We start from the raw sequence: 144,179 nt of genomic DNA, 5'->3' as shown, positions 1-144,179 counted from the left end.
GTAAATTTGAAGAGATGATCAGTTCACATACTGCTTGAACTGAGGCGCTACAGTGATCTGTCACGACACATTATAAAGCCACAAAACGGTGTTTATTGTTTGAGTTTCTTACAAATGACAAAATTTGAAAGCAGATTTGATACCAGAAGTAACCTGCTCCGTCTTGACTGTTGGCACGTTGTCATTTTCCTTTTCGCTTTGCGATGATGATGTGTGGTATAAAAGAACCATGGTTTGTCGTAAGCAACAGTAGCTAAGGGGGATTGGTCTTTGTTAAGGGTCAATTGGCATCTTGAATGGAAACATAACTAATATGGACTCAGATTTGTGTATCCCACTGTAAAGGCAAAAAAATCATATTTTTTTTACTTGTATTATAAATGTATTGCCTGAAGAACTATGCGTAAAAATGCAAAAAAAAAAAAATGGCATGCATGTGTTACTGAGTTCTGTGATCCAAGTTTCTAAAAGGCTGTATTTCTAAAAGGGAGCTATTTCTGGTGATGCTTGCTCGGGGAGATCTCTACCTGTTTAGTGGCAGACTGAGACGCTGAGAGGTTCCTTTGGTGTGCACAGAAGCAGAGAGGAGGAGGATAAAGAGGAAGATGCCAACGCAGGCTTCTGATGAAACCAGAATAAGGGATCCCTCTGTGGAGGACACATAAAATCTCACAGTATGCACTGAAGTCCCACTCCTTACTCACCTCAGCAGCTCCCCAAGAATGAAGAGAAAAAAGTGGCTCTCACGCTCACAATAACAAGTGACAAGAGGCACCGAATCCAAACAAAGTACACTGCCAACACCCCCTACCGAGCGTGAGTTGATTACAAAGACAGCGATACATGTACAGTATCAGCCTGCTTTGTAAATCTGATCTTGCAATATCAGTTTTTCTGTATCAGCCTGAGAATAAAAAACAGTTTTGTTGATGTATTTAAACTTGTTTTTTTCTCACAGTGTGACTTTTTCTTGTAATTGCGACTTTATATCTCACAACTGCTTTTTTATTTGTCAGTATGTCACTTTTATATCTTGTAATTGCAACTGTGCCTTGTCATTTCAGCTTTATATTTCACAATTGCATCTTTATGTCTCACAATTGAGTTACACAATTGCAACTTTGTCTTGTAATGTGAGTCTTTGTCACAAATGTAAATTTATGACTTTATATGTCTCCACTGTAAGCTTATTTCTTGCAGTTGTGACTTTTTTTTATCTCACATTGAAACTTTGTGTCATTATTGCAGCTTTATATCTGAGTCACTACATTTCATATTTCAACTTTCTCATAACTGTGACTTAATATCTCACAATGTGAGATGTATATCTCATATTATGACATGTAATTTTGACTTTGCATCACAATGTGACTATATTTGATATTTATATGAAATATAAATATTGTTTCTCGTAATTGTGACTTTAGATTGTCACAATGTGACATTATTATCTCATATTGTGAATGTTTCAGGTCATTGCAATTTTATATCTCACAATGTGACTATATCTCATATTATGACTTTAGTAATTTTGACTTGGATCCATTTTTTGAAACTGAGATTTATACATCATCTGAAACCTGCAGAAATACGCTTTATATTGATACCTATTTGAATATATGGAATCTGATGGTGCAAAAAAATAAAAATATTGAGAAAATCGCCTTAAGTTGTCCAAATGAAATACTTAATAATGCACATTACTAATCAAAAATTAAGTTTTGATATATTTACAGTAGGAAATGTACAAAATATCTTCATGGAACATGATGTCCAGGGTCACATTTCATGTTGCAAACTTTTCTATTTGTGACTAGATTGCACAATGTCACAATCTGTGATATTGTGACTTTGTTTCTGGTAATTACAACTTTATATCTCACAATGTGACTATATCTCATATTATGATCCTCATAATTTTGACTTCGCATCACAATGTGACTATATTTCATATTGCAAACTTTTTTCTCGTAATTGTGACTAGATTGCACAATGTGACTTTCTCATATTGTGACTTTGTTTATGGCAATTGCAACTTTATACCTCACAATGTGACTATATCTTATATTATGACTCCCATAATTTTGACTTTCACAATGTGACTAGATTTCATATTGTGACTTCATTTCTGGTAATTGCAATTTTATATCTCACAATGTGACTATATCTCCTATTATGAATCGTAATTTTGACTTTGCATCACCATGTGACTATTTCATATTACAAACATGTTTCTTATAACTGTGACTTTTTATTGCACAATGTGACATTATTATCTCATATTGCTACTATTTCTAGTAGTTGCAACTCTATATGTGACCCTGGACCACAAAAACAGTCTTAAGTCGCTGGGGTTTATTTGTAGCAATAGCCAAAAATACATTGTATGGGTCAAAATTATCGATTTTTCTTTTATGCCAAAAATCATTAGGATATTACCTAAAGATCATGTTTCATGAAGATATTTTGTAAACTTCCTACTGTAAATGTATTAAAACTTAATTTTTGATTAGTTATATACATTGTTAAAAACTTTATTTGGACAACTTTAAAGGTGATTTTCTCAATATTTAGATTTTTTTGCACCCTCAGATTCCAGATTTTCAAATAGCTGTATTTCGGCCAAATATTGTTCTATCATAGCAAACTATACATCAGTGGAAAGCTTATTTATTCAGCTTCCAAATGATGAATAAAGCTCGGTTTTGAAAAATTGACCCTTATGACTGGTTTTGTGGTCCATGGTCACATATATGGTGTGACATTATTATCTCATATTGTGACTGTTTCTGGTAATTGCAACTTTATATCTCACAATGTGACTGTATCTCATATTTTGATTTGTAATTGACTTTGCATTACAATGTGATTATATTTCATATTGCAAACTTGCTTCTCGTAATTGTGACTTTAGATTGCACAATGTGACTATTTCTCATATTGTGACTTTGTTTCTGGTAATTGCAATTTTATATCTCACAATGTGACTATATCTCATATTATGACTCATAATTTTGACTTTGTATCACCATGTGACTATTTCATATTACAAACAAGTTTCTTATAACTGTGACTTTAGATTGCACAATGTGACATTATTATCTCATATTGCGACTATTTCCGGTAACTGCAACTTTATATCTCACAATATGACTGTATCTCATATTTTGATTCGTAATTGACTTTGCATCACAATGTGATTATATGTCATATTGCAAACTTGCTTCTCATAATTGTGACTTTATTTCTCACAATGTGACATTATTATCTCATATTGTGACTGTTTCTGGTAATTGCAACTTTATATCTCACAATGTGACTGTATCTCATATTTTGATTTGTAATTGACTTTGCATTACAATGTGATTATATTTCATATTGCAAACTTGCTTCTCGTAATTGTGACTTTAGATTGCACAATGTGACTATTTCTCATATTGTGACTTTGTTTCTGGTAATTGCAATTTTATATCTCACAATGTGACTATATCTCATATTATGACTCATAATTTTGACTTTGTATCACCATGTGACTATTTCATATTACAAACAAGTTTCTTATAACTGTGACTTTAGATTGCACAATGTGACATTATTATCTCATATTGCGACTATTTCCGGTAACTGCAACTTTATATCTCACAATATGACTGTATCTCATATTTTGATTCGTAATTGACTTTGCATCACAATGTGATTATATGTCATATTGCAAACTTGCTTCTCATAATTGTGACTTTATTTCTCACAATGTGACATTATTATCTCATATTGTGACTGTTTCTGGTCATTTCAACTTTATCTCATGATGTGACTATATCTCATATTATGACTCCCATAATTTTGACTTTGCATCACAATGTGACTATATTTCATGTGACATTATTATTATTATTTTTCTTTTAAGTTACATTTTTGGGCTTTTTGTTACTTTATTATTCAGATAGGACAGTGGAGAGATGACAGTAAAGTATTAGGCAGAGAGAGGGGAGCGTGATCGGCAAAGGACCTTGAGACAGGAATCGAACTCGGGTCACTGTGAGCGCATTAACATATGTTGGCGCACTAACCACAAGGCTATTGGCGCCAACACAATGTGACATTATTATCTCATATTGCGACTATTTCCGGTAATTGCAACTTTATATCTCACAATGTGACTGTATCTCATATTTTGATTCGTAATTGACTTTGCATCACAATGTGATTATATTTCATATTGCAAACTTGCTTCTCATAATTGTGACTTTACTTCTCACAATGTGACATTATTATCTCATATTGTGACTGTTTCTGGTCATTTCAACTTTATATCTCACAATGTGACTATATCTCATATTATGACTCGAGAGATGACAGTAAAGTATTAGGTAGAGAGAGGGGACTGTGATCGGCAAAGGACCTTGAGACGGGAATCGAACTCGGGTCACTGTGAGAGCACTAACATATGTTGGTGCACTAACCACAAGGCTATTGGCGCCAACACAATGTGACATTATTATCTCATATTGTGACTGTTTCTGGTAAATGCAACTTTATATCTCACAATGTGACTATATCTCATATTATGACTCGTAATTTTGAGTTTACATAATCATGTGACTATTTCATATTACAAACACGTTTCTCATAAATGTGACTTTAGATTGCACAATGTGACATTATTATCTTATATTGTGGCTTTCTCGTTTTGTCCCACATTGTGATTTTATATCTCATATTGCGAACTTGTTTTTTCATAATCATGACTTTTGTCACACTGTGATTTTATTTCACTACGAAACTTCATTTCTTGTTTTAAATTTTCTCTCACAGTTCCCTTTTTTTACTCTAAGATGGAAACAGACTTCTATGGTAAGTGACTTTCATTGATATAGACAAGACGGGAAGATTAGACAGTATAATCGGTTGTTTTTTTTCTATTTCTCACTGCCTTTACCAAACAAAGTCAATAACATTGACTCATTGAAAGAGAGTGATCAAATTTTCTTTACCACTAAATCGGTGGGAGTGGGAGGGAGCTGATACGATTATCAAACAAACTCTAGGCTCACTTTCAGTGTGTGTTTTCTGATTAGGCTGATGAAGTGAGAATGTGGGCTTTCTCTGTACTGTGTAATTCTGTGTGAGAGAACCATTAAACAGAGTCGTGTTCAGTTATAAAACAGGTAATGGCCAGCACAGCATGTAAGAGAGTGTGAGAGAGACGCTGGCTCAAAGTCTTAACCCCACGGCTGTCTGTGTGATTGATAGATGACCATTACAGCCACAGCCTGTTATCCTCAGCGCCTCTGAGACATGGCAATTTATACACCCACATGCACACATAACTACATAGACACATACACAAACAAACAAAAAAGTCATATGCACTATTTTAATCATCATTTGAGTTACAATTATTAACAATGGGTGTTTGTAATCTCATGTACTAATTTGGAAGAGACTTGTATCTCTGTAATCTAACTATGGTTTATTGTGTTGAGATGTGTGTTGTGCTCTGAATGCATGATGAAACTCATTGAAATAAGATGCTTTATAGAATTAAAATATTCTTATGCAGTTAAGCAATTAATTAACGTGAAGATTGTACCTCACTACCACAGCTATTGATACTAGGCTGTGCTTAAACCAACAACTCAGAAATTTATAATGAAGGAGCGCCAGGCAGCGCAACGAGAAATTTAACATCAGTTACAGTTTTCAACTAAGGTCAAAATAAATACAGAGAAGCATTAAAATATAAAACTATGTTTGTGAAACACAAATTCATCCAAAAAGAGCTGTGGACAAAAAGACAACCAACACAGACACTGTGCTTTGGAGGAAATGTTGCTCTCAATCTTAAACCATTTTATTGTAAGTTTGTTACTTAGTCACACATTCCTTTTCCTTTTTATATCACTGATTGATTCAAGGCGCTCTGTGTTTAAATATGATTTAAATGCAAATGCAGTCTCCATTTTAAATAACAGAGCCTGAGTGTGATGCTGAGAGGAGAAGATCAGTGTGATTCTCGCTGTAAGTCAATTCTGTTAATGATCGTGCCGTCAAGCCTCTTGAACTGTTACTTTACTGCTCTACATAATAATCGCCTGAGTGGATTTTTTATGTGTTGCCACATTTCATTCAACATTTGTTTTTTAAAGATAATTTTATGCATGTTTTAATGAATTAATATCAGTTAAAGGGAAAAAATAAATGGGAACTGATGCTTGCAACCTTCAAAAGTTTGGCAAAACACCAGTTCATAAAATTCATATTTTAGTCTTTGATAGCTTTGTGTGCATTTTAGGCTTGTTTATTTACTCACCAAGCTTACAAGAGATATATTTCTGCTTTTGTTTGTCCCAGAAGAAAGCAAGTCATACAGTTTGGAATGACATAAGGATAAGTAAATGATTTTTTTAAGGTAGAGAGGTGTTGTGATATACTGGTATTGGCGATATTTAAAAATGAATTTTCCAGAGATAATCATGTAGTGAAAGATCTGATATTGTGACAGCCCTAGTGTGAGGTGAACTATCCCTTTAAACAATTAAACATGGTAATTTATCATCATTTATTTTTTATCTTAACAGTCTTTGTAATTGGTGGTATGGTAATTTATTATAGGTGTATTAGCTGTAAAGGTAATGGAGAGAAATGTTCAGATATTACATGAAGCAAATTGCTAAGAGATGAATATTAATATAACCAAATGTTATGCGATGTTAATCTACGGTCCATGCACTGCATCCCTTCTGTCTCGAGCTGTAGTTAAAGTTGATGTTCCGCATGCCTCATAGTATCACAGACTGCCAGCCTAATGATCGCTCTAATTAAAGTGAATGTATTTGTGCAGTGTTTTCATGGCAGTCAGACAAGCATGATGGTGTCAACAGCGTCCAACCCGTCTCCTTCACCAGCAACCAGTGATGCATTTAGACAAATATAATGATTGTTGCCGTTGCCTCACAAATGGGCAAACACATTTGGTTGAAAATGAGAATTAAACGGAGAGCTATCTATTTCACTTTCTAAAAGATCATATTGCCGTTTTGCGGTATGAATACACAAGTGCTTTAATACCTGCAGGAGTGCAGTGACTGAGTATTGAATAAGAATTATAGGCCACTATAGTCTCATCTGATAATTGAAATGAATCAGCCATTTACAATCACATGGCAGTTTAAAAATGAACAGTTAGCTCATGCAGACACCTGTTGGGACTGACTAACAGCTTGTTCTTACTCATTGTACTCATCTCAGGAAGACAGAGGACTGACTTTCTGCCAGTTACCCAACAAGGGCAGAAAGATAAAAGAACGTGAGTTTCTTACTGATCAGATGAAAAGCTACAATAGATTGATGTTGCTTCAATTAGACCTTTTAAAAGAGATAATACGGTTCGGCTCGGGCCGTTTTAAAGGAGAGAGCACTTCATTTAAATGTTCTTTTGTGATAATGCGGGTGACATTAAATGGCATGTGATCTTCCACCTGAAGTATTTTAAAAGCCATTTGGTATTTTTGTAGGCGGGAGGGGTGCAATTAATGATTCTTTTTGGCAGTTATTATAATAATCTGTGTTTCTGTGATAAAAGACAGCATGCTAAATTATTTCTTGGAGAACAAACACAACTTGACCTTTACGGGGAAGCACCTTTGAGAATTCAGTGGGGTATCTTTAAAAAAAAAAAAAAGAAAAAGACAAAGTAATTTTGACACATTTTATTAGCTTTCCAGAACAATAAGTAAGGAATAATTGACAAAGGGCCATTGAATTATCAGAAAATAATGCGCACCCAAAGTGGTGATGCGGCCACGGCGTGAAGCGGACTAATAATTCGGACCGTAGTCAATTATTCCACTCATACTTCAGTTACCACACCTTAAATATTGTTCAAATGCTGTATTTGAAGACATTCATCAGGTTTTTGTCCTTAAAATGCTCTTGTGAGAAGGATTCATTTCTTCCCTGGTGAAAAAAACAGCATATGCTGGTTGGTAGGTTATGTGCTGGTTTAAGCTGGTCCTTAGCTGGTTTATGCTGGTCCTTTGCTGGTTTATGCTGGTCCTTTGCTGGTTTATGCTGGTCATGTGGCTGGTTAAGGACCAGCATAAACCAGCAAAGGACCAGCATAAACCAGCAAAGGACCAGCTTAAACCAGTTTAAACCAGCATCAAAACATACCAACTAGCATATGCTGTTTTCTTCACCAGGGTTATGCCATCTCATCCAACACTTCCGTTGCTAATTAGGCTACAAAACACCATTTTAGACCTAGCAATGGAGGCTTGAGCTGTTGATACCAGACTTATGCAGCTAATAATAAAGTTATGAGAGAGAGAGAGAGAGAGAGAGAGAGAGCGTGTGTGTGAATTACCAGAGTCTGTCTCTCGCAGCATTCGGCAGCAACGTTTCTACTAACAGCGAAATTCCAAGTTCATCATCTTCAAGAACAAGAACAGCGCAATTATTAGTGAGAAGTACTATGTAGCTTTTAAGTTGCTAATCTGTTTTACTGATAAAATCGTCAGAGCAGCGTTAATAACACCTTTCTGTGCGAGTGTGTGGCTGTACTATGTATGTGCGTTTGTAAGGGAGAGAGAGTGGGAGAAATAGAGTATGTGCTTTCCGTGATTAATAAAACATAATTTTGTGGCAGAAACATGAAAATAATCTGTTCGTTTGTATCCTGTTGTTTACTGTATTTATTTGCTTGGCCAGTATTGTTGTGGGTTTTGGTTACTTTGCTGTTTTATGCTGTAAGGACCATTGAAATAACTGAAATCATGTGGCGAAGTGATATAGACATGTAATGCTGTCAAGAGCTGCCTGGAACTGCATTCGCCGGGCGTTTCCCTGAAAATTATTGCACACCTTAGAACGCGTTGAATAGCCAATCAGATTCAAGCATTCAACGGCCCGTAGTGTAATGTTCTTCAAGTATCTTGAGCAAATATGTGACCCTGGACCACAAAACCAGTCATAAGGGTCAATTTTTATTCAAAGGCTGAATAAATAAGCTTTCCATTGATGTATGGTTTGCGTGAACAGGACAGTATTTGGCTGAGACACAACTATTTGAAAAACTGGAATCTGAGGGTGCAAAAAAATAAAAAATATTGAGAAAAATTGTCCAAATGAAGTTCTTAGCAATGCATATTACCAGTCATAAATTAAGTTTGGATATATTTAAGGTAGGAAATGTACAAAATATCTTCATGGAACATGATCTATAATTAATTTCCTAATGATTTTTGGCATAAAAGAAAAACTGATCATTTTGACCCATACAATGTATTGTTGGATATTGCTACAAATATACCCGTGCTACTTATGACTGGTTTTGTGGTCCAGGGTCACATATGAAACTGATAAAATATAATTACTTTGAATCCTGTAAATTTCTAATCCTAACAGTAGAACTAAATCTGTCATAATAATAATGATTATGTTATTAGGGATCAGACATCCTGTGTGAAGAGCAGAAAGGGAATCAGGCAAATAATTCAAAACTCAGTCCTATCAAGTGACTCCATAGGTATGCTGTAAATTGTGTTAACACTTCCCAAATCTGTTATTGTCACATAATACTAATGTTCCTCAAGTTTTAAATATGAAAAGCACGTAGGCGCTGATGAGCTGAACAAAAGCATTGAGCCAGCATCATTTTTGTTGTGTTTTTCATTTTGATGGAAAGACACTGCAGATGCGTTGTTTTTCGTAAATGAGGCTTTGAAGTGCGCTGTCGTGTGTAGAGAATCAGGATCAGAGACTTTGCTTCATTATATCAGACGGGGGAGAAGCGCGTGCCCGTGTCTCCGGAGGCCTGGATTGAGCTGGGCGGGAAGAGAAACAATGCAATTATGATTGATGTCGGGATTCCCCTGCTCTCCAGCAGAAGTGAGCTTTTGATGACCTGCTGAAGCCAGAGGCCCTCCTTCAAGCTACACCTCAATGTAAATTTCTGTCTGTTTTGTGCTCTGTGCAGCAGCTCAGATGAAATCCTCTCAAAGGAGGAGATCGGATCTAATGAAAGCCATCCCTCTTTGTGATGACTGTTAAAATGTCACCAGCTTCTTTTTAGGGATACCCTTTATGACATTAAAGAGAGAGAGAGAGAGAGAACCACAGATGGCTACAGGAAAGGAGATATCAGTCAGACAAGGAAAACAACCCGGGTTTGTCTGTTTCATTCGGGTTTTTGAGGATTCTCAAGTTCGCAGTGGGTCAGCGAAGGGTGGCAGGGGAGCAGATATTCTCACAACTATGAGAGATCTTCACACATCTTCCAGAAATGTGTGAATACGTCTGGGCGATATTCACACATTTCTGGGAAATGTGATTATCTTTGAATGTGACTGCACCGAATCTTATCAAACCACTGACCATCAAAGCCTGCTATTCTCCAGGGTGAGCACGCAGGTACGGCTTTCTTATTATCCTCTGTTGAGAGCAGCATGAGTGGGAAATGCCTTGTCATTTATTTCGGGACTCCAGGTCGAAGTCATTTAAAATGGGATTCTGACCCCGGAAGATTCGCTGTGGGTTTTGAGGCAGGGAAGCGAGGAAGGTCTGCTCCCGCCTAATGTATTACTGAAGATGATAACATCAAAACCACATATGCCTGCCGTTGTACCGTAATTCAAACAATGTAATCACTGCTCATCAGCATGACTCCTATTGGTTAGAAGGTGATTATTTTTCTACCCAGCAACCTAATGGAGTTCTGGCATAGTGAATTTCAACAGCTTGTATAATGACTAAGCTTTTGGAAAAAAGAACATGCGATGACCCATTATTGTTTTTCTCTTCCTGTTTGCAGATCAGATTGACAAAACACTACGCCAAGACCTGGGAACATCCTGTTTGAAGTCGGCACGTCCTGTTGATTCGTCTTAATTTTGAAGCATATTCCCCGAATATGGTACACTTCAGTGTTTTTTTAAAGCCTTAGAGGCACAAAGAGCTCTGATAAAAAAAGATTTTGTTCTATACCAAAAAGTCTAAAAAAGAAAATAATTGCGACCCAAATTACATTATTTGTAACATTATATATATATATATATATATACACACAATCTTATATTAACTTTGACCACCAGACTTTTTTAATTAAAGGGATAGTTCACTTAAAAATTCTGTTAATAATTACTCCCCCATAAGACCTTTGTTCATCTTCGAAACACAAATTAAAATATTTTTGATGAAATCCAAGAGCTTTCTGACCCTGCGTAGACAGCAACACAACTATCATGTTCAAGGCCCAGAAAGGTTGTGAGGACATTGTTAAAATAGTCCATGTGACACCAGTGGTTCAACCTTAATTTTATGAAGTTACAAAAACATGATTGTGCACAAAGAAAACAAAATAATGGCTTTATTCAACTATTTCTTCTCTTGTGTGTCAGTCAAATTTTACCAATGTCCTTACTATCTTCTTTCTGGGCCTGGAATTGAGTAGTTGTAATGCTGTCTATCCAGGTTTAGAAAGCTCTCAGATTTCATCAAAAATATCTTAATTTGTGTTTCAAAGATGAATGAAAGTCTTACGAATTTGGAACAACATGAGAGTGAGTAATTAATGGAATTCTCATTTTTGGGTGAACTATCTCTTTAAGTTACTGTCAATGGGCACTTGTTGAAAAAGTTTCAGGCCCTGCTTTATACCCTATTTTTGGAAAGTACCTAAAAGTTCAGAGATGCCAGATAATAAATTTTCACTCAATTTTTGTTGTCACTGTAAGTTGCTTATCACACACTGACTTTTGTAAATTTCTCTGGGGAAATCAATCATAGTGAAAGGTTAAATGTCACAGCATATATTTTTCTGGTCTCAGTGATTTTTTTTTTTTTTTTTTTTTTTTTTTTTTGAATGTCAGCATGATCTTCCGATTGCACCACAGACAAACTGAATCAGTCTAATCTCTGCCATCAATTCTACTAAAATCTGTATTCAAATATTGTACAAAAAGTGACAGTAATCAGTCTGGGGTGAATCGAGACATGCATTTTTTATTCCTTTCTTCAATCTGCTGCAGTGTACTGATTTACATACTTTCAGAACAAGACGTATTAAAAGTGCACCAAAACTTTAGTCAGTGTTGTTTACGTCATCGTCCTTTTGTTCTCTTTCCCATTCTCATAAACAGACATTAGAGAGGATACATTTAATGAGTACAGCATATTGATCTGATTTATTTGATCGATCACAATGTCAAGACTGACATTTCCTTGTAAACTGGGATGACGGCATTAAGAGAGATTACTCTCAAGAAATCTGATTTTAAAATGTTCTTGTTTGTTTCCTACTCTGAAATATTTAATCTAAAATCAATAGTATTCCTGTGAGGTAACATTAATACATTTTTAATGCAGTGGGTGTTGTTTTGGATCATGCTGCTTCTGACTGAAATGATCACTCACCACCTATTCAACAACACATTCGAAAGATTCATGTTATGTACGTAGATTATATTTCCCAGATGTATGAAAGATTTCATTAAAAAACAAAGAATAAAGAGTAAAGACAAATTTTATATCTATTCTGATTGACTGAGCGTGATATTCAGTTCCATAGCACATTTGCTTGGGTGATTTTGCTTAATGCATGTATCTCCTCAAAGATGAATACTGAGCAATAATTCTTCTCAATATGGACTGGGCCAGAGTGTGTTTCTAAACATTATCTCAACTGCATAATGAGCTGTGTGACCCATTAGCATTTTTCTCAATGGTTCATAAACCTAGGCTTTATTTCCTTGAGCTTTAACTGCTCCCTCTTTAATCTAAAATTTGAAAGGTACAGTACATCCACTCCTTTACCTGAACATCCTCTTTTCTCATGGGTTTCAGAACCTTTGGAAATGGGTTTAAAATGTACTGACATTTAGCAAAGACATCCTGGAGAATGATTCTATCTATCTATCTATGGTCAAAATTATATATACAATCTGCAAAATGTTAATTATTTTACCAAAATAAGAGTGATTATACAAAATGTTATTGTTTATGTTATAAAATGTTATTTTTTATTTATGACTGACTTTTTTTTATGTGATAGTTGTTCATGAGTGTCTTGTTTGTCCTGAACAGTTATGCTGCCCACTGTTCTTTTGAGTATTTGAACCCTTTCCAACAATGACTGTACGGTCTTGAGGTCAATTTTTTCACACTGAAGGTCTCATTCGCAACCATTACAACAGGTTATAAACTTATTTTGACTTCTGGGAAATACCTTGCATATCATGTAAATAGTTTCTGAAGGGCAGTACTACATGAAAAAAACCCCAAAGATATTTAGGCAAAATAAAAAAATGTAAAAAAATGTACACATCTTTATTCTGTTCAAAAGTTTGCACCCTTAATGCTCTTAATGCATCGTTTTGTTCTTCTGGAGCATCAGGGAGCATTTGAACGTTCTGTAATAGTTGCATATGAGTCCCTCAGTTGTCGTCAGTGTGAAAAGATGAATCTCAAAATTATACAGTCATTGTTGGAAAGGGTTCAAATACACAAAAATGCTGAAAAACCAAAGAATTTGTGGGACCTACAGGATTATTTCTGAGGAACAGCGGGCAGTTTAACTGTTCAGGACAAACAAGGGACTCATAAACAACTATCACTAAACAAAAAACACAGCTATAGATCATTCAGGTAACAACACAGTATTAAGAATTAAGCATATGTAAGCTTTTGAAAGGGGTCATTTTTATTAATTCAGCTATTATTTTCTCTTACGGACTATATGTAAATGTCTTTTATGTGAAATATCTTATTCAGGTCAGTATTAAATAAAAAATAACACGTATTTTGTATGATCCCTCTTATTTTGGTAAAATAATTAACATTTTCAGATTTGCAGATATCTATCATTTATGGGTCTTTAAAGACCATAAAACTTTGAAAACTATAAAAACCTTTATTTTTTTAACTATTAAGAAACTTTCAGAGATTTGTTGAGCTCAAACTGCAATTCTGCATTTTAGTTTAATGGCATAACACATTTTTTTCTGAGTGACTAACCTCTGAGTGATAGAGCACATCGCTTTTGTTTTGTTAGGTAAAACTTCACAACTAGTGTCACTTGCTGACAGAGGTGCATACTCATGAACCAGAGCATGCTCAAAGCCGAGGTGTTTTGACATGGTCTGCAGTGCAGACGGTTAATCAGCTTCTTGACCTGCAGCATGTGATATGGTCTCTGGCCCTTAACTGGCTCCGGCTCTGGCTTGGGATTTGTCAGGCCTTTTCAAGAGGTCCCAGTGGGGTCTACGGCACCATTGACCCCAGCTCAGATGCGCTTGATTAAGGCACGGGTCAATGTTTTAATTCAGCTTGAGCCATAGTTGCTATTCTGCCCTTCACACAGAGATCAGGGCCTGGAATAATGAGATTTTCTCCTGCAGGTGATTATATGGAGCAGTCAGCCTGAAAGGCTATGATCCTCGGGGATGTTCACCCTTCAGGTTTGGACATCGGCATTACCCTGGATGCTAATTTTAGGCATGCCGTTTTTTAGGGTAGGCAGTGGGAGCAAATGCAATCACTTCCTTTTCTTCAAATACATCAGTCTGACTGTCTGCTTCAGCTGGTCGATCACTGAACTGTCTGTGGACTTCTCATGAAGGTAATTAATGTTGGTACTTGCTAAAAATGTTTTCAGATGAAAAGTCTTTGATAAGTAGATTACGTTTTTTTCCTTTTCGGTTAAAAACTGATGAGATGACGTCATCGTAGAGTATTTGTGGTTGTACTATTTTGGACGGGGCGCAAGAGCTGCTTAAAGTCTGGCTCAATAAAGATGACGAATATGACAGCACCTCTCAGAGCGGTGTCAGCCAATTCGTCATCCTGTCTGATGACATGATGAACAGCCCCATCCACTCGTCCCATATGACTCTTCACACAGCGCCACTGAGGCGCATGTCTCGCCCAAACGCTGCCTGCCAGTCACAGTGTTCCTTTCGTCGCAGATCTGTACCTCGGTGCTGAATGTGACAGTAGGGGTCACATCTGCAGACGGGTTTTATTTTGTTAATATAGCAACTTGACTGATGAAGGCAAAACCCTGTGGATGAGAGAATTGAAGTTTGACACAATCTGTCCAACACAATTGTCTTATTGTCCAGTTTAGATTTTTTTTTTTACTACACACATTTATTCTTCTTATGCATCTTTTTTTTTATTGTTTGAAACCCAACTGTTTTAGAATGAATAAAAATGCATGACCTGTGTCAAAACAACTGATACAGGTAAATAAAAAACAAGTAAATACTAAGACATTTGAAAAATCCAAACACATTAGGAGCACATAGTTCTTGCATTTAGTTTTTTTAGTTTTTTTTTTTTATGATGCATCTAGCAGATGTTAAACTACATTTGGCTGAATTTTTTTAATGATTTAATTTACAGCACAAAAACAATTTTTATTTGCAAACACTGGGTTAATTCACCCGAAAATGAAAAATCTGTCATTAATTACTCATCCTCATGTCGTTCCGAACCCACAAGACCTTCGTTCATCTTCAAAACACAAATTAAGATATTTTTTAATGAAATCAGAGAGCTTTCTGACCCTGCATAGACAGCAACGAAATTACCATATTCAAGAAGCAGAAAAGTAATAAAATAGTCCATGTGACATCAGTGGTTCAACTGCAATTTTATGAAGCTACGAGAATACTTTTTGTGTGCAAAGAAAACAAAAATGATGACTACATTCAACAATTTATTCTGTTCTGTTCTTTATTTTTATTTGAACCAGAATATACAGATGATGAACTAAGAGAGATAGACGTTCTACGTCAGAACCAGTATTAATTTAGTTGATTTTCATCATAATTTTAGTTGAGGACATTTTTTTTTAACAGACGAATATGAGACAATAATGAAATAAAACTTGTTTTGAAAGACAAAAATCTATTAATATTTGTATATATTGAATCTGCTGCATGGTTAGGAGGTTAGATGCGTACATTTGAACTGTAACATAGCCTATTGATCTATCCAGCGGGACATAAGCTGGCTTAGACTTGCTGCACACCACAAAAAACGTTCAGAAAAATATTTCAATATCTGGGAGTAAGAGACAAGCAGACATATGGATAAATTTGATGACGCAAAAGAGAACTCAATCCAGTCCAGTTTTCTGAGCGCACACACACCGAAGCAAACACAAACAGAAAGCGCCTCTCACACTGCCCACGAGTACTCTTTTGTGTCGCATGAATGGACAAATACACACAAAATGATGTTACGTCTTAAGTGAATGTAAACAGCTGGGAGAATATCAGACATGTATCAGCACATTGCATGCATGCATTTGGTTTTAAAGGAACAGCAGCCCAATTTATTTGCTATTGTCTGTGACACTGATGTAAATCACACAGCGAAAGAGAGAAAATCACTCACCGCTCTTGACTGAATCACTCTAGCAGCCCTAATAAAGATTATGCCTATAATTAGCCTATATTACCATGGGTATTGCATTGGAAAGAAGATTATGTTCTTGTTTCTTAGTGAGAAGAGGTTTTATTTCATTTTAAAGTGGTCATAAACTGAGAAACCAAAATTTCCTTGATATTTTTAAGATGTCATTGTACTATAAAAAACATCCTGTAAGTTTCAGAACTCAAAACTTTGTCATTAGGCTAAAAACGACTTATATTGAAGGCAGTCTGCCAAAACGACATCTTAAAAGATGGCTGTGAAAACATATAAAGATGGCTGTGAAAACAACAGGTGCCAATCTGCAGAAAAAACAGTCTTTGCATTACCTTTCTTCTGATCCTAACAATAGGAAAGAGTGGATGAACTTTATTTTTAAGGAAATTCCAGACCATGTCATTAAGAACTCTGTCCTTTGTTTACTTAATTTTACTGTGGATTTGTTTACAATTACCCATAGTGTCAGTGATGCAACACTCATTCTCTTATCTCTGACGTTACGTCAGTAACCGGAACGACACAATTTGACGCAGGATTTTCAAAAAGACGATACTGTGCCACCTATATTTGATCTGACAGTGATGTCCCTGTTGAAGAAACAGCATATAATGGTTAGGTATGTTTTGAAGCATGACTGCTGGTTTAAACTGGTCCTTAGCTGGTCATGTGCTGGTTAAAGATGGTCCTTAGCTGGTCATGTGCTGGTTAAAGATGGTCCTTAGCTGGTCATGTGCTGGTCCTAAGAAACTAGCTCCTGCTCAGGACCAGCTTAAAACACATAAATAACTCAGTACATATAAAACGATCTGTAAGATGAGACAAAGCAATAGTGACCACGTAATGAAAACAGTTACTCACACTTTTGTTGCAACCCCTGTTGAAAAAAAAACAGCATATGCTGGTATGTTTTGAAGCATGGCTGCTGGTTTGAGCTGGTTTAAGCTGGTTCTTAACTGGTCATTTGCTGGTCATGAGCTGGTTTAACCAATCACAGTGGTGTCCATCTATCAGGAATGAATGTACGCTGTTAGCCAATCATAGTAGTGGGCGTTTACTTCTGAGTCTACAATCCGCCACGCCTTATTCAAACAGAGCGTTCTGTTGATGGGGGATAAAATAGACTATTACTTATAAATTATGATGTTTTTTGATGTAAAAAATCTTGATGTCATTATAAGTGGAGCTCAGAGAACAGCACAAAATAAAAAACAAAGGCAGTTCATGACCCCTTTAATATAAAGGCATGTTGTGTGTCACAACAGTTAAATCTGTGTCTATCATGGTAAAACGTTAATATAAAACCTATATAATAAGTTTGGAAATTTTAGAGAAATGCTTAATAAATGCATTACACTGTACCCAAGGGCGTAAAATTCATCTAACAGTAGGGGGGACATTAAACTAAATTTCTCAAGAACAATTTTTGAAGGGGACACAAATAATTCAGCCAAATTTGTACTTGTAAGGATAGATATGTGCACACAGCATGTGCATAGAGACCGTGCTTAAATATGAGTTGGGTCCACAGGTTCACCATGCGGTCATATTATAATTATTGAATTATTTTGCGTCCTCCAGTCCTCATATTATTTTCAGTTTCGTCTGGGACTGAGGATGTCTCTTATTTAGATATTCAAACGCAGCAAGCCCACTGATCTGCCACTTAACATCATATTGAGCAAAACCCAACACATCGGGAGGTCTACAATATTAGCCTAATATTAGTTATCACCGTGTTAGTTGTAGTGGGTGACAAGCTACGGTATTAAACAGGCTAAGCTTGGTAACCTTACAATCGCTCATAGAAAAATACATTGGATGTCATCATTTTTTGCCATGTCTGATTTATTAATTATCCAGCATCATCTGTAATAAAGAGAAAGAATCACTTCACCTGATGTTTTAAAGTGAATAAAATAGCCTTGACAGCCTAACTTACTTACACATAACTACTGAAGAGCTTTGCTCTCTCCCACCGGACTTGTGTGTATATCGGTAAAGTGGGAAAGCAGGCAGTGGACCAAACCATTGTGAAGCAATGGAGGGGGGACTCAAAATTTCTAAACATAAAACGCTTTTTTTGCTTTACTACTTACTACACAGTTATGTCCATTGTATTATCATCGCTTGGAATTATATTTTCCCCCTGTTATTCTATAATTTAATACATAACAGTTACTCAAAACTTTCACCGAAATGTGAAAAAAAAAAGGTCGAAGCAGATAGGGACTACTTTTCTCATTTATTTCTAATAGACTGACAAAAAAGTGAACAAACTGGGACAGTGTCTTTTTTTTTTGGCAAAACAAACAAACAAAAAAAAAATTATATATATATATATATATTAAAAAAATCAATTTATTCAAACTGTTGCCCATATTCTCCATTACAACTACTGCTATAACTCACTCTGACAGTGCAGTAAGTTACAACAGCACTCCTTGTACTTGACATTAATTTACACATACAGATAAGTTGTCATTTCAAAAATAGCTTGGATTTGTTATCTGTACAAATGATGGGAAATTCTGAGATAACACTTTTCAACACTTTGATCAAAGTCTGTGTTACAGATGTTCAAGCTTGGTGAAGTGTTACAGCCATAGTCTCCACTATAAATTAGCAAAGTCAAATGCGGCAAGACCGCAGTTACTCCTCACATTTAAGCAGAGATATGAATTAAGTTCAAATAATGAGAATGATTTGTTTATGATGCCTTGAAAGCAAGCTGCCTTGATTAACAACCAAGCGTTCCAATTGCACTGAGATGCACATTAAAAAAAAACAACCACATTAGCTCAAAGTATGTTTCATATGGCACTACTTCTGTAATTTCCTGATGCCATAAATCATGCACACACTTAATTAAATACAAACACACACTTGCAGACAGTTTCTACAGTGCTGCCAAATAGCCCAAGATGATACCAACGGTAAGAGCCGAGAAATGAATTACTGTCATAATATGCATCACGTTTGCCAAAGGTAGCCTATTGCTGATATGTTTTGAGCAAAATAAAGCAGTTATATATTCCACCTGAGCATATTTCACTCCAGTGAGGCCTGCTGTCCTTTATTCGGATTCAATACAAATATTAATTTTTGTTGTCTTGTTTACTTGGTAAACCAAAATATACTTTTTGAGATCAGCTTTGAATATGATGCAGGCTGAAATGGTTTCCATGGTAACGCTTCAGAAGAATAGACAGATGAGAGGGGGAAAGTTATGAGCAGGTGTGGCATGAGGAAGTACATCAATTACTGTTCCCTAGAGTGGATCTTCATCTTCAAACACCGAGAAATAATAACGGCGTGAGATATTGGCAATATTCACTGAGAACAGGCTAATATTGATCACAGTTATGCGTTGTAAACAGAGTAAATCTCCAGGTAGACCGAAAAGACAGGCAAGGAGACTTACAATGACAATGTCTCTGCAGTGTCTTCAATAAGAAGTTAATGAGGCCTGTTGGATATTAATGTAATATTTATTCATTATTTAGTATTTAGGTGCTCAATCATTTACTGAAAATAACTTTAAATGCCTTTGGGAAGAAGTAAACCACCATGTTTCTGTTATATTGAATTCAGCCATGATGATGAATGTTCTTAGTTTTTAGGTGATCATGGCAAATTATCTTTTACTTTTGCTTTTCAAACAGTCCAGGTGATTTATTTTTAAACGGGAAAGTGTTTAACGGCTTCATAACATCTCATGACCAGAAAAACATTCATTCATTTCTTCTGCTTTATGAAACTAAAAAGAGAAACACAGACGAGGCCTCCCACGTGTACATGCAATAATCTGAAAACATTAAACTCAAATAAATCATTCTGCCACAACTGGATTCATGTGATCCTCCCACGGAACCTCATAAAAATCCATTTGAATGCTATTATACAGCATTTCATAAAAACAACAAAGAGTGTTCGCTGAAATACTAAGCCATCTCCTGCAATAAGAAACAGAGTTTTGATCAACATTTCTCTACTTTGCTAAAAAAAAAACGACATGTCATTTGCTGGCCTTTAATTGTTTCTTGTATATCTCGCAATATGAGGCAATAAAAGACAGACATTTTATTTCCTTAATGAAGTTTACAAATGTAAAACCTAGCCTACCATTTCCACCCTTAGGAAATATTCTTTGATTATGGGTTTCAGAGGGAGAAGGAAAACAGCAATAAAAGTAATTTTATCTGAGGCATGAGGGAAAATGAAAAACTCTTAGTGACACGCCTCTCTGTAATTGCTCTTACCGAGATGGCTCATGTTGTCTCATCCTTGGAGAAACATCGGGGAAAATTGCAGCAGGGGAGGAGAAGAGCGGGGTTAAGAGAATAATGCTATGATAGATGGCTCTCAAGAAGTGATTAGCTGATTTTGTTTTTATTTGGTTTCACTGGCCATTTCCTTTTCATCCTCGCTGGGTTTGACAGGCAGGATTGAAAATGTTGTAGGACGGCTTCAGAAACTAGATTTGTTTCGACCTTTAAGCCACCAATTCTTTTTCTTTCAAATTCTATTTTTAATTATTCTAATTTATTCAGATGATCTGATCATTTGGCAATGAAACTGCATTTCCTATTCCAGATATTTATTCCTTCCGAGTACCAAAATGAATTGTTAATTAAACCACTAAGGGACCGGAATCAAAGCCGGATCGTTAAATTCTTTACAATTCCCATCCCTATTCTTGATCCTATGCTGGTGCATCTAAATGTCATATTTTCATATTTATGTTTCATGAATATGAAGAATCATATTGCGAAATGATGAGAGATAAGGCGCTGTGTTTTCAATTACCTGAAAAAATGAGCATCCCTTTTCTGTTTGGAATGAACTAAAATCCATCATTCAAAATAGTATAAATATTTGTCTCATCCTTTGGAGGCCTAAAAATAGGGCTATTCAGTGGAAATGGCAACATTCATCTAACAGAGATTTATATCCGGTTGATGAACAGATTTTGCATATCAATGCAGGCATCAGAGATTGAAATCCATTCCGTTTTACAGATAGCTTTTTGATGCCTTTCCATTATGAGGATGTCACCCTAAGGTCGAATGAAAATGCCATCCCAGTCGAAGCCGGGCAGTTTGCTGATGGCTCCGAGCCCACTCTAAGATGGTGAAATATCCCCTCATAGGTTAACCTCAGTCTCCACAATGATAACAGAGAAACAGACGCTGCCAGTGTTTTGTAATAGATGCTCCTTCATTGAATGCTGCATGTTAATAAGCAATAAGATTTGCATTTTGGAGGGATGGTTGTGTAAACAGTCCAAATTGAAATTCAGATCTCACTCCCTTGCTTAAGAGTTTGCAATAACTGCTGCGGTTGAACTGACATTGCCTTAAAGGGGTCATTGGCAGGTTGTTTGAACATAAATGTGTCTTGGCAGTGTGTACATATCCACCCTATAATGATAAATATCCACCTGGTGGTATTTTTTTAATCTTTATATGTAATATCCCCTTTTTCAAATCAAGCCATTCTTAGCATCTTGTCTGTATGACGTCACACCGACCAAAGCCGCTCCCATGATAGCTGATTGGCCGTCTTACCTTAGACCTGCCCTGACTGAGCTGTAATAGTCCGACCGTCATTGTGTCGACTCCAGTGCATGGGGAAGACAAGAATGTCTCCGACTGAGCGATTGAGGTGTTCTGTTGTTGTATGAAATAATGAACATAGCAGTCGTCATTTACTCCCGACATCTGAGCCGCCGAATTAACGCTACTTTTGTTTTTGAAAGGAATGCGCCGATCTACATACATGCGTTTATGTTCGCGCAAATAATTTGTGATCCAGCTTCACCTACAGCAGAAATGACTATAAAGGTTTTTTATGCATCTTTGCAAAATGCCTTCTTAATAATGTGCTAGTTAGCAAGTTTTGCAGCTGAAGTAAACGGAACGGTACATCACCCCACAGAAGAGAGGGGCGTGGCGGGCAGAGCTCATTAGGATTTAAAGGCAAATGCACAAGCTCACTCTGAAAAGGGCTGATTTTGACAAGGTAAAAAGGGTGCTTTTTACACTACCACTGAGAAATTCTTCTCATTAAGACCTTAACGAATTATATAAACTTGTGGAAAATGGGCATCCAGTGACCCCTTTAAAAATATTTCTTCAGCATCAAAAATTAAATGATGCATTGGTTGTTTTCCTTCACTCTCTAATTAATGCATGTGACGGTCTTTATTCTTTTTACCATTTTAAGTCAGTAAAAGCAAAAAAGTTGCGCCTATGCGCATGATTTGTGCTGTCTTTATATTGGCAACGGTACAGGAGAAAAAAAATGCTAGAGTGATTCTTCACCACCTGATTTACAGATGAAAAAACCCAAGGTTGCAAGTTGAGCCATTTCAATAGTTTTACCTGCGTTTCCCTGGGAACACTTTTTTACACTTAATCAACCTGTACAATGGTTCTCTCTGCCTAAGCAGCGAGTCCCTGATTGCTTTTGTTGCATGGCAGCACAATCTTCTTCCCTGAACAAGCCCACATCTTCTGTCTCGTTAAAAAAAACAGGTCTGGCTCATGCAGACCCTCACATCAAGAGTGTGATGGGGTAAGAATCACACAATCCTTCAAAACATTTTTTAATGAATGTTACTGTATCCATTTGCTCTGACTTGGGATTACAAAATAAAATATTTTATTTAAAAAATGAAAAAATAGTCGAAGCACAAGCTTTCTGTGTTGCAAAGCAACCGTAATCAGTGTTCTATATCAGTTTCCAGTCGTTAGCATCTTCCAGGATCACTCATAAAAAACATTCTGCATGAATCAGCATTTTGAACAAATCATTTGGGTGAATGATTCAATGACTCACTCATAAAAACAGCCACTTGCTTTGGAGGCCACTGGAGAGAATTTGTGAATGGCAGACACTCTGACGCTGGTATATAACAATGACAGCATTCATACTGCACACATTCTTATTACAGAGAACATACTTTTTTAAAAGTACACTGTGTTACTTTTGCCCCTTTTTTGGCTGTTAATAGGCAGAAATGCATGCATCTTGTGGAAGTACATTGTTTTGGTTGTGCTCTGGCTCTATGCAGATGAGCATGATTAGCGGAACCAATGTACACATGGAAATCTAAAAAAAGGATATCATCTGAGCAGATCCTATGATGTCAGTTTGAGTAATTGAAAACACTGATGTTTTTAACTTATGATGTTACAAAAGTTACATCCAGTTACATCCAAGTTTTCATTCAGTTACTCTGGATGAAACACAACCAGAAACACAGGCTCAAGAGATTTTAGATGGAAAGGGTCATAAGTTGACAGCTAAAGATGTTAAAGGGATAGTTCACCCAAAAATAAAAATTCTGTCATTAATTACTCACGGTCTTGTCGTTCCAAACCCGTAAGACCTTTGTTCATCTTTGGAACACAAAATTAGATATTTTTGATAACAGCAATGCAACTGACTAATTTGATCACCAGACATGCGTTATGGTACTCTCATGAACATGCGGCAAAAACTGACATGGAAGAGAATAAATTGTTGAATCAAGTCGTTATTTTTATTTTCTTTGCACACAAAAAGTATTCATGTCGCTTCATAAAATTAAAGTTGAACCACTGATGACCATGGATTTCATCAGAAATATCTTAATTTGTGTTCTGATGATGAACAACAGACCTCATGGGTTTGGAATGACATGAGGATGAGTAACAGAATTTTCATTTTTGGGTAACTTATCCCCTCAATTCGGTGACCCATTAGGTTTGAATTGAAAATGTAAAATCCAGAACAGTACTACAACAAAAATGAAATTATTAACACTAGGCCTATATAACACCCTATTGTTAAAGACCTCCAAGAAACAAAACATCTCACCTGTTGAGTAAGAAAGAAGGGTCCGTTTTAAATACTTTCAAAAAAGCCAGACCTATGTTGATTAGAGTTTTATTATAGACTTTCCATGTTTGCTTGTAGACTTCGCTTTTTTCTGCATTTCTTTGTTTTTACAACCAGTTGTTTCTTGCTTTTAACTTTAAACTTAATGCGCAACACATACACCAGAGCTACTTCTCTCTGTTTACGGATATGATGAGACACGCAAAGACAAATGACCTGTACACAATTTCCAGCAAAATCTGTGCAACAAGTCTAAAATATAAACACTTATTATAGCTTACTGGCTAGAGTTAGGGTAAGACAAAAACGCAGTTTTGAATAGGGATTTTTGATGTACTCGTTCATTATTTATTTTTTGGAAATTTTTAGGGCTGCCCTTGACTAAAGATTTTTCTGGTCGTCTAGTAGTTGTTAATTTTAAGCATTAGTCGACTATTAGTCCCATGTTTATTAATAAACCTTATAAATCATGATAATGAGCCTTTAATTGCCTACATAGCCTAAGAAGCGCTCAAGCACACAAAAAAGCTTGACACAGCGCACCAGCATCGTCAAAATAGTCCATCTGCCATCAGTGGTTCAATCTGAATTTTATGAATCGACGAGAATACTTTTTGTATGCAAAGAAAATAAAAATAACGACTTTATTCAACAATTCGTTTCGTCTGCATCACCACAGCACCATTTTGGATAGTATCCCCTGTATGCACACAGCATACGCAGTTCTCTGTCAGCTGCGTCACGTGGATACGCTGTTTTCGTTCGAATCAAAGCATAAATAAACAGAGAAAGGCACGTATACACAGAGTTTCGAAGTTTCACGCTCAAGTTTAGAGACCGAGAAAGCGCATCCTGTTTGCTTTCATTATTTCACAAAAGCACAACATTTTGTCGTTATTCTGAGTGCACACAAATAAATGTAGTCTTGTATTACTTTGTGCGCACTTTGTATGTATTACTTGTATCTGTATGACCAAAAATGACCGCACCGGCACCTCTATCTGTCATGCAGTGAGCACGTTACTGTTCAGCTTCCACACTCCACACACACACCTAAATAGCGCACATTTTCTAGGTTAACATTGACCGGCCATGCAAGATGCTACTACATAGCCATCATCTTTTAGGTAAAAAACGCCTTATTTGAGGTTGATGAATGATAGGTGAGCATTTGGATGTTGTGTCCAACGTATGGTATTACCACACAGACCAGCCGTTAACGATCTGTCCATCACGGACTGCGTGACATTGCCACTTCCTGTTGAAATTTTCTGCGACCAAGCGACTAATAAAATTTTGTTTGACCAAGGCTCTTCTCGACAACTAACGGTTAGTCGACTATTAGGGGGCAGCCCTAGTAATTTTAAACAAAATTGGATATTGTGGTCATGAAGTAACTTATTCAAAACAAGTACATACCCAGAGAGTATGCGATTTCAGACAGTCACTTGTTTTATTCATAAAAGAATAAGAGTTTGAACAAATTGGTGAATGATTCTATGAATTACTCATAAATTTAATTGATTTGTCGCTGTTTTGAGATAATGTAGGTGATCCAATTAAATTCAGAAAACGTTTATGAACATATGATGGTTTTGACTAAACAATTCTGACAAAATGAGACTATAGCAGTTGCACAACACACTGCTGTGTTTTTACGTGACTCTAGACGCGTGAGACTGACCCGCTGACACAGACTCAGCTGTGAACACACCGCTGCACGTTCACTTCCTGTGTGGCGCCCTGTGCGATGGCTTCTAATTGTGGACTAATGGCCTAATGGCCTAAAAAGAACATGACACAGAGATGTCCAGTCCTGGAAATGAGACAGGAAAACGGCCCGAGAAGAGGAAACAGACAGTTGGAGCGATCAGCACATAATGAGATAATCAAACTATTGTCTTTTTTCGTGTTATCTGGCATTTCAGATGGCGTGGCCTGACGTAGCGCCACACTGCTCTGGGATCAGTGATGTGGGAAATGCATTAACCCTGCGCTCTCTGGCCGAGGGAGAGGATCAGTCCCACGGGACAGTGGCGCTGGCTTCTGCCAATGTTATTTCCCGGACAGATTGCACACTTATTGCATTTTGACCTGTTTGGCAGCCCGGTATTGATTTTTGAAGCATTACAGCAATATGAGGATGAAAGCGTTTCTCTGAGGGAAGGCTGCAATAAGCTTGTTTGCTACCTCTTCTCACTTCTTCTGGCTCCGTTGTTTTAGTGTGTTCGCCGCTAGTCGATAAAGTAAATTCTATGAAAGTCTCGGAAATATCGCCCGGCACGTGGCTTCCGCTTCGGAGCGTTAATCAAATAAAGAACGATCTCATTTCCATAACACATCACGTCTCTGCTCCATGTTGTTCATGGGATGTAACCTGTTGCTTGTCAACGCCTACCTCACTGCTTTTCCCAGCATCTTTCTTTGATTCGCAGTGTCTACGATTGGATGTTAGCCACAGGATGAACAAATGGTGTCTGTCTCCATGGAGCATTAGTTGGTCTTTAGCATGTATTATTGATTTGACTGTCCTAATAACTGTCTCCACTGTCAGAAACCACATAGTAATGTGGGCAGACAAAGTACTTAGAAAACATTTCAGACATTACCTTGGCTGTGAATGTCACTTTTGTGAACACATTACAATCGCCTCTCTTTTACTGCGGTAACGTTTATCATCTTTAGAATACACCATGACAGATACATTTCTATTCATACCATACTTCCATTTAAAAAGCATTTTGGTCTAATTTTGTTCTCTTTTTGGCTCTACATATAATCAGAAAGCACAAATGCTTCTGAGTTTCATTATATGCAATAATATCTTTCAGTCTGTGTAACAGGATATATTGATGCTAATAAACAACAATGTTCTCATGCAAGCTAGATTCACATGATCAAAAATTTAAAGGGATGGTTCACCCAAAAATGAAATTCTGTCTTAATTTACACATCTTCATGTCATTTCAAACTTTTACAGTTTTCCTCATCTGTGGAACACAAATATTCTGAAGAACAGAAAATATTCTGTAATCATTTTGGTCCGTACAATGAAAGTCATTTGGCTTCGACTTTTTACTGTGTAACTGACACTCACAAAAACATCTGAGGCATTTGTTTTCAAAACATTTTTTGGTCGTACTGTGCCTTTAAGGATATTAGACCTTATGACATCTTTCTTCACATTCACTTTGAACGTATGGATTCATACAAATCAAATCACAAGACTTCACATGAAGTCAGCAACTCATAAAATAGTTTCATTTTCTCATGAGATTGGGTGGGTACAATCGGTGACACCACTAGGCTTTTGGTGTCCCCTGACTAGCTTATTGCCTCTGGAAAAAGAAATCACCTCTTAGAATCCTCCCCCCCATTGTAGTGCCCCGTGTGCGATTAAGGCATCAAAATCAATTCAGTACACATCCTTTTCACCATAAAGTGTAATGTTGCACCTGAGCTTACCTGACACCTCTGTTCTTGCCTGACCAGAATGCATCCCAGTCCTCCAAGGCCTTGCACATGCTTCTCACTCAAAGCTCAATTCATCTGTACACATTTGCTTAGGTATTTGGTTAAATAGACAGATGGTGAGGTGGTATTTGAGTATGAAATATTGCAGCTTCTTTCAAAGACTTCCACTTAATTGCAGCAAAAGAGGAAAGCAAAGTCACGTCATGTCGGCGCTCAAGGTTATCCCTTTATCCAACATCTGAAAGCAGCAGAAAAAAGAAAAAAAGTTTTTTTTAATCATTTATATATTTATTTTTTGACACCTGAGTCAAATAATTTGAAAAGATGAGAAATGTTCTAACAGGTCAAATCAGGGCATGCAAGTAATAGTTGAATCATAGTTAATGAAATCAAAGTGTGGAAGATAAAGCTATTTAATTCAATGGGATGCATATAAGGTAACGAGTGGCGTCAAAAAAGAAAGTGATAAAGACATGGAGGAGTGACAACTGAGCGCTGTGAAAACGTGTGGGAGGTTTAAAACAATGGATCTGAATCAGTAATGGATTTGTCAAGTTCATTGAGCTAGAACATTATTATATGAATAATCAACCAAAAATGTTCCCTACATCATTCCCCAACAACAAACCCTCAAGTTTTAGAAGTAAGACTATAGATAATATATGGGCCATTCTATAGAACTGGTTCAAAGTTAGAGTTGGAAATGCCTTGGAAAGAATTTTTCCACACATTTTGTATGTATGCAAATTGTATAATATTTAAGTAACACATTTCTAGTAATTGTACAGTTATTCTTGAACTGTATTTACAGGAAGTTTTGAAATATTTGTCCTCTCCCCTATTTTGTCACTACCGAAACACAGTAATAATAATTTATTTAGAAGGGTTATACTGACCTATTAAAATCTACATTGTAATTTTTTTTTCTATATTTTAATTAAAAAAGTTCAATACATTTTTCATAATCAGAAACAGAAAGAGCTTTATTGCCAAGTGTGTTCACATATACAAGGAATTTGTCTTGGTGTTAGGAGCTTCTGGTGCAGAATGTACATACATACTGCAGACATACGTAAAATTATGGTAATTCAAACACTGATATTAGAGAGAATATACAATAATTTATAAATAACAGTAGAAATAAAAATATACAGAAAAAGGAAAAATGTCCATAAACAGAGCTGTAAATGTGCATATGGGCTATGACATTTGTTGTATTTTGAATCAAATTTTTCTATGCAAAAGGCAAAAAGTTGATCATACTGATTTCAAAGTTATTCATTAGTTTGAATATACATTGAACCAAAAACTATCATAACATCTTAGCTGATAATTCAGTATACCTTATTTTTGACTAAACACCCCATGTTTCGATAGTGGCTGCAGATTTTCGGTATAGTGACAGTAATGCTTTGTTAGCGACTGCATCACAGAATTTAACTTACAAACTACAACAGTAGAAAAACATACTGAAATACTAAACATTTGCATAACTGTACTAAAATTTTGTTTATTTCCCACAAATATGAGGATTATGTGTTCCCTTTTTTCACTACCGAAACCTGATGACATGTTTCAGTTGTGACAGTTTTATGGAATAACCCCTCAAAAAACAAAGATTTCACTACCGAAACTCCACCAAATGTTTTGGTAGTGACTATTTTGGTAGTGACAATTTTAGACACTTTTGAACCTAGCGCTTAGATGCTAATCAGCACATGGTTAGCTAGCACAGTTCTGAACAGTGGTACACATATAAAAACTAAATGTAATGGAATAACTTATAAAAAAAACACTGAAAAATGGTGTAGTGACTTTCCTTAAAGTTACACACAGATTTTTCAGACTTTTGAACACTTTTACTTTAAAATGATGGGACCTATCTACTCACAACTTGTAGCTATGAGAGAGAGGGACCCAGGAATATTTCCTTATCATAAATGTAGGGGTGTAGTTAAAATCAGTCTCAGCTATTAGACTAAAGCATACGTTTTGGTAGTGACATGAAAATGCAAAACACATTTTTTTGCATGACGTTTCCTAATTTAAAAAGAAAATACAAAATGAATATATTTCGAGCTTCACTTTTTAAAAGAATCAAAAAGATACTTTTAAAAACAACAATGAAAAAAAAAAATTCAGTATCATTTTCATAAGTTTAAATTTAGGGGTTAGGGTTCCAGACAGCACCTCACAATTGAAAGTACCCAATAAACGATGTGAAGCTTACTAATATTTTAAATATTATTGTGAGTTTTAATAATAGACGGATATTAATAAACATTTAAGATTTGAATACTTAAATGCTTTTAAAATGTGTTTTTTGGTTGTGGGACAGCAGTTTGCCCCAATTCTGTAGAATGGTCCATATAAGGACAAAGTTTTATACGTTAGATCAACGCTAATGACGCAGTCCTCGAGACAAGAGCAGGATGACGTGCTCAGACTACATCCGACAGGCGGAGATTAATTAAATGTAAGTCGTGACCTATTCCAGACATGTAGGTGGAGCAAAAGAAAAGAAAAATAACAACATTACATTAAACAAATGATTCATTATCCTTGTGCAAATGCACTTGGTGCAATTCATTATCGCCGTTCTTCATCATTTTGGCTCAACCCGGATAGATGCCGGTGCCCTTTGCTTGTCTTGTTCTAGTCAGAAAGTCTTATAAATTCAGCTCATCGTTGCTATTTGTTCAGTTGCTGACAGGGACCTTCCCGCCCCAATGTAATCTCACCTCATTAACATTTTAGGTGACAAGACCACCATGGCCCTTATCAAGAATTCATGAGTAAGGCTTATGGCCATATTAACATTTTAGAGCCAATCATTTACAGTCCTCTGTATGTCTGTTTGGGTGTGTGAGGGAGATGATGAGAAGCCCTTGCTTTGTTAGTTCTCAAACGCAGTGGGTGAACATACGGCAAGTAAATTTCACACACGTTGCATTCTCAAGCAGTACAGTACTTCCTCAAGCAAGACTAGAAAGGTTACCTGGAGTGTAGTGCTAATTAGATTCAACTTAGCACATCTAGGCAGGTTTTGTGCTAAAACACTGCATTTTATCCTAATTAAAGCAGTGAGATGAATCTCTCACGCTCCACAAAGACAGAGCAAAACCCCAAAGAACACAAGGCTGCTTTCTGCCCTTTGTTCGCATGGAGTGAGATGCTATCCATTACCTAGCCATAAACAGCGTGAGAGTCTCCGTCTCAGCGCCTCCCGTTGACACCCGCCTGCCTGAGAGGGGGCGTAGTGCTGAGAGGAGGATTTTCACACAAACAACAGAGACTAAAGACAAAGCGGCGCGGAACAAAAAAACACGTCGAGGTGACGGTGTGGGCACAGACTGGTGCCGCAGAAGTGTGCGAGCACGGTCGGTCTGTGGGCCAATCTGTGGCGCCGAGTCCTGGCAGGGAAGGAGCAGCCGTGCGCGGTGACTCACCTTCTCTGTCAGGACAGCGGCATTATGCTGCGGTGTGTGTGGAGCGGTGATCACACCCGCCAATTACACCGAACTCAGCTCACTTTCTTCACCGTGACATATACTGTCAACGGCACGCGGGCCAGAGGTGCTTCACATGCTGCCACCCTCTGTACAACCTGATCAGACACAAATTGGACAGTCGCAGGCTTAGTGAGCCCACAAAAAGGCGCTTTGTTCCAGACGCGTGAACACGGGTCACTCGCGAACGCCTTCTATAATCCATCATCGATGTGACATATGTCTTAACCCATAGTTTCCCGAGAGATAATTTCAGTCCGTTTATATATATAGTATGCACAAACTAATTAAGATGGCAGGTGCATTTCTGAGTAAACTCCAAGAAATGGCAGCATGAATTAAACACCTGACACGTTTGCCAGTAAGTTGTCAAAAGCCCCTCTTGAGGTTTTTCTTTGTATGTCAGTTGTTTTCAAAGCAAATTTGTTTGCCCCAAAAATATGTACAAATGAAAAAAGAGTGGTAGAGCCTCTGGCAATTTTAGTTGCCTGTGGGCCCAACTCAGTTCTAGACCGAAGAGAAAACAATGCATTACAGATTTTAAAATGTCATGGTATAATCTAAAATAAAGCATTCAACATTTTAAAATTTTAATAAAACGCACTGTGCACAATCCTTACATTTATGATTCTAAAGATTTTTAAAAATGTAAAAGGGTTGAGTTTTATATTTTTTTTTAAAAAAGTTTTAATTTATAAAACCTTCATATGTTTATAAATATCAATAAGTGCGTAATTTATTGAAAAAACACTTGATGAACAGTGAAATATATTTTTAATGTCGTAGATCTGTTCAGATGAAGTTCATATAACCCATGCAATATGCTATTTATATCACAACATGCCTCGTCTCATGTAAGATCTGTGTGATCACATGCATCTTAAGTCGTTTTCAGCTACGCAATACATGATATGCAACAGCATGATTTCGTAAGTCGAGACGCTTCACGCTGAGCGTTTAATGACGTTATGCCTTGAATGTTTCGTGGGTGTACACTGCCCTCTGCTGGAGCATGAACACACGGACAAAGCCAAAATCCACACGGATGCATGAGGCCCCTTGCAACTTCACGTTGAAAAACCGTGATTAGTTTTGTTTAATCCCATTTTGTGGTAATTGCCTCATTAACATTAACTCAGAATAGACTAATTAGTTACATCTGCTGATTTAATCATGTGTGTTGGTTAAGTTTGTCATCCGCCTGTATGTACTTGACTTGTGCATTTTTAAGAAGTGTGATGAATCAGTACAAGACAGTCGACTACTTTATGTAACTGTTTGAGGCTTTGAAGTTAGGTTCATAGAATAAGTTAACCACCTGGTCAGCTGTAGTATTTTTTTTACTCTCTGAAAATTATTTGTTTTAGTAGTAAACTTACATAATGTGTAATTGTGTTTCACACCATGTACTTTGAAATGGTCGCGCACACCCTTAAGCTTCTCAGTGAGGTCATGAAAGTTTCCATTTATTTGGTTATGTTATTTAAAGCTTATGTCATAGAGAAATTAAAATAGCAGAACCTCATCCTCCACCCAAAGCCATGATCTGTGTTGAGTGTTTTTGTGGGAACGTGTCTTCTCCACCTAGTTTCACATCTCAGATCTATCTATCTATCTATCTATCTATCTATCTGTCTGTCTGTCTGTCTGTCTGTCTATCTACTCTGTTGGAAAAAAAAAAACAATAGAAACCATCACAGAAATTCTAATGGTTTCCATTACAACTACCATTACAAACCATCAACTTTTAAACATTAAAGCCATTTAAAAATGGTATTCTGTAACTGTTTTTACAAGCCACCAACTGAAGGTGACCAATTATCAGTAAAAACCCACAGGGTCCATTACAGTTTCCATTAAAATCAATACAAGTCCCATTATAACCAGTAAAACCATTACAAATTTTGTGATGGTGTATTTTGTTTTATTCAGCAGGGTATCTATCTATATCTATCTATCTATGCATAATCAATCTGCCCATTATCTGCATTGTTAAAAATGACCTGATCAATATTTTGAAGCCAAGACGTATATTACCCAATCCAAGCAAAGAATATGGACACAATTTAGCAATGTGGTTGACTGTATAAAGTGTTTTTGCAACTGTGTAAACAAATCGAACTATAAGCATGTTATTCGTTTTATCGCTTTGTTTTGACGACCTTTTTGTTGCATGATCACCAAGTATAGTTTCCTGTGACAGAGATAAAGGCAGATGTTTTCAATTGAGCTCGGAAACTCTGTTCATTTACGCTTGGTGGGGTGTGCAGGGGCGCTATTTTTTTTTTTTTTTTTTTTGATGACTTCCCCTACCCCCATCTACCCCCTTCTTTCGGATAGGCGGCGAATTGAACCCCTGCAGACTAGAGTCCACCTTCAGTTTTTCGGACTTCCTCGAACTTTGTCAAACTTAGCAGCAAGTTGAACGCGCTCTCTTTTATTCTCTGGCCTCCAGAGGCTGAAACCGCTCAACTCTTTTCGCTCTGACACTGTGCAGTCTTTGGGCTGTTTTCTTTTTAGACAATGAATTACCAGCCACCTTTTCCTGTAGTACAGTTATCAGTTTTATTTATCATAAGCTTTTCGCTCGCTCATGGATACCCGTCAAGTCTCTTTCAGGGCAGCGCGTATTCAGGAGCCGTTCACAGGCACAGAAATAAGTAAGTTGCTGTAGAAGTGATATGAATGTTTACAGCTTATCTTCAGTGAGTATGTTCTTGTATGATGTTCTCTGTATCTCAAAACAGACAAATGATTTAACTCACAGCAAACTCCTGGAGTGACATTTTGACGCTATTGTTTGTGGTAATCGCTAAAGCAACAAGTAACAAGAGGTCAATCGATTTATTGAACATTCCTCTGAGTCGGCGGTGTTTATTCATACACTTCAATGGTTCTTTTCAGGGTGGTAAAACATTTGCTTTCATTTCAACAGGATAGAATTTTCACTAATTTTGTCTCAGAGTTTGCTGTCAGCCGTCAGTGATTTAAAAACGATGTAGAAAAAATGCTCGATAGTCTGTTAGGTTCTTGCTTGGCGATAACAACCCTGGTGAAAAAAAACAGCATATGCTGGTAGGTATGTTTTGATGCTGTTTAAGCTGGTCCTTTGCTGGTTTATGCTGGTCCTTAGCTGGTTTAAGCTGGTCCTTTGCTGGTTTTTGCTGGTCATGTTGCTGGTTAAGGACCAGCATGAACCAGCAAAGGACCAGCTTAAACCAGCATCAAAACCTACCTAACCAGCATTCCAGCATCAAAACATACCTACCAGCATATGCTGTTTTTTTCACCAGGGAAAAATAACTACCTCTGTTCTCAAAACTGTTCTTATTTTGGTCTTCTTTAAATTTGTGTGTTATACAGAAACTGGTGTGCTTTTATTGTCCAAAAGAACGTAAGCTGCGCAGTTCAAGGCAGCGTGGAAAGTCACGTTGAACCTGAAGCCGCGGGCTGTCCAGAGCATCAGCCTGACTGCGAGCCACAAATGATGTAAGTACTCGAGAGACCGGGAGGGGCGTGTGGAAGTACTGATGTTCGGTACTTCTCATGCTCCTTGACTCGAAGACACTACACCATATACATGATTCACGTGATGATTCATCTAAACCAGTTACAAACAGTGCTAATAGACAACAATAATGCAATAATACAAGATTTATAAACAAGATGTTAATATTCACTAACTTACATTTGGCCAGTTTGTTAAAATAATTGCAGCGCAAACAATGAAGAGCGTTCTGGAACACTGTGTGATTGGAACGGAGTGACAGATTTACCCGCCCTGGTCATAACGATCTGTAATCACTCTGGATTTTCCAGAACACGTTTTTTCAGATTTTTCCCAGAACGCACATGTGCTCTGCTCCTCCTCACCGCTCACATACTCTGGTCTGGAATGACTCAAACACAGTAAACTCTATCAGTGTTCAATACTAAATATCAGCACTCTAATTGAAACTGTTGTTTTTTGAAAGGATCTATTAGTGCTTTAGCTTTTGCACATTGTGCCGATTCTGTAGCAGTGCCAAGAGTGTGGTGCAAGATGTATTCAAGCTGTTCACTTTAGTTGGCTGGCTAACTTTTTGTTTCACATATCAGTAGGTCAGTTTTACTTATTATGTAGTAAACATTTAAAGCACATTGAAGAGATGTGCTTAATTCATTCAAAGTCCTAGTCTGGATTGTTATGACAGAATTGTGGTGTTTTATGTAAAATGTAACTAATACTATTTCACAAACTGACGTTCGTTCCTGTAACACTTCTACCACAAGAATTTATGTAAGCTGTTGTTTGCTTTAAAAGGCCATTGAGTTAGACTAGTGCTTGATTAATTGAATATGTGCAGACTGAGGAATTACAATACTGTATATAGATTAAATTACACATCAAGATGAAATAATTATAATGGCACTGTAAGATATACATACACTCAAAGCTTAAAAGCAACATTTGAGTAGCGAGTTTTATACAGATTATGCATGTATGATTTCACTTTTGCTTTAAAGTCATGTGAGGAATTTCAAATTGTCCAAATATTCACTTTTGTACCTGAAGCATTTCACCAGGAGCTCTTTTGCTGTCATCTGAAGTTACTGCGATGTTAATCGTTTGGCTCAGCTTGTCGTGGCATAAGAACTAGAATGATTGCGTGTCTAATTGCAGCATTATCCATCAGAAGTAACAAGATCAACATCATTAAGTGAAACTGAACAGACTAGGCCTGAAGACTCTTCTTATTAATCCCTCTCAGTCTGCTCAAGTCAAATCTTGCCTTTACCTTGCTTTCATCATATAATAGGGGCAAAGCTTCATGGTCCATTACTCAGCGTTCAGAGTAATAGCAATAAGTAGCTTAAGGCTTGTAAAGGATGGTTTGATCAAATCAGTTTTTAAATAAGATTGTGAAGATTGTAAGATTGTTTTCACATTTCGGTTCATGTAAAAGGCCATTTTAAAGAGATAATTCACCCAAAAATGAAAGTTCTGTTATCAATTACTCATGTTGTTCCAAACCTGTAAGACTTTTGTTCATCTTTGTAACACAAATTAAGATATTTCTGATGAAATCCGAGAGTTTTCTGATCCTGCATAGACAGCAGTGCAACTGAAACTTTCAAGGCCCAGAAAGTTAGTAAGGACATCGATAAAATAGTCCATGTGACATTGGTTCAACCATAATGTTATGAAGCTACAAGAATACTTTTTGTGTGCAAAGAAAACAAAAACAACAACTTTACTCACAAAGACTGACACAGAAGAGAAGAAATGTGAATAAAGTCATTATTTTTGTTTTCTTTGTGCACAAAAAGTATTCTGATGTCACATGGACTATTTTATCGATATCCTTACTATCTTTCTGGGCCTTGAACATCACAAAATATCTTTATTTGTGTTCTGAAGATGAGGTCTTATGTGTTTGGAACGACATGAGGGTGAGTAATTAATGACAGAATTTTAATTTTTGTGTGAACTATCCCTTTAATCATGTTTTTTGTTTCAGATACCGTACTCGGTTTCGGCCGACTTACAAGATAGCATACAAGACTGTAACTGAGCTAGAATGGAGGTGCTGCCCAGGATACCAGGGCCCAGATTGCAGAGAATTGAAAGGCTCTCCAAACGGACAGACATCATATCCACAATCAAACCCACAACGCCCACAGCAACACCATGGACAAACTCGACCTGCACAAAGTATGTCAGCAAGAAATGTCACAGATATCAAGGAGGATAATTAAATTTCTGTACTTTTTTATAAGTTGTTATTTGTATTTTGTTACCTCAGGGCCAGAACGACGAGAAACAGGACAATATGATATCAGACGAACAGCTGACAAAACACGCATACTGGAGGAAGAAGTGCAGCGCCTCTCGCAGACAGTTCTGGATCTTCAAGCAGCCATGACAGGTATGGCTGAGAACCTGAGGACAGACTTACAGGAAGACACCAGCAAGATGCTCATTACCTTCCTCAATGACAGGACTTCACCTGACAGCGCAAGAACAGGAGGCACGGAGGAGAGTGTGGTGCATCTAGATGGCCACCAGGCAGTGAGAGGCCACACCCATGGGGAAAGAGAAATGGAGACACTGTTGGCCAGGCTCAACGATATGACAGATGCTCTCAAAAGCAAAGACGAAGCTCTTGAGGAACTGCGGGGAACAGTGACAGGGCATGACGGCCAGATACGAATGCTTATGGATAGTTCCTCTCAAGGCCTACCAGTCACGGGCACTGCTGCTACTCCAGATATAGGCATCCTTCAGACTTATATTGATGGGAAGTTTGAGAAGCTCAAGAAGGATCTTGTTGTAAACATGGAAGAAGAGATGGCCAAGCTTAAAAGTGCATGTGATGAAAAGATTCAGGCTCTTCAAAAAACATGTGAAGATGGAAAGGACAGCAGCTTTGTGAGCCTCACCGATCTAGTGCACAACAAGGAAGCTGAGCTTAGGAAGGAGATCCGTGAGCTCCGATTGGATATGTCTATGTCGGACGGTGTAGTGCGCACAAACCGTCAAACAAACATTGGAAAAGATGATAGTGACTACAATGACTTGAGGAAGGAAATTATTCGAGTGGCAGATGCCCATCGTGTCCTTAATGCCAGAGTGGACAATGAGCTAGAGCATCTGTCCACACTGAAGATAGAAGACGTGCTTGGTTCGCGCATAGAGGACTTGGAGGACAGGATGAACGTCACTGAAAGGAACGCTGAGACTTTTTGCTTCTATGTGGATGAAAAACTTACCAAGGAAATTATGGATGAAGTAGCTAAGCTACGTGAACTCCTGGACCAGAAACTCAGTGGCGTGCAGGATCAGTTCACTTCCATGTTGATTGAAATGAGCAACAACTCCTTCCCGGGGATGCCTAGCGATTCTGTCGATGCACTGCAAATTCAAGTTCATGCTAACAGTCGTCTTATAAAAGGGTTGGAGGACAAGTTTAACACAATTGGGCAGATATGCTCAACTGACTGCAAAACCAACCTACCCACTGATTCCAAAACTCCAGAAGGTCTGGACAGTCTTGTAAAGGACGTAAGACTCTGTAGAAATGATCTGGATGTCCTACGTTCTGATTTTGTGAACAACGTAGCAAGGGTTCATGCATTAGAGGATACTATTAGAATGTCACCTGAGAAAGAGTTTATTAATGCACATATACAGGACACCCGCAAAAGAATGAATGGTTTGACTGACAACGTTAATGGCTTGACTGGAGCTCTAACAGGACTGGGAGACACAGTCAGCAAATTTAGTCAAGACCTTCACACTTTGAACTCCACATGTTGCCAGCAAGTCAGCAGTTCCCCACTTGAGGTAGAAACTGGTAAACCGAGCCACAACCAGATCGAGGAGCTAAAAAAACAATTGGATGCACTGAACACTCGAGTGAATACAGAGTTGAGCGTGTGTAAGTTCAACACGGCTGGAGTAGCTGAGGGTGTCTCTGCGGTCGATGACAGGGTGACTGCCCTGGAGAAGATCTGTGGAAGTCTTAATGGTGAGAGGAACAATATCCAGGACCTTTCAGAGGAAACGGAGAGGAAGGTGGCACAGATGAACAGCACTCTGGGCACTCATTCAGGAGCGATCACGGCTCTTCAAAACTCCTTTCTGAACTTTCAGAGTCAGCTAGCAGGAATGGCTAAGCAGATCCAGAAGGATCATACAAGTAAAGAACAAGGTAAGCTTTCAGAGGTTAATGGCAAAATGATGTTAACCGTTCTTCACAAAAACCTGTTTTTGTGTTCTTAGCCAGTTAGTGTTGGAAAGTGGAAACTGAAGTACCTAAAAGTCAATCTTTGTATTTTCCTTCCAATTTGTAACCACCAATTATTTTTTGATTTCAACTTTTAGGATTTGTGACCAAACGTGGTATTTGTTACCAAATGTGGTATTTCCTAATATTACTGTGGCATGCTATGTTTTTCAGTGTGTCTTTTCTCCATACTGAACCAATAAGGGGATACATACACAATAACCTGTATGCCCCCAAGCCGTTGAGAGGCAGGGGGCCAGCAAAGGTTTCCTGTGCCCTTTATATGTGCCTGTAATATGTCAAAACATACAGTAGTATGAACCATAGTATGATCAGGCATAATTTTCTTTCTTAAATTGTTAAAAAATTAGTTCACTCCTGAATTAAAATTTCCTGATAATTTACTCACCCTCATGTCACCCAAGATGTTCTTTCTTTCTTCAGTTATTAAGAATTAACTGAAGAATTAATAAAAATTAAGGTTTTTGAGGAAAACAATCCAGGATTTTTCTCCATATAGTGGACTTCAATGGGGATCAGAGGGCTGAAGGTCCAAATTGCAGTTTCAATGCAGCTTCAAAGGGCTCTACATGATCCCAGCCGAGGAATAAGGGTCTTGTCTAGTGAAACGATCGGATATTTAAAAAAAATTATATACTTTTTAACCACAAATGCTGGTTGTGTGTGTTTAGTTCTTTGTCTGTGTACTTTGGTTCAAAAGGGTAGGGTAGTGCGGAAAATTTCCATCTTATTTTCTCCTCCAACTTCAGCTTTTTACCTTTTTTGTAAAGGGCGTTTGGATTTCTTTGCATGTTCATTTTGTAAACACTGGGTCGGTACTTTTGCCTACGTCACGCGTGACCTTTTCAACGTGATTACATAATGCGTGAAGTTGTGCACGCAGAGACGAGCATTTGTGGTTAAAAAGTAGACCTTTGTTTTTTTTTCCAAAAATCTTCTTTCACTAGATAAGACTCTTATTCCTCAGTTGGGATTGTGTAGAGCCCTTTATAGCTGCATTGATACTGCAACTTGGACCTTCAACCTGTTGATCCCCATTGAAGTCCACTATATTGAGAAAAATCCTGGAATGTTTTCCTCAAAAACCGTAATTTCTTTTCGACTGAAGAAAGAAAGACATGAACATCTTGGATGACATAGGGGTGAGTAAATTATCAGAAAATTTTAATTCTGGAGTGATCTAATCCTTTTACCAACATTTATATGTCTCTTACATCAAATGTGTAATTCACTTTAATTTTTAACCTACTTCTAAAAAATATCTCAGTACATATACTGACTTTAGTGTTCAGTGGTTTTATGAGTAGGGGAGTTGTGTGGTCTGTCTTTTTGTCATGACCAGCCTTCCCCGCCTATAACATTTAGAACTGACGAGCGAGTTCAGTTGCAGGCAGGTCTGGTACTCATTAAGCTCCAAAGTCAACTTATGGGCCTCAGGAGGTGATGAATTCCCACACCCCTCTGCAGATGTTCAGCTATGAGACGACTGTGATGTCACTAGAGAACGCACATTCTCTTAAACTCCCATTAAAGGGTGATGTCATCATTCCTGATAAGGGTGGAGGTCCATCTCTTACAGAAACAAAGATCGTTTTCCCAAGAACTGTGGCTAAACAGTAACTGTGCCAAAACGGCCATTGCTAAAGATCTGTATAATTGGCAGAGTTAAAGGACACATTTATTGTGAGTCTTTAACATTTATGCATTGATAATGCACAATAAATGTGACAGTGCAACCAGTGTGGTCCGAATCCCAAACAGATGACTCTTATAAGCCAGTTCATTTCTTTTTAGCGAATCAAAAGCATACAGTGAAATGTGTAGTCCCGCTCCCTACGAATAGCTCTTTTCAGTTAGCTCTTTTTAGTGAATCAAAGGCGTAGAGCACAATCTGTGTAATCCAACTCCTGAACGAATGATTCTTCTGAGCCAGTTCTCTTTAGTGAATCAAAAGTGAATCAAAATGATTCTTTTGACCCTGTTATCTTTATTGAATCAAAAGCGTACAGCATGATCTGTGTAATCCAACTCAGAACGAATGATTCTTCTGTGCCAGTTCTCTTTAGTGAATCAAAAGTGAATCAAAATGATTCTTTTGAGCCTGTTCTTTTTATTGAATCAAAAGCTTACAGTACAATCTGTGTAATCCAACTCCCAAACAAATGATTCTTCTGAGCCAGTTCTCTTTAGTGAATCAAAAGTGAATCAAAATGATTCTTTTGAGCCTGTTCTCTTTATTGAATCGAAAGCTTACAGCATGATCTGTGTAATCCAACTGCTGAACAAATGATTCTTATAAGTCAGTTGTCTTTAGTGAATCAAAAGCGTACACAACCTGTGTAATCCAACTCTCAAAGAAATGATTCTTATGAGCTGGTTCTCTTTAGTGAATCAAAAGCATTCAGCACAATTTGTGTAATTCAATTGCCGAACGAATGATTCTTATGAGCCAGTTCTCTTTAGTGAATCAAAAGTGAATCAAAACTATTCTTTTGAGCCTGTTCTCTTTACTGAATCAAAAGTGTACAGCATGATCTGTGTAATCCAACTCCCGAACGAACGATTCTTATGAGCCAGTTCTCTTTAGTGAAAAAAAAGTACACAACCTGTGTAATCCAACTCTCAAACAAATGATTCTTATGAGCTGGTTCTCTTTAGTGAATCAAAAAAGCGTACACAACCTGTGTAATCCAACTCTCAAACAAATGATTCTTATGAGCTGGCTCTCTTTAGTGAATCAAAAGCATTTAGCACAATCTGTGTAATTCAGTTCCCGAACTAATGATTATTATGAGCCAGTTCTCTTTAGTGAATCAAAATGATTCTTTTAAGCTGGTTCTCTTCAGTGAATCAAAAGCATTCAGCACAATCTGTGTAATTCAAATCCCGAACAAATGATTCTTATGAGCCATTTCTCTTTAGTAAATCAAAAGCATACAGCACAATTACTCTTATGAGCCGGATCTTTTTAGTGAATCAGACACAGCTGAACTATGAGGCTTAAATCACTAGTTATTTATTGGTTACTTCTATGACAACATCTAGATGCACATAACGAGTTAAAAACGAAAAATAAATGAAACATGTTACTTCAGATTGTTTGTTTGGTGTTGTATGGTAAAACATTAAGTACAATTATTGGACTGCAGTCAAGTATTAAAAGAATCAATAATGGGCCCATTAAGGAACTGGAATCATTAAAAGAAATCCATTGATTTATTCGCGATTCCTATCTCTACTTGTAGGATATGATACAGTTAAAACTTTCAAGTCAGAAACACAATAGTCTTTATCCCTGAATAGCTTCAGCATTACTCAAACTCTTTGGCCGCTGATCATGGCAGAGGCACATTGCACAATACTGGAACGGCCCATCCAGCTGCGTCTCTGTGACAAAGCGTCCAAGCTCGGTTTCTCTGGTAATTTACTCTAATGGCTCTTCATTGATTTTTCATTAGTTTTCTTTTTCATGGTTCAGGGCATCAATTAAGCCTGGGAATGTTTGAGGGCTCCACAGAAAAAACATCCTCAAGTCATTTTTCTGGCCGCGAATCAGGCGTGTTCAGAAAACTCCTCATTGTTTGCTTTGGAGACAATGACTTAATTTCAGTTCTTGAACTCATCTTGATCCATTTCCATGTTCTGTGGAAACATTTGCAAAACAGTGATGTTGCTGTTTAGCATTCTACTGATACCCACAAAAGTGGATTTGAACTGAATAGTGTCCCTTTCCTCCCCACACTCTTATCAGCCGTGTCCTCACTCTTTTCTCTCTCTTCCTGCTGATTCATATCTGTGGGTCAGAGGATGTCAAGAAAGCTCTTTCCTGCACTAAATGTGTTTCTACTCTTGTTTTACTTTATGTAACATCGTGTGAAGTCATAAACAGGCTTTCAAGTGCCAAACTTGAAGGTATTCCCAGCTGGTTTCAGGTTAAAGTTTCTCTCTGTGGGACCAGGAACTCATGTGGAAGTTTTTTTAGATTGGATCAGGCCAAAATCGAGAGGTCTGGTCATTAAAGCAGGGTCCAACTTTAGTTGTTATTTGGTGTGTGTTTGTGTCCATGTTTCCATGTACAAAATCACCACACCCCATAAAGCCTTCTGCCTTCCAATCGTGAAACTGTCAACAAAAAGACATTCAAAACCAGTCTTCTATTCATCAGCTAAATATGTTTTTAAACATGGTTCTCCACATCAGAGTGGTGAATCCTTCATTTCAATCTGACTCATTAAACCCACAGCTCTGAGTCTCTATATTGAGTATATAAATCTGTGATTTACTCTGAAACGTGTGTTTATGTTGCTGCCGTTAGGCATTATGCGTGTGATGAGTCTGTTATTTGCTCAGAATGCCAAACAGACTTGTGGGAAACACACAGATAGATGCCTATTATCCCTTGGGAGATGTAATGTATGTGGGAGGGAATATGTTTTTGTGAAATCGGATATTTGGACAGCAGCTTAAATGTAGACAAACAGTACTGACGCAGGATTTTAGCCATGTCCAGTACGAGTTGATTAGCTTAGAAGTGAACCCATGGGACTCAAGCTCCGCCCCTCTTTTGAATCACTTCCTACTACAGCCAATCAAATTCAGTTCAGATAGACTCTAATGTCAGGAATGACGCATTGCACTTCTCAATTTAGACAGCAGCATCTGGTAGGACAGGAAAGTTGTGTTCTCGCATCCTTGTAGAAAAGCTTGACAGCAAAAAGGGATTAAAAAAGAAAACGCGAGGTTTTGGAAACGAGTGTGAGATGGGCTGGAAGTGTGAGCTGAAAAAAGATTTTCTCCCTCATTAGACTCTGAGCTGAGAGCAGCGCATAAAGACCGAATGCCTTTGTAAATAAGGTGCACTGCGAAGTTCAAAAACACTCGAATTGAACATTGAAGCTCTTGCTGTGTTTTATTTAAAAGCCCTGGCGTGAATACTTTGGCTACGTTTGGCTAAAATCAGAGATTAACAGCTTTTCCACAGGTTTTACAATACGGGTTAAATGCCATTAAAAGGCTTTATAGATGCTTTTAGAAAAGAGGGCTGGCAAGCTGACATTCCTATAGCCTTACATATTTGGGGGGGTTGAGTGATCAATGTCTATTAAATGGACAGTTGACTCACAAAGTGTGTTCATCAATTACTTTTTTTATTCTATGGAAGTCCAAAACTGTTTACCAGCCTTTTGCGAAATAAATGCTTTTATGTGCTCTCATGAAAGAAATTTTTGAATGAGTAAGTTGAATTACCCCTTTCATCTATTCTTTTATGCAAAAACACATAAAAATACAATTCTTATATTACAGTTAAACTTCTTCTATGATTTGCATGTTTAAAATTACTCAGTAATATTTTTAGATATACACATCTGTCCTTAATGAACTTAAAATCTCATTCAAATAATGAAAGTAGTAAAAACACTTTTTCCTTTTTTTTACTTATTACTTACTTTTAAAAAAAAAAAAAAAAAATGATTAAGGGCACCCACATGTATTCATAGTGAAAGAATGTTATTTTGTACTACCAAATGAGTCATTAAATTGAAAATTTTCTTGAAAATTAATATGAAGCAACATGTGTTTTATGTATTTTTAAAAGGTTTTTTTTTTTTTTTTATTGTGGACATTTTTACACGACCACTAAAATGTGTAGGGTCAGTAAGATATAAAATTGTAATTATATAATATATAAGATATAAAATCAAAATTGACAGTCAAGACATTTATAATTTTACAAAGGATTTGTTTTGTAAATAAATGCAGTTCTTTTGAACTTTATATTCATTTTAAAAATGCTGAGGAAATGTTTTTTTCCCTAAATATTTCACTAAATATTCAATCACCACAATTGTTTTCAACATTTACTGTTTACATGTATCCTCATACTGCGATAATAATGAGATTTAGACAATATTCAGATGGCAAACTTTACTTTATGTAAACACAATACTTTGATCGAATTGATGCGATTAAGCACATAAATGTAGCAACATTTAGCTACAATAAAGTGAGTTAAAATGACTTGTACTTTTAAGTTGATTTAACTTAAAATTTTAACGCAGCTGCTAAACTTAAGTTTTTACGTTGAAACTGGTGAAAACTTTTTACAGTGAATAAAGGGGGGAAAAACATAAATATTTAAATATGGAAGCTGTTTCCACCACTGAATATTTTATTTTTTTAAGATAATTGTGACTTTTTATCTCACAATTTTGACATTCTCAGAATTGTGAGATATATACTCGCAATTATGAGAAATGAAGTCAGAATTGTGTGATATAAACTGCATTGGCGAATTTTTAAATTCATTTAATTATGAATTTATTTCCTACAATTGTGAGTTTATATCACACAATTGCGAGGAAAAAAAGTCAAAATTGTGAGATAAAAAGTCGCTATTACCTTTTTATATTTTTTATTCAGTGGTGAAAATGGGCTTCCATAAAAACATGTGTCAAGTATTTTGTCAAATAAATGCAGCCTTTGTAAGCATGAGAGCCATCCTTCAAAAACTTACAAAAAAATGTACAAAAATGATCACCAATCCTAAATTTTTAGACCGTGCGCTTTAAACAGTGTATTTTTGTCCTTTTGGGACTTTCATCTTTTTATTCTAAATCTCTCTTTCATTTTCGCAGGACTGCCTGTTCGGCAGGATAGACCTGCGTCTGCTCCTGACACTCGAGCTCCGACACAACCCATGAGACCTTACGTTCCTCGCATCCACATACCTTTGATCATACCACACAGAGCAGTGCCAGCCCCCACTGGCCGTCCCTATGTACGTCAGCCACACATCCCACACAAGCCCTATTTCCCTCAGCCACCAGGCAGCCCCAGGCATCCCGTCCACCCCGTACAACCCCACCAACCTGCTGTACACCAGCCAGTGGTGGTCACAGGGCAGGCCGGCCCACCTGGGTATGTGCGCAGGGTCACGGTCAGACGGGATCAAAACTCAGAGGACTCAAAAACGCCTTTGAAAGGATTTGCAGGTGCTCCAGGTATGAAGTAGAATTAATAATATAAATTTTTAGAAGCTCAAGCTTGAAGTAAGTATTTGAATTTTTTTCTCTTTTGTTTTCATAGGTTATCCTCCTGTCCGTCCTGTCTCATATGATACCAAACAGTCTCATCCAGAAGGTATCTTTGTATTGTCAGTGTTTGCATTACAGCACATTTTTCATGAAATTGTTATAATTTACAAAATTATGAATATTAATTCTCAGCTGCCCATGTCCCATGGAGTCCTGCATATCAAAGACCCATTGCAACTCCAGGTAATCAAATTAACCACTTTGTTATAAAGTAGCTACAATTTTTTAACTATTATATTTTAACATTCAGAGGCAAAAACGAGAAGATTTTTTAATATTCCAGATATGTACACTTCTGTCTCTTGTGAATAGGGTCTAGAATGAACACTTGCCAAGTGCAAATTGCAAATAAAAATTGGCTTTGGAAAGTTCCTTGACAGTGTCAAGAGCTGCAACATGGAAAAGTGAAACTGTAAGAATGATAGTCTGACCTTCACTGATGAAAGTGATGAGCATGATTCATATTAAAGTAATACTGTCAAGAAAACTTCTGTCTCAACGTGGGTGTCTTCTAATGACTTTATCTCAATGTAAAGTACATCAAGGATGCTTTTTGTTTCCAGAGCATCAATGTAGAGAGACTACAAAATGAAAGAATGAGGAACAAAGTTACATTGTTGCAGTGTGTTTAAGACAGGTGCTGTGTTCTCAAGGAAAATAGCTTAAATTATGTTTATTTTTCTAACCTGTTGGCTAATATATATGTATAGTGTGCTGTGGTGTGCTTTTTTTTAAATCAAATGCAATTTTATTTTCCAGTAGTATTTTCTTGGTTATACTTAGCTTACACTATCAGAAAAAAGATGTGTGTGTGTGCGTGTGTACCTGGTGTTTATCACGTTACGGGGCCCAAATATCCACACAAGGATAGTAATACCGGTAAATTTTTGACCTTGTGGGGACATTTTTTAGGTCCCTATGAGGAAACGGGCTTATAAATCATGCAGAATGAGTGTTTTAGAAAGTAAAAGTGTTCACAGTCTAGGTTTAGGTATAGGGTAGGTGTAGGGCAATAGAAAATACAGATGTACAGTATAAAAAACATAAAACATGGAAACACAACGTGTGTGTGTGTGTGTGTGTGTGTGTGTGAACTTATGTTCTGCTATTCATTTTGATAGTTAACTTTTAAGTAAATATTAGGTAATATTTAAGGTAAATATTGGTTTCACTAAGCTGATTACTCACTAAAAACTCCCACAGATCATGTTTTCATGCCATTTTAAAACTTATTTTGACATAAAGTTATGTCTAAGTGTGTGAGTTGTTTACTTACTTTTATAAATTAGTCATCCATAAACACCATTATATTGTTCATTCAGACTGATTCGCGAACGCACACGAACATAGGAGGCGGGATTACTCATGATTATAACCAGTCATATCCAATCGTATTGCGATAGAGGCATTGCCTCCTTTCACGTGACTTCTCTACTTAGGGAGTCTGATGGGGTTCAAAAGAGGCGAAGAGATGCAGACTAACTTTAGTAAATTTACCTGCTGGTGTCATAATCAGAATCAGAAACAGCTTTATTGCCAAGTATGCTTGCGCATACAAGGAATTTGTTTTAGTGTCACAGGCTTCCAGTGCACAGAGACAACAACAACACACAGAAAATAAAAATAAGATGAGAATGAAATACACATATGTAAATATAAATAGACAAAAATTGCAATACAAGTTTTAAGAAAATAAATAAATTGTATATACAGTTGTGCTACAGATGATAGAAAAAGAGTAGAAGAGAATGAGATGCCAGGGTGTACTGGGATGTAGGTGGTAACAAATAAATATAAGGTTATTGCACATATTTTTATTGCAAAATGGGGGGGGGTTCATAACTGTTCATAAGGTAGATTGCCTGAGGGAAGAAACTGTTCTTATGTCTGGCTGTCCTGGTATTTGTGGCTCTGTAGCGCTGACCAGATGGCAAAAGCTCAAAAAGGGGATGACTTGGATGTGAGGGATCCAGAGTGATATTCTGAGCCCTTTTCCTTAGTCTGGATGTGCACGGTTCTTGAAGGGAGGGCAGGGGAGCACCAATAATCCTCTCGGTGGTCCGAACCGTTCTCTGTAATCTTCTAATGTCTGATTTTGTAGCTGAGCCAAACCAGACAGTTATTGATGTGCAAAAAACAGACTCGATGACGGCTGAGTAGAACTGTTTCAGCAGCTCCTGTGGCAGGTTGAACTTCCTCAGCTGTTGAAGGAAGTGCAACCTTTGTTGGGCCTTTTTTTGCAATGGAGTCGATGTGAGTGTCCCACTTCAGGTCCTGGGAGATGATAGACCCTAGAAACTTGAATGTCTCCATGATGCTGAGAGGGGTGAGTGCAGGGGGTTTTCTCTTGAAGTCTATGATCATCTCCACAGTTTTGAGCGTGTTGAGCTCCAGGCTGTTATGACTGCACCAGACAGCCAGCTGCTCAACCTCTTATCTGTAAGCAGACTCTTCGTCATCCTGAATGAGGCCGATGAGTGTGGTGTCGTCTGCAAACTTCAGAAGCTTGACAGAGTGGTCTTTAGAGGTACAGTCGTTGGTGTACAGGGAGAAGAGCAGTGGAGAGAGAACGCAGTGTTGGTGGGGCGGCTGCTTGACATTAATGTCCCCATTCTCACTAGCTGTTGCCTATCTGTCAGAAGGCTGGTGATCCACTGACAGATAGAGCTAGGAACAGAGAGCTGGTTTAGTTTGGTCTGGAGGAGTGTTGGGATGATTGCGCTGAAGGCCGAACTGAAGTCCACAAAAAGGATCCTCACATAAGTCCCTGGCTTATCTAGATGCTGCAGGATGAAGTGCAGTCCCATGTTCACTGCATCATCCACAGACCTGTTTGCTTGGTAAGCAAACTGCAGGGGGTCCAGTAAAGGTCCAGTGATGTCCTTCAGGTAAAGCAAAACCAGTTTTTCAAATGACTTCATGATGACAGACGTTAGCGCCACAGGTCTGTAGTCGTTAAGTCCTGTTATCTTGGGGTTCTTTGGGACAGGAATGATGGTGGAGCATTTAAAGCATGATGGGACTTCACACAACTCCAGGGATCTATTAAAGATCTGTGAAAAGATAGGGGTCAGCTTGTCAGCACAGGTTTTCAGACAGGCTCGTGTCACACCGTCTGGGCCTGGTGCTTTTTTTCTTTTGTTCTTTCTGAAGAACATCTTCGCTAATCTGAAGTGCAGGAGGGGGGAGAATGGGTTTGCTGGAGGTGTTAATGGTTGTGTAAGGAGATGGTCAAAACGAGTGTGGGGGGTTTCGAATCTACAATAAAACTCATTCAGGTCTTCAGCAAGTCGTTGATTCACCTCAGTACTTGGAGATGGTGTCTTGTAGTTTGTGATGGCTTTCAGACCTTTCCACACTGAGGCTGGGTCGTTTAAAGCAGACTGATCTTCTGACCTTTTTGCATAGGTCCTTTTAGCCACTCTAATTTCCCTTATTCAGTGTGTTCCTGGCCAGATTGCACCCTATCTCGCTGTTGGACAATGTTTCTTTTGAAAAACGAGTGATATATACACCTTTTAATGTTATATTTTGTAATATTGGAGTTGTTTTATTCTTGAACTACAACTTTTTTTCTCATGAAGTACTTTGAGGAGACACTGCCTCCCTTGCCTCCTCGGAGGAAACGCCCCAGATGTGCATATATTACTCAAACTTTAATTTATTGAATCTCTCTCTCTCTCTCTCTCTATATATATATATATGTTATATAATAGAAACACAATATTACATGAAATATATACATTATTAAATTACATGCCAACTAACTGAAGTAAGATAAGTTTAGGTTGAAGTACTAAAATGACTACAATAAACTAAACAACATATTTAGAAAAAAATAAAAATAAAATAATGAAAAAACAAGCACAAAATTGCCAAACCCTAACTAAAATTAAAATAAAAAATGACTATATAAAAATACAAGCTAATTAAAAATATAAATAATTGTATAGAAATAATACTAAAATAACACTTGTCAAAAGTAACTGAGAAAATATTGCTTAGGAAAGTTATTCTTTTTTTTGTGCTGTTTCAGGACAAAAAACCTACTGTATATTACAGTTTTATGGCCAATGAAAACACTTACTGCCAAGTAAATTTTGTCAACCATTGTGCAGCAGTGTTATTTTTGGACTGTGTAATGATCAAAACATACTTTTTAAACGTGATGTTTATACATGTCTCTTCTTCACAGTAGTGTCACAGCAGAACTCCTTGACAGATCCGTTTTCTTTCTCTGCTGGCCTCGTACAGCAGACGTTCTCAGGGGACTTCGGTATCATTCGCTTTGATAGGGTGCTAGTCAACGATGGAGGACACTATAACCCTCAGACAGGTAAACAGAAACCCTTAAACTCTCTTTCCTAAACCCATAGATTACCAGATCAATGTTGAGTGGTTCCCATCTGTTTTTATTTCAAGAAATAGATTTAATATGTTTTTACAGGTTCCCAATGGGTTTTTCAGTGTATATCCCATATCCTATTTGGCTGCTGATGGTGTTCCTTTCTCACTGTAGGGATCTTCACGGTGCCCTCCGATGGCCGTTATCTGGTGTCCGCTGTTCTAACAGCTCCACGGGGTGAGCACGCTGAAGCCGTGCTCTCGGTATCCAATCGCAGCGTGCAGAAGCTGGACACAGCGGGTTACTGGAGAGCCCACTCACGGCTGACCCGAGATCAGTGCTCATGTGGGGGGGCCGCGTCCTTCAACCTCATCCTCCCACTCCGGCAAGGTGACACCTTGGCCTTGGTGCGCACCGCCGGAAAGCTGGCGATCTCTGAATCCAGAGAGATCCTCTCCACCTTCAGCGCTATATTCCTCTACTCGCCTCAAGCCAGCAGATAACCCCGTCACTAAGAGGGGTGCTAATGTGACTTTTCACGCAAGTCTAACCATTCACAATGCTGCCTCATTTGAAAAGGTGCGATCACATTAACAAAATTTTCAACGCTTGAATCCACTGCGACATCTTTGTAGGACCGTGTGGATTCCCACTGAAATCACTGGATTTCATTTGCGAGAATTTGCAGAACACTAAATGTGACCGCACCTTGAGATTGTGACTATGCAATAGAGTTTGGCTTTACTTATTTATCAGACACACAATATTTGGTAAAATAGATGGTAAAATATCAATCACAAACGCACTCACAATCACAAAGAAAAAGAGCATACCATTAGATTTTAGTAGTATACTTGCAACAATATATATAGTTTGTTTTAAAATTGTGATCTTAAAGGGATAGTTCCCCCAAAAATTAAAAATGTCATTACTCACCCTCATGTCGTTCCAAACCTGTAAGACCTTCGTTCATCTTCAGAACACAAATTAAAGGAGAACTCCATTTCCAGAACAATAATTTACATATACTCACCCCCTTGTCATCCAAGATGTTCATGTCTTTCTTTCTTCAGTCGTAAAGAAATTGTTTTTTGAGGAAAACATTTCAGCATTTTTCTTCATATAAAGACTGATATGGTACCCCGATTTTGAACTTCCAAAAGGCAAGGTTTAAATGCGGCTTCAAGCGATCCCAAATGCGGTTGTAAACGACCCCAGACGTCGCCACATTTAAACTGCTTTTTGGAAGTTCAAAATGGGGGCACCATACCAGTCCACTATATGGAGAAAAATGCAGAAATGTTTTCCTCATAAACATAATTTCTTTACGACTGTAGAAAGAAAGACATGAACATCTTGGAGGACAAGGGGGTGAGTACATTATATGTGAATCTTTGTTTTGAAAGTGGACTTCTCCTTTAAGGTTTTTTGATGAAATCCGAAAGCTTTCTGACCCTGCATAGGGGTCATTATACAGTTGTGGGTACATCTCATGTCCGCAAAGTATATTTTTAATATATTTTCATGAACATAAAGCCCCAATGCTTAATTTTCTAGTACACAAATATATTTTTCCTAATCATACTACTATATGCTGAAAAAGCCATGTCTTTTGTTCAGCTGTCCGATTTGCACATTCTACTCTGCAGTTAAGCATGAAAATTACCTCAAATATAAACTTATTTTTTGTTTATGAAAATACATTTCTAATCATACCATATGCTCAGTAGTGCTAGGTTTCCATGTTGAGTATAGGCCCAAAACACCAAAAATGTCAACTAAGTTACCTGTCAACTGTGTTACCCAGTAAAGGTATCATGGTGGCTATATTCCTACAGATCACCTTTATTTATATATCACTTTATACAATATAGATTGTTTCAAAACAGCTATGTAAGGTCATGTCTGGGCTTTTGGGAAACAGGAAAACTTTTTTCTTCACATTGTCCAATTCTAAATGTACCCCTAATTATAGAATGACCCATAGACAACAATGCAACTCGCACGTTTAAGACCAAGAAAGGTTGTAAGGACATTGTTAAAAAAGTCCATGTGACGAGTGGTTCAAACTTAATTTTCTGAAGCTATGAAAATACTTTTTGAGCATTTAACGATATCCTTACTATCTTTCTGGGCCAGAAAGCTCTCAGATTTAATCAGAAATATCTTAATTTGTTTTCTGAAGATGAACAAAGGTCTTACAGATTTGGAACGACATGAGGGTGAGTAATTAATGACAGAATTTTCATTTTTGAGTGAATTATCATTATGTGTATGAAATGTAAAAGGTTTATATATATTTTTTGCAACATTAAATTAACAAATGCATATTTTTTAATCTTTAAAAACTGGTTCAACAGTTCAGTTTAAATATTACTTCTTTTACAGCCAATATTTTTATCTATAAAATAAATAAATAAATGAACTACCATGATTTAAGAGCTTGTGCACCTTATTTTTTAGGATGTTTTTTTTTTCTCCCCCCCAATGATGATCATGAAATATGCACAGCTGCAGTGTGAAACTGATTTAGTGCATTTTCTTAAATGCACTTTGGGTGAGACAATAAAAAAGATACTGTAAAAAGATACTGTGTAATACACATATGGGCTTTTAAATTAAAAACTGATCTATCATCTTTTGCAACAAGCCTAAATAACATTCAAAATGAGTAAAAACAAAATTAATTTTCACGTTTTTTGTACCACGTATTAAACACTAAACACACCCTGAAGACTCTTAAGCAAAGCAAATAAATTTACATTCACGGTGACAGTGCTATAAATAGTCCACACAACTGTATTAAATACATCTTTAATAGATTCATAAACATTGTCCAAACCATACTTTTTGTAAATTTATAATACAATTATCCATTTAAAGGTTTTTATGCTGGTCAAACGCAAACCTATAAAGCGAAACCGAGAAACCCACTCGAGTACAACTACAAATAAAAGCAAGTAAAACAAAAGGCATCATAGATCAAGAGGAATGACAAAACACATTCAGCACTTACAACAGCAGTTTCAACAAAAAGAACAGAGGCTTTTTTTAAACATTTTTTTTTTTTTATCTATTTACCATTAATGTTAGTTTCATACAAGATGAGTGTGTTCATCCCACACAAGAGGTATTACTTTCATAGAAAGAATGGGATTCCTTTGTTAACAATTAACAGATTTCACTTCCAAACATCATAACTGCAGACACGAAGCGCAACACACAGATATATATTAAATCACAACAGTCAACTGAACCATGAAATGCCCCAATTCTTCCCTAAACAATGATTCGACTTAAATGATTTCATTGTGCTCTGTACATCTATTTTAACATCCAGCACACAGTGCTCTAAAACTTACCCTTACGATATAAAGCAACCTGACCGAAGCCCAACGGTAGGGGCCGAGACCATTCAACGGCTAGTGAAAAAGAGGGCACATTACTTCAGTCAATCGCTCTCATCCTTCACTTGCACATCAGCTTCAATATCTTCTAATAATAAAGAAAAATCAGCTTTCCACTGTTTAAGATCATCCACTAATAGAGAAGCCAGCAATGTGTGTGTAAAACATAAATAGTCCTATTTCTATTTCAAACTAAGCATGCAAAGGCCTGGTTAGTGGAAAAGAACAAAATGTTAAAGACCACTCGATACTCTCTCACAAGCCGCAGCCTACTTAAAGGTATAACATCCCTTCGTTTGGAAAACAAATACATACTACAGTCTTCTTAACTTAATACAGATCTCTTGCCGAGGTTTACATAAAGGATCTAAAAGCGATTCAATCCTCGCGTTGTGCACGAAAGGCTGCTGAAAAGCTTCGAACGTTATTGCATTTCTGTTGCGAGTTAAGTGCAAGACGATCTGCTATTTTTCCTCTCTTGGCCGCAGCTGAAAAAAAGTGCGATCGGTAAGGCGTTCTGCAGCAACCAGATGATGAAAATGTCAACAGGTGGGAAAAAGCCCAATTACGACAAACTCCTCTGTGTACTTTTTCTACAAATCTAGTCGACTGTACGAGGCTGTGCATGCTAAATCCGCTAAACTGTAAACGATGAGCGGTGTCCTCGCGTGGCACACGGCTCATTCTGTGCATACTTTCCAGTCAGTATCTACAAGATTCAGCTCATTTCGCACCATCTGGCAATGCATATTCAAACTGTCATACCGTCACCACGTCTTAGAGGCAGTGCATGTTAATTAGTTAATTCTAACTAACGCCTTTGTATATAAATAATCTATGCTCTAAAAATGTAAATTAGTGGTTGTAAAGAATCTTTGTTAATGATTAGAAGCATATCACTATGCCACCTTTAACATGTACCCGAACAAACAGCTGTGCATTCACTCTGCTGACCAAGAGGCCGTTGGTCATCTAACTAATACTGTAAACATTAGCTCATTAGCAATATATTTCTTCAGCCTAACTCATAGCAGCTAATCAAAATGATATAGATGAGAAATATTGTTACGGAGCAGCACCAGGTGTTGTAGTTTGTGGAAGTTCTACCTACATCCCATTAATGTGACGCTAGGGTGTGTTTTGGTGTTTTCTCTCAAACTGATTCAGCTTAGGTGCCTTGTGCAGTTCATATTTCCTAGGTGGGATAGGGCGCCACTTGTCACATTTGTCTTTAAGCAGAGATGTGAGATGTGCAAGGGTACCGGCTAAGTGGCTCTGATGGGAGAGATGACTGTGACCGTGTGATTGATGGCCCTTCTGGGACGGTCTATAAAAGCAGGTCCTCCGGACAGATCTCAGGGATGGGCTGACGCCAGAAACAGAATGTACTGAACTCTGGAAAACTGAAAGCTGAACTTTGTTCTTTACTCAGCAAGGGAAAGACATGATCCACCAGCTCACTCAATCTGCTGTACCTACACACAAACAGAGAAGGCGCGTAAGACAGCTAATCGAAAACAGATAAAGGCGTCCTTCAACTCTCAAGAAGACCTTGAACAAAGTTCAAGAATCAGCTCTCCACCTTTGAATCAGCATTACTTTTATGTAGTGCTGCAGATCAATGTGCCCACTTACGAGGACTTGTTGCCCTTGGTTTGTTCCTGTATGAGCTCTCCTTTGGGGTTAACCGTAAAGATTCTGCAGAGTGGCACTCCAACCTCCTTGTAGGCAAAGACGTCCTAAAAAAGACATTCATAAGATCAGGCTCTTAGGACAACCTCTTCTGTTTCTTTTCCACCAAGTATACAAACAAAAACATGTTATTTCCTGACTTTAGCAATGGTTTTATGATGAAATAGATGCATTTGTGCCTGTGTAAACATCCAATGTCTTACTCCACCCAAACAATATAATTTATTCAGCTGGAAACGATCAGCAGGCTGGCTCGTAGCAGCTGGTCATGCAGTCCGAAGCCTGAGGGGACAGCGCTTCTAAGTTCTAAGCCTCAAACATGAATCTTTGTGCTGAACTTTGACTCTGCTGTTGAGGTCAGCGTGCATTAAAAAGAAAGTTAACTGCAGTCCAACTTACATTTGTTCGGTTTCCGAATGCGGCATAAAAGGGATGTTTGTTGGGCAGGAAAAGATTCTTAATGTCAGTAAGGCATTCGATTTTGAAGATTTCTGGCTTCTTCTCAATCACCTCCCTTGTAGACAAAGAAAACATTTTGAGTAAATGAAATCAACTGCATGGTACTTTGATATGTATTCTGTTTAATTTGGATTTATTCATTAATTCAACTTATTATAAGGATAGTTCACTCCAAAACAAAAATTCTGTCATCATTTACTCACCTTGGATGCCGATTTTCCACAAGTTGATTTGATTCTTTAGGGTCTTAACAAAAAGTCTATAACATACTTTGGCTAAAATTTTGGCTAAAATTTCTCAATGGTAGTGTAAAAACCTTGTCAAATTCAGTTCTGTTCAGAGCAAGCCGTTTTGTTGCATGTCGCTTTAAATGCTAATGAGCTCTGCTCACCCCACCCCTCTCTTCCATAGGGCAATGAGGGGTTCTCTCTGAGACTAAACTTTAGCTGTGAAATTTGCTAACTAGCACATTCTTCACTTTAGCTCTTCTGTAGGTGAAGTTGGAACACGAATGATTTGCGCGAACAGACGCATTTAGGTAGACTGAGGATCGGCGCATTCTCTTCAAAAACGAAAGTAACGTTAATCTTCAGCGGCTTAGATGTTGGGAGTAGATGACGACTGCTTTGTTCATTATTACATCCAACAACAGAACACCTCAATCGCTTAATTGGAGACATTCTTGTCTTCCCTTGCACCGGAGTCGACACAGTGGTGAGCCTAAGGTAAGATGGCCTTGTCAGTCAACAATCATGGGCGTGGCCTGTGCTACGTCATTTTGTCAGGAATCTCAGTACAGAGTGATTTGAGAAAGGGGTTTTTATTTATAGGGATTTAAAAAAAACAAAAAAAAAAACAAACACTGGGTGGATTTTTGTCACACTTCCAACACACATTTATGTTCAAACAACATGTAAAAGTGAATTTTGCAACAAAATTATGTAATTTCTTCTCTTCCCTGTCAGTCTTCGGCGTGCGTTCAAAACAGTACTACGACGTGCTTCAAAGACTAACACGGAAGAGAAGAAACTGTTAAAGGGGTCATCGGATGGAAAACTCACTTTTACATGTTGTTTGAACATAAATGTGTGTTGGCAGTGTGTACACAACCACCCTATTATAATAAAAATCCACCCAGTGGTATTTTTGTAATCTTTACAAGAAACATCCCTTTTTCATATCAAGCAATTCTCAGCTTATTGTCGGTGCTCCTCCCACAAGTTTCGTGGCTAAAGTAAACAGACCGGCTCGTCACCCCACAGTAGAGAGGGGTGGAGTGAGCAGAGCTCATTAGCATTTAAAGGAACATGCAATAGAATGGCTCGTTCTGAACAGGGCTGATTCTGACAAGGTAAAAAGGGTGTTTTTTTACACTACCACTGAGAAATTTTAGCCAAAGTATGTTATAGACTTCTCATTAAGACCCTGAAGAATCATATCAGCTTGTGGAAAATGGGCATCCGATGACCCCTTTAAATAAAGTCATTATTCACGTTTTTTTTGTGCACAAAATGTATTCTCATAGCTTCATAAAATTAGGGTTGAACCACTGATGTCATATAGACTATTTTAACAATGTCCTGGGCCTTGAATGTGGTAGTTGAGTTGCTGTCTATGCAGGGTCAGAAAGCTCTTGGATTTCATCAAAAATATCTTAATTTGTGTTCCGAAGATGAACGAAAGTCTTACAGGTTTAGAATGACATGAGAGTGAGTAATTAATGACAGAATGTCCATTTTTGGGTAAACTATCCCTTTAAAACAATGAGGTTTATATAATACCTGTGAAATGCAGAGAAGAGGCTACTTGGAGAGAGCATAAGTGGTCCACGAGGCAGAATAATGCCTCCGTCATTTACCCACTGCAGATATCCTCGTGTCATGTCTGCCATGCCAATTGCCCTTGCTGAACAGTACAGGAATTTATATCCATTTCTGGAAAAAACAAAAGCTCTTTTATCAAAACATCACTTTGGCTTGCTTGTGTCCTTTTAGAGAAAAAAAAAAAAAAAAACATGTCTTCAAGGAGGTTGAATATTAAGAATGCAAACTCACTCAGCTACGGAGTGGTAGAGTTTAGCAATGCCCTGATGCGTCCAGTCCTTCCCAAACTGAGGCAAAATCTGGCCAAACACATCTGATCTGAAAGCACACAAACATACCGATGAACATAGCATGTACTAGAAAACGAATGGCGCAAAATCCTCTAGTGCACATTTGTTCTACTTGGAAGGAAGTCCAAGTCTCATTCAACTGGGTTCCTAAATATAGCTTCTGACATTCGTTTTATTCTTAGAACTAATAGACTTGTGAAGGAGAGAGATTTTTTCCTCAGCTTGGGCAAAACTCTGTGTCGTCTACTAATGAGGATCCTCTCCCCGCTTTAGCGTTTTATCTCCGGCTCTTTCTGAGTGGCATTATGAGAGAGCAAGATTTAAATTGGCTCATTATGGTGACATCCTCCTCCTAGTCCAACCCTGGTCTAGGCGCTCCCCACCGTCAGCCGCCCTGCTTCACAGCCTCAGAAAGATGTGTCAGGCAAGCGGGTCAGAGAAATAATAAGCGGCAGTCAATCTGCCCGTTTGATGTTTGCCACCCACCATCCACTGAGGGCACGAGTCTGGAGGCGGAGAGCATTCGTTTGCATAGGCGCGTTGATATTACAGCCGGCTTTGCAGTAATTAAAAACCAAAGACGGTGGAACGGTATCGCACTAATATCAGAGCTGTGAACTCCATCAAACAGTCAGTAAAACTCAGGGAGACATTGTCCGTTAAATGGCGCTTTGTCTTCGTCATTGTAAGCGTTAGTGGAGAGGGCTGCGATGCGAGATCATTATTAGTGGTTCATTATTTGCCACATCCTCAGAGTGCTTGTTTTGATGAAGCAGATTCTGCCTTGATCTATAAACCTCTTTCAGTTCTGGCAGTAAAAAACCTGGCAGTGAGTGAGTCCTTCTGCAGTAACTAACGGAAACGTTTATGCACACCTAAGCCTTTTTCCTCTCTTTCATGACTACAGTAAACCATAAAAGTGAAGAACAAAGGTGGATTTTGCACAAAAACAACCCAGCACATGATTTTCATTAAAGGAAACATGTGATGTGTGTCTGTGAAATCCGTACTTGGTGATGGTTCCATCGATGTCTGAGATGATGACTTTGTCATCCCAGTTCCAAAGGTAGATGGTGCCTTCACAGCGGCACGTGCCCTGGTACTGCGTTGTGATGCTGAAGGTCACATCGTTGGGTCCTTCTTTCAGTTTCAAACTAGCCTGTAAGTCAATACCACCTGATCAATGTATCTGCATTAATCTTAAAGGATTAGTTCACTTCCAAAATACAATTTCCCTGATAATTTACTCAGCCCCATGTCATCCAAGATGTTCATGTCTTTCTTTCTTCAGTCGAAAAGAAATTAAGGTTTTTGAGGAAAACATTCCAGGCCTTTTCTCCATATAGTGAACTTCAATAAGGGGTCAATGGGTTGAAGGTCCCAATTGCAGTTTCAATACAGCTTCAAAGGTCTCTACACGATCCCAGCCAAATAAGGATCTTATCTAGTAAAACGATTGGTCACTTTCTAAAAATAAAAATGTATATACTTTTTAACCATGAATGCTCGTCTTCAGACATTACGTAATCACGTTGGGAAGGCCAGGGCGGTTAGTTGTTTGTGTATTTGGTTCAATATCATTTTCTCCTCCAACTTCAAAATCGTCCTACAGTGTTGTTTTAACCATTTTTTGTAAAGGGCGTTTGACTTTCTTTGCACATTCGCTTGGTACACAATGGGTTTGTATTTCCACCTACGTCAAGCGTGACCTTTCCAACATGACTATGAAGTACATGAAGTCAAGCTAGTGCAAGACGAGCATTTGTGGTCAGAAGCTTTTTTTGTTTTTTTTGTTTTTTTTTTTTAAAGAAAATGATTGATTGTTAGATCACTAGATAAGACCCTTAATCCTCGGCTGGGATCGTGTAGAGCCCTATGAAGCTGCACTGAAACTGCAATTTGGACCTTCAACCCACTGATCCCCATAGAAGTCCACTATATACAGAAAAATCCTAGAATGTTTTCCTCAAAAACCTAGAATTTCTTTCTGACCGAAGAAAGAAAACGAGAACATTTTAAATGACATGGGGGTGAGTAAATTATCAGGAAATTTTTATTCTGGAAGTGAACTAATCCATTAACTATCTGCATTACATCAACTAATCTGGCAATTTTCTTATAACATTACCAGTAAATTACTTGTAACATGCTGTGTGTGAGCAAAGAACAGGATTACTGGCATGAGCATGTATGAGGTCAGAACATTCTGACATAAAAAGTCTGCTTTGGGCCAATCATAAAGCTCTGTCAGAACTGTTTGCTGCTGTTTTTAGTTGTTTTCAATGTAAACATGCACTAGACAGATCTCTGACCATTGTGCTGCATCTCATGCCCAAAACTCTGTCTTCTTTTCTATTCATCAGTGCCATGACTCTGCAGCTAATATGGCATACAGTGTAGTAACTGCAGTACTGCAGTAACAATTATGCACCTAATTATTTTAAAAACAAAAGCACATTCTGTGTGATCACCCCCTCTACGGCTGTCACTGGAAAGTCATTCTGGTAATTTTACCCACTGGAATTAATGTGTGAAAGGGGCTGATATCTGTATAGTTAACTATAGTAATTGACTAACTGATTTGTAATGCTGTGCACTACACACTTGACTGCTGAATGCTGCAACATATGTTACCCTGGACCACAAACCCAGTCATAGGGCTCATTTTTTTGAAACTGAGATGCATATATCATCTGAAAGATGAATAAATAAGCTTTCCATAAGCTTGTTATGACAGGACAATATTTGACTGAGATACAACTATTTGAAAATCTGTAATCTGAGGGTGCAAAAATACAAATCAAAATATTGAGAAAATCGCCTTTAAAGTTGTCCAAATTAAGATCTCAGCAATGCACATTATTAATCAAAAATTAAGTTCTAAAATATTTACGGTAGGAAATTTCCAAAATATGGAACCTTTTATTTAATATCCTACTGATTTTTGGCATAAAAGAAAAATCAATCATTTTGACCCATACAATGTATTGTTGGACATTGCTACAAATATACCTGTGCTACTTATGACTGGTTTCATGGTCCAGGGTCATATATATAACCCTGAGCTTTAATAACGATTAATTAAATGATTAATGAGATGAAATCTTAATTTATGCAATCAGTTTATCTACACCACAAAATCTTTATTAATTTATAAATTCATGAATGTATTAAAAGACAAATGCTTTGTTAAATTGAAGATTTTAAGTTGCACAACAGCATCCAAGGCTGCCAACAGGGGGCAGTGTAGTGCAAATCAACTGCAAGACACTACCCTTTCGGCATGAGTCACAGAGCTTTTACATAATTTCCTGGAGGAAGCTTGAGGGACAGCTTTAAACACTTGCCTTTTACAGAGCTGTTGCACTACATGCAACAGAGCTCTGGATCTTTCAATCAAAATCAACAAGCAAGTGTTGGAGCTGCTTATGTAAATAATAGTCGCTGTGCGGTTTAGCAGAGTATGTTTACAGAACTAAATATTTGAGTCTCCTAACAAAAGCATAGACTCACAATCTGGCCGGAGGAGAGGCGCAGAGACTTGCGGTAGGCGTGAGTGGACGTGTGGCTGTGTGGCTCAGACTGGACCTTGCGCTCCATTGAGGATGCGGCAGCGCTCACCTCCTTCCCCTCCTCATCGCTGGATGAGTCCCTGGTGTCCACTCTGTACTCAGAGCAAAGAGGGAATCAGTGAACTAAATTTGTAACCACCAGATTCCTAATTTAGACTATAACAGCACCATAGAGAATGAAACAAAACAGAAAGTAGGCTGGATCGTCCTGATTCACTTCTTCTGCATTAAAGGAGAAGTTCATTTCCAGAACTAAAATGTACAGATAATTTACCCACCCCCTTGTCATCCAAGATGTTCATGTCTTTCTTCAGTCGTAACGAAATTATGTTTTTTGAGGAAAACATTTCAGGATTTCTCTCCATATAGTGGTCTTCTATGGTGCTCCTGAGTTTGTACTTCCAAAATGTAGTTTAAATGCAGCTTTGAAGGGCTCTAAATGATCCCAGTCGAGGAAGAAGGGTCTTATCTAGCAAAACGATTGGTTATTTTCTAAAAAAATTACAATGTATACACTTTTTAACCTCAAATGCTCGTCTTGTCTAGCTCTGAGTGAACTCTGTGTATCCCAGTTCATGATAGTTAGGGTATGTCGAAAAACTCCCATCTCATTTTCTTCTCCAACTTTAGGGGTGTTTGATCTTCTTTGCATCTTCACTTTGTAAACACTTGGTTGGTACTTCTGCAGCAATGTAGGATGATTTTGAAATTGGAGTTTTTTGACATACCCTAACTGTATTGAACTGTATTGTTCATGCAGAGCTAGACAAGATGAGCATTTGAGGTTAAAATGTATATAAATTGTCATTTTTTTTTTTAGAAAATAACAGATTGTTTTGCTAGATAATATCCTTCTTTAGAGCCCTCTGAAGCTGCATTTAAACTGCATTTTGGAAGTTCAAACCCGGGGGCACCATTGAAGTCCACTATATGGAGAAAAATCCTGAAATGTTTTCCTCAAAAAAAAAAAAAAAAAATTAAAAACATTTCTTTATGACTGAAAGAAAGAAAGAAACACATGAACATCTCGGATGACAAGGGGGTGAGTAAATTATCTGTAAATTTTTGTTCTGAAAGTGAACTTCTCCTTTTACAGGAAAAAAAAACTAGTCAGCAATCATAAGAAGGGTCAAGGCTAAAACTGATACTTTTATCTTTTACTTATTTTTTACAACCTAGCCAGTGGACACAGCTACTTTTATGCTCCCATCTATAACATTTGGTTGCATTTTACTAGTTTCATTCAAGAATAACAATTCTTGAATCTGAATCTGATTATCATCTCCACATATTACAAAAGTGACAGGCAGGAAATGATGCTGCATCTGCTTGTCTGTCAAGGGTTGTGACTCACTTGCGGGCATGACTTTCCATTGACAAAGAGGAGCTGCCTTCCTCCATTTGGGACTGCTTTATCTCCAGCTTTCCAGTGCTTTCTGACTGTATAACAAAACATAAGAACATTAGTGCATCACGTTCGCAACAAATTTGTGTAAACGTCATCATTTGATTTTGTTGCTCTCAAGCGTGTTGTGACAACATGATCCTATCATTCTCACATGCTGTCAGGCTATTACTGAAAATCTGATGAGCTGCCTGGCCTATTTCTAGGCTGTAAAATTCCACACCGCAGAGTGCTAATTACAGACGCACCAGATGAGGGCAGCGAAGGAGCCTGATGTATGATGTCTGAATGACGGCAGACGCTCTAGAGAGAAGAACGAACTGAACTTCACAGCGTGTTTCATCTTCTTTACAACAAAGAGTTGCCTCGTCCTTTTGTTCAGGCAATTACGTGAATGTTGATGCTTGTGTAATCAGATCTACCCACAGAAGTTTAAAGTACTGGAATGCAGTGGGATTAAAAGACCAATAAGCGCTTAAAGGTTTTGTTCCCACTCCCTGATTACAGCTCAATAAAGAGCTTTATGTTTAAACAGAAAAGTTTTTTGCAGAGTGTTACACAAATCTGAAGGTCACACCACTCTGGTCTTACCTGTTTAATAGTGCTGTCTGCTCTCTTTCTCCAGAACCACCAGCGGCCTGATTTCTTTGGCATCCTCTCTTTCACCCAAGCTTCCTCTGTAGCCTAAAGAGAATAACTGACATTGACCTACTAGAGTACACCACAGCACTGCAAAACAAAATTTAAAGGACATAAAAAGAAGTAAAAATACCCTATTAGGGGAAACACATACCTTGGGTAAATTCTTCTGAAATGCTTGCAAACTTAAGATTAAAGGGGCAGCCAATGTCCAATTGTAATACCTAAAATAACAAAGAACAAAAAGGCAGTTTATCTACTAATGTGAGCATTCGTCAGCTTCTATTTAGAATATGTTTTTTTTTTAATTCAAACCCACCTGTTTCCTATTTTAACAACTAAATTGGGATTGTCTATTATAGCTGGATTTTCTGCAAATTCATGATACGTGATGATATGCTCCATAAATTTCTCTGGAAACAAGCAGAAAGAGATATTTAAATCACTTGTATTATTCTCATTTATTACACAATTTGGATCACAAAAAGCAGTCATTAGGGTCAATTTTTTTAAATACATTTTTTAAATTTATACACAATCTGAAAGCTGAATAAAGCTTTCCATTGATGTATAGTTTATTAGGATAGGACAATATTTGGTCAAGATACAACTATTTGAATATCTGGAATCTGAGAGTGCAAAAAAAAAAAAAAAAAAAAAAAAAAAAAAAAAAATCACCTTTAAAATGGTCCAAATGAAGTTCTTCACAATGCACATTACTAATGAAAAATTAAGTTTTAATATATTTGCGGTAGGAAATTTACAAAATATTCATGGAACATGATCTTTACTTAATGATTTTTGGCATAAAAGAAAAATTGATCATTTTGATCCATACAATGTATTTTACGAATATACCCATGCTACTTGGTTTTGTGGTCCAGGGTCACATTTGCAAATCTTTCTGATTAAAAGCATATACTAAACCCATAAACAGTGTTGGGAAAGTTGCTTTTAAAAGTAATGCATTACAATATTGCGTTCCTCCCTAAAAAAGTAATTAATTATGTTACTTTTTATGGAAAGTAATGTTATGTTACTTTTGCGTTACTTTTTAGATCTAAACTTGGCTTGCTTGTTTGTTTTTAATATAAAAAGTTATATTTTTGGCAAATGTAAAAGCCCTTTCCCTGAAATGAATAAAAAAAAAAAAAAATTTAAAAACAAAATTCAACACTCTTCAGCAATAGAAAAAAAAGAAGCAAAAATATTAGTTTATGTAGTCAATTTTGCTTATTGGTATGGTTGAATTGGAAATACATAAAGGATATTTGTGTTATTTAACATTTAATTTTTGCAGATTTGCTTTAATTGTGATTCTTAGTTTGTATTTCACTGTTCTTATTTATTTGAAGGAATATTGAATCTGTTTTGTGCAACTGAGATGAGTACATGCATGTTCACGTTTATGCTGTGGCCTAATTCACCTAGTTATACTATGTCCTAAAAGTATCTACTCTTTTTGCAAAGAAAAAGTACATACTTTTGACGATGTAGCAGAATAGTAAGCAAGCTTTGGGACATAGCTGCATCTTTAACGGACGCTCTGTTGCTTAGTTACGTGCATCTCATCACTGTTTAAACTGCCCTGTCAAATTAATTTGATTTCCTACCGTATTGGGGAGAAATGAAGAGGCGTGTTGATCTGCCAGTTGTGAGTCTTTCATGCCGAGAACTCTGCTCATGTGTTTGCATTATGATGCATTTAAAATTTAATGACCAAACGTGTCATTATAAAAGTTCACAATGTTGCTGCAGATGAAATATGACACGGATAACATTAAATATATATATTTTTTCATCAGGACATTATTTATTACTTATTATCTACCTATCGTGCACATCCACCATGTTTGTAGTTTTTTTTTTGTTTGTTTTTTTTTTGTTTTTTTTTTTTTTTTTTTTTTTTTTTACACTTTTCATGCGTTTTTGTAGTTCTAATCAAATCCTCATGCACCGTGCAACATGTTGTGTGCAATATTAGCCGTTAGGAGTGTGCATCAAGGTGCACTTTGAATTCTAGTCGGAAGTGGTAGACCATCTGGGAATCTTTGGCATACTTTTTTAAACATACTACGATTTGGGACATATTAATTCTATTTTTAAACACTATTTAGGACGGATAGTATGCGAATTGAGACGCAGCATTAGTCTAGGACTACAGTAAACAAGTTTACATGGCACAGTGTCCATAAATGGGAAAACAAAGTAACTGCCGTTACTTGTTTGAAAAAGTAACTCAGATATTTTCTTGTAAATTAAAAAAGTAATGCATGCATTACTTTACTAGTTATTTAGAAAAAGTCATTAAATACGTAACTTGTGTTACTTGTAATGCATTACCCACAACAGTGCCAATAAATGTATTATAATAGACAGAATTGACCACAGTTTCTAGTTTCCACACCATAATAAAGGAACAAACACGACATAAACATTCAGATACCTTTGGAAATCTCTCCATTCTCACTGAGTCCTCCACACAGAGACAGAGTGACGTCAGGGAGGTCACTGGCAGAGTCAGACAGGCACTCAGTGCCACTGTCGGCCGCAGCACTGCCCACAGACTGCGGGGACTGTGAGCCTGAGTGCATCCCAGAATCCATCCAGTGCTTGGAGCCACTGTCTGAATCACTGCAAATACACATCAAGGTCACCTGATACCTGCTAAACTTATTATGAACTGCTTTCCAAGTGCCTTAATCTAATCTTAAAAGCAACATAGGTCAAATGTGCGATTTTCTTACTACCTCTTAGGAAAGTAGCGAGCAGCAACATCAGGCTCCAGCACATTCAGGTCATCCAGGTAGATGTCTTCTGGGCCCTGGTGCTGACTCCTTTTTGGGACGCCTGAAGAAATTTACAGTCAGCTTTTTAGGCTTGAAACAGTAGTCACATTAATATAATCTTGTTAAACATGAATCAACCATAACTTTCAGCTTTATCTACCCACACTTCTATTATCAAACAGAGATAACCGCCACTGGTAAGTCAATCAATCAAACCAACTATTTCTTAGAACATGGTGATTAACAGGCTCACCTTTTTTCTTGGAGGGTGAGTCAGTCTTGGGGCCAGCATCTCCCAAGTCCCCAACCATTTGAGCAGCAGAGGCAGCAGCTGAAGCAGAAAGAGCAGCAGGAGCAGAAGCAGGAAGGCTGTCTGAAGGAGTGGAGGTCAACACTCCACTAGGCACCGTCTCCAACTCGGACTCAGTGGGAGTTTTGGGGGTCACAGGGGTGCGGGGTTCAGGCTTGACTATGGTACAACCAGGAGTCCCTGAGGACGGTTCTCTTTCATCTGTCTGCATGGCCTCAGAGCTCAGGATGACTCTGAAATGAGTGTTCTCTGAAGGCGTTATGGTCACGGTCTTTGGCAGCTCCACCTTTTCCTTTTTAGAAACCTGGGAATTACATTTTTGATGAGCGGAGATGAGCTGCAATTTAATCAGTCCTGTTAACCTTAAAGTCATAGCATTAAACAGGACATATTTTTGCATTCTGTTTATCACTTATTACTAGCCCCAGGCAGAATCTACAGGTTTTATAGATATTCTATGCTGATTTTGAGGGGGAAACTGCAGAATAGATTTAACCCTGATGAAATGTGTTCATTTATTAAAAAAAACTGGACCACAAAACCAGTTGTAAGTAGCATGGGTATATTTGTAGCAATAGCCAAAAATACACTGTATGGGTCAAAATGATCAATTTTTCTTTTATGACCAAAAATCATTAGGATATTAAGTAAAGATCATGTTCCATGAAGATATTTTGTAAATTTCCTACTGTAAATATATCAAAACTTAATTTTTGATTAGTAAAATGCATTGTTAAGAACTTCATTTGGACAAATTAAAAGGCAATTTTCTCATTATTTTGATTTTTTTTGCACCCTCAACTTCAAGATTTTTCAAAAGTTGTATCTAGGCCACATATTGTCCTATCATAACAAACCATATATCAATGGAAAGCTTATTTTTCAGCTTTCAGATAATGTATACTTCTCATTTTCAAAAAACCGACCCTTATGAATGGTTTTGTGGTCCAGGGTCACATATCAAACATTATGAACATGATGAAAATCTTTCAAACAATGTCAAAAATGTCTGTTAAATTAATAAATGCAAGTTATGAAGGATGAACATTTAAATTCCATGAAAATCTTCAGTATTTCCTTTATGTGACTGAAATAAATATAACTAAATGACATAAATTTCACAGAAAAAAAAAGAAGTTCCTGTGTAATTTACCCTGGTAGATTCTGGAAACTCTCCCCATGTCCACTGCATGTGTGACTCCATTTTGAGCAGGCTCTCTGAGGGCCGAACGACCAGTTCAGAGTCACTCTTGGGAGAAAAGGCCTCTGACATGGCATGACTGCTCAAAATATAATAACAAACAGCAACTCACATAAACTGATAATAAAGTAAACATTAAAATTAAATAACTGAGTCTTCAAATCTTAAAACACGTTTTTGAAAGTCCAATGCGATAAAGGATCAAAAACATATTTTGAAGCACACGTCAGAGAGATAATAATCAGATACAAACCTATCTGATGGAGACCAGTCTCCGTCAGAATAAGGGTAGTTGTCCAAAGAATGCCGAACTGTTGGTAACTTGGGTTCAATTTCTCGAACTGTACAAATTGAAGATGATCTGAAACACAGATTTTCCTTTAAATCACATGTCCACCTCATCAGATACAAGTATGCCTGACGTGCATGTGTCCGTTGGTACCTGGTGTTGGAAGCAGGGTCCTCATCAGAGCTCAGGTCCATCTCAAAAATGTCATCTGTTGAAGGTGTCGAGCTGATGACGGCAGGAGGGGTCAGCTCCTCTCGGCGTGGATCGCCTTTATGCTTCTTTCTCCGTTTCTTTTTCTTTTTGGCTCCCCCCGGTGCTGGCAACAGGGGGATCAGGAGGGTCCTCGGGGTCCAGCGGATCATCATCCAGGTTCTGACTTTGCCTGTGATCGCTTCCAATCCAAAATATGTGACCCTCAGTGGGAATCGGGGAGGTAGCCAGGTGAGCTGGTACAATCTCCTACAAAAAAAAAAAAAAAAAAAAAAAGACAATTAAAGGGGTCATGAACTGCCTTTTTTATTATTTCGTACTGTTCTGAGGTCCCCTTATAATGTTCTTAAGATTTTTACATCAAAAAAAAACTATTTAGAAGTAATCTGCTATTTTCTGTCCTTGTTTTGACTCCCCTTATCAGAACGCTCTGTTTAAATAGGCGTGGCGGATTGTAGATTCAGAAGTAAATGCCCTCTGCTACGATTGGCTAACAGTTGTGTATGTTTGACAGCCTACATTTCTCATAGATGGACGCTGCTGCAACTTGGTACTGCATAGCATCTTGTTGTCTTGGTTCTCGTTATTTACACTACATGTGCAAATCGGTGGGCGGGGCTAAACAGACAGTGATGCAGAAGCAGGTGTTGCTCTTCTGCGGAGGCGGGGTTTAGCCACGCTATTACATCATAGAGTGGCACATTCCACAACCCGTCGTTTTGGCAGACTGGCTTCAATATACGCTGTTTTTAGACTAACAAGAAAGTTTTGAGTTCTGAAACTTACAGAATGGTTTTATAGTACAATGACCACTTACATGTCAAAAGATCAAAAGAATTTTGGTTTCTCAGTTTATGACTGTCTTTAACTGTCATTAACTGTCTTTACATTGCAAATGTTTTTCAAACAAAATGCAATTTCATACTGAAATATGAAGCTGTTCAGTACAGTCAGTAATGTGAGTGATAGTATCTGCATCTTTTATGTCACTTACATTCTGCTCCTCAGTTTCCTGCACAAAGAAGGCTTCTCCATTATCTCCCAGCTTCATATGGAGATCCACAGGCTCCCCGTTGATCTCTATGTCAATCTGAAAGAGTTGCAGAGGATTATTGTAAAACACAGCCTTAAAGGAGAAGTTCACTTCCAGAACAAAAATTTACAGAGAATGTACTCACTCCCTAGTCATCCAAGATGTTCATGTCTTTCTTTCTTCAGTAATAAAGAAATTATGTTTTTTGAGGAAAACATTTCAGGATTTCTCTCCATATAGTGGACTTCTATGATGCCCGTGAGTTTGAACTTCCAACACGCAGTTTAAATGCAGCTTCAAAGGGCTCTGAACGATCCTACTCTATGTATTCTGTGTACTCTATGTACACACTCTATGTCTATGTATTGGTTCAATACAGTTAGGGTATGTTGAAAAACTCCCATCTCATTTTCTCCTCCAACTTCAAAATCGTCCAACGCCCTTTACAAAAAAAAGGTAAAACAGCGATGTAGCGATTTTGAAGATGGAGAACAAAATAAAATGGGCGTTTTTCGACATACCCTAACTGCCTTAAACCGGAATACACAGAGTGCATGCAGAGCTAGACAAGATGAGCATTTGAGGTTAAAAAGTATATAAATTGTAATTTTTTTTTAGAAAATAACCGATTGTTTCACTAGATAAGACCGTTCTTCCTTGGCTGGGATCATTTAGAGCCCTTTGAAGCTGCATTTAAACTCAGTTTTAGAAGTTCAATCTCACAGGCACCACAGAAGTCCACTATATAGAGAGAAATCCTGAAATCTTTCCTCAAAAAACAATTTCTTTATGACTGAAAAAAAGAAAGACATGAACATCTTGGATGACAAGGGGGTGAGTACATTATCTGTAAATTTTTGTTCTGGAACTGAACTTCTCTTTTAATATAGAAGCCACCAACATATGTAGCATCAAACTTTCATCAAAGTTACACACCATAACTTACTGTATGACCTGTGCTTTCATAATTATCTGACACCATGATTCTAAATCAAATGTCTGACCTTTGCAAAGTCCTTTTTATTTTATTAAAAAAATATCTATGTACGGCATACGTGTTGGGTGACCTTAAAAAGCCAATATCTGTTGACATTTACCCTGCGATTCCCTTCTGAACTCATGACTTTTCACCCTGCACATCCAAACACAGACAAACAGCAGGTTTACTCCCCTGTCCACCAATGCAGTTTTAATCGTCTGGTCACAGGAGACACAATACCCGTAGAGGGGGGATCTAGCCACCAAACATAATTAGTGAATTTACGCCGCTCTGAAAGCACTGCAGCCAGCTGACCCGCAAAGCGGATCGCATCACACACCTGATACCACGACCCGACACAACAGCGGCAGCCTGATATTGAGCTGTTTGAGTCTCAGATGACATCCAGAGAAACATTATCCTTCAGTTAGACCTCCAAGGAAATACAGATTTATTTTCTCGCGCTCTGTTTTTTCTCAACCGCTTCTTCGGACTGCTCTTATACCTTCTTGTTTTGTCTATCCAGGGGCCTCTGAGCTCAGGGTTGCTGGGTGATTTATGCGTGCAGAGTAATGGGCCAGAATTTTAATGTTGGCATAAATCATGACCCTGAGTAAATCTCAAACAGAGAGCTCTCTTACGTGCGTGCTTGCGGACAACAAGATCTGGATTTCATTTCACAGCATAGCGAGAAGAAATGGACGGATGTTGTTCTGACTCTTAATGACGTTTGTATCAGCAATCTAATTTGTTTACTTTACCAATGCAGATCTATTTCATAATGGTGGTAAGGGAGCGAGATCAACTCTCTCTTATCTGCCCTGTGGGCGAATGTGTTAACACCACACTCAAGTGAGAAACTGGGATTAAAAATGGCTAAACCAAGCTCGAAATACTTTTCAAAGGTTGTAGAAGCGAATCTACACCCATCTCCCAATCACAGAGGCAACCTTGACAAAACTCTCACTCGTCTGCCTCCATTTCCTATCTCTTTTTAGTCAGAGAAACCTGTTGCCATAGCGACCACTTCTTTCTAAACCTCTTCACACATCCTGTAGATAGTGCGAACCGTTCCATCCCCCATGCACTGCTGTTTCTCATGCACAGTGGTAAATGTTTTATGCTAAACACTGTAACACATTCTGTCTGTGTACTGTAGATGACTGAAAACATCCGAATGGCTTCAGCATGACCTGAATGTTTTTAAATATGCCTATAATCTTGTTATTTACTGCTGGAGATAAACACGTCAGGTGTCACAGAATGCACCATTTCAGATGAAAAATTCTCAATGACCATATCGACAGCCCATTTCCTCAACAGCTATATCATTTCACAGTTTAAACGAGGGGAACTGAACATACCACTTCCGCACTCACAAGGTAATAGATAAATAACGATTTTGCTAGCTTTCCATTCAAGCATTTATTTAGCCTGTTCTGTCAGTGCTCACCAAGTCTGTTTACATGCAGTACCCTCTGCTGGAATCTTCCGTCACGAACATGCCAGCAGAGAAACATGTTTATAGAGCTGGTACAAAGGCCCAGGCTTGCATACGCATCGTTGGGTATTTTCAAATAAACCATCACAGACATGCACAGATGAAGGCATATTTGTAGATTTGTGGACATTAAAGCTAAGCTTCTTTGATCGTTCTTGTGTTTGCTCTTTCATCCAGTCATTTTGGGGCAAGATTAATGGCGTCATAGGTTTCAGACTGGAAAGCAGAAAAGCAAATATTGTCCAAAGCTTAGATCAATTATATTGATAGCGACCCGTCTGTGGACTTTTCTTTATTCTGCGTTCTGAAAAGTTTTCAGAAACTCAGTTGCTTGAGAAAAATCTATATGCTTTGAACTGATGACACCCGTAATTTAACTATTTGCACTTCAACGCTCACCACTTTCTCTTTGGAGCGCAGCACACCCAGTTTTCCGAAGCGCACGTGGAAAGGAGAGCACTGGTACGTGCCGTCCTTCTGCCGGACCACCACTACGTCGATGCAGCCTGAAAGCGTGGCCTGGTTAATTCCCTTATACAGCTCCTTCATGGTCACCAGCACTTGGCCGGCCAACTGCCCCACGTAATTCATGGTGTCTGCCTAAAAAGAGGAACAGAAAGCAAAACAAACTTAACCTTGAGACATCAGTAAACAGAAAACATGAGCTACTCTTTTAATCTTTCTCAGTACTGTGTCTGTACATGGCAAATGTGGCACGATCTCCTCTTTACTAATGGTGAAAGTGAAATTCTTAGTTCTTTTTGGCTGCCTGCCTTTTTTAAAACCGTTATCAGCAGACTTACAGACGGCTTAATGCTGTTTCACAAGTGGTGGTATGAATGTGTTCCAACAACATGGTCAAATAGGTGAGCAAATTAATCACAAACAAGGACACAGGATGAACAAAAAAAGCAATATTTTTGTGTTTCCTGACATACTTTGAATGTAAAGATCTATGTGCATTTTTGTGGAATTGCTAGTACCTGTTCCACAGCAGGATCTGGTTGCACAAGCAGAGGCAAATTTAAGGAAACTGACTGACATGTTTATCTGTGACAGCAAATTATTCCAAAAACATCCGGTCTTAATTTAAGGTTAATGTCTAGGGTACGAGGCGACATGCTAAATTAATCCCCAGCAGATTGTGTTAGTGAAGTTCACAGAAATGCTATTTCTGAAATGAATTATTATGCTAATGACAATGAGTAATTTTGAATTAACAACCAGGCTCATTTTGGTCTTTATTAGGTCTAACAATGTGAAAATAGAGGAGTTATTTTTAAACATCAGATCAAGGAAACCACAACATCTAAATACTATCACAGCTTGAGTAAATGGCTGGAGGGAGAAGGCAAATAACTAAAGTAGAGCATTCTCTCTAAGCATAGGGGCAGCCAGAAAGGTCTTAACAGACTTTGCTCCCGTGGCTAACCTACTTTTTCTCCAGCAAAAGAGTCATTATTTACATGAACCATTTTCTCTAACTATTCAAACATGCAGTTACCTTTGAAAAGAGAAAGAAAAAGGGATGTGCAAAAAGCTGAGAACAGCATAAATAACAACTGGCCCAACAGGAAGTGTATTTAAAGTATAATATAGAACATGCTGCACATTATTGTAAAAAAAATGGCAGCATAGTGTACGCTTTAAAAACACAAAAAAGTGCACTGGCATTCAAAAGTTTAGGCTCAGGTTTCTTATGCTCATCAAGGCTGCATTCATTTGGTCAAAAATACAGAAAATAATATTTTTAATTTACATTTTTTAAATATATATTACAGTTTAGTTAAATTATCCCTGTAATGCAAAGCTGAAATTTCAGCAGCATTACTTTAGTCTTTAGTGTCACATGATCCTTAGGAAATCATTCTAATATGCTAATTTATTATCAATGTTGGAAACAGCTGTGCTGCTTAATTTTTGGGGGGGGGAACCTGTGATACAGTTTTTAGGATTCTCTGATGAATAAAAAGTTAAAAAGAACAGCAATTATTTAAAATAGAAATCTTAGCAAAGAAAAAAATAAAATATAAAATTTAACAATATAAACTACAGTTTAACAATTTGGCGTCAGTACATTTTTAGTGACAGAAAAGACTTATTTTGTTAGAAAAGATTTCTATTTGGAATAAATGCTGTACTTTTTAACTTTTTATTCATCAAAGAATCCTGAAAAAAAAAATTACAGGTTAAATTAAATAAAATTAAGCAGCACAACAGTTTCAAACATTGATAATAATAATAATAAATCAGCAAATTACAATTATTTCTAAAGGATCATGACACTAAAGACTGGAGTAATTATGCTAAAAATTCAGCTTTGCATCACAGGAATAAATTATATTTTAAAGTATATTCAAACAGAAAATCATTGTATTAAATTGTAATAATATTTCAAAATATTAAAATGTATTAAAGTGTAATTAATTCTGCAATCACAAAACGTTTTTAGAAGACATTACTTCAGTTTTACATGATTCAGCTGTGCTCAGGACTCATTTCTTTAAATGATATAATCTTGAAGTTTTGATGAATGTAATGCATCATTGCTGAATAAAACTATTAATTTATTAAAAACCAATGTAATAACACTACATGTTTGAACAACAGAACAACTGATCTCAGTCTCAGGTAACCTATTTGCAACGCAATTAATAGAGAACACTGTGAGCATGGGTCATCGCTGTGACACCCATATCAGCAATCTCCACATATCTAAATATTTGGCTCTCAGAAAACAGCCTGAACAGAACAACAAACATATGACTTAATAAGTTAGGTGCATAACTTAATAACCCAGAACTGAACTGGACATAGTTCAAACAACTATTAAAAAAATCCTTATGTAACGCCAATCTCTTTTTGTAGCTTCTTTTTGAAAAATTTCATATTTTAAAAACAACAAGCTTCCAATGTGAGTCCATAAGCTTTTGGAGGCTGAGAATGTTTTAGCAATTAAACAAATAAGAAGCTAGCAAATCCCACCCCAATCTTGATAATGACATTTTAGCTCAATCTAAATAAAAGGCTTCAGGCCTAACACAAGCAACTCATTCAATTGCTTTATTGGCTAAACTAACTATTCTAACATCTTCATTTGTAAAATACACTCAAATGGAGTCTGTAGGCACTGGCAATCAGGGTAATGCTACAAACACAAATCTTAAACTAATATTAATCAGCTGGAAATCAAATCTCCACTTATTCTAAATGTGTTTGTAAGATTTGAAATTATTTGTTTCTCCAGTTTTCAAATTCAAAATGTAAACATAAGTCATTCGATGCAAAATAAGATAAAAACATAGATGAGTCAATCTGTTTTTCATAAACTGTTTATAAGCTTTACCTTAAAAAAAGGCATTTACATGACCAAACACATTGTCATGTTATTAGGCATAATCAACGCATGATTGTGCACGTACACACTCAGTGTGTGGTAATATATAGTGTTAATTGCTAATAATAATAGCACCTAACTACTCTTAACTCTACGCCTAGATACCAATGAACTGTCTCACTCACTCACCCAGGACCATGATGCCCTAAGGGATGCGGACTCATCTTGTTCACTGTTGTCCTCCTCAGTGCAGCTGCCACTGGCTTCTGGTTCTGCCCTAGGATGGTGTCGCTTCATCACGTTTTACCTCTGTGCTTTCTTTCCTTAGAAATAATCTCTTTACCCATGTCATCCTAAACACTATGTCAGGTGGCCCGCCTACCTGGTCTGACTCAATGGCCTTGTTGGGCATAAACATACACTACTGTAACCTTTCTGACACTGCATACAGCTGAAAAACAGAAGCTGCGTTTTAGTTTCGTCAAATCGCGTCATATTAAAGAAGACCTAACGAATCAACCAATTGGGTATAAGAACCTACTCTCTCTAACCAATGAGGCAAGAGTAAAGGGTCAGCAGTTCTGAAACAGATAAGACTTATTTCCGGCGAGGGGGCCGGTGAGGTCGACTGCTGATAAGGGCCTTGAAAAGGGGGGCTGGAGAAAAACATTAGTTGTATTTCACCCGTCTGTGCAATCGCATAAGGAAGACGTCCTCCATGCTGATTCTGACAAACATCCAGCTTACTTTAGTTAATGATTCAACTCAACTTCTATATAAGCATAGAAGCCCATAAAGACACATGAGTGAAATTTGAGTCTAATTTAATAATTTCATGATACTAATTTCATGTTACAGCAAATAATTCATTTAATGGGCAATATTATAAATGTATCAATTTTGTCAAAAATAAAAATAAATAACTTACAATAAAATCAATAATTTATATGCTACAAGCAAACTTATTTATCACAACATAATATAGAGTATGAAAGTAGGATTATTTCATTTTGAGAAAAAATATTATAATAGGTGCTAGTTAGTCTGGTTAGAGATTAGAGCTCATTATTACCAATAGATTTGAATGATTAGTTAGGTATTAAACAAACAGGTTTGTAGTCTGGTCTAAAATGGAGTTGGGTAAACATACAGTATTAGATATAAACACTGACTACATTGCAAATAACATAACTATTTTTCACCTTACAATACTGGATCAAAAAAAAAAAAAAAAAAAAACTAAACAAAAATACTAATTTTAGTCTACAAAGTTTTTACACCTCTGTAAGAAAAAACATTGATAAACAAATCATTTTTAAACTAAATAAACTGTTTATTACACACATTATATATACACACAGACCGCTGTTCAAAACTTTTAAAGATGTCTTTTCTGCTCATCAAGGCTGTTTCTATTTAATTAAATATACAGAAAAAAACTGTAATATTGTGAAATGTTATTGCAATTTAAAATAGTGGTTTTCTATTTTTTTATATATTTTAAAACAGAATTTATTCCTGTGATCAAAACTGAATTTTCAGCATCATTACTCCGGTTACTCCAGGCTTCACTGTCAGATAATCCCTCAAAAATCATTCTAATATGCTGATTTATTATCGATGTTGGAAACTTAATGCTTAATATTTTTTAGAACATGTGATACTTTTGTCAGGATACTTTGATGAATAAAACGTTAAAAAAAAACATTTATTAAAAAAAAAAAAAAAAAAAAAATTGTTTCGTAACAATTTATACTACCGTTCAAAGTTTGAGATCAGTACATTTTTTCTTTCTTTCTTTAAACAAAATTAATACTTTAATTCAGCAAGGATGTGTTACATTGATAAAAAGTGATAGTAAAGACCTATATTGTTACATAAGATTTCTATTTCGCAAAAAAACTGTTCTTTTTAACTTTTTATTCAGCAAAGAATCCTGAAAAAAGTATCACAGGTTCTAAAAAAAATATTAAACAGCACAACTGTTTCCAACATTGATAATAAATCAGCATATTAGAATGATTTCTGAAGGATCGTGTGACAGTGAAGACTGAAGTAAAAGTGGACTGGATCTCCATCTACAGTTTAAGCAAAACAAAGCACTCTAATCCAAGATGTTCAAAGGTCTGCATGTTCACCCGCTCTGTATAACTGACAAACAAGACGTAGTGCAAAACCAAATTGGTCTATGTATCTGTGGTCTCTCTGGGAACGCCTCTAATTACAGGGGGCACTTGTATTTGTCAAGTACATGTTATCAGCTCTGCTGTACATAAAGAAAATATTAGGTGTAGTACAAAATGTCTGTTATTTGCCTTGACAGCAAAGCAAGGGCTATTGACCTTTAAGCATATAAGCTGCATTACTATTGCATAGCCATAACTAGCTGAACAGAAAAACTCTACTAACAGTTAGCTAGACTTTAATTATAAAGCACAGAGTTCTTTACAAGAAACATGCAAAAACCTGCAAGAACTTAAGGGTACTGGGTGGGGAAATCAAAATTATTAATGCACTGTGTTGCTCACACAAAGTTGAGGATTAAGTCTTAAAACGTGACCAAGGAAAAGCCGAGTCAGTTAAAAGGAATAGCTCACATAAAAATTCAATTTGCTTCTACTTACAAGATGCAAAACAGATTGTTTCTTCATCAAATTTGGAGAAGTGTATCATTACATCACTCGCTCACTACTGTGCGGTTAGAATTAGAATCCAAACAGTTGATAAAAACATCACCATAATCCACAAGTAATCCACACAACTCAAATTAGCATCTTGTAAAGTAAAAAGCTGTGTGTTTTTAAGAAACAAATCCATCTTTAAGGTGTTTTAACTGATGCTTCTGGCCAAGTCTATAAACCATATTAACTGAAAAAGTCTATCTTGTTTTGTCCGCTCACATCAAAATCCATTGACGTATTTGTTAAGAACTGTTTTTGAATGTAAATTCAGTGCTTGATCTGTGCCTATTTCTCTTTTTCACTAGAGAAAGCAATAGTATAGATAGAGGACTCATATATTTGCTGGAAGCAGTGGTTTGAAGTTAAAAAATGTTATATTGATAGATTTGTTTATTACAAACAAGCAGATTTTCACTTCACTAAATTGATGAAGGCCTACTGGAGTTGTGTGGATTACTTGTGGATTACTGTGATGTTTTTATTTATCCATTTATGAACTCTCATTCTGATGACACCAACTCACAACAGAGAATCCACTGATGAGTAAGTGATAAAATTCTAAATTTCTCATCTACATCTCAACTGGCTTGTGGGTGAGTAAATTTTCATATCTGGGTGAACTTATGCTTTAAAAAAAAACACAGTCCTTTTCTAGAAGACCTTTGCCCTTGAGCAGCACACCTTAGTCCATTTTACTCCAGTGGGGTGGTCAAATTATGTAATGGAAGTCATTTTGTATAGAGCATTCACTAAATGGCAGGTAAACCTAATGTTCAACCACCCGCTTTGCTTCGCATTTCTTGTACTTTGCTGTGTCACGATAAGTGAGGCAAGAGATGCGAGAAGTTGTTCTCTTGCTTAACATAAAAAGGTGATTCAGTTCAAGTTCAGTTACAAAGGGCAGGCCAGTGGAAAAATACAGTCTTGTGCATTCTCTCCTACTGTAAAAGAGCTGAAGGCTTATAGCAAAGTCAGAGAAATTCTGAAATGGTTCCTCAAATGGAAAAATGACACCCTTGCGGTTTCATTTTCAATTCTTTCACATTCAGAAGTAAACAACATGACTAGTCATTGAGAAGAGACAGATCATGATATCAGCAATGTCATACTAAAATATCGCCAGTGGTCATGTTACACAACTGAAAGCTATAAAAGGTAACCTAATATGGTTGCAGGGAGATGTTAACGTAGTGACTTACAGGTAATGAATCACTAATTGTTAAAATCAAAAGTGCTTTTTTGATTTCTTGTAAACAAGTTCATACCAGTTTAAGCACAACTGCCTTAATCAGCACTAATGCTCACTAATTCAGTATGAGCCGGTCCTCATTTATCACAAGTTATTATAAAGCAAAAGTTTATTTGACAGTTTATGTTTTTATTAGGAAGTCTATAAAAACATTATTTGAATAAAATAAAATTAAAAAATAAAATAATGGTCAGTGTGTAAAACTCCTGCTGGCCAGTTCAATGACATAATGCTGCTGTTTACAGAAACTACAGTGGTTTGGCCACATACGACAGCAACTCAACATACAAGTGACATTTTCTGTCAAAATGTAGCATTAGCCAGCTCTAAATGAATAAAGGCATAAAATAAGGCGTAATGCTTGGTTTTAAAAAGATACAGGGATTGTGCCTGTCACAGCATCAGCTTTCTGGTTAACGTTAGCTCGACTAGCCGACCAGCTAAACTGACATTTACATCCCTATGCTGTGAAATTACATGTTTGTGTCATTAAAACAGGCATTGTATACGTTTATATGTTACGTTTGACTAAAATGGTTAACTCAGAAATAATCCCGTGTAATGTTTACCTTTCAGCTGCTGTTGTTGTTGAGAAATTGGACGTTATGTCGCCGTCTGCTTGTCCGCTGCTCTCCTGCGCGACGTTATTCATTCATTTCTGAACTAGCACCGCTGACGGCAATGAACATTTACACCTCTCAGCGACGACCGGATCCCTCCCGGTTGTCTCGTGTATCATAACAGTGGGTAGTTTTTTCAGAGGGTCACTTCTACGGTACGTCCACCGCGAACCGGTCAGACAGCGGCGGCGGCGGTGGTTGGCCGTGACGTGACTGAGGCACTTCAAAAAGAGGCCTCTCACGTGACCGCCGAAGCAGAATTCCCCGGAGCGAAGTATAGAATTCGTGAAACAGCCACCACAACCACTTCCCTTTAGAAGTTTATGATTTGTTTTGTTCAGTTAAATAAATGGTTTCGTTTTCTAAACCTGAATGACGTGCTCATATTCAAGCACCTATAGCCCTAGCTTGTTATGTTCACAGTGCAGGTTCTTAAACTCCAGGTTTGGCAGGTTTTCAACTCAAACGCATTTTCTGCATTGCACCGGATTCGCTTTATTGCATACCACTGACTGTTGGTTTTCAGATTTAGATCTGTGTCAGCTGATATGAGCACAAAACAACAAAGCCTTGACAATAGTTGTGCCTGTTATCTGAAGAACCTTCACAGATTACATTACATTGCCAACTGACTTTACTAAGCGTATGTTTACATATAAAGACAAAAAGCATTAAGCAAGATTTGGCAAACATACAACAATAAATCATAAAACTACAAATGAGATTATCCAGAAATATATTTGATGAAGGATTTACCGAATCACACTATTGGTTTGGTAACCTTTAACGTTTTGTTGTCTGCTGTTAAATGGGATTTTTTTTTCTTCACAAAGCAGTAAATTGACACTGAAAACTACACAAACGTTTTGAATTAAAATAAGACAACAGTCATGATACATGCTGATTTTGCACTATGTTCCAGTTTATGCTTAGAAATAAAGCAACACCCAAAGCTTTTTAATTCAAAACATGTTAATATTGTCTTACCCAAGTGTCTTTATTACTTGCAGGTACACTGCAGTTACATAAAGCAATGAGATGCATGTATCTTAAGTTGCTAAATGGGCTGTGCAAACTTTAACACCTCAAGGTTAACATCTCAATGTTTACTTTTCCATACAGTTCACACTGGTTAGTAAATCAAACTGTATGCTTTTGATGCCAGAATGGCAGCAGGGCTTCATAACCTCTCTTCCCAAATTTTAAATGAATGCATCAGAGCTAGACTTAACTCAACTTAAGTTGTTCCAAACCTCTATGAGTTTTTCTGTTCTGTGAGGCCAAAAAAGATGAAGAATAAAGATAAAGAATGCTAGTAATCAACTCCAGCCCATACATTTGAGGTAAAAAGTTTGCATCCTCCTTTCAGAATTATTACAAATGTTAATTATTTTACCAAAATAAGAGGGATCATAGAAAATGCATGTTATTGTTTATTTAGTACTGACCTTAATAAGATATTTCACATAAAATTTGTTTACATACAGTACACAAGAGAAAATAATAGCTGAATTTCCAAAAAAAAATTACCCGGATCAAAAGTTTACATCCCTTTTAATCTTACTGCTGTGTAGTTACCTGAATGATCCACAGCTGTTTTTCGTTTAGTGATAGTAGTAAACTGTTCACTGTTATTCAAAAAAATCCTTCAGTTCCCACAAATTCTTTGGCTTTCCAGCATTTTAGTGTATTTGAACCCTTTCCAACAATGACTGTATGATTTTGAGATCCATCTTTTCACACTGAGGACAACTGAGGGACTCATATGCAACTATTACAGAAGGTTCAAATGCTCACTGGTGCTCCAGAACGGAACATGATGCATTAAGGAAAAATGTACACATCTCCACTCTGCTCAAAAGTTTTCACCCCTAGCTCTTTATGCATGTTTTTTTCCTTCTGGAACTGCTAACCCAAGCTAACATTTCTGGGACCTGAAGGAGTTTTCTGAAGAACAGCGGGCAGTTTAACTGTTCGGGACAAACAAAGGACTCATGAACTAAACAAAAAACACACAGCTGTGGATCACTGAGGTATGAGCACAGTATTAACAATCAAGGGGATGTAAACTTTTAGACCAGGTTATTTTTTTTATAAATTCAGCTATTATTTTCTCTTGTGGACTATATGTTAACATCTTTTATGTGAAATATCTTATTTAGGTCAGTACTAAATTAACAATAACATGCATTTTGTATGCCCCCTCTAATTAACATTAACAATTAATAATTAATAATTAACATTTTTTAATGATTCTGAAAGGGGAATGTAATCTTTTGACCTCAACTGTACAAATTATGATACTAAAACTATGATACTAAAAATACTGTAGAAGTCAGTAGCTACCATCAACTGGTTACCAAAATTTTTTCAAATATCTTCTTTTGTGTTCAACAGGTTTAGGTTGATTAAATGATAACAGAATTTTAATCTTTGGATGAACTATCGCATACAGTGTGAAATGCCTAGAAGCCCAGTACATCCACCTTTTTCTTCAACGTGGAAGTAAGCCTATGGGGTGAGACTTCCAGTTCATTCGCTACAGGAAGAATAACAACGTTATTTATGCAGTAAACTGTAAAACTGTTTGCACTACAAACCAGTGTGCTCAAAATTAAGTTAATACATTAAAATAATATGGTAAGACACACCAGTTTGCAATATCAAGCAGCAAAACAAGCTGTTTTGTACAGAAGAAAGTAGCTGTACGTGAATAAGACCAGAAGCCAGACCCATAAAATGTAAAAATTGCCTCGCTCATTCTTAAGAAAAGAAAAAGGTGGATATTTCTCACATTATTTGGGAAAAAAATTTTTTAATCACCAGCATGTTTGTTTAAGAGAAAACCATACAATATTGCACTGTGGGTGGGCATGCTTTGAATTAAAATGCTTTGGAAGGTATACTGGTCATCTGTTAAACCCCTCCTCTTTCCCTCTGTGCGTGTCTTTACTCCTTCTTCTCTGCTTCATCCTCTGGGATGTAGACACTGACGGTGAACTCTGCCGCCTCTGTGCCATACTTGTTCTTCACCAGCAGGGCGTATTTGCCCGAATCGACGGTTGTAACAGCAGCAATGGTGATGCTGGCAAACTTGCCGTGCTCAAACTTCAGCGTATAGTGATCGTCAGGCAACAGCGGTTTGTCGTTCTTCACCCAGCTGACCTCGGGAACAGGATCACCCCATACGTTGCCAGTGAGGTTGAGGGACTGAAAAGGGTGAAGAGGGATAAAACGGCAGACTACATTATCAATAAACTCTTTACGATTAATGAAGCACATATGTGATACGATAAATGAAGCACATATGTGATTGTATTACCTTGCCCTCTTGAATGGTGACTACATCAGGCAGGCCGCCCACCACACGGGCACGGTCTACAGACACAAAAAAACATTTATTAAACTGCAGCTTCAAGAAGCTTTATTATGCAATGAACCAAATCAATATCTGTTCTCTCTAAAGCAATAAATTGCTTCCTACAAAAGCTGTTTGAAATGTTTGTTCAGGCATATTAATTTCATCTACTGTACACAGAATAATCATTCTGCACCTGAACATTCAGATTGGATTGCTTTATGGCATGACATTGTGAATCTGTACACACTGTCAAAGCACAATAATAACAGCAAAGACAATCACTTACTTCTCTCTGCTATGGCCGCCGCCCTAAGGAAGGAAAGACGGATAAACACGCTGTTATTTAGGTCTTTAAATAGTGACTCCAAAGGTGATGCATGCTTCTCACACTTTTCAATATCAGGAAGTGCTTGACTGCAAGCCTACTGTGACGCACTCATGGGTGGTCTATTTTAGTATTATTCTGACAGCTCATGCAAGGAGGTCTTGACCAGATAAAAGAACAAAATTAACAAATCCTTGTCTCGTTAATAGAATATGAAAGTTTAAACTTACTTCAGCCTCTTGAATTCTTCAAATGCTTCCTCCCATACTATATAATGAAATGATAGGGGGATAAATAATTTAAAAAGATGAAAAAGGTAATACTAGGTATGTACAGTTGAAGTCAAAAGTTTACATACACTTTGCAGCATCTGCAAAATGTTAATTATTGTACCAAAATAAAAGGGATCATACAAAATGCATGTTTTTTAGTCAGTACTGACCTGAATAAAATACTTCTCAAAAAAGACATTTACACAAGTCCACAAGAGAACAGTATAGCTGAATTTATAAAAATGATCCTGTTCAAAAGTTTACATACACTTGATTCTTAATACTGTGTTGTTACCTGAATGATCTGCAGCTGTGTTTTTTTTTTGTAGTGATAGTTGTCCATTGTTTTTCCTGAACAATTAAACTGCCCGCTGTTTTTCAGAAAGATCCTTCAGAACCTACAAATTCTGTGGTTTTTCAGCATTTTGGTGTATTTGAACCTTTTCCAACAATGACTGTATGATTTTGAGGTCCATCTTTTCACACTGAGGACAACTGAGGGACTCATATTCAACTATTACAGAAGGTTCAAATGCTCACAGATGCTCCAAAAGGAAAAACAATGCATTAAGAGCCGGGGGTGAAAACTTTTGAACAGAATGAAGATGTGTACCTTTTTCTTATTTTGCCTAAATATCATATTTTTTTTCATTTGGTACTGCCCTTCAGAAGCTACAGAAGATATTTACATGATCTCCAGAAGACAAAATAAGTTAAATTTACCCTGATCTTCAAATTCAAAAAGTTTTAACCCCCAGTTCTTAATGCATCGTGTTTCCTTCTGAAGCATCAGTGAGCATTTGAACTTTCTGTAATAGTTGCATATGAGTCCTTCAGTTGTCCTCAGTGTGAAAAGATGGATCTTACAGTCATTGTTGGAAAAGGTTCAAATACACAAAACTGCTGAAAAACCAAAGAATTTGTGGGACCTGAAGAAATTTTATGAAGAACAGCAACAACTATCACTAAACAAATAAAAGCACAGCTGTGGATCATTCAGGTAACAACACAGTGAAACTTTTGAATAGGGTCATTTTATAAACGTAACTATTATTTTCTCTTGTGGACTATATGTAAATGTCTCTTATTTGAAATATCTTATTCAGGTCAGTACAAAAAAATAAGTTCACAATATCTCTAATGAATCCAGAAGTACTGCAAGGTCGCTTGTGTTGGAACACCTGAGCTCTTACCTTGTCCTGACAGGTCAAGAACTCTCTTGACGCTGCCTTTGCCATCGAAGATATCAATAGCATATTTGCCCTTATCCTTCTCGGTGGGCTCGTTAATTTTGAGCCACAGCTGTTCTCCGGTGACTCCACACTGCACTCTGTCTGAGTGGGAGATCTTTGATTCTCTGGAATCAGTTAGAAACAGAGGCAACACACAAGGTCATTGGCCATGAGGTGATACGGTACAGTGAGCAAACAAATTGACAAAACTTTGGTTTGGATTAGTTTTGAGAAGACATTTTGTTGCAGTGAAACTATTTCAGTACAATCTTTCATGTGGCTAATGTGACACCGAAATCACATTAAAACAGCCCACACACACACTGGTAGACAGAGAAGGGCAGCAGGAAGCTTACTTGTGAAGCCAGCCAACACGGAGATCTTCAATATAGTGCACAACGAACGAGTAGAGAATGATTCCATGTTCTGTGCTCATAACCTTGAGCTCGGTTGAAGAATTGGCTACAAGAACAGAGAAAGAAATGTATGGAAATTACATGATATGCACTGATCTGATTCAAGTGCTTGAGAGCACATTCCTAATGGAGCATCATTTTACTGTACATTCAATAACGCTGAGTGGTGAAGGACTGATGGTCAAGACACTCACCAATAACTCTAAATACTTCATTCAGGACTGCTTGATAACCTGTTAGGAAAAAATAGACAATAATCACATTTAAATAGCCTGTCGACTAAAAAAATAACCAAACAATTTAATTACTAATAGGTGACAAGTGTTGTTTTTTAATTGGAATGCAATGACATAAAAATTCAAGGAATTTTGTGTGTCTAGCTGGGTAGAGTACTGTTATTGTTACTGGTTAGAGTATTGTTATCCGTGACTGATTCCAAACTACATTACTAAAACATTTTAGGTCATTTTAGATAAAAAAAAAAAAAAAGCATTTGAGTATTTGAGAATGCCTGCATTACATGTATATAAGACATAATTTGAAATTTTGCATTTTAATAAAAAAGCTTTATTAAAAAAGCTATAGAAATACATGGTTAAATAACTTACTGAGTGATAATTAAAATAAAAAATAATGTGTAATTCAGTAGTTCGAGCAGTGTTCAAATGCTTCTTAAACCTGAAATTATTTTTGTAAATCCAGTTTTCAAATGTTGTGTGGACACCTGACTAGTCTTTGTATGAATCTCCATAAAACTGAAAAAAACCTTTTTCTGGGGGCAGCCGTGGCCTAATGGTTAGGGAATCGGGCTTGTAACCGAAAGGTTGTGGGTTCGAGTTCCAGGTCTGGCAGGGATTGAAGGTGGAGGGAGTGAATAACCAGCACTCTCTCCACCCTCAATACCACAACTGTAATCAATAACAAAGTAACTGTAGTCTGACTAAAAGTATTGTAAACCAGATTACATGTAATCAGTTACTACCCAGCTCTGATGTGCATATATACAGTTGAAGTCAAAAGTTTACATACGCCTTGCAGAATTTGCAAAATGTTAATTATTTTACCAAAATAATAGGGATCATACAACATGCATGTTATTTTTTATTTAGTACTGACCTGAATAAGATATTTCACATAAATGATGTCTACATATAGTCCACAAGAGAAAATAATAGCTGAATTTATAAAAACGACCCTGTTCAGAAGTTTACGTACACTTGATTCTTAATACTGTGTTGTTACCTGAATGATCCACAGCTGTGTTTTTTTTAGTAGCTGTTCAAGAGTCACTTGTTTGTCTATTTAAACTGCCTGCTGTTTTTTGGAAAATCCTTCAGGTCCAACAAATTCTTCGTTTTTTCAGCATTTTTGTGTATTTGAACCCTTTCCAACAATAACTATGATTTTGAGATCCATCTTTTCACACTGAGGACAACTGAGGGACTCAGATGCAACTATTACAGAAGGTTCAAACGCTCACTAATGCTCAAGAAAAAAAAAGGATGCATTAAGAGCCAGGGGTGTAAACTTTTGAACAGAATGCAAATGTGTACGTTTATCTTATTTTGCCTAATTTTTTATTTTTCACCTAGTACTGCCCTTCAGAAGCTACAGAAGATACTTACATGTTTCCCAAAAGACAAAATAAGTTAAATTTACTCTGATCTTCAAATTCAAAAAGTTTTCACCCCCTTAATGAACAGCAGGCATTTTAACTATTCAGGACAAACAAGGGACTTGTGAACAACTATCACTAAACAAAAAAACACACCTGTGGATCGTTCAGGTAACAACAGTATTAAGAATCAAGCGTATGTAAACTTTTGAACAGGGTAATTTTTATAAATTATAAATAAACTATTATTTTCTCTTGTGGGCTATATGTAAACTATGTTTTATGTGAAATATCTTATTTAGGCCAGTACTAAATACAAAAACATGCATTTTGTATGACCCCTCTTATTTTGGTAAATAATTAACATTCTGCAGATTCTACAAGGAGTTGTTTTTCTGGTTTCGTTTCTGTGCAAGACTAACGAAATTCTGTTGTATGTCTGTGCTCAATTTCTTTGAATTGCAAATCAGTAAATTCCACAACCTGTCATTCCTATTCAAATTCCAAATCAACATCCTGTGGGATGCCGCTGGTTCAATGCAAATTCTCTCTCAACTGAAAGTATGCCAATCCTTAAATTCAGAATTTTGATCAAACCAGATGAGAAAGTGCCTCCTACCTGCATCTGTCAGGTTCAGCAAAGTTTTGTCCTTTCCTCTTTCATCCTTCAGATCAACCTCATATATTCCTGCATCCTTCTTTGAAATCTGTAGGGGAATTGCAGGAACAGTGAGGCACAGACACTGGACACTAGTTTCATCAATACGAATCAGAAGTTAAAACACTTTTGAACAACATTTAAATAAACGAAACAGGAAAGACCGAAAAGCCAAGCTTTTCTCCTGCGGAGGATGCTGCAGGCCAACAGAGTAAGAGAGGAAAAGACAGCACCACCACAAAAAAACAACATATGGACACTGATGGCAACTTATAAATCAAAGCTCCAGACTTTTGGCTTGCTTGGACTTTCTTCGGCTGCAGGTTTCTTTTTGCAGGTTTTCTCTGCCTTTTCGCTCTTAATAACAAGCTGTGAATTAAACAAACAATGCAGTTAATGCCAGCGCCCCCTACTGGAGTGGCAAGGGAGTTTGCCTCTCTTCTGCAGTATGCATTAAATCCACCCCTCTCTCAGTCCAGCTGGACTGGCACCTTATTGGTAGTTGAATTCAGTCAAACTAAGATGGCTTTTAATATTTATAACCCATTAATATTACAAAACAGAGGTCAGATTGCACATAAGATGATCATTTGCACTACTGCCATCCAAATCTGATTGAATTCAAAAATGACTTCCTTTAAAAACCAAGGTTCACACACGGAAGAACCATATATTTATGATATATGGACATAAATGTTGATAAATGTTGTAAATAATTAAAAAGGTTTTGCATCCTGTCTGTTCAAAGTACAGGGCATGACTAACATAGGTGCATTTGCCATTTCAGATTTCCTTAAACGGTCAGTTTACTTCAATAATGTGATTTTATTACTAATATTGCTGTAACCTTCATTAAATTAACATTAACCAGCATTACATTGCTGTGTTAACCATTGTAAGATTTCTGAAGGGTTGCATTGCATAAAAAGTAGTCTAAAATAAGCCTAAGCCTAAGCCTAAGTAGCTATTTGGCTGTTAGTTAATATTTTTTTTCAACGTAGGTGATGTTGAATGAAAATGAAAGGCATTTTAGAGGCAGAGTGAGTTATTAAATGTGGATAAAACTATTACTTTTTAGGATGGCATTTGATATAATAAAAATGACTTATATGTCCTCTAAGGAAATAAAGAAAAGAAATATATTCTTTAGTACTATGCAAATATCTCATCATTTATGAGTCCGTGTGTCAGAGAGGAGAGTGGCTTTTAGCATAGCAAAGCCTTTAGCATATGTATAATACTGGATCTAGCAAAACTGCATTCCTTTTAATAATCATATTGACGCTGGAATCCCAGATCATAGTCGAACCAAGTCTGACCTTGCCAATGTCAAAGATCAAGACGTCATCAGATTTTCCGATCTTCTTAGCATCCTCATCTTCCTCTTCAATCTCAATTCCATCCTTAAACCAGGCAATCTCAGTGGCAGGTTTGATGTTTCCAACCTATTGCAGGAGAAAGATGGAAAAGGGGATTTTAACAAGTATCTTTTCAACCTGAGGCATTGACAGACAGTTTCATGTTTTCATCTTTGATTCCTAGAGCCTTGCCTTGCATTTCAGATGCACGTCACATTCTGCAGTGACCTCGAAACTGAGATACTCCACGAAGTGAGGACCTGCGTGTGGGAGAATATTTTTAGACACTCAGCAACTAAAATATGATTTAACACAAATAATACAGTGTACAGACAACGCACCTTGTCTTCTGACCCATTCTGCTCTCTCAAACTCAGACTTCTTCTGAAGCTCAGCAAACTCTGTAAAACAGAGTTATAAAAAAAAATTACAAATAGAAGGAAATGATCAAAGCGTGCAGAATACAGCTTATTTCGAGTGTTGAATTCTGTTTAGAGGCCATTCATAAGCATTCCCATGAGAGAGATCACAAAACACATTTCTTGTCACCCCACCTGTCTAGTTAATTTGGATTTGGAGTTATACACGGTACTCTTCTGCCCTCTAAAGGACATACGGATATATAGCTCTGGTAGGTTGCTGTACTAGTGAGAATGTTACTAGTAGTTCACAGGTTTGTATAATGGGCTCACAAACATCAAGTACATACAAATCTGGGGTATTATTATTATTATTATTATTATTATTATTATTTTTATTTACTCAAAACAATATGAGTTAAAAATGAGTGATTTTTTTTTTTAATTAAAAAAAAAAGAATTTATTAAATAGAAGCATTTTAGCTAATGGTTTAAAACTTTTGTGCATCTCTGAATCTATCTATTTGCTTACAGCATGTTTTGTTTAAATATACACTACCGTTCAAAAGTTTGGGGTCAGTAAGACTTGTAATAGTCTTTAAAGTAGTCTCTTATGCTCATCAAGGCTGCATTTATTTGATTAAAAATATACAAAAAAACAGTAATATTGCAAAATGTTTTTACAATATAAAATAATGTTTTTTATTTTAACATACTTTAAAATAGAATTTATTCCTGTGATGAAAAGCTGAATTTTTATCAGCTGTTACTCCAGTCTTAAGTGTCACATGATCCTTCAGAAATCATTCTAATATGCAGATTTATTATTAGAATGATCAATGTTGGATAATATCAACAGCTGTGCTGCCAAATATTTTTTGGAACCTGTAATTTTTTTTTTTCAGGATTCTTTCATGAATAACAAGTTTAAACAGTACAGTGTTTATTCAAAATATAAATATTTTATAACAATGTAAATTATTTATTATTAACTTTTAATAAACTTTTAATTATTAACTTAATACATCCTTGGTGAATAAAAGTATTAATTAAAAAAAAAAAAGAAAAAAAGAAAAGAAACAATAAAAATGTACTGACCCCAAACTTTTGAACGGTAGTGTATATTAATTAAAACATTAAAAATCTTATTGTTCAAAAACTTAAATACATTACCATTCAAAGGTTTTGAACTAAGATTTTTAATGTTTTTGAAGGTCTTTTTAATGTTTTTTAAGGTCTCTTCTGCTCACCAAGCCTGCATTTATTTGATCCAAAGTACAGCAAAAACCGTAAATTTGTATAATATTTTTACTATTTAAAATAACTGCTTTCTATTTAAATATATTTTAAAATGTAATTTATTCCTGTGATTTCAAAGCTGAATTTTTAGCATTATTAAGCATTACTCCAGTCACATGATCCTTCAGAAATCATTGTAATATTCTGATTTGCTGCTCAAAATTATTATTATTATTAAAATTATTATTATTATTATTATTATTATTAATATTAATATTAATATGTTGAAAACAGCTGAATAAATTATTTTCAGGTTTCTTTGATGGATAGAAAGATCAGAAGATCAGCATTTATCTGAAATAGAAATCTTTTGGAACATTATTATTAATTATTAATGTCTTAATCATCACTTTTGATTAATTTAAAGTATCCTTGCTAAATAAAAGTATTAATTTCTATAATTTCATCCCCCCCCCACTATACCATTTTGAATGGTATAGTGTATAATGTTATAAAAGCATTTTATTTAAGATAAATGCTGACATTTGGATCTTTCTATTCATCAAAGAATCCTAAAAAAAAAGGTACTCAACTGTTTTAAATATTGATAATAATAATAATAATAAATGTTTCTTGAACAGCAAATCAGCATATCTGAATGATTTCTGAAGGATCATGTGACACTGAAGACTGGAGTAATGATACTGAAAATGTAGCTTTGATCACAGGAATAAATTACATTTTAAAGTATATTCAAATAGAAAGCAGTTATTTTAAATAGTAAAAATATTTCAAAATGTTACTGTTTTTGCTGTACTTTGGATCAAGTAAATGTAGGCTTGGTGAGCAGAAGAGGCTTATTTTAAAAAATGTGAGCCTGGACCACAAAACCAGTCATAAGAATCAATTTGTCCAAATTGAGATTTATAAATCATCTGAAAGCTGAATAAAGAAGCTGTCCATTGATGTATGGTTTGCTATAATAGACCAATATTTGGCCGAGATACAACTTTTGGAAAATCTGGAATTTGAGGGTGCAAAAAAATCAAAATATTGAGAAAATCACCTTTAAAGTTGTCAAATGAAGTTCTTAGCAATGCATATTACTAATCAAAAATTAAGTGTTGATATATTTACAGTAGAAATTTTACTAAATATCTTCATGGAACATGATCTTTACTTAATTTCCTAATGATTTTTGGCATAAAACAAAAGTCGATAATTTTGACCCATACAATGTATTTTTGACTATTGCTACAAACATACCCCAGCGACTTAAGACTGGTTTTGTGGTCCAGGGACACACACACATATATATATATATATATATATATACATATATATATATATATACACACACACACATACACACTACAGATGAAGTGACTAAAAAAAATAAACGGATTAAATTATGACCTCACCTTCTCCAATAAGCACTAAGCTGGTGCGACCAGTTGCTTTGCCATCAACAAGGTTGAATGTGAAGGTTCCTTCATCAGTAACCTCCAGTAAGTCCATGAACATCTCAATAATGCCAGTACTTTTGTTAAAGTTCATTGTGTACTTCTGAGTTTGACAAACAACAACATAAAAAACACAACATGATCATGTAAGATATCCAAGTTTGTATGACAAATATTGTTAGTCCACTGGAGCTAAATGCTCCGATATATCTTACCTTTCCTTCATGAATGATATTATCATTGAAGACATATTCCACTTGGCAATTAGAAGTGAACTTGCCAACTTCGGCCCAGAAACGCACACGACCCTTCTCCTGCAGCTCAATGGCCATTTCACTTTTGAAGGGAATTACTGCAGAAAATTGCTCAGAGTTAACCTATAGCAACCTACTAATTGGTAAACGTATATTAAGTATGCATACCGACTATACTGTAAAAGTCTGGAGTAGGTCTAGGTAAAGCACTTACTGGGGAACTGGTGGTCACGGCTGATTTCCAACAAGCGCTTAAGACCTAGAAAAAGTAAACAACATCACATGTAATCAACAAAGCTTACGTCATATGCTTTTTTGATGTGAAGTATTTGTTGTGTGGAACAATTTGTCTTGTTTATGGAAAAGAAATCAGCAGCCGCTGTACTCTCAGTTGACATTAAGAAGTAGTGATCTCCTTGTGTTCCCTTCTTAAGCACGAACGTCACTCAAAGAAATGTAATGGGATGGAATATCACCGCCTGCAGCCGCAGATTAAAGGAAAGTGACTCACCTTCCTCAGTGAGCGTGTAGCTGGCAGAGACACCATCAACGTTGGTCACAACACAAGAGTAAGTGCCCAAGTCTTCCAACGATGGGTCATTAAAGATGGCTCTGGACCTGCATAAAGGAAAATCAATGGTTCTGTCAACAGTAATACATAACAAATGACTCACATTTAGTCATTTAACATAATATAAAAATACAGGACTAAAGATTCAATAAAATCTACTGGCTTTTGATTTTTGAGGTCAGAGGAGTCTATATTATTTGGGTATCCAAACACTATATGACTGTATTAGTTTCGAAGTCAACTTACTTGCCCTCAGAAGTCTGAATGGTGAGACGAGAAGTGTCAGTGAGGGCCTTGTAGTTTTTGGACCACACAAACTGAGAGTCCTGTTTAAGATCGGCGCACTCAAAGATCAGAGAGATCACACCATCATCGTCCACATCCACAACAATCTCATTGGTTCCTGAGGAGAACCCAACGTGTGACAAAATTAGAAATGGTGATGGCAGGTGGTGAGTGACAGATGTTTTCCTCTACAACACGGCAGTGTCCATGTCCTTGAATAAAATCTCACCAGGGCGGGTCACAGCCAAAATTGCATCAGTTGACTTTGAGGGTCCACCTACACCTGCCAGATTCTTAGCATGGACACGCAGCTTGTAGGAAACACCCTCTTGGAGACCAGTTACCTTTATCAAAAAGAGAAAATTAACATGAGTAAAAAGCCCTCTGACATTTTGTTCTTTCCGTTCTTTTGAAGAAAAGTGTTTCAACACACACATACAAAAAAAAAACATTAAAAAACAAAAGCCAGTTCTAGGAAATTGGTTTGCAATTAAGTCATGGGAACAGTTCCGTCTCCTTTCTAAAAACAGAACTTGAGCTATATACTGTGAACTAAAACAGCCACTTTTATAATAGATTACCTTCATGTAAGTATTTTTTGTGGATCTCTCTTGGACACATCTCCATCTGCCATTCTCTTCCTTGTAGTCCACATAATATCCAGTCACAGGACTGCGACCATTGAATGTGGGTGGCTCCCACAGAAGGACCATGGAGTCTTTGCGCACCTCCAGGACACGGAGGCCATTAGGAGGACCTGGGTTTGTTGAAAAATAAAATGCACACAGAGAAGCACCTGTGATACATCACCGCAGGTAAAAGGAGTACACTGGTTTGTAGTGCAACAGTTTTACCATTTATTGCATGTTGTTATTCGCTATATTTCAGCAGCAAAAATAATTCCAAAGAAAGACACAGCAGAACCACACCGTATCTCACAGCAACCAGCCGATTCACTGCTGAATGATTCAGTGTTTTTAATGAATCGGTCGAGTCAAATTTTCATTAGCCCTTGCATATCTGATGAATCAGTCATTTGAACAAATCGTTTGAATGAATGATTCAATGACTCACTTATTAGATGCTCACTTGCCGCCACCTACTGGCGCGTTATCACGTATCATTTCCCACTATAATTTCTTATTTGTATTTAAAAAAAAATATTTAAAACAATCTCATAACATTATTTAACACAGATGTGTTTTTCCAGTATAAATGATTTAATTTGATGACGTATAGAAAACAACAATCATATTATTGTAATTGAATTGAAAAAAAAAACTGTAATCATTGTTGAATAAATTGAACCCAAGTCCCTTCAGTTACAAATCGGTATGTTTGGCGGCCACCTTAAATAATAAATAGGCAGCACAGCTTCTTTCAGTCCTAAGAATGTGAATTATTTTTACGTGTCAATCATTTTTTTGTATATGTTTATTTAAAATCAGCAATAAAATTAACTTAACAAGCTGGGCTCAAGACCTGACAAATTTTTAACAAGTCAAAACTTTTTAAAAAAATATTTAAAATAGTCGGCGCCAACAGCCTTGTGGTTAGTGCGTCGACATATATGCGGCGACCCGAGTTCGAATCCCATCTCGAGGTCCTTTGCCGATCCCTTTCCCCTCACTATGCCCAGTACTTTCCTGTCATCTCTCTACTGTCCTGTCCATTAAAGGCACAAAAATATACAAATATTTAAAATATATGAAAAAGCATTAATTAATTAATTAATTCAATTTATTTATTTATTTTTTAGATAACATTGAAGGTTTTGGGAGGTTTTTTAGAGGAACATGGATTTATGAGGCAATCCTAAAAGTGTGATTTCTAGAGCAGGCAAAATTAAAAATAAATAAATAAATAGAAATTAAAAACTGGCCATGTCAATAAAACTCCATTGTCATTTGTATAATGAACATATGCCAAGCTCTAAAATATTTTAGATATTCTGAGAAAAAAAAAAATCTTAAAAATCCTTTTTTATTTCTTCATCCTAATCCTGTTTTTTTAGTCATGGGGCCTTGAATATTAGTGTGAACAAAAGGGGACCTTGGAGTTAAAGTCAAGAACCACTGTTCTAGAGCACACAAACTCAGAAATGCAATTTACGCTCCTATCCACCTGTTTCTTCAACGCTGAAGTAAGTCTATGGGTAAGACTTCTGGTTCATTATCCGCAACAGGGAAATAACGAGAAGAATAACGTGTAGTAGACGGTAAAACTGTTGCACTGCAAACCAGTATGTACTCATAATTAAAATAATAATTTAAAATAAAAGGGTAAGACACACAAATTTGAAACATCAAGCAGCAAAACGAGCTGTTTTGTACAGCTAAAAATAGCTGGATTTGGATGAGACCGGAAGCCACACCCATAAAATTCCCACGCCCACATTTATGGGAAGAAAAAGGTGGATAGCTGTGGAATTTCTTCTTCTACTTGATTTCTTCTTGATCATTTTCCTATGAGTGGCCTGTCTCCTCCCCATTATAATCTCTCCCATACACTGATTTAAACAAGGATGTATATCTATGAAAATCTAAATGCCTGACATAAAAGCTGAGTAGTTTACCTGGAACAGCCACAGTCCATTCCTTGCACTCCAATGGGACAGTGGGTACGGAGGATTCACTAATACCAGCCTGATTGACTGCACGCACCTGGAACTGGTAGAACAGGTTTTCCTTCAGGTCAGTCACCTATATCAAAGAGACAGGAATAGGGACAACAGTTATTCAGATCAGTCTTCAGCACCATGTTAACTACAAATCACACAATTTTTTATAAATACAACACTATATCATCACCTACTTTGTAAGATGTACTAGTGACTGCCTTGAGGTTAATTTCATGCCACCTGCTAGCGACTCCATCCTTCACTGTTCTGTAATCCAGGTAGTAACCTCTAACATCTGCCCCACCAGTTTTAGCAGGAGCTTGCCAGCCCAGCACCATGTAGTCACGGACCCTCTCCTGCAGGGTCACACCGACAGGAGGGCTTGGGACGGCTGCAGAAGGATAACACGTAGTTTAGCACACCAAAACATTTAAACATTGGCTGTTTTACATCTGTTACTCAAACCAGCACATTCTCCTCTTGAAAGAGCACAAGATCTGTTATGTATCTTCATTGTAAGATGACCTGAAGTTTAACTGTTATATGCTCTTACAATACAAAATTGTTACTTAATAAACATTCTGCATTTGATTGAACAATGAAGAGTCAAAATAATAACTTCACTACATTTTCATGCTGTTCAGACAAACAGTCAGTAAGCATGCAGCTCTTGTTACAAAAAAACACCTGTTAATATATCATATGCGGTCTAGGTTAAATTTAACCACATAAAAAAAAAAAAAAAAAGATCTTAAGTTTTTTTCATGCTGTGACTTTTTTTTCATTAGGTCTGTTCTTACTAACCTACTATAATGTGAAAAACAGTTTTTTATATTGTAATACAAAAATTATCTATCTATCTACCTATCTATCTATCTATTTTCCATCCATCAATTGATCTATGTATCTATCGATCTATGTATGTATGTATCTATCTATCTATCTATCTATCTATCCATCTATCTATCTATCTATCGATCTATCTATTTTCCATCCATCATCTATCCATCTATCCATCCATCATTCTATTATCTATCTGTCTATCTATCTATCTATCCATCAATCGATCTAACTATCTATCTATCGATCTATCTATCCATCAATCGATCTATCTATCTATCTATCCATCTATCCATCCATCATTCTATTAATTATCTATCTGTCTATCTATCTATTATCCATCCATCCATCTATCTATCTATCTATCTATCTATCTATCCATCCATTGATCGATCGATCTATCTATTATCCATCCATCCATCTATCATCTATCTATCCATCGATCTTTCTATCTATCTATCTATCTATCTATCTATCTATCTATCCATTGATCGATCGATCTATCTATTATCCATCCATCTATCTATCATCTATCTATCCATCGATCTATCTATCTATCTATCTATCCATCCATCTATCATTATCCATCCATCCATCTATCATCTATCTATCTATCGATCTTTCTATCTATTATCCATCCATCCATCTATCCATCGATCGATCTATCTGTCTATCTATCGATCTATCCATCAATCGATCTAACTATCTATCGATCTATCTATCCATCAATCGATCTATCTATCTATCCATCTATCCATCCATCATTCTATTAATTATCTATCTATCTATCTATCGATCGATCTATCTATTATCCATCCATCCATCTATCTATCATCTATCTATCTATCGATCTATCTATCCATCGATCTTTCTATCTATCTATCTATCTATCGATCTATCTATCCATCTATCCATCCATCTATCTATCTATCTATCTATCGATCGATCGATCTATCTATCTAACTATCTATCTATCGATCTATCTATCCATCTATCCATCCATCTATCTATCTATCTATCTATCTATCTATCTATCCATCGATCTTTCTATCTATCTATCTATCTATCTATCGATCTATCTATCCATCTATCCATCCATCTATCTATCCATTGATCGATCAATCTATTATCCATCCATCCATCTATCTATCTATCTATCCATTGATCGATCAATCTATTATCCATCCATCCATCTATCATCTATCCATCGATCTATCTATCTATTATCCATCCATCCATCTATCATCTATCTATCCATCGATCTATCTATCTATTATCCATCCATCCATCCATCTATCCATCAATCGATCTATCTATCTATCTATCTATCTATCTATCTATCTATCGATCGATCGATCTATTATCCATCCATCCATCTATCTATCATCTATCTATCCATCTATCTATCTATCTATCTATCTATCCATCTATCCATCTATCCATCCATCATTCTATTAATTATCTATCTATCTATAAATTATCCATCCATCCATCTATCTATCCATCTATCTATCTATCTATCTATCTATCGATCGATCGATCTATTATCCATCCATCCATCTATCTATCATCTATCTATCTATCTATCTATCTATCCATCTATCCATCTATCCATCCATCATTCTATTAATTATCTATCTATCTATAAATTATCCATCCATCCATCTATCCATCCATCTATCTATCTATCTATCTATCCATTGATCGATCAATCTATTATCCATCCATCCATCTATCATCTATCTATCCATCGATCTATCTATTATCCATCCATCCATCTATCATCTATCTATCCATCGATCTTTCTATCTATCTATCTATCTATCTATTATCCATCCATCCATCCATCTATCCATCAATCGATCTATCTATCTATTTATCTATCTATCTATCTATCTATCGATCGATCGATCTATCTATTATCCATCCATCCATCTATCTATCTATCCATCTATCTATCCATCTATCCATCCATCATTCTATTAATTATCTATCTATCTATAAATTATCCATCCATCCATCTATCCATCTATCCATCCATCTATCTATCTATCTATCCATTGATCGATCAATCTATTATTCATCCATCCATCTATTATCTATCTATCCATCGATCTATCTATTATCCATCCATCCATCTATCATCTATCTATCCATCGATCTTTCTATCTATCTATCTATCTATCTATCTATCTATCTATCTATCTATCATCCATCCATCCATCCATCCATCCATCTATTCATCAAGCGATCTATCTATCTATCTATCTATCTATAACTTGACTGATCTATCCATTAGACCACTACAAAATTATTTACTACTTATAGGTATGTGTTTGTTCTATAAACTACTGATAACATTTCTTCCAAATTTCAAATAATTAAAAAAATTAAAAATATTGTCATTTAGAACATTTATTAGCAGAAGATGACAAGAATTGTAACAATGATTCATCCACCTGTTCATGACACATAATGATATACACATTTGTCACATTCTAAACAGGTCTATACTCACTGTGCTCAGGACGAAGGATGACCTTTGCTCAACTTGTTCTACCACCCATCGTGCTCATGCATGGTTTGCATTACACACCCTGTAGTTATTCAGCAAACAGACACACAGCACAGACACACCTGCATGACAATGCACAAGGCACACTGTCTGATTTTCCATCAATGTGCATTTTGCAGTCTGGGATAGTTAACGAGATATCCCTATTGTCTTTTTCACATGGCTGCTTTGTTAATCTTAGTACCTGGATGTTTGTGTCACAGAGAATACACTCAGGTAATAACTGTGTGTTTCGGAGGGAATTAAAGTAGTTCTGATAGCAGGACAGGGCATGCAGAGGCAAGACTCGTTTTACTAAGATGTTCATGCAGCATGCAGGCTTTGTGTTTTTAGCTTGGTGGTATGCAGTATGCACAACCTTTATATACAGTATAATGGTGACTTTAGTAGATGGTATTGAAGGTGAGGTGAGATGGTAATGTAGGTATAGAGTGAATCTGGAGGATGGTTTTATACTGGTCAAGGACAGTGCTGGCATGAAAAGAATGAATCACAGATATTAAATGTTTTAATGGTTTACTTTCAAAAGCTACAACATGAAATATATACGCACTGAATGCATTACACACATGGCTCAGATTAAAGTGAAAGTTCACCCAAAAATGAAAATTCTGTCATCATTTACTCACCCTCAAGTTGTTCTAAACAATTCTTCTATTGAACATAAAAGATATTTTTACATAAAACATATATTATATTTTAAAGAACGTTGGTGACTAAACAGTTAAACAAACTAATACAGGTTTGGAACAAATAGTTTTTGAGTGAACGGTCCCTTTACTTTGAACCAAAGCTAAAGATCAGGTATATATTTTTTGTGCATCTCAGATTCAAATGTATATGCCAAAATTCCAATGTAAAAAAATGAATATGCTGACTATTGTATCAGTTTTGTTATGAAAACTTGATTAAGTATGTTAATTTTTAAGCCATGCTACTTGTTAGTTATACCTGCTCTCTATAAGGTGTCTTTGGTCTAAACAAGATTCAAGACAAGATATTTACCAATGCTTGCTCGTACAATGCAGGCCTCAGATTCGGCACTGCTTCCACTGTATCCTGCAGCGTTCACAGCCTTCACCCTAAACACGCATTTGTCCCCAGTGTTCAGCCCGTGGCACACAAACCTGCCCACCAGAACACAAGTTATGAGCAGTTACATAATAATAGCTTGCTATAAATATCTATATACATTTTTTTATTATAGTTCAATAGAAAAATGTCGTTAGTTTTAATAGGAATGCATATTTACAGCAGCTTTCTATCTCAAGTCACTTGACTGGCATACCTAGTGCCTTTGACTGGCTTGTTGTTGCAGGGAGCCCATACGCCACTGCCATTGACGCTGACCTCGATGTAATAGCCCACCAGATTCTTAACCTCCTTAGACGCCCCCCAGCACACCACAACAGATGTGTCAGTGTTTCTGATGGGAATAACAGGCCCTGGGACAGAGGGCAAGTCTAAAAACAAGAAAAAATAAATATATAAAACAAAAGACAGAGAATGATGTTTATCCGATTTCAAGGCAAGCCATACTCAGACTTACATTTACGGGACCATGCCTATCATGAAAAACCTTTTTGGTTATTTTGAAATAAAACATTTCTCTATGCAGACATACACTATCTTTCAGAGTTTGGGGACTGTATTATATTTTTACACTTATTTATATTTTTGAAAGAAGTCTCTCATGCTGCACAAAGGTGCATTTATTATTATCAACAGTTTTATTATCAAACCTTAAGTAAAAACATTAATATTGTGAAATATTACAATTTAAAAAACAGTTTTCTATTTTAATATGTTTTAAAATGTAATTACGTAGGCTTGAAAAACATGCTAGCAACATGCTAATCATTTCAGAAACATGCTAGTTACATGTTAATGTTAGTGATATGCTAAAAACATCTTAACATGGTAATCATGTTAACAATATCCTACCAACAGAAATCATTCTAATATGTTGATTTGGTGCTCAAGAAACATTTCTTATGCTTATCAATGCTGAAAAACAGATGTGCTGCTTAATATTTTTGTAGAAACCTTGGTACATTTTTTGGGATACTTTCATGAACAGAAAATAACAGCATTTATTTAAAATTGAAATCTATTGTAACATACTAACATTATAAAACCTTCTTTACTGTCACTTTTGATCAATTTAATTCATTCTTGCTAAATTAAAGTATTAATAAAATATTACTAACCCCAAACTTTTGAATGGTACGTCCCTGAACTGATAATGTTGGTCTCATCCCAAATTCATGCCATGTAGGATTAGAAAATGTGCAATATGGCCCCTTTGAGGCACTTGTCACAGAAGGTCTCTGTCACATTCTCTCTATCATGCAATTCAGAACATGTGTCACTAACCCATTTTCTTTTTTTGTGTCAAGTGCTAATACTCACCCAATCTGTCTCCCACAGTGGTCGCCCCAGTTTCTTCCGACGCCTCTCCAACTCCGGCAGAGTTGCAGCTACGGACACGGAAGCTGTAGGATTTGCCTTCGGCAAGGTCGAACAGGGCAAAGCGGGGGGATTTCACTGGCATCCCGGTGTTCACCCTCTGCCATGTATCTGTACCCACCAAGCACTGGGAAAACAGTTGATAATCCAAAAATGTGCAAAACTCAATTCAAGGTAAAAATCAAATACATTATTTTACCTCACCTTCTCCACATAATACATGACACCCTCATGTCCTCTCTGGACAGGTGGCTTCCAGCTCAGTACCACATAACTCTTAGTAGCCTCAGTGACAGCCAGGTCAGTAGGTGAACCAGGAACCACCCCCACTGAAAGAGATGATGATTCAAATCAGTTGAGATGGTAAACGAATCACGATACAATCAGGGGTTTATAGGATGGGTCTCTGAGGGCAACGGTCTTCAGACAGGTTTTCATAAGCGTGTTCATAATCACTGCGCTGCTTTGTTTACAGCAGCAACCGAGAAAAAGCTATATTGCGACTGTTTCATAAGCGCCACCTGCTGTCAAAGAGTGAATTTGCATTTTCATGCAGTCCGTTTTGTGCATATGTTTTATGTAGTATAAAAATTATTTTCAAAATTCCGTTTCTACTTCAATTTTCTAAATTATACAATCTAATTTAGATTAAAAACTGTTCGTGCTGCATTTGTGTATTATCTTCATTTGGTTTGCGATTAAAATGCAGTGGTTGTCTCTACTTTTAAACTGAAAGAGCACAGGCAAAGCCTTTGTTTATATAAAGAGATTTCTTTTATTGGTTTTATGCATTTCATTTTGGATTTGTTTTACAATTTCAACTTAGTTTTGTTATTTGACATATTTAAATTTTACAAAGACATGTTCAATATTTTGTCCAAGCAATAATAAAAGAACACTTTGTCATTAATAATAAAATTTCTCTTAAATCTCATTTTGTTAAAAAAAAAAAAAAAAGTGAAAAAATCGTAACGTGAGTTGATAACATGAATAGTATTAAACTGTGAGCTGAGCGAATCATTAGCTACATCCCTAGAAATAATGCTGCGGGAATTTTCACAAATTGGACGTCATTAGAAACTTAGAAAATTACTCAAAATTTATTTTTATATTGGATTTTAAATTTACGCTTCTAAATTTAAAATCCAATATAAAAATAAATTTTGAGTAATTTGCGTGTAAAACAGACCTTCCCGAAAATTCTCCTCAGGATTTACAAACGCTTCTTAAATGTCCGATTTAATAGTTAAACTTGTGTATGTTAATGAATTCCAATCATTCGTAAATAAGGGCGCTCGTGCACGCTCATTCACAATTAGCATAATCCCCGCCTATGAATTACAGCTACGGAAATTGCATGTCCAGGAACAAAGTGGAATATTCTGGTCTATTTTCTCAGGTTTGACTCCAGTATATTGCAATATAGTATATTCAATAATGTGTCCACCAAGGAGTTTTTAGCCAGTTGAAAAAATGTCAGGTGCACTTCTTAAAATGACCAGATGGTGGTGTTTGAAAACGCTTTGGCGTTTTTCCAGCTGAGACACTATAGGCTATCCACTGCGGCAATGTATCAGTAGTATCTCATTTTAAAGAATTTTACTTGATTTAAAAAAGCAGTAACCAGTATTATTTGCTTCTTCATTGTTGTAGGCAGTCGTTGTACAAGTACGGTTGGGTAAATAGTGACAGTGAGGAACGCTGCATTTTAAAGTTATCAACACAGCTACGAAAAAAATAAAAAATAAACATCCAAAAGAGGGCAAGGGCAAATGAATTTGTAATTATTATTATGGTAGTGCATCAAAATTCAGTGTCACCAGTTTGCCAAAAAGAACACAGAACGTTTTACGCACCATTAACACGTGGTAGGGAGCAGGTGTATATTTCTTTAGTGCCAACTAACATTTTGAAAATACGAACACTTTCATGAATTCGAAAAATTATGTCAGAACAGTTTTGCTCGTATTTCATAAATGAGGCCCCGTATTTCTCTTCTATTTTTACATTTTGATTATCTTTGCTGTTATCTAATGCTTACATAAAGTTAATCTTTAAAAATATAATAATTCTCACATTTAACACTGTTAGATGCAATGTAGAAAATCCATACATGAATATCTATTTTTATACGTTATAATGCTGCAATGCCTAGATTTGCTTGATGAATTAAATAACTTTTTGTATTTCTTTTATAATGCACACTACTGTTCAGACGTTTGAGGTCAGCAAGTTTAAAAAAAAAAAAGAAAAGAAATGAATACTTTTATTTAAGGACTCATTAAAGTGACAGTCAAGACATTTACAGTTACAAAAGATTTATTTTTGAAAGAAATGCTGTTCTTTTGAACAAATAATCCTGTTTTTAAGAATTCTGAAAAAGTTTCGACAGAAATATTAAACGTTACAACTGTTTCAACATTGATAATAATAAGAAATGTTTCTTCAGCAGCAAACCGCCCTATTCTGAAGGATCATGTGACACTGAAGACTGGAAATATTTTACAAAATTACTGTTTTTACTGTTTTAGCAAATAAATGCAGTCTCCTGAGACACTTCTTTTAAAAAAAAACATAATTAACAAAAAATCTTACCAACCTCAAAATTTTGAACAGTAGTGTACAAAATTATGAAAGACTGTCATCAAGTACCTGTTGGGTCTTCCTCAGTGAATTTGATCATTCCAGTCCATGGAGCCGAGGGCCCAGCTGTGAAAAAAACATACTTTTTCTCATAAGCAAAACTGACTGGCTTTGTACTTCAATTTTAATTCTTTGTTCTTCAGTCTTAATTCACCTCTAAGGCGGGCCCGGTCTGATGGATCCATGGCAACTACAGGGTCAGAGGCCCGGGACGGGCGGCTCACACCAGAATTGTTGAGAGCTCGCACCCTAAAGGTGTAGGAGCGGCCCTCAATAAGCCCAGTGACAGGAAAACGGGCATACTTCACTGGAGTGTCATTACACTGGGCCCAGTGATGAGTGCCAACCTCCAACCTGTGAAGAAATATTTAAATGAGAAGCACTGGTGTGAACTTTTAAGATCTCACTGCTGATGATATATGACTCACCTGTCAATGAGGTAGCCGATGATGGAACTGCTGCCCTCCACTGCGGGCTGCTTCCAGGTAACAACCACATAGTCTTTATTGGCGTCATGACAACGCACATCAAGTGGAGCAACAGGAACCCCCTCCTCCTCCACATCAGCATCTGATACACACAAATCAGCTTGATTTGCGCCCTGCTGTCACATCTAATTATGGCAAAGTAAGATACATGACAGCGCCTCCGCTCTGTGAACACAGCTAGCTAATTACAGCTCTCTCTTAAGTTAGGAAGTGTTTTCATGATCACATCATGCGAAAAGTAAGCCTCAAGGGCTTATAAAATAACGTCAAAAACAGATACTTCCTAAAAAATTATGAGCCAACAACAAGCTTAAAATCAAATCAAATGTATAAGATTTGCTTTTATGGTAACACTTTAATGTATTATACGTTAATGTATTAACTAACATGAATGAACAATGAGCAATACATTACAGCATTTATTCATCTTTGTTAATGTTAATGAAAATACAATTGTTTATTGTTAGTTCATGTTAATTCACAGTGCATTAACTAATGTTAACTAGCACAACTTTTGATTTTAATAATCCATTAGTAAATGTACAATAAAGAAGATTAATAAATGCTGCAGAAGTATTGTTCATTCTTAGTTCATGTTAACTAAAGTAATGAACCTTATTGTAAAGTGTTACCAATTTCATTTATAAATGAATAAAACAATTCATATTTTATTTCTGATTTTAGGTATTATTAAAAAAAGTACACTATGAAATTTTAGACTCTGGGGTCAGTAAAATGTTTAATGTTTTAAAAAGAAGTCTCTTACTCTCATCTATTGCATTTATTTGATCAAAAATACAGTAAAACAATAATATTGTCAAATATCATTAAATATAAGTATATATTATTTCCAATTTGGTTTATTTTAAAAAGTAATTTATTACTGCAATAGCAAAGCTGACTTTTCAGTAGTCATTTCTTCAGGCTTCACATGTCACGTGATCCATGAGAAATTATTCTAAAATGCTGATTTGTTTCTCAAGAAACATTTATTATTATTATTATTATTATTGTTATTATTATGAAATCTTAAAACAATTGTTCTCAAACATTTGTGGAAACCATGATACTTTTTTCAGGATTTTTTGATATGTGACCCTGGACCACAAAACCAGTCATAAAGGGTTTTTTTATTGAGATTTATATATCATCTGAAAGCTGAATAAATAAGCTTTCCATTGATGTATGGTTTGTTAAGATAGGACAATATTTGAAAATCTGGAATCTAAGGGTGCTAAAAAATAAACTATTGAGAAAATCGCCTTCAAAGTTGTCCAAATGAAGTTCTTAGCAATGCATATTACTAATAAAAAATTAAGTTTTGATATATTTATGGTAGTAAATTTTGAAATATCTTCATGAAACATGATCTTTACTTAATATCCAAATGATTTGTGGCATAAAAAAATTAAAAAATCGATAATTTTGACCCATACAATGTATTTTGGCTATTGCTACAAATATACCCGTGTTACTTAAGACTTATTTTATGGTCCAGGGTCACATATAAAGTACAAAAACAGTAAACAGACATAATATTAAATGTCTTTAATGTCACTTTTAATCAGTGTAATGCGTTCTTGTTAAATAAATGTATTAATTTCTTTAAAAAAAAAGTTACAGACCCCAAACTTTTTAACGATAGTCTAACTTGTACTTCACACTGGCTGCCTTTAATGCCGTCAACCAAAGATAGAAACAGCATTCCCAGAGAGAAACCTAATACATGTGTTAACTCTTAAAGATACAGTGCATACAGCTTGTGCGAGTACAATGAAGCATTGCCTTTCAACTTAAGACTACTTGACACAAGCATACAGTCACAGCACTCACCTCTGACAAACACATAAGCAGAGTGGGTGTCGAAGCCTGACTTGGTGTTGACACGCAGAGTATAGAGACCCTCATCTTCTTTATTCAGATGCACAAGAGTCAAAGTGGCTCGCTCACCACTCCAGTGCATATGCACCCACTTAGAAGGTGACAAGGCGACACCTGATAAAGAAAAGGGATCATTATAGACTGTAAACTGCACTTTAATTAATAGCTACTGCATATAACAAGCACAGAGGAGGACAACGGTTAAGAGATGGTGACTTATGCTTCAATACATTTGCAAGTAGCTTTTTAAAATGCACAATAAGTGCATGGTGCACTTAGTGCTCATACCTACCATTTCTGTACCACACTATCTCTGGTTGGTAGCGCTTCACAGTGGGGTAGACAATGACTGTACAGCCCAAGCTCATGGTCTCTCCCTCACGGCCAAAAGAAACGTCAAACTTGTCAATGATGGTAGTGTTGAAGGTCACACCGTATTCAGGGCTGAAACCATCTGAGCGGAATATGAATAGAAACAGCTTAAAGGTCAAATATTTTCTATTATACACATTCAAATGAAGAAACTGGAAGAAAATTAGCATTGCAAACATTTCATAAACACTTATGTGCTTTATAAGAGTACAGATGTAAGCAAAAAAGAGAATTATATGGTATAGGAAACTTACGGGGCCTTTCAGTCACCTCTTCTCCTTCTTTGAATCCTTTAGAATGAAATGCGAATACATTTTTAGTGCTTTTAAAGTTAGTAATGTTAACGAAACGGAATAATCTTTAAATATTACAGTTGGCCTTGGTGTACATGATTGATACACTACACAATACTAAACAATAAAGACGCAGTCAAGGTGTCTAATAGCATTAGCCTGTGCGGAGGCAGTGGATAGATGCACTAGAATAACACAGGGCAAACGGAGGTGCAGTACGTGCCTTAAAATAGAATGTAAAGAGGCAGCAGCTATAAACCAGAGCAGAGTGAGTTACACACAAGTATAAGCACAGTTTCTACATTCAGTAGAATAATGGAGACAAAACGAGTACAAATTACAGGTGAGCTGCAGATGAACCCTTAATTATGTCCTTCATTAACTATAAATATACATCATTTTTTTAATAATTCAGGTTAATAAAATACAACATTGTTTGACCATTAGAACACTCCCACATAACACCATGCATGTTATAACTGCTGCAGATCCAATCTTCCTGATTTGCTTTTGGCAGATCTGAGGCATCAATACACAACTATAATTTTGAGCACATGTAAAACACTATTTAAAAATGATTTAAGATTTGAAATCCATTTTAGAAAACTGAAATACTCACTTTTAATAATGACAGGGGCAAACGCAGAGCTTTCTCCCTTCACGTTAAGTGCAGAGATTCGATACTCGGCAGTATCGCTAAAATTACAACTGCAACGCACAAGAATCATTTTAATGTAATTTCAATATAATATAATTATATATTAATCAAATAAACAACAGTCATGCTCTTAATGTTTTTCTTTTGCATGCTTCTGATATTACTAATAAATGAAATCATCCCAGATGCAGATAACATTTAGCGCAATATAACTGTGAAAGAATCACAAACAACCTTTTACAAACATTATTAAGTGAATAAAAACTTTCTTTACTTCTTGATTTCCAGAGAATGCATGTTGTATTGGCTCTCTGTGAAGTATTTCTCAGGGTGAGCCTTAGCATCGATTAACACGTTGTTTTTGTACCTGAAAAGCACAGTTGGATGAAGGGAAACAGAACAGAGTTAAATTAAACTTTAAGGTTTAATGATTATATCTATCAGGTACTCAGAGCTGGGTAGATTACTTGCAAATTTTAGTCCATTACTGATTATAGATTACATGATAAAAACTGCAGTTAGTAAGGTAATCTTGATTACTCATTTTAGGTAATGTATTCCGACTACTTTTAAATTACTTTTACCATTAAACATATCATGTTTAACATATCATAAAAAAGTAACTTTAATCTGATTATGAGTATTGTAAAATGTAATGTAATCTAATTATAAATACTTGAATTTTTGTAATCTGATTATGTAATCCAGATTACATGTTATCAGTTACTACCCAGCTCTGCCAGTACTGCTGAAACTGAAGTGTTTCTGACCAGGCCACACGGGGTTTTGGCCATCCAGCCACCGTGCAGTGCAGTGTCACACTCTTCCCCTCCCACACAGTCTGGCCACGTGGTTTCACGATGAACTCTGGGGGGTGAGTCAAACTGTCTGGGTTCATCTTCTTTTGGAATTGTTCTTTCTCATGCATCTTGTGTGGAAAAAAAACCTAATTAGTGCCCTAAGATAAAACAATCATACAAATACTGACACTTTTGGAATAGATCTATCAGAAAAATCAGTTTGAATAAATTCTGTTACAATAAGCCTCAAGATACAGTTTTGTTTTGACATACAAAACTTTTTTTAAAGGGGTCATCGGATGCTAAGTTCACTTTTACACGCTGTTTGAACATTAATGTGTGTTGGCAGTGTATGTACAAATCTACCCTATAATGATAAAAATCCATGCAGTGGTTTTTAATTAATCTGTAAAAATAATATCCCCTTTTTCAAATCGAGCCGTTCTCAGATGCCTGTTGTTGTTGCATCACAACCACAGAGGCCGCTCCCACGATAGTTGATTGACATGAGCGTCTTACCTCAGATCAGTTGTAACAGTCCAACCTCCAGGTTTTGTTGCCGGAGCAGGGATGTAAGTTAGACAAGAATTGAGCGATTGAGGTGTTGTGTTGCTGGATGCAATAATAAACGTAGTGGTCGTCATTTACTCCCGACATCTGAGCTGCTGAAGATGCAGTGGATTACGTTTGTTTGTAAAGGGATTGCGCCTCCCGATCTACATAAATGTGTCTATGTTCGCACGAATCATTTGTGATCCAGCTTCACTTACAGCAGAAGTGAGTATAAGGGTTTTTTATGAATCTTTGCGATTAGCTTTCCTAATAATGTGCTAGTTAGCAAGTTTAGCGGCTAAACGCGGCTAAAGTAAACAGGCTCGACACTCCACAGAGAGAAGAGAGGGGCGGGGCGAGCAGAGCTCATTTGCATTTAAAGCAGCCTCGACCAGAATGTGATGATTTTTGCAGAGCTGATTTTGACAAGGTAAAAAGGGTGTTGTTTTACACTACCATTGAGAATTTTTAACCAAAGTATATTATAGACTTTTCATTAAGACCCTAAAGAATCATATCAAATTGCATCCGATGACCCCTTTAACTTATGTGACTCTGGACCACAAAACCAGTCATAAGTGTAAATTTTTCAAAATTGAGATTTATACATTATCTGATAATCTGAATAAATAACCTTTCTGTTGATGCTTTCTGGTTTGTTAGGAAAGGACAATTTTTGGCTGAGATATAACTATTTGAAAATCTGGAATCTGAGGGTGCAAAAAAATTTAAATATTGAGAAAATCGCCTTTAAACTTATCCAAATGAAGTTCATAGCAATGCATATTACTAATCAAAAATTACATTTTGATATGATATTTACAGTAGGAAATTTACAAAATATCTTTATGGAACATGATCTTTACTTAATATCCTAATGATTTTTGGCATAAAAGAAAAATCGATAAATTTGACCCATCAGATGTATTTTTGGCTATTGCTACAAATATACACGTGCAACATAAGACTGGTTTTGTGGTCCAAAGTCACATGTAGACATCTTGTTTAACATTTTAGGTCAAACCTTCCTGCTCAGGTCCATGCGTTCAGCAGACTCTCTCAAACTGGTCTCTCTGGACTTCTTCACAGTTCTCATCTTGAAGTCGGTCTCCCTGGAGAACAGGTTCCTCATGACGACATACCCCACACCCTCCTCCTTCACCTCCTCCTGAGTCTCCATCAGATCCTGGGTAGCCAAACGACTAATCGAGAGAATCAAGTTAATGAGCAGACTAACCCAATATTAACTAAGACTGTTTGACATGTGAGATCCGTGTTAGTCTAGACATATAGTTTTTAATTAGCCAGCAAAGGGACCTGGGATCAACTCCTTACTTAAAAAAGGTCTAATGAGTTTCGTAGACTTAGCATAGATGATGACACAATTTTCAGTCAGGTTAAATATAGTCAACTGAAACTACAAAAAGTCTCAAATCTCAATTACACTAAAATTACACTGTTTTCAGTGTAAAGCAAATGAACTGCAAAAAATGTGATTTGACTGGTCAGATTTAGGCATGTAAATAAATGGTTTCATTTTAAAAAAAAAAAAAAAAAAAAAAAAAGACATGTCTTCAGTTTGCCAAATTAATTGGCTCCTTAACATCTTTTATCAAGAGAAATTCACAGACATTCCACATCAACTGTTATTACCAAATGTAAAACTCCATGTCATTGTTACAGACCTCCTGAGTGAACTATGCAATCACCTGCTTCTGAAGACTGGCACAACGTATCCAATGACCTCGTCTTCTTTGTCCACCGCCAGGTAAGAGCGCTTTTCTTTTTTAGAAAGAGCGCTCAGTTTCTTTTCCTTCTTTGAAATCTTGTGCCTAAACAACATCAACAAAACCAATAAACAAACAGTTGGATTCTACGGCAAAGATAAATCAAAGATTTTGTATACGGCTGAAAATACTTTATTCCATTATTCCATCAAAAAATGTCAGCTGCATTTATTTTTTATGATAAATCTTCCTAACGCTAATGGAACAAAATGTTCAATATTTCAGCAGGGTTAATGGAATAGGATGGAACAGAGCCACTTGAAAGTCAATCTTAGTGTGTTAGTGGAAAGTAAATATTAGCAGAGACATCCACTATATTAAGCATTTATTAAAAAATAAATTAAAAAGCCTGAAATAAGCAGCACTTTAGAAAAAGCAATTAAATCAATATACACTACTCCAGGATTTTGTTACTGTGTATGCGCACATCATCCATTTTACAATGTTCCTCATTAGCACATCAAAAAATGGTATTACTAAATTACATATTTTTTCTCTTTTAATGCACATTTTGTTAATTGCGATCGCGAGAAGATCATGACCAGCTAGAAACAAACATTACATGAAATGTCACGTTAGCTGGAGATAAACCATTTAGTATGCATATGATCCTGACACTCACTCACAACTGCCACCGGCATTATGGGCTTTGGACTGATTTATAGACAAAACATAGAGCTTTGTCTGCTATTTGACAGGCTGATCCTTTTATCTCTTACATTGTTGCAGAATATTTTAGGATTACAGCAGCTTCCAATCCATCTGTGGATTGTTTCATAAGTAATACAATGGACATATTTTGCAAATAGTTCTCTTCAACAACAATAGGCTAAACACTACAAGGATAAATGGGAAGATTATAACAGACAGAAATATTTAAAGGTGACATACCATGAAAATCTAACTTTTTCCATGTTCAAGTGCTATAATCAGCTCCCCAATGCATCTACCAACCCAGAAAATGTGAAAAAGGACAACCCACTAACTTTAACTTCTGCGAGCATTTAAAGAGCCGTTCACATTTTGCTCCTCCTGTGACGTAGGAAGGGGATCCTATTATAATAGTACTGTTCCTTAACCTACACGTTTCCAACCACGTGCCAGCATTTTGTTTTCACAAGCGACAATAGTGAACCAGTTCTAACGCCATGGCAAAAGTTCAAGCAAAGCATGCTAACAGTATTAGAGCTCCACTATTCCACACAGAACACTATTTAGAGTCCCAGCCATAGAGAAGACAAGAGAGCAGTAGATTTATTGATTTATACTGTATATTACACTGCCGCCACACAGACCTAATATAAACATGCCATTTTTTCCCAGCTGTTTACCTTCACAGACATAACCAACTGTTTGTCTAACTCCTGTGTGTTTTTAACATAAACTTGTGTGTATTTGACAGTTTAAGCGCAATAAGGCATGAAAGAGAACTTAGTTTAGTACTCAAATGCCCTGTGACAATCACTTTCTGTGCACATGCTTCAGATGTGTGCGATCAGAAAACCATATATCAGAAGTTTAAACAAACTTGTTTAAATGAGGTTGATGTTTTTTGGCAGAGTATCTGAAGTATGAGCTGCAAAGGCACAGCTCTATTCTGGAAAAGGGGGCATTTGCATTTAAAGAGCCATGCACGAAAACAGTGTGTTTCTGCTTCAAAATAGGCGTTTTCAAAATTATATAATAAATGATCTGTGGGGTATTATGAGCTGAAACTTCACAGACACTTTCTGGGGACACCTGAGACTGAGAGAAGGGGCATAATACGTCTTCTCTAAATACATTAAGAATTGCGGTCAGGAACACTTTCTGTACAAACAACACCCATCAGAAACACTAATAGATTGTCACAACTAGTAAAAGTAGCCCGGAGTCAGACGTACCTCTCCGGCATTGCCGTCTGCACTTCACTCGCTTATGCTCGCGGGCGCGAACTGAAATCACAAACTAGGCTGCATTCGAGCCTTCAAGGCATTTTGAGGGCACAACATCAAGTCAGTAACTCTAACAAAAGTTACAGTATCCACTGTATTATTACAGTTTCTGGATCAGAGGGCTTTGGCTGGTGTGACCGCGTGGGGGCGGGGCTAATTTACATATTCATAGATCCGCGTATAGTAAATGAGGCAAGGGGGATAGAGTTACATTTAAATCTGTTTTAAGGCTGAGAAAATCATTTTCACAAGAAACAACATTTAAATATGTCATTTTGATGATCAAAGATCAGTTTTGAGGGATAAAAATTTTGACTACAGGGGGACTTTAAAAGAATGCTCACTCAAAAATGAAAATTGTTTCATTTAGCTTTATGTCATAACAAGCCTGTATGACTTTCTTTTTACTGTTGAACACAAAAGAAGATAATTATTATGAAGACGGTTGGGAACCAAACAACACTGGAGCCTACTGACAAAAACAGTCAGGTATTTCTCAGAATATTTTCTTTTATGCCCCACAAGAGAATGAAAATCATACAGGCTTGTAACAAAAGAAGGATGAGTATACTAAACAAAGAGATTAATTATCCCATTAAGCTATCTCAAAAGTGTTGTACAGTTTATGTACAGTTACAGTCCAGCTCAACTACTGTGATTTCAAGTTTCAGTGACTATAAATAATCCTTAAGACCATTAATAACTTTGGCTCACTCCCTCAGCAGCTCAAATTCTTCTACCCACAGGGTCATGGCACCATGCAGTCCTCAACAGCACATATGCTCCTCTATAACAAAAGACTCTGACCTAAATATTTATAAACATATTTTCAATGCATATGGCCATCAAGAAAGCAAAACAGCCACTGCATACTCATACGGCAGTATGTTTTCTATGCATGTTCTCTGTAAGGATTTCAAAAACAAAATTCTATAAAAAGTTTAGCAGCTACGAGATGAATCACAACATTACAAACTAACAATAGTGTAAATAATGAGAGAATCAGTCAGACACAGCAATATTTGCTCAACCAGTGAAGTGAGTGTGAGAGCGCAACTGTTTGTATAATCAGATACATTTATATATAAGCAGTTTAGAGATCTGCATTGAAAAACTGCATTGTGTCACAGGAGTGGGCGGTCACTACTACGCACTTTAGAACCAATATTCATTCCCATGGCAACAGTAACTTCTCTGATTGGTGAAGTGATGCTGAAGTAAAGTCATTCAACAAGAATTGAAACACTTTAATAACTAAACTTAATGACAGTTCATCCAAAAATTAAAATTCTATCTTTATTTACATTCCAAACACGTATAACCTTTGTTCATGTTCAAACACAAATTAAGATATTTTTGATGAGATTCAAAAGCTTTCTGACCCTGCATAGACAGCTGACACATTCAAGGTGGAAAAATCCATGTGACATCAGTGGTTCAACCGCAATTTTATAAAGCTATGATAATTTCTCAGTTTCTTCTCTTCTGTGTCACATTTGCGAGAGATTTAATCAAAAACACCTTAATTTGTGTTCTGAAGATAAACGAAGGTCTAAAAAGGTTTGGTACGAGATAAAGGTGAGTAATTAATGACAGAATTTGAATTTTTGGGTGAACTATCCCTTTAAAGGATACTGACTTAAGGCTTTTACAAAGCATATATAATTGTCTAAACGATTTATACATTATCATTAAAAATCTATTTGTCTACAGAGCATATGACAGATTTTTGCTTGTTAAATTGTTGCACACTGAAGCATCTGCATACACCACCAATGTTTATTTACTCAAAAATGTCCAACTATAATAGCTGAAAATACTATCTTTGCACATGCCATGTAGATGACTTGATATTAAAATCCATGTTGTCATTGGTCATAGTTATTTCTTGTCATTGCAATAAGCTCTGATGTAATTTGTGGTCATCACAAACTGAAACTGATAACAGATAATGAAAGAAAATGCATTAGCGTTCTTTGTAACATTTTTAGAGGTACTCTGCTGATCTGTTAAAGCAAACAAACATCATAAGGTTATAATGAAAGGGTTATGGTGGACGTACTTATTATGATGCACACATTTTCAAGTAAACAGCATGGAATGTGTTATAAAGGCACTGGTATCTAAAAAGCAGCGCTTGTGAGGGGGTTGCTCTATAGGGGGCCATTCTTCAGGGCAGCATGAGCACAGGGACAATGTCCCCTATGTCCTCTTACCCATGGCTGCTGCTGCTGCTGCTCACATAAGCAGCATAAGACTGGCGGCTAACAGATGACAGGGAGCCTTGGTGATAGCTGCTCTCAAAGTGCGTCTCAAGGTCCCGTTGCTGCTGTTCCTTTTGTAGTTTTAAGGATTGTGACATCCTGAGGTGCTTTTAGATCGGCCCAAGGAACCCTTTCTCTCTCCGCTTGCAGTCTCAAGTACAATTTCCAGTGAATGTTAATAGTGAAATGCACAAAAAACAACACCTGACTCCAAACACTTACTATTTTAATCATGAATATGCACTTTTAGAAAAAAGGGGGGGATAGCAGCTTGTCACAGGGGCAGCAACCTTAAAGGGACATCCCTAAGTCAAGTATGTAGCTACCCTTAAGGTACTACTCTAAAACTTTAGTAAATAAGGTACATTGATGTTGCTGTCCCAGTCAAAAGCTGCAGGCCTAAATACATACTTTTTATGCATTTTTTAAATTGCAGTGTAAATTGCACTATTTGGCTTTCAGTTATTTTTTAGAAGCACTATATGAGCTAACACACATATATAAGACATTTGTCTATGTATCTTTCTTTACTGTTCCAAAATAGTAACAGACACATTCTTGCTCATTTTAGAAGGACACAATTAATTAAAATGACGTAATATCACAACAGCTAACATTAAATAGGCCACATGGTTTTACAAAACTTTTCCTAGTATTTAAAGTATAATATTAGACACCATACAATTATACAAGGAACTAGTTTAGTCTGTTGTGATGGTAACTAATTCATACATTTAGACTAAGATGTCACAGACAACTGGATGAGTAAAACATTACTTCCTTTATTTGGGCCAGGGCTAGCCTCGATTAGAAATACAAAAACACTTACCAAGTCAAAGTTGCTTTTGCAAAAAGAAGAAGAGGCAAACTCCAAAAAAATGAGATGGCAGTGAAAATCCAGGCACAGCGGCGGGTATGGGGCAGCCGACAAGACGGGACTTCACTGAACAAAAATAATTCTGCCACTCTGCAGATTGCAGCGTCCAGCCACGACCTTGTATGGCCACTAGGTCTGTTAAATATAGACCCTGACTAGGGGGCAGGCAGTTTCAACATGTGAACTTTGGCAACGCGCGTAATTCAATTTATAAACGCAATCAGACAACAAAAACAACGCAACAAATATTTTAGGAATATCATAAGACTGCTGTTATAGGCCTTGTGCCGCAAGTACATTAACTAGAAGTGACTGAGTGTAATATTGTTTTTATTTTAAACATTGGATTAAACAATATGTTCATTTGCGTTTGTACCACAGTTGGTAGTTATCTAACTACTGTCATATCGCGGCAAATCAAAGTTCCAAAAGTGCAACTCACAGAGTACGTTAAAATTAAAGAAACTAACTGTTGTATCATTTATAACAGCTACACTGATAAATACAAATGATATTAATTATTGTTAATAAACTGTTCACTGTCCCTTTCAGTGTTTTGTACTTGAATGTTCGAAGATTCATCTCTTGTCCTATTAAAATAAGTATTATATTAATATTAAACTATTTTTTTTATATTAAACTATCTATATGTTCAAATTAGCTTCGTGTAATACTAAAAATACATTATTTTAATGACCAGCTTAAATTATAATTTAACTAAATTAACTTGATTAAAGTATAATTAAACTATAAGTAATATACAGAAACCATAATACACAATAATCACACCCGTTACCTTACTGCAATATTCTCACTGACTCATATTAGCAGTCATTTTGGCATTCTTCCTATTTGTTCATTTGAACCTCCCCCTGCAGGATAACACATGGGCTATTCCAGTCGGTGATGTAATGATCTGTCGACGGGACTTTCCCATTGCACTAATCTACAGAGGGGTGCTGTGGGGCATCAGAGTGACCAGCGTGGCAGCCGTTGTTTAGGTGTCCTGACTTTTTTTTTTTACGGGGATAGGTATGTATGTTAAAATTTTAATAAATTTACGGCGTTAGTATCTCAGATTTAGTTGGAGATATTTTTATGCGTTTTATCTGACCTTATAGTTTCAGAATTTTTATTAGACTACTGAAGTCAAGCCAGCCAGCTCCGTTGCTAGCTAGCTTATTTGTAATTATGTGTTATCTGCTTCGCGTCAACACAACTAGCTTTATTATTGACCATTAGTTCTCTTACAAAGACGCTATGTTTGTATGCGGACGAAGGAACTGAAATACTATAACGTTATCAAAATAAACATAACGTCAGCTGTAAAGAACTGAAGTACTCAGTTGTTGACATAGTTAGCTAGTGAGCTGTTCAGCTAATGTTAACGCAGTTAGCTAAACAAACTCATAACTACAGTCTTATATACACGACAATCTGTTTGTCTTAAAAGTAATTTGTTTACAATTAAGCAAAAGGCATTGTGGCTGACAGTGACATTGTTGCTGAATGAGTTTTCGTTATTAATAGCTCATGTATTTGTATAATCTTGACTGAATGTGTTTCACTAATGTCTAAGCCTAACAAGCAATATGTCTGTTTTATTTCAGTTTTAATATCACAGAACTGTCAAAATGTCTAGCAAAAGGGCTAAGGGAAAAACCACCAAAAAGCGCCCCCAGCGGGCCACGTCAAACGTGTTTGCCATGTTCGACCAGTCCCAGATCCAGGAATTCAAAGAAGCCTTTAACATGATTGATCAAAACCGTGACGGCTTCATTGATAAGGAGGATCTGCATGACATGTTGGCCTCGTTAGGTAAGAACAATAGGTAGAGTTGGCAAACCTGAAAGGTGTAATCTTCTGTCCTTTTTCCCTCTAAATGTCATCACTTTACAATACTTTTTTTTTTTTTTTTTTTTACATAAATACTATTAAAACATTAGCATAAACTAAGCTCTAAATAAAACGAATTATATGATAATATTCTAATAGTATTTATAGAATTCTGGAAAAATCAACAAACTTTATCTTTAGAAAATCAATATATTGCAAGTCATTTAGAAAGTTTTTTTTAGCTGCTTTAAGGATTGAAATGAAATATTTTGAAATCATATTTTAAATGTCAAAAACTGAAACGGGCAGTTCTACTGAAAAAAGAAAATCCTGTTGTCATTTACTCACCCCCACTTGATCCAAACCTGTATGAGTTTCTTTTTTCTGCTGAACACAAAGGGAAGATGTTTTGAAAGATTGGGTCCCTATTGACTTTACTTGTATTTTAATACCATGCTGTGGATGTCAGTGGCAACTGTCAACTGTTTGGTAACCAGTATTTTTCTTTTGTGCTCAACATAAGAAACTCATACAGGTTTAGAACAACTTGATGGGTGAGTAATTGATAACAGAATTTCCATTTATAGGTGAAGGATCTGTTTAAAAGCGAACTGCTTTTAAATACAAACTGCTTTTGACTGACAGATCATTTCATTGGCAGGTAAGAACCCCACAGATGAATACCTCGAAGCGATGATGAATGAAGCCCCTGGTCCCATTAACTTCACCATGTTCCTCACAATGTTTGGAGAGAAACTTAATGGCACAGATCCTGAGGATGTTATCAAAAACGCATTTGCTTGTTTTGATGAAGAGGGAACGGGTAAGTATGATCAGACCACTGAAATAAAATAGCAATTAAAGAAGTTCACTTTTTTAGAATGAAAAATTCCTGACAATTTATTCACCCCCATGTCATCCAAGATGTTTATGTCTTTCTTACTTCATTTGAAAAAGAAATTAAGGTTTTTGAGGAAAACATTCTAGCATGGATTTCAGTGGTGCCCAATGGGTTGAAGGTCCAAATTGCGCTTTAAATGCAGCTTCAAAGAGCTCTACACGATCCCAGCTGAGGAATAATAGTCTTATCTAACAAAACTTTTGGCCGTTTTCTAAGAAAAATACAAATTTATATACTTTTTAACCACAAATGCTCATCTTGCACTAGCTCCACTTCACGCATTACCTAAGTCCACTATTTGGAGAAATTTCCTGGAACGTTTTCCTCAAAAACCTTAATTTCCTTGTGACTGAAGAAAGAAAGACATGAACATCTTTGACATGGGGGCGAGTAAATTATCAGGAAATTTTCATTCTGGAAGTGAACTTCTTAAACACACACAGTTAATTTGTCTGAATTACCAAAATTAGAGGAACATTAGAGTAACATTTAAGTTATTTTCAATGTTGATAACCAGTTTGCCTCATTTGTCCTAGGTTTTATTCAGGAGGACTACCTGAGGGAGCTCTTGACCACTATGGGAGACAGGTTCACAGATGAAGAAGTAGACGAGCTATTTAGAGAGGCCCCTATTGACAAGAAAGGAAACTTCAACTACGTAGAATTCACACGCATCCTGAAACACGGTGCTAAAGATAAGGATGATTAGGACAAGGCCGAGCACTACTGAAACTAATGAAAACTACACTGTAACACTACAAACATGTTTAATTGTCTTCTTTTCCCCACATTCATGGGCTAGTGCAAAGGGATACATTCATCAGCAAGGTAAAATCATTTGACTGTACTGGACCTCCTCTTAAACAGTCTCTTAAGTAGACTTGTACATAACTATGAAATACATAGACATGTAATCTGTGGTAAACCTCAAAGTGAATGAATGCTGTTCTGGTATGTATATGTTGAGAAATAAATTCTGGAATTATTCAATGTAGCCTGGAGTTGCTGGATGTTTACACTTTGTAATAAATAATTTGTAAAATAAGTTAAGTCATCAAATTTTCATTAGAATGTTTGACATTTTACGAAAGATTTTGTTTACACTTAAAAAACTGGATTTTAATTCATAATATCAATGAAACCTAGTAGATTTAGCACTGTACAGAACAGGACAAACTGCCAAGATTTACTGAGATGACACAAAAGTTGTCTTCAAATGTTTAATTTCTCTCAATAACTTCACAACAACATTTGAGACGGAAATTTGCGGGGAAAACCACCAGTGGTTTGAAGCACCCTGAGATTTAATCATGATAAAAACAAAACAAGGACTATCAATTCTACAACCTTTAGCTTCCCACAAGTTCACTCTTTTCATAAATAGAACATTTTTTTTAATCAAGGTTTTACTGCACAAAACAGATTTACTGAATTAGGTCATTTATGTTAGATCCTTTAAAAGGATATTCTTCCAGCACCGTTATTTTTTTTTTTCTCTTTGATCAAAACATGACTATGAATCCAACATCTGTCAGGCTAGATAAAGTTTAAAGAGAGAACAGGGTGGTCCAGATGGTCAAACCTCCCTAAACCTAGCCATAAGTGTTTGCAATAATTAGCATGAAGAATCTAAACTCGTAAAGAAAACGATTTTAAAATGTTTCGAATGCTGCCTGTTCTTCTCTGTTTGACTGGTGCATGTGTAGATTGTGGGGTGTAGGCGAACTGCGGGACCACCTCCGGTGCCAAAGTTCTCAGTGAGGTTCTTCATTTGCAGCACCAGTAACTACTGATGTCAGGAGTCTTAATTCATGATCATTCTGCTAAGGCTAAGTTTTTTGTCTGAATCTTAGCCAAGTGGTCTGATATTCCAGCTTCAATTTTGTCACACTGAGCTAAGAAACCCTGAGTGTGAGGAAAATATAGAGAACAAGATTTAAGAAATGAAATCAAGTAATGGGTATGTTAAAGTCTAGAAACCAAATATTATAAGAATAGTTCACCCAAAAATTAACAGTCCATCTAAGACGTAAATTTGTTTCATCGGAACAGATTTGGAGAAATTTAGCATTACATCACTTGCTAACCAATGGATCCTTTGCAGTGAATGGGTGCCGTCAGAATGAGAGTCCAAACAGCTGATAAAAATGTCACAATAATCCAAAATTAGGCCACACAACTCCAGTCCATCGGTTAACATCTTGTGAGGCAAAATGCTGCATGTTTGTTAGAAAAAACTCTATTATTAGGATGTTTCAAACTTTAAACCGTTGCTAAAAAATGAATCTTGTCTTAATCAGAAGAGAAATATGTACAGATCAAGCACCACTTACAAGTGAAAACAGTCCAAAACAGTTTTAAACTAATATGTTGGTTGATTTTGATGTGAGAGGAGAACAGGATGAACTTTGTATTTTGGCCAGAAGTGATGGTTTGAAGTTAAAAGGCCTTAATTATTGATTTATCTATTACAAACATGCAACTTTTTACTTCACAAGATGTTAATTGATGGACTGCAGTCATGTGAATTAATTGTGGTGTTTTTATCAGCTTTTTGGACTCTCATTCTGACGGCACCCATTCACTGAAAAGCATTCAACGCGAGTGAACAAACTCATCTCCATCTTGGGTGGCCTGTGGGTGAGTAAATTTCAGCATAATTAATTTTTGGGTGAGCTATTCCTTTAATAAGTCATATTCGTACCTGAACGGTTTTCACAAGTCCTTTTTTCTTCATCCTGCAATCACTAAAACTCTCAGGCAAGCTCTGTAAATAATCAACATAAAAAGGCACAGATAAGCTTTACAAAGCAACTGCATTTACATATATACAATATAATATAAGGTTAAAAAAAAATCTCTAAATTCTAATAATAATAATTAGTTTGTGATGAAACAGAAGCACCAGCAGATCTTACTTACTGTGTAATACTGTACATTTAAATGTAACAGTTTATTGAAAAAAATCAATTGTTGATTGGATTTTGAGATGTGTGGCGTTGTACTCAAATATGAATGCAAGCTTGCGTGTCCGACATACGTCACAAGAGTTAAGACTTTAATTTCACCAGAAGATTGAAGAAAATGAAAAACAATTACCATTCCATCTATTTCCTCTAGGATTTTCATAAACTGCTCAGAAGCAACTTTCACCCTGTGGTCCAGTTTGTTAAGAGCCTCAGCTTGCAACTCCTTTGCAAGAAAACCCTTAAAAAGAATCCATTAAATTAGGAAATAACCATACTGCCAAGCCTCATATAACAAGTACAGTGTTCCAGAAGAAAAATAAAGAGATTTTTATCCATGTCACACATACATTCTTCAGTCCTGTGAGTTCACCATCCACCTTCTCAAGCTTCTTGGCAGTTTGTTCCACTGACTTTTCAATGTCTTTGAGCTTTTTAAGTTCTACTTCCTCCTCAGGGCTGTTCTGTAAAAACAAACCAGCTTGTCAGACTCAGAAATAGTTTCAGTTCTACCTGTATGAATTAATGAACGACACATCTTACCCTCTTTCCAATCATCATCAGTTTACAACCCTGCTTTACTCCAAAACTGGACAGAGGCTCCTCCATCTCCTTCAGTGATTTCCCTACAGCCAGAACAACATGACGTTGATCACTACTAGTGATCCTGATATTCTTGCATTTAACAATACACTGTTACTGTTGCCTGCATCGTTCTAGAGAGTTCAACTAAAGATAATTACTGAAGTTTATACCCAAAACACCAGTGGCCATTTACAGATGAGTAAGGGTAACACACAGCTAAGAAACGCATGTGAAGCAGATACTGTATTACCTTTAAATATGACTTTCTGGGATGGTACTGGTACTCCTGTGGCTTCTGTCAGCGCCTCACACAAATCCTTTAACAGTGGTTCATGTCCATCCTGTGCTGTTAAAGTGATGCTGTGTTTGTTTGTGCCTGAGACAAAAACAGTCATTATCATAAACAGAGAAAGAAGACAGGTTTGATATTCAAAATGATTCAGAGAGCTAACTGGCACTGTATCTGCAAATCCAGCATTGACATTTACCACCCAACTAACCGTAATTAGATTACAATTAACCTGAAAACTCTAAATGTGCATTCATAGCCTCGAGGTGTGACTAATATTGAAATAAACGTCTGTGGTTTTCAGGGATGTTCAGTTCATTTACAGGTAGCTAGCTTCAACACTGTCGTACCGTATAAAAAGCCTTAATAAAAATATCGACTACATTTATTTTCGATATATCTTAAAGTTTTAAAATATAAAACGGTATCATTTATCTTTACCATAAGCAACTGTCACTGTCATAGTGTTCTCCGCCATATCGGCACACTGTTAGCTAACGCTTCACAACTTTACAGTGTGTACACATGCAACCGGAAGTGACGACTATATGTACGTCACGCCCCTTTTCTTCGTCGCGTCAATCTGTCCTTCTGTATCGTTTTATTTAATTAAGAATAATTCGGCAAGATTTAGAAACCTAATAGACTTTTTGTAAGAATGTCATTTTGTGATGTGAAAAAAAGTATGCAATTATCATTCGTTTTAGGAAAATACTATATACGCTAATCAACCTATGCATAAAAAAGTGCTGGAGGCACTTTGAAGGAATTTTTTTGTGGCAGCTAATGTTGTATATAATGCAACTGCGTAATACCTCTGGTTCAATCTTTCTTCTGAAATGTGTTATTGCTCCATGAATAGCCAAATGGTCCCACAAAATGCTCTGCTGTTTTCAAATACCACCTTTTATTGTATCTCTTAGACTCCAGTGATGCATTTCACATTACAGAATATTCCAGATCTTGATGTATATCCATTAATGAAGTTTGTTATCAAGAAAACCAGGTAATTTTAATAATTAAAGCAACATTTGGACTAGTTGATGGCTGTTAATTGATGCTACCCAGAACCATGAACAAAGATTTTAACAAGCTTCCAGAGCTTCCAGAGTCCAGAGTGAAGCAAGACACACTCCGTCTTAACAAGAGCATTGAGTTTAATATAATTAAATGTTAAAATAATTAATTAATTATTGAGTTTATATGTAATTAACAACATTTAAGAGTGAGGCGTTTTAAAGTTTGTAATTTTTTAAAAACAAACAAAAAAATTATATGTTTCTTATGTTCATCGAGGCTGTGTTCATTTGATCAAAAATACAAAAAAAATAATATTGTGAAATATTATTACAATGTAAAACAATGTTTTTCTACATTAATATACATAAAATATACATATAAAATTTATATCTGTATTTAGGGTTGAATTTTCAGAATCATTACGCCAGTCTTCAGTGTCACATGATCCTTCAAAAATCATTCTAATATGCTGATTTATAATATTTTAATATTTTTTGGAACTTGTTTTTTTTTTAGAATTTTCTGATCAATAAAAGGTTAAAAAGAACATTAAAAGATTTAAAATAGAAATGTTTTCTAACAATATACACTACTGTTCAAAAGTTTGGGGTCAGTACATTTTTATTCTTACATTGTTGTGAAAGATTTAATTTTGAAGAAATGCTGTTCTTTTTAACTTGTTATTCATCAAAGAATCCTGAAAAAAATATTTGGCAGCACAACCGTTTCCAACATTGATAATTCCAATAATAAATCAGCATATTAGAATGATTTCTGAAGGATCATGTGACACTTAAGTAAGTAACAGCTGATGAAAATTCAGCTTTCCATCACAGGAATAAATTATATTTTAAAGTATATTAAAATAAAACCCATTATTTTATATTGTAATAACATTTTGCAATATTACTGTTTTTTGTACATCCACGCTGCTCCAAAAATAACTTTCCTCAATAACTTGACATTCCCAAGTTGTTTGTATCTCATAACATTCAGATACTATGAAAAGTAAGTGATCCAAAATTCTGATTAATAAAGGGATATGCCAAAAGTTTTACGTGGATATCTAAACACTTTGACCTCGTCGGAATTTACTGGGTTATGGAAATCAAGCAAAAACATGTTTACATAACCAAATTCTAAATAAAAGTGAAAAATCACGCTTCATGTGATCAGATTAAACAGTAAACAGAAGTTACAATGCCATGTGCTAGACTGGCCAATGAATACAACACATGTTCAATACCATCAGCACAAGAGAAACTCCTCCAGATGTAAACAAAACACTGATCAGAGAACAGATTCTTATGTGGCAGGAATCTGTGGTAGGCCAAACTCATCGACCAGAACGCCATCCTGAGAGATACAAATACAAATATGACAAAAAGACAAATAATAACGAATGATAATAAATATAAAGATTTTGTTATTGACAATTTTGTCAATGTAATCTGCACCTTATTGGTTTTAGTGTCGCTTGGCATTCCTTCAGGAATGGAGGGTGCAGACGAGGCTTCATCTAAGTAAGAGCTGTCATCATCCAGCAGTAACTCATCTCCCAGAGCATCCAGTTCTGCGGCAAGGAAAAAAGTGAAGCTTTAGGCTCCATATACACACATACACACACACACAAGCACACACACACACACACAATTACCTGCTTCTAGTTCATCCTCATCGATCTCTGGTGTGCCATAGCTGCGGCTGAGGGCTTCCTGAACCTCGTTGGCCTCTTCCATCATGTCCTCCAGTTGATCCTGCAGGTCCTATCAGTCACAAAGATTAGAAATGAAAAGTGGACATTATTTATCACAGATCATCAATCAAAAATATTGCTTAAAAACAGCCAATATCAAAATGATTAGTGTATATACTTCAATCTGATCCATCTTCACTTGTTTATATGCTTTCTTCATTTCTTTTGCTCCAATCTTCATAGCCTCCACCTACAAAAAGAATAAAACATATGTAGAATCAGAAAATGTAGACTCCCGAAAAACTATGTTTTCAAAGAATTATTTTCTGCTCACCAAGCTTGCATTTATTTGATTTAAAATACAGTAATCTTGTAAAATATTTTACCATTTAAAATAACTGCTTTCTATTTGAACACATTTTAAAATGTAATTTATTCCTGTGATCAAGGACGCTTTAAATTGCTTATAAGTGATGATAAAGACAGTTATATTTCTATTTCAGATTAATGCTGTTCTTCTGAACTTTCTACTCATCAAAGAAAACTGAAGAAAAGTCTACTCAGCTGTTTTCAACATAATAATAATAAATGTTTTTTGAGCAGCAAATCAGAATATTAGAATGATTTCTGAAAGACCATGTGACTGGAGTAATGATGCAAAAAAATTAGCTTTGAAATCACAGGAAAAAAATAAATTTTAAAATATAATCAAATAGAAAACACTTATTGTAAATAGTAAAAATATTTCAAAATTTTACTGCTTTTTCTGTACTTCAAATAAATGCAGGCTTGGTGAGCAGAAGAGACTTATTTAAAAAACATTAACAATCTTACTGTTCAAAAACATTTGACTGGTAGTGTGTGTGTGTGTGTGTGTGTGGGTGGGTGTGTGTGTGTATATACACACACACACTACCAGTCAAATGTTTTTTGAACTGTAAGATATATATATATATAACATTTTATAGATTAAAAATGTAATAAACAATGTAGTGCTGGGAATAATATGGACAGCAGTAAAGTTAAACAAAAAGTCTTTACTGTTGTTTTGGTGTCCCTTAAAGACTGGATTGTATAGTTGGCTTGTTCCATATTAAATGACTGCTGGGAAAGCTGATCTCTTTGACCTTCATACCTGCATAATACAGTGAAAAGTAAAGTAAAAACAGATGTATCACTTGTATCTCATTTCAATATTGAAACAAACATTTCACACATTGCAAATAAATATCAGTAGGGGGGGACTCACATTCTCTTTTGTTTCAGCACTCTCATCGCCTTCTGTTTCACTGCATTCTGTGAAGAGATCGTTCATCTCACACTTACAGAACTGTGCATGATTTATAATTGGGATCCAAATATTTGAGACTATATTGAAAATCTGGGATTTCAATTCCCAAAAATTAAAATGAAGTTAATTTGTGAACTCTAAAAGGTCAGATGATGCACAAGGTGCCCTTTGGATTATTCTTAAATGATACTGGAAAACATGAAATACTAATACAGTATAACAAACTAAAGTAATAATAAAATAAATAAAAATAAACAAAAGTTAATAATAAAAATACAGAACAAAATGACTTAAACCTGAACTAAATTGAATTCAAAATATTAATAAAAACTGTAATAGTATCTCAATACTACATTTACACTGTACAAAACAGTGTAGAGTTGCCTGTATAGTTATAAAGAGATATTGCATTATTGCATGTTGACATATCAACTCGAGTCTGTGATGCTCACTTTTGAGGGTCCATCCCTCATCTTTTTCATCTGGTCCTTATACTTCATTAGCTCTGCGTCGATTCTCGCAATTTTCTTATCGATGGACTCGATCCTCGTATCCACCTACAACGGGAACAGCACAGACAGCATCCACAGCACATCCATGTCTGACATGCAAACACCAATCAGGATGCTGCACTCATGTTCTGTGACACAGTCAATACAATACACTACTTACATTGCCTATGCAGTCAGAAAGGTTGGGAGTAGGCGTTTGTTTGCTGCGACCGAAAATTCGGTTCATTTTTAAACGGGACTGCCACTTATTTGCTTTGTTGAGGTATTTAAATGCTGATCACAGCGGGCTTGTTCCGGTTGGTCGTAGAGTACACACCATAATAAAAGTCACGGCTGAGGATTATTATCCTCTATTTTTCTATTGGTTCCCATTGATAAAGCTTTATAAATTGTTTAAATTCAGTGCTTCTTATGTAGGTTATAGCTGTATGTGTTTTTGTTTCGTCTTATTTCCCCCTTGAAATTGTTTCGTCTTATAAATAAATAAATATATTACCTACATTCATTTGTTCATGTAGTTATATCTAAATATACATTAAATATTACTACCATTGGCTTATTATTAGGTTGATATATTTCATGACTCATTTGATATGATCATGATTGATATTTTTGTATTTCTTTGTTTGTTTTATTTTTACCAACGTGTTTTTGATTAATTCATCTATTAATTACTGAATTAACTGTTTTTATTTAATGCAGCTATTTGAGGCTGCGTTAAAAAAAAAAAAAAAAAAAAAAAAAAAAAAAAAGAAGAAGAAGAAGAAGAAGTGTTTTTTACATTTTAGTTTAGCAACATTCAGTACAGTATCATGTTTATCAGTGTTGCCAAATCCGCGGTTTGAACGTTGAAGCGACCCTGATAACGTAATATTTAGACACTGGAATGCTAATTTTACCAGGGGAATCCTGCCACAATTTTCATGACTTTCAATACAAGGAAAAAAAGGATCTCGATTTCATAACTATTTATATGTATATACTGTACATATAAGGGGATAGAAATGCAGCGGAATGCTTTTTTTAGCACCATTTTAAACTTTAAATTCAGTATTTGCTTGCATTCACTGTGTGTACTTATACATGTAAAGTGTAAGTATGATACACTTAAGTATCATTGCAAAAGGATGTAAGTTATTCACTACTTTTTAAATTTCACATTTAAAAATATAGTGTTTAATCATTTCTAAATATTTATTCAAATGAAAGAACTTAAAAATAAGTAAGCAGGTATGACCTGCAATATTCTAGATACATGTATATTTAGTAAAGAGCCATACAGGTACCTAGTGGGTAAACCATGGCACTAAAATGAAAATGATTTTTTCCCACCAGAAAATGACTCTAATTTGCCTTATTGCATTGCACTAATTGTAATATAGGTAATAGAAATATGTAATATATATATATATATATATACATGGGCTGAGGCTGGTATTTTAACGTGTTTGAAGAAAAAGTATTTGATGGACGTATAATATGTGTCGAGAGCATTCACTCAGTATCATTATCTCATTTTTGACCGAGATGGCTTTTAGCTGGTTTTGCATCTGAACTTTTCAGATATATATATAAATTATGTATAATTAACAATGCATAATATGGTGTAATGTTTACCAAAAATTCCTGCAAATACCTGTATGGTGAAGCTGTCGTCTCTATCCCACTTAAACACATTCAAAAGACAGAGACAGAGACAGAGCCTGAAAGCGTGTCTCACGCCAAATGGTAGACTAGTATTTCGATTTAAAAAATGATGGCGGGTGTATACTGACAAGTCATTTTCTCTCAGAATATATTTGTAATTACACACCTCACAGATTCCATGGAAATGAATTGTACATGTTCCTTCTCTAGGGCTGTTCTGACAAACAGATGTTACACAGTCTCACAGAGTGACCTTGAAGCGCTATGTTTATCCATTAATGTCTACCATGGTAACGTTAACACTTCATCAGACTTACCCAGAACTAAATTTAACTGAGTACTGAAAGAAGCGTCTCTGAAAAGTGTTAATGTGCACATAATCTGACAAGGTACTATGGACAACTCTGGGTGGGGGGAAAACCTGTAGTTTTCGGCTCCTTGAAGTCCTACCATCATTTTAAGTTCAATGAAGCATGGTGTATGACAAATATTTAATGCACTTAACAAGGACTGTCCAAAAATATAAATTCTGCCATCATAATTTATCTTCATGTCATTCCAAAGTGAGAAATTATTAAGCAGAACGGTTCCTATCCACTTGTAGTGTATTTGGAAATGAGCATTTGGACTATAAATATCTCTTTTGATGTTCCATGACAGAAAGAATTAGAAAAATGTAATTATATATTTTTAATGGACATTTTATGTTAATTCCATAACAGAGAGAAAATACACTACCAGTCAAAAGTTTTTATATGTTTAAAATGTTTAAAATATTTTTTTATGTTTTTTAAAGAATTCTCTTCACTAAGCTTGCATTTATTTCTTCCAAAATACACCAAAAGCAGAAATATTTTGAAATATTTTTACTATTTAAAATAACTGCTTTCTATTTGAATATATCTTAAAATGTTATTTATTCCTGTGATCAAAACTCCATTTTCAGCTTCATTACTCCAGTCTTCAGTGTCACATGATCCTTCAGAAATCATTCTAATATGCTGATTTGCTGTTCAAGAAGCATCTATTATTATTGTTATCAATATTTAAAACAGTTAGGAACTTTTTTTTATTTTTTATTTATTGAATTATAGAAATTAACACATTTATTTAGCAAGGATGCTTTAAATTGATCAAAAGTGATTATTAAGACATTTATAATGTTACAAAAGATTTCTATTTCAGATAAATGCAGTTCTTCTGAACTTTATTCATCAGAAATTTGAAAAAAATCTTCTCAGCTGTTTTCAATATAATAATAATAATAATAATAATAATAGTAATAATAAATGTTTTTTGAGTAGCAAATCAGAATATTAGAATGATTTCTGAAGGATCATGAGACTGGAGTAATGATGCTAAAAACTCAGCTTTGAAATCACTGAAATAAATTATAATTTTAAAATATATCCAAAGAAATCACTTATTTGAAATAGTAAAAATATTTCAACATTTTACTGTTTTTGCTGTACTTTGGATCAAATAAATGCAGGCTAGGTGAGCAGACGAGACTTTAAAAAACATTACAAATCTTACTGTTCACAAACTTTTGATTGGTTGTGTATATATATATTTTCAATATTAAGGCTAGACACACTGTCCATTTATTTCAAGCCTTCATCATCATGTCATCGTCTATGACGTATCTGAGATGTTCTCATTATACTGACAAGCATCAAAGGTGTGGAAAAAAGAATGTGTCTCTTGCTGTTTGAATTAGGCTATAAGATGCACAATGGGTTGCCATGGCGATACTGCCTTTGTTACGTGCTTACGCTTCTTTCATCTGGCTTTGTTATCTTGTATGATATTTCGGACACATCATTCAGTCGTGATGGATGAAAACCCCATAACTGACATCTTTGAACAGAATCTGACTCATTGCAACACTGATTCTTACAGTTCAATTTATTGACAATATAATCTTCAAATACAGGTAATATTATTATACAGGCAAGATACAACTGATGGCAAAGCTCATTTCATTTCATTTTTTTTTTTTTTCAAAAATTGCACATATTGAAACACAAGCTGAAACAAATTTAAAATCTGCCGTGATATACTATAACAGTGTACAAGCACATTACTTATACAGAAGCATCTTTCGCTCTGCGCTTCATTTTCCTATACATCACACTATAAAGCATCTAAGATGACTAAATATTTGCAGTAATGTCATATATACTGATTTACAAAAAACCAAAGGCACAAAGGGCGTTACATTTGTCAAAAGAATTTTGCAATTCCTAATACTGTTGTGGCAATAGAGCACTGATGATGTCATAATATATTTTTGATAAGTGAATATTAAAGTCACACACACCCAAGGAACAAACCTACAGTAAAAGATTACATTTTTAAGAACACAAGATGTGTACATATATATATATATATATATATATATATATATCTCCTTCACAAGCTAAAGGCAACATTACAAATACTTACATCAATAATATAACACAATGTACATTTAAACGTTTTGTTTTTTTTTTAGATGAATTACTGCCATTCTACTGTACCACAGAAATCATTTTGTATTTTCTTTTCATCATAAATTGCATTTACATAAACATTAATAAAGATTCCCGCATTTTCATTGTCAAACATGCAATAGAGATGTACGTCTTTTTGTAAGTCTATAGAAGTGATAATACACTGTATTAAGCATAAACAACCTGACTAAGTAGATTCAGTCTTTTAGTTGGTTGTTTTAAAGCCCTATTCCCAAAAAAACAACAACATAAAAATCTGTAGACTCCCTCTAAGGCAACTTAGATACATAATCCTTCATACATAATCATTCATAATCCTTTTCAGACATAATCCTTCGATCTAAATCAAATACGGAGAATATAAAGCACTTATCAGACAGTAAGCAGTTCGGAAAAACACTACACTCAATTTACTCAAACTGCTGTAGACTATATTATTATTTTTTTTTTCTGCCATTAGAGATAGTTTCCTGAGTGATAATTATGGGACAATGCTGATTAATATACATTGATTTTCTTTTTTATATAAAAAGGGACTGTTTCACAATCCAAAATAAGGGTTTATATATTTACAGTACAAACAGACACATATATACAGTGTTTTTGTTTGTTTATGGCTACACTATTTTTATCATGTTTACTCAAGCTATAAGTTAGAATTAAAATATGGTGCCTAGTTATATACTATATATCCCAAAGGACTTGTTATGTAAAAGGATCTTTGAGCATGACGTTTGATTGTGAGGGACCAGAATTTAATTATACAGCATCTTTGGTCAATGGACATTCAAAAAAAAAAAAACAATAAAGAAAGATCTGAATGAGGTGTTACACTGTAAAAATGATCACATTTAAATTGTCCCTTCGCAAAAACCCACCCTTCTTAGTTACTGTTGCTATGTCTGACAAACAATGCCACGCTCACACTACACACCATGTTCTCACACAGTAAAAAATAGGAAACTGGCAACACACCGACAGAGCAGGTTACTTCTGGTATAAAACAAGTAAAATTTCGTCTTTTTTTAAAGAAATTCAAACGATAAATACCAGTTTGTGGTTCTTTAATGTGTTGTGACAGATCGCTGTATTGCCTCAGTTCAAGCAGCAACATGTGAACCTATCATCTTTTTATATTTACTTGAAGCGCAAAATAAACATGAATGAATATCAGAACGTATTTCTTTTCAACCGCGGAAAGGTGTCAATGCACCGAAGTTGAACTACTCTCCTGACTGATTTGTTTGTCGGACAGAATGGTGGATTCTGTGTTATGATTGGTCAGAACGCCTGTCAATCAAGCTCTTTGTGAATGGTCAGTTGAAAAAGACTGTAAAAATACAGTAAAAACCTGGTGATTTGTTAATTGTAAGTACCGGGAAAAACTGTAACAAATCTACAAGTCAACAAGTGATCCTATAATTTATAATTGACATTCCCTGAATTCCCTGTGTGCTGCATTTGATGTTTTTTGATGGAAATACCATTTTTTTTTATTAGTTATGCACATTAGGGTCAGTGTTGCCAAGTCTGTGTTTTTCCCACAGAATTGGCCTACTTTAACACTGTTGCCGTGGGTTGTTTTTTGTCCATGGGTTAAAGCGACCCCAATAATGTCATATTTAGCCCCTGAAATACAAATTTACCAGGGGAACGCCAACAAAAAACCATGTACTCTATCTCCTCGAAACGTTTTTGGGCTAGTTTTGAGTAGCTATTGGGTGAGTTTTGTTCTGAAAACCTGGCAACCCTGATTAGGGTTTTATGTTTCATCTTATGTTTCAGGGTTTTATGTTTTATCTTACGTTGGTAAATGAATGTTTACTGCATTATTTTAGATGTATATTAATGTATATCTTCTATATTAACATTAATAATACCTCAGATTGTGGAAAAGTTACTTGTGATGAGTAGTTTTCTCAATAACACCTTTGTTTTTGGTGGTTGTCAACATATTATAATAGTATAAAACATATTTGTGACCCATGACCACAAAATCAGTCATAAGGATCAATTTTTTTAAATTTATATTTATATGTCATCTGAAAGCTAAATAAATAAGCTTTCCATTGATGTATGGTTTGGCCGAAATAGAAATATTTGAAAATCTGGAATCTGAGGGTGCAAAAAATCTAAATATTCTAAAAATCGCCTTTAAAGTTGTCCAAATGAAGTTCTTAGCAATGCATATTACGAATCAAAAATTAAGAAAAATCAATAAATTTGACCTATACATTGTATTTTTTGACTACAAATATACCTGTGCTACTCAAGAACTTGGTTTTGTGGTCAAGGGTCACATTTTAATATTTCAGTAGGTTGGTTTTTTAATATTAGATAAGATGATGAAATATTATATAATACATATGGGTTTTATTCTTAAATGGTGGTACCATATTTTTTACAGTAAAGATCTGGCAACCACAGCTGCCATTTTGACGGTAAATTTCATGTTGTTGTTGTTGCTGTTTTTACAGTGTACTATAAAAATCTGAATATGGAAATACGAAACAAGACAATGATTTTGCTAAAAGATCCCTTTTTGCTCTTGCAGTAGCTAGCCTATATTTCTGAACATAAAGGGCACGATCTCATCCTCAGATGGCGGTGGTGATCTGTGTCAGTCCCAGGTCATTTGAGTCCTCTCGACCGTGAAAGGACGACAGCTCCACGGCTAGTCATACGGGTCGACCGTGGCCCCCGTCCCCTTTGGCCTCTGCTGGGCAAGTGTGCTCGCGAAGAGTGCTTCTGACCCGACTGACGCCGTGCCCGTCCCCCGTGGTCCGACCTGGGCAGCAGAAGTCCCTGAAGCACCGTTTGAAGTTCTCATCGAGGAAAGCATACAGGATGGGGTTCAGGCTGCTGTTGGTGTATCCCAGTGCCACACAGAAGAAGTAGGCGGCCATGACCGCGGTGGTCTCCGGCACTCCGGGCTCAAGAGCTTTGACTAGGATGAAGATGTGTATGGGCGTCCAGCACACCACAAACACAGCCACCACAACCAGCACTAGGCGGGTGATGCGTCTCAGGTTGCGGTCTTTTTCCCGGGAGCCTGATAGCAGACGTACGCTTTTGAGACGCAGGACCATGAGCGTGTAGCACACCGTGATGATGAGGAGAGGAGCCACGAAGGCAAAAATGAAAACGCAGATCTTCATCAATGTGTCCCAGTAGATATACGGGTCTGGAAACTGCAGAGCACACTCTGTAGTGCCTGGAGAAGAAATATAACAACACCAGTTAATTATTAATCACAAGTGAGGACAGCTTAATCATCTGTGCTGTAATGAAGCCACTGAGGGACGGAACAACAAATACATTAGGATGGAGAAGAGAACTCACAGTCCCATCATTTACTATAAATAACTTTGGATTTCTTCCTAAATGATAACAATATGTCACTGCTGATTATTATACATTGATTTATGGATAGATAGATTTACATATTTTTCATGTTTTTTAAAGAATTCAAATCAAGGCTGCATAAGAACAAAAATACAGAACAAACTGTAATATTGTGAAATAGTATTACAGTTTAAAATAATAGTTTTAAATTTCAATATATTTTAAAATTCAATTTATTCCTGTGATGCAAAGCTGAATTTTCAGCATCATAACTCCAGTCTTCAGTGTCACATGATCATTCAGAAATCATTCTAATATGCTGGAATATGCTGAAAAACCCTTACTGATCCCAAACGCAGTCTATATAGAGTACAAAAGCAAGTACATGAAGTGTTTTTGAAATTTATTTTTTCTTTTTGGTCCCACATCAAATATTATATTCTCTTAAAACTGGAGGCATACCATGACATTTTTATGAAAACACTGAAAGTTGAGAGACACTGAAAGTCAAGTCAATATTAAAATAGTACTTTGTCTTAATAAATAATAACATACTAGAATGTTTCAAAACTGTATATATTTTATAACATTTTTAAAAATGAAAATATATGATATGTAAATTAGCATTCGCAACATCATAATATACAGTATGAAAATGTTTCCAACTGTAAATTATCAGTATTTTTAAAGATGAACTTAAAGTGAATATTTGTTAATGCGGGACTAACTAACCATAAATATCTAAAAAACATTTGGAATAAATAAATGAATGAATGGGGTCAGAAAGATTTTTTTATAAGAAATATATAATTATATTCAGCAAGGATGCAAGAAAGTAATCAAATGTTACAAAAGATTTATTCTATTGATGACTGGAGTATTGATGCTGAAACTGTAGCTCTGCCAACACATATTAAATATATAAAACGGTTATTTTACATTTCAATAATATTTGACTATATTACTGTTTTTACTATATTTTTGATCAAATACATGCAGCTTTGCTGAGTTCAAAAATATTTTAAAAATCTTACCAACCCCAATCTTTTGAACAGTACTGTATATATCATTCATCCCTACCATTGTTTGTCTGCGTGCTCCCGAGAACCATAGCAGGGATCCCAGCAGCCGAGGACAGCACCCAAATGAGAATGTTGATGATCTTAGCTTTCATCGGCGTCCGGAAATCCAAGGCCTTGACGGGGTGGCAAACGGCCACATAGCGGTCCACACTCATCATGGTCAAGGTGAAGATACTAGTAAACATGTTATAGTAGTCGATGGATATGAAAACCTTACACACCACCTCTCCAAACGGCCAGGAGTTCAACAGATAATCTGTACTCTGAAAGGGCATGGTGGTGGTTACCAAGGCATCCGCAACAGCCAGGTTGAAGATGTAGATATTGGTGGCGGTTTTCATTTTAGTGTATCTGTTGGGAAAATCAGTTGAGCCAGAGAATGTCAAAATAATGAAACAACCCATCAGTGCGATAAATTCATGTGTGAAATTGCTTACATGCTATGTACCAAATAAACTGACATCAAACGTTACCAAACGTGTCTTTCAGTGTTCTCACCGGCTGAGTAAAGACATTATATATAATTCACAGCTTAAACCTATTTTTTGGGATTATGTTTGCAGTATGACAGCTTGTGCTGTCATATTTATAATTCAACAAGCACAAACTGTGCAATTCTTAATGTCAAATGTTTAAAAAAACCACACAGTACAGAAACGGCATCTAAAGTGCCATATACATGAATGCCCTGTTTATGATTAATTTAATTCGTCTATACGCAGAATGTGAGCAGACACAGTCTCTACTCAAAGCAGAATATATTAACTGTATGTCAAGGTAATTTTGACCGCATTGTGCGGTCATATTTCAGTCCACCGGGGGGAGCCAAACTGCCGAACTGGACTTGACAAATTGTTTTCCACAAAACAGGTATTTCGTCCAAACTATCCCATCAGAAACGTTTCATATGACTGTTTAGAAACAATGTCTATTAAAAGGTGAGATAATGATTCTCAAAATGATATTGAAAGCCACACGTATGATAATCAATGCAGGGCAGGACATCTTAGGACAATGCTGTTTCTTACCTGATAATGACATACATCACCAGGCAGTTTCCCACTAGTCCTACAACAAACACCACGGAATACACGGCAGTGATGATCGGAATAATAGGCGACATAGTTTCCTGCTCGTTCGTCCAGCTTTCGTTCACTGAATAGTTATAAATGTCCGAAACAGCAGACTGCCATGTGAAGTTGGGTAAACACTTCTCGGGGTGCGAAGAGGGGCATTTGTCCTCCTTAAAAATCTGCACCACGTTGCTGTCCATCGTCTGTTCATTTGCAAAATGAGAGCAAATCTCTAATTGAGTCACTGGAAAAGTTCAGTCGCTTTAGAATACAGAGTATTAAAAAATGTCAAATAATCATCAGAATGAAATGAATGAATAAACGACGGATATTCATACTGACATAATTGTTTAGTATGCCTTTATTATTAAAAAACTGGGAAACAGTGCATATATGCTGAAAATTGATTCTGTATTGCACTTTACCTCCAAAACATCAGTTGCACACTTGGAAAAACATCAAATGCAGAAGACTTACCTTATTATAAACTGCAAACCGCGAATTTAAGTTGAAAATCCCAAGGTTTTAAAACAACAATGATGTCTGTGCGCAATGCGTTGATTTCTTTGGCCCGCTCCTATTCAACTGATGACTGACTGCCACCTTACGAGAGCAGCTGCCTCTGCCGCGCGTCCCGTGTATGACATCAGATCTCATGTGACGGTCTCCATCTGAAACAGTCCGTTAAGCATTTGTGATGTCTCACTGCAACTCTTCGCCTATATCGGCGGCAATAAAGTAGCTTCCTAAATGTGACAAACGCCTTGAGAGTGTAAAAACATAAGCCACTTGTGTCGGTTAAATAGTTTTAATGTTTCATAAGATAATGCGCGCCAAACTTCACGTCTGGAGACATTTGACGCGCGCGCTGTCGCGAGAGAACTCAACAGGCAAGACTGCAGGTCCAATAAAGACAGCAGCAGGTGAAGTTCTCCAGAGTGAGTGGACATTACCTTTTACTCAAAGAGACAAAGACAGGGAAAACCGCATTAGTTTTGTCAGAGAAGGATGTGGGTAATTCTGAGGGGGCGAGAGGTATTAGGATAAAGGATTAAGGAGTAATAGCGTGTGGTGGTTTCTGAAATGAAGAAGCAAGTCCATCTGTCTTGTTTTGTAGTTCAGTGTAACTTCATGTGCAGCAACAATTAATAGCTTTTTTATATTACTTATTTTTCCACTAAGAGCGGTCACAGCCATTTGCAAATGTTATGGGCCCGGCTTCCGGTCTAATCCGTGTCCAGCTATTTTTAGCTGTATAAAACAACTCGTTTTGCTGCTTGATATTGCAAATTGGTGTGCCTTACCATATTATGTTAAATTATTATCATAATTACAAAAACACTGGTTTGTTATGCAGAGTTTTAAGGTTTACTGCACGTTCTTCTCATTATTTCCCTATGGTGGTTAATAAACCAGAAGTCTCGCACACTCACAGAAAACCGCATACTTCTACGTTGAAGAAAAAGGTGAATAAGGTTTTAAAACTTTTCCATTACTTTTAAAAAATAGGCCCACAGTAACATATTTTCTGTCCGTTTCATTTTTTTACCACTTACTGTCATTCAGCTATTATTATTAAAAGCACCTTCTGTCTGGGAGCCTAATTAAATTCCTCAACTGCCCAATTAAAGGAGAAGTTCACTTCCAGAATGAAAACTTCTTTATAATTTACTCACCCCCATGTCATCCAAGATGTTCAGGCCTTTCTTTCTTCAGCTGAAAAGAAATGAAAGGTTTTTAAGGAAAACATTCTAGGATTTTTCTCCATATAGTTGACTTTAGTGGGGATCAACGGTTTGAAAGTCCAAATTGCAGTTTCAATGGGCTCTACACAATCTCAGTCGAGGAATAAGTGTCTTATCTAGCGAAAAGATCAGTCATCAGTCAGCTGGATGATTTTGAAGTTGGAGGAGAAAACGAGGTGGAGTTTTTGACCCTACCCTGCCTTTTTTAACCAAAGTACACAGACAAAGAACTAACCGTGCATGATTTTTCCAACGTCATTATGCAATGTGTGAAGATGCACATGCACATCGCAGAGCTAGTGCAAGATGAGCATTTGTGGTTAAAAAGTATATAATTTTTTATTTTTTTAAGAATATCACCTATCGCTTTGCTAGATAAGACACGTTTTGCTCGGCTGGGATCATATAGAGTCCTTTGAAGCTGCAGTTTAGACCTTCAACCTGTTGGACACCATTGAAGTCCACTATACGGAAAAAAGACCAGGAATGTTTTCCTCAAAAAACTTCTTTTCTTTGCGACTGAAGGCAGAAAGACAAACATCTTGGATGACATGGGGGTGAGTAAATTATCAGGAAATTTTAATTCTGGAAGTGAACTTCTCCTTTAACACAGCAGGTGTCGTAGATCAAGATTCAGGCTAGAGTCAGCATCCAAAATCGCATACTCTCTGAGTGGGTACTTCTTTTAAATATCCACAAATCCTCTTCAGTGCTCACTGGAGAGTGGTGTTCATCAAATGCACACTTCAGAACCTTGCCAGTAGTAGTACTGCAGGTCATCTAGGCACTTTTTATCCCACTGTTTTATAAAGTGAATTTGGACTTCACATTCACTTTTTCACTGTTTTTCGCTGACTAGTAGGGGAGTATGCACGGTCAGATGCAGTCTAATTGATGTTTGAGTGGGTGTGTAGTTGATTTTATAATTAGTTGATCTATTTTCACTAGTTTCAGGCACATTTGCAAACCTGGTGTGAACATCATCTGCATCATTATTCCACAAACAGCGTGATCAGACAATCCCAGTGACTTGGAGGCACCACCTCCTCTTGTGTGACTTTTCACCTGCCTTCACTCCCCCTCACATTCACAGAGAAGAGACAAGAGAGATGCTGCCTACCTTGTTGCTACTTGACAGTGTCACTTTAGAACAGTAGGTACTTTTTTAGACAATTTGATATCATGTTTTCATACTATTAGTTTTTGAAGGGCAAAAAATGTCTAATATGGTGTTCTGCTAATCATGTTAAGTACAGTAGTAGTCTACGTTTACATTTTCCAAAAGTAGGCCACCTTATTAACTCTATAAAATGCTTTTGATGTTAGGTTGAGAAGCAAGAGACTAATGCAAGCTTACTATGCAATTCTCTTATTATGTTGCTCTTAAATATTTGCCCATTCTAGATGGCAATTTTAGAAACACAAATGGAATGGAAAAAGTAGACTCAACAAAACCCAAAGGCTTGCCTTAATGAAAGTACATGAGCTAGTTTTTTTTTCCCCTTCCAACAACTTTGAAAACAAAATACGTGACTAAGGGTCGACCACAGCAAGAGCTCTAATGGCCCCCTTTAATGTTACTATTTACTCTTCCATATTGATTTTACTCATATAAACACAGTCTTGTCATGCCAGTAATGGGCACAATAAACATCTAGTTCATCAGCATGACATTCTGTGAATGCAGATTCTTGTTCGTTTCGTTCTTTCTAGGCAAAAGTAGGAGTACTTCACATGTTGCTAAGAGACATAGGTAGGTGTTGTTTGTGTGTGGTATGTTTTCCCCCTAGTGCTTGTGCTTCATAACCTCAGGAAGAAGGGCTTATGGGGTAGATAATTGCAGCTCCATCAGACATCACAAAATCCCACTCAAGGACACAGCTGTGTGGAAGGAAAGATGGTTTTAATCAGTTATTTTATTTAGTCTTTGTTTTTCTCTCACGCGATTTTTTCTTTCAGTCTACACAGACATACAGTACGTATATAATACAGCTGAGTAGTCCTATAAGTTTGATGTATTGTGCATATTCTGTCATATTCTGCATACTATTTTCAGCACTCTGCCTACATGAATTATTAAAGTATTATTGTACAACTATAAAACTGCATATATAAGACAACAAACTAATTGGGTAGTTTACCTAACAATGACAGTTCTGCTGTTTTGTTCCAAAATTGCTGGCTTTAGTCAATATTAATTTAATCACATCATTAATTGATGATTATTTTGGGACTAAACAACATTAAAAAACAATTAAATGACAATTAAATGAAAGCTGCAGTCCATAACTTTTTTGTGTTCAAAATGTACTAAATTTATATAATAAACGAGTACATCATGACTCAATTTTCCAAACTGTGATTTTGGCTTTTACTGAATCACGGTACACTAATAACAAGTTCTTATATTTGGACTATTTCTATTTTCTGGTAGGAACCATTGCGGAGTAGCCCAGTACTTCAGTGATTCGTCATAGACATAAACAGAGAGAAGTAGCTCCGGCTATAATGTTCTTCCACAAGACGCATACAGTTCTGTCTATTAATCACTAGAGTTCCTAGCTGTCAAGGGAAAAAAAGCACTATGAAAGCAATCAGTATCTCCACATTCCACATCTTCTGACATCATATATGTGTGTGAGGAACAGAGCAAAATGTAAGTCATTATAATCTCCCCCACTGCTACAGCTCTCAGGTCAAAATACAGCATGATGCCATTTTCATAGATATGCCAAGTTCCATCATGAAACTCTAGATGGCGCAGACTGATGGTTCGTTAACGCACATTGATGTTATTCACAGAGTTAAACTACTTGGCACAATATAATTGGTTCATGTTGCGTATGCTGCCAATGAGCTTACTTCTTTAGCATTGTTGCTCAAAGGGCATCAAATCAGACTGCAAAAAGGGAAGGAAGGGAGTTACATGTCCTATTCCTAGACTTGGCCAATGCTTTTGGATCCGTTCCCCATTCTCTCCTATGGACTGCCTTTGAATTCTTCCAGGTGCCAATGACCATTACAAATTTGGTCAGAAACTACTTCAGAGATCTGCAATTCTGCCTTACAACAACAGAGTTCACAACATCATGGCAATCATTGGAAGTGGGAATAATGGCAGGGTGTACCATCTCCCCTCTAGCCTTTACCACGGCAATGGATCACGGATCATTCGAGCTTCCAAATGGGTAGTAGGAGGAGAACGTCTGCAGTCTGGACAGTGTCTTTCTCCTATTCGTGCCTACATGGATGACATGACCACCCTGACCTCAACCATTGCATGTACCAAACGTCTATTGGAAAAGCTGCATGCCAACATAACATGGGCACATATGAAGTTAAAACCCAGTAAATCAAGAAGCATATCCATTGTCAGAGGGAAACTCATAGACCAGAAATTCCACATTGACGAAACACCCATTCCAATGGTGTTGGAGATGCCGGTCAAGAGCTTAGGGAGATGGTACAATGCAAGTCTCAATGACTCAGATCAGACGGACCAACTGAGGGAAGAAACCATTAAAGGCCTAGAAAGCATAAATAACACCTTGCTCCCTGGCAAGCTGAAACTGTGGTGCTTGCAGTTTGGATTGCTCCCTCATCTAATGTGGCCTCTAACAGTCTACATGCTTCCCATTACCAAAATCGAGAAGCTGGAGAGAACGGTCAGTTCTTATATTAAGAAGTGGCTTGGACTCCCACGAGTTTTAGTAATATCGGCCTGTATGGGAAAAGTGCCCTGGGACTACCAGTCTCTAGCCTCACTGAAGAATACAAATGCACTAAAGTGAGACTGGACATGACCCTAACCGAATCTCAAGATGCTGTAATACAAGCAGCTGCTCCCAGATTGGTAACTGGGAGCAAGTGGACCCCGACAGACGCCATACAGCAAGCAAAATTCGCTATCAGGCATGGAAACATTGTAGGAAAGGTGCAGCAGGGAAGAGGGGGTTTTGAACTTGGGACAAGCCGACCCATATGGAACAAGGCAACATCTGCCTAGAGGAGAAAACTGATAGTAGGCGAGGTCCGCCAGCAAGAGGAGGCAGAGGGATGCACAAAGGCTGTCTCGCAGTCCAAACGGGCAGTGGACTAATTGGGAAAATCTGGAACAATGTAAACTCACCTGGAAGAATCTTTGGGAGATGGAAGGGAGCAGATTGAGCCTTATTATTAGAGCCACCTTATTATACTGGAGGGAAGGAGAATTACCAACAATGCCCTCCCACCTCCAACGCCTGGATTCTCAGTAGCCACCGCCTATGTAAGAGCAGGACAGCTACCAGTAAAACCAACTACAAAAATGGAAACAACCCTGCTGGACTGGAAAATGCAGGTTGATCTGGACCAGAAGCTCAGCTTTCCACCTGAAATAATTTCAACTAACCTCAGACCAGACCTAATACTGTGGTCAACCTCACAAAAGTCCTCGTTCATCATGGAACTAACTGTGCCATGGGAGGCTGCAATTGAACGAAAAAGACTTAAGTATTCAGATATATTAACAAAGTGGTACAGCAGGGCTGGCGGGGACAGTTGGTCCCCGTAGAAGTCAGGTGCAGAGGTTTTGTAGCCATGGCAACAACCAGGCTACTGAAAAGGTTGGGAGTTAGGGGCCTTACGACAACCCGTTAGGTCACTGTCACGCAACTGGCTGTGGCTAACAAGGAAGGATCCCAAAATGACCTGTAGGGATAAAAGCAGAGGGGAGCAGACCTGGGACGCCAGGTGTTGCTGTTGAGCCCTTTAGCGGTGTCGTGGGTCTGTCAGTGAAACACCAAGGAAGGAGGGTGCCCACCTGATGACCCCAATGAAGTGATTACCCAAAATCTCTACTCAAGTTGCCAACAAAATGCCGATTATAAGGGATTGTACTATCAAGTCCTACATGCTCAACTGCACATTAAAATGTCTGGTTAGCATTCACTAGAGCATTTTGCAGCATGCTTTCAAAGTTCCTCTGAAACCCTCCACCTTGAATACTGTCATCAAAGATGCCATTTGAAGCTAAACACAGAATTTTAAATAGACAGACTATAGATGAAACCTTGTATGATTATTCTACTTAAATTTGATTTAAACAATTTGTCTACATAATATTCACATGTGCAGTTCACAGGGGACATACTGTATTAGCCCTATGGTTACAGCATGAAATTCTATTTAATCCTATTAACATTTTACACAACATTGTTATAACTCGATTTAACTCA

The 144,179-nt window shown here is 36.4% G+C and overlaps 7 protein-coding genes across 9 annotated transcripts; 2 read left to right on the top strand and 5 right to left on the bottom strand.

Annotated features, from left to right (window-relative positions):
- The first annotated feature begins 33,660 nt into the window (after positions 1 to 33,660).
- On the top strand, positions 33,661 to 52,967 carry emilin2a (elastin microfibril interfacer 2a). Of its 2 annotated transcripts, none has more exons than XM_051094952.1 (9): positions 33,661 to 33,964; positions 34,668 to 34,793; positions 36,806 to 36,999; positions 37,091 to 38,998; positions 45,730 to 46,095; positions 46,181 to 46,234; positions 46,321 to 46,371; positions 50,387 to 50,524; positions 50,708 to 52,967. In XM_051094952.1, exons 1-9 carry the CDS (start codon positions 33,828 to 33,830, stop codon positions 51,034 to 51,036), a joined length of 3,303 nt encoding a protein of 1,100 aa, XP_050950909.1. In that variant the 5' UTR covers positions 33,661 to 33,827; the 3' UTR covers positions 51,037 to 52,967. The 2 variants fall into 2 exon arrangements, with proteins under 2 accessions (XP_050950909.1, XP_050950900.1); XM_051094943.1 differs by having other exon boundaries at positions 33,663 to 33,964; positions 50,384 to 50,524.
- A 364-nt stretch (positions 52,968 to 53,331) lies between these two features.
- lpin2 (lipin 2) lies at positions 53,332 to 75,925 on the bottom strand. Its single transcript, XM_051094966.1, is given in 21 exon segments — positions 53,332 to 55,415; positions 55,576 to 55,679; positions 56,032 to 56,146; positions 57,873 to 58,025; positions 58,146 to 58,232; positions 59,215 to 59,363; positions 61,718 to 61,868; positions 63,131 to 63,216; positions 63,773 to 63,865; positions 63,975 to 64,044; positions 64,140 to 64,233; positions 66,267 to 66,454; positions 66,571 to 66,670; positions 66,863 to 67,223; positions 68,073 to 68,199; positions 68,374 to 68,481; positions 68,563 to 68,720; positions 68,722 to 68,868; positions 69,614 to 69,709; positions 72,532 to 72,732; positions 75,659 to 75,925. Coding segments are annotated over 21 exon segments (2,844 nt in total). The 5' UTR covers positions 75,767 to 75,925; the 3' UTR covers positions 53,332 to 55,267.
- A 4,813-nt stretch (positions 75,926 to 80,738) lies between these two features.
- Positions 80,739 to 116,595, bottom strand: myom1a (myomesin 1a (skelemin)). Of its 2 annotated transcripts, XM_051094925.1 has the most exons (38): positions 116,433 to 116,595; positions 115,556 to 115,754; positions 111,328 to 111,450; positions 110,643 to 110,820; positions 109,037 to 109,194; positions 108,541 to 108,633; positions 108,228 to 108,316; positions 107,570 to 107,605; positions 107,236 to 107,397; positions 106,896 to 107,057; positions 105,003 to 105,144; positions 104,729 to 104,928; positions 104,584 to 104,640; positions 102,136 to 102,260; positions 101,875 to 102,058; positions 100,751 to 100,925; positions 100,468 to 100,589; positions 96,242 to 96,438; positions 96,003 to 96,129; positions 94,009 to 94,184; positions 93,657 to 93,771; positions 93,389 to 93,545; positions 93,083 to 93,189; positions 92,786 to 92,830; positions 92,533 to 92,669; positions 92,276 to 92,420; positions 89,598 to 89,657; positions 89,449 to 89,516; positions 89,218 to 89,343; positions 88,190 to 88,267; positions 87,860 to 87,947; positions 85,820 to 85,858; positions 85,566 to 85,671; positions 85,171 to 85,334; positions 83,936 to 83,972; positions 83,667 to 83,689; positions 83,342 to 83,397; positions 80,739 to 83,229 (listed from the first exon to the last, which is right to left on the bottom strand). In XM_051094925.1, the coding sequence occupies exons 2-38, from the start codon at positions 115,699 to 115,701 to the stop codon at positions 82,969 to 82,971; spliced, it is 4,464 nt and encodes a 1,487-aa protein (XP_050950882.1). In that variant the 5' UTR covers positions 115,702 to 115,754; positions 116,433 to 116,595; the 3' UTR covers positions 80,739 to 82,968. The 2 variants fall into 2 exon arrangements, with proteins under 2 accessions (XP_050950882.1, XP_050950887.1); XM_051094930.1 differs by lacking the exon at positions 88,190 to 88,267.
- A 796-nt stretch (positions 116,596 to 117,391) lies between these two features.
- myl12.2 (myosin, light chain 12, genome duplicate 2) lies at positions 117,392 to 120,211 on the top strand. The gene is made up of 4 exons (XM_051138900.1): positions 117,392 to 117,512; positions 118,091 to 118,298; positions 118,978 to 119,139; positions 119,754 to 120,211. Exons 2-4 carry the CDS (start codon positions 118,115 to 118,117, stop codon positions 119,924 to 119,926), a joined length of 519 nt encoding a protein of 172 aa, XP_050994857.1. The 5' UTR covers positions 117,392 to 117,512; positions 118,091 to 118,114; the 3' UTR covers positions 119,927 to 120,211.
- Positions 120,212 to 120,453: 242 nt separating this feature from the next.
- bag1 (BCL2 associated athanogene 1) lies at positions 120,454 to 123,631 on the bottom strand. The gene is made up of 7 exons (XM_051138887.1): positions 123,499 to 123,631; positions 123,019 to 123,144; positions 122,727 to 122,809; positions 122,534 to 122,647; positions 122,317 to 122,424; positions 121,922 to 121,984; positions 120,454 to 121,122 (listed from the first exon to the last, which is right to left on the bottom strand). Exons 1-7 carry the CDS (start codon positions 123,533 to 123,535, stop codon positions 121,033 to 121,035), a joined length of 621 nt encoding a protein of 206 aa, XP_050994844.1. The 5' UTR covers positions 123,536 to 123,631; the 3' UTR covers positions 120,454 to 121,032.
- Positions 123,632 to 124,578: 947 nt separating this feature from the next.
- On the bottom strand, positions 124,579 to 127,882 carry chmp5a (charged multivesicular body protein 5a). The gene is made up of 8 exons (XM_051122623.1): positions 127,737 to 127,882; positions 127,517 to 127,621; positions 127,023 to 127,069; positions 126,815 to 126,908; positions 125,952 to 126,023; positions 125,735 to 125,843; positions 125,535 to 125,650; positions 124,579 to 125,433 (listed from the first exon to the last, which is right to left on the bottom strand). Exons 1-8 carry the CDS (start codon positions 127,800 to 127,802, stop codon positions 125,383 to 125,385), a joined length of 660 nt encoding a protein of 219 aa, XP_050978580.1. The 5' UTR covers positions 127,803 to 127,882; the 3' UTR covers positions 124,579 to 125,382.
- A 3,231-nt stretch (positions 127,883 to 131,113) lies between these two features.
- Positions 131,114 to 137,421, bottom strand: oprk1 (opioid receptor, kappa 1). Its single transcript, XM_051096736.1, has 3 exons — positions 137,174 to 137,421; positions 136,144 to 136,496; positions 131,114 to 134,932 (listed from the first exon to the last, which is right to left on the bottom strand). The coding sequence occupies exons 1-3, from the start codon at positions 137,416 to 137,418 to the stop codon at positions 134,397 to 134,399; spliced, it is 1,134 nt and encodes a 377-aa protein (XP_050952693.1). The 5' UTR covers positions 137,419 to 137,421; the 3' UTR covers positions 131,114 to 134,396.
- Between the last annotated feature and the right edge of the window lie 6,758 nt (positions 137,422 to 144,179).

The sequence above is a fragment of the Labeo rohita genome, chromosome 2, assembly GCF_022985175.1.
Source record: "Labeo rohita strain BAU-BD-2019 chromosome 2, IGBB_LRoh.1.0, whole genome shotgun sequence".
NCBI classification, from domain to species: domain Eukaryota; kingdom Metazoa; phylum Chordata; class Actinopteri; order Cypriniformes; family Cyprinidae; genus Labeo; species Labeo rohita.
The sequence above is the reverse complement of the archived record's forward strand: the minus strand, read 5'-3'. Positions and strand labels throughout refer to the sequence as shown.

What these genes read in the sequence shown, in the direction of transcription:
- emilin2a (XM_051094943.1), top strand. Translation starts at nt 33,828, where the DNA reads ATGAATTACCAGCCACCTTTTCCTGTAGTACAGTTATCAGTTTTATTT. An exon ending in GACTGCGAGCCACAAATGAT is followed by an intron (nt 34,794 to 36,805) that starts GTAAGTACTCGA and finishes TTTTTGTTTCAG; the next exon opens with ATACCGTACTCGGTTTCGGC. An exon ending in AAGACCCATTGCAACTCCAG is followed by an intron (nt 46,372 to 50,383) that starts GTAATCAAATTA and finishes TCTTCTTCACAG; the next exon opens with TAGTGTCACAGCAGAACTCC.
- myom1a (XM_051094925.1), bottom strand. Translation starts at nt 115,701, where the DNA reads ATGTCACAATCCTTAAAACTACAAAAGGAACAGCAGCAACGGGACCTT. An exon ending in GATAGTGTGGTACAGAAATG is followed by an intron (nt 107,058 to 107,235) that starts GTAGGTATGAGC and finishes TTTCTTTATCAG; the next exon opens with GTGTCGCCTTGTCACCTTCT. An exon ending in TCACTAGTACATCTTACAAA is followed by an intron (nt 96,130 to 96,241) that starts GTAGGTGATGAT and finishes TCTTTGATATAG; the next exon opens with GTGACTGACCTGAAGGAAAA.
- myl12.2 (XM_051138900.1), top strand. Translation starts at nt 118,115, where the DNA reads ATGTCTAGCAAAAGGGCTAAGGGAAAAACCACCAAAAAGCGCCCCCAG. An exon ending in TGACATGTTGGCCTCGTTAG is followed by an intron (nt 118,299 to 118,977) that starts GTAAGAACAATA and finishes TTTCATTGGCAG; the next exon opens with GTAAGAACCCCACAGATGAA. An exon ending in TTTTGATGAAGAGGGAACGG is followed by an intron (nt 119,140 to 119,753) that starts GTAAGTATGATC and finishes CATTTGTCCTAG; the next exon opens with GTTTTATTCAGGAGGACTAC.
- bag1 (XM_051138887.1), bottom strand. Translation starts at nt 123,535, where the DNA reads ATGGCGGAGAACACTATGACAGTGACAGTTGCTTATG. An exon ending in GACAGTGACAGTTGCTTATG is followed by an intron (nt 123,145 to 123,498) that starts GTAAAGATAAAT and finishes TTTTTGTCTCAG; the next exon opens with GCACAAACAAACACAGCATC. An exon ending in CCAGAAAGTCATATTTAAAG is followed by an intron (nt 122,810 to 123,018) that starts GTAATACAGTAT and finishes TTCTGGCTGTAG; the next exon opens with GGAAATCACTGAAGGAGATG.
- chmp5a (XM_051122623.1), bottom strand. Translation starts at nt 127,802, where the DNA reads ATGAACCGAATTTTCGGTCGCAGCAAACAAACGCCTACTCCCAACCTT. An exon ending in TGAGGGATGGACCCTCAAAA is followed by an intron (nt 127,070 to 127,516) that starts GTGAGCATCACA and finishes ATCTCTTCACAG; the next exon opens with AATGCAGTGAAACAGAAGGC. An exon ending in GTGCTGAAACAAAAGAGAAT is followed by an intron (nt 126,909 to 127,022) that starts GTGAGTCCCCCC and finishes TGTATTATGCAG; the next exon opens with GTATGAAGGTCAAAGAGATC.
- oprk1 (XM_051096736.1), bottom strand. Translation starts at nt 137,418, where the DNA reads ATGGACAGCAACGTGGTGCAGATTTTTAAGGAGGACAAATGCCCCTCT. An exon ending in GTGATGTATGTCATTATCAG is followed by an intron (nt 136,497 to 137,173) that starts GTAAGAAACAGC and finishes TTTTCCCAACAG; the next exon opens with ATACACTAAAATGAAAACCG. An exon ending in GAGCACGCAGACAAACAATG is followed by an intron (nt 134,933 to 136,143) that starts GTAGGGATGAAT and finishes TTTCTTCTCCAG; the next exon opens with GCACTACAGAGTGTGCTCTG.